Raw genomic sequence first — 144,179 nt, 5'->3', positions numbered from 1 at the left:
CAGTGAGAATTAATAAAGTCCATATAATGGCAATATCACGCCATCAACATCAACTGTTTGACATACAGACTGATGTTATAATTATCTATCTAAATAAAATATTTATAGGGAGTGCAAAACAATAAGATTTGTTATCTTCAACTTAACCAAATCATGATGGCGATCGTAAAACTTTCGAAGTGATAACTTCAACTTTACAATTTGGAAACGTGAGGTTAATATCCTACTTATAAGGAACAACCCTCTATCAAGGATTGCATGATAGAAAACACAAGCTCTTGACAATAATAACAAATGGAAGATATAATGTATACTCAATATGAAAGCACTGTTGGAATGTTGCTACATATGAGTGGAAAGTTTAGAATTGGAAAGTTCAAATGATCTTTCTTTGTTATCAACCGAGACTCATTATCATTTTTTTTAGATATAATCAAGATATGAAGCAAACTTATATGCATCTTTGGTATCCTTTACTTCAAATTCGATCAAATAGATGCGTTCAATATACCCATCAAAGTTTAAATGTTTTAGTTAGAAGACATCATCTTTATAACGCAACAAGAAGTTACGAATAATGCAGGCTTCTTTTCATTCTTCATGAGAAGCCCCAATATGCAGTTCTTACTCATATGTTGACAAGGAGATGAGCACATTCATTTTCATATGAATATCGATGGCCTTTTACAAAATACGTACTCCGAACGTATAGTACCAAATACATGTCAATAAAAAGCAAGCATCTTGGAGAAGTCAATTTCAGATAACTTTTTGTTTGAATCAGAGTAAATTTCTTTTACAAAGAATGATTTATTCGTTCTTAAAAAAGACATTTGTATCTACGTTGGACGGTTTTTTATGGAACAAAAGTGGAAAAATTCTTTCAATCTGTCAAAAGTTTAAAATGAGGATACATTGTGTAAAAGGTAGATTAGTCGAATGTTTTTTTCTTCTTAACTATTACAAGAGGAAAGAGTCGTGATGGTATGCATTTTAACAGATCATTGCAAATTGCATGAAATATCGATTTAATTTTGTATTCATATTTAAGCCAGTCTTACTAGGATTATTACTGCAAAATTGAGAATGCAAGGATAGTGTCGCTACCATTGCCTATTGAAATCTATAAATAGTACAGACTAGACTAGATAAATACATTTTCTCTCGTTATAAAAGGGAACCAAAATAATGACTAACTTATTTTGCACTAGACCAACACACACTGCTTTTGTAATGAAATAGCTTACAATGTAAAAGTCTGGCGGAAGACAGGCCAGCAATTATCCTAGCTAAACACACAGAAGACTCCGAGCCAACCTGTATTTCTCTTGCTGGTTAATTCCCTGTACCTTGTGAAGAAGCGAAAAATACCATTTGCAGACTGTAGCTTAACCGGCCAGGGATCGTCACCATGTGCTTTCCCGATCGCTGTGACCAAGAGACCAATCTTAGCAGGAAAAATTAATAATGGCAGTTTCTATGAAGTGTTTCTTTCAAAACAGGATTATTTCAAGATTCAAAGTTAAAAAAAAACAGCACGCCTTTAACGAGTTAACGTATATATAATGCACAAAAAGCGTAGATTTGAGTGGATTAAATACATTAATGATTAAGGTATGGTAATATATGACGTGTAATCAATTATTTGATGGTTGTGGATTGCCTAAGTTCCAAGGACAAATATTTTAAGCATGCTCAATTCATGGAGAAAGGTGAAAGGCCTTTGTAACGTATATCTAAAACAAAATATATTAAAAAGCGAAATATCAAGAAATGTAACTGAGTTATGCCGCCTTACACACATATATAATTGGATCATCTCTCTCTCTCTCTCCATACTTTGAGCTGTAACTTTTGACATGATCTCAGACTCATACTGCCATGTATGTACAATGGTAATGGAAACATCCATGTACTGAAGCTTGTTTAGTTTTCCGAAATACCGATATCTGAAGAAAATGCATCTTTTTGTTTTTCTATATGTACAAAATGTAGGTAATGCGTCAATTCATATGAATGTAAGTTAGTAACTAATTTGATACACTTTTTCTGAAGTTACAAAAGTACAAATGGAATTTTACAGTTATATTTTCGATGGTATATTTCTGTTTTGCATTTGGAAGAGTCTTGTAAGATAATCATATAAAAAGGCAGAATTAGGATTAGTCACTATTGGATTCATCTTCACTTGTACGATCATATCAACGAACCAGATATTAAGCGATTAGTTTTCCTGTGTATGAAATTAACCGGAATAACCCTCATTATCTACGTGCCAGCAAAAGGCAAACAGTTCGAATATAACTCAAAAAGGAGGTTGACATCAATTGTCCGACAGGAAGACGATAACTAAGTTCATATGTTGATTTGACAGAGGAGAATATAGACAAGAATTTTTGAAACTTGTAGACGGAAAATGAAAATGAAAATAACACAATTTACACGTATAACATGTATGCAGGTTGTAAAGTGTGAGCAATTATTCCAACATATGCTCACTATAATGCTTCGTGCAAATATAAATAAAATGTAAAAATGTAAAACTTTGTAAAACATTTGTCTTTTATGATACTATTAAAGCATCCAGGAATTTAAATAACCAGTTGATGACAAAGTTCACCTATTGGATAATTAAACTCATGCTTTTCATGACTGTTATTTGTGCACGACTGTCCTGTAGTTAAAATGAGAAGGTGATCATAAAATAAAACCAATTTTTAAGAAAAGCTACAAATGCAAAGCTGAATCTAAATATTTAACAAAATTAAAGTTCGAAATAAAAACTTAACTAATTCCAAAGCAAACAAGTAGCTTTGAAGTAAAAGTTTAATTAGTAAAATAGGGGAGAATATACCATGAGAGGAACAAAACTCAGAAGAAGGACAGGATTGCGGCAAATGGAATTTGTCAGTGATAATCTGTGACACATATATATTTCACCAACGTTTTGATTACTTCACTTGAACAATAATATACAGATTAGAAGATATAAAACATGTGGTATGATTACCAATGAGGACTATCCATAATGATGAAGACCAAAAAGAAAAAAATATGCGAACAATAACATTCACTGTTTGTTCAATTATTTCATTTTGATAAATTATTTGTCCTATCCTTACGAGATATGAAAATCTGGATGGGGTCCTTAGTTCTAAGTTTCTGTATGCTTTAATGTTTAGGGGATTTTTCTTTATCATTCAACATAACGCTTTTTCTGTAAACTTTTTATGAAAATGATTTTACTTTTTATGTTTAATGTAATTAGATAAGTGTATTCTGTACATCGTTCATTTCTGTAATCAATATTGTATTACATGATTTTTTTATTTTCCTCATTTATACCTTTTCACCCTATTATTCTCTATTTTCGTATATTTTGCTCATTTTTCCATTTTCATCCATCATTGTCTATTCTATAAATCCAAACCAGGACTACAGATAATAGTATACATATCTTACCATTTTTTTTATTAAAAAAAACGGACTGAATGACTTTTTCATTTGACGGGATTCTATCTTTTTCAAAAGGTCCTTGATGACTAATTTGTTAGCTTACATGTATGTTAAAGTACGGAGAATTTCAATATACAGATGTTCACATCAATAAACTGAAGGCCGTACGGTGACCTATAGTTGTTAATTTCTGGGTCATTTGGTCTCTTGTGGAGAGTTTTCTTATTTGCAATCATACCACATCTTCTTATTTTTATATAAACTCAGGAAAATGGCATTGTTATGTTATAGTTCGTTTCTGTGTGTGTTACATTTTAATGTTGTGTTTTTGTTGTGTCGTTGTTCTCCTCTTATATTTGATGCGTTTCCCTCAGTTTTAGTTTGTAACCCGGATTTGTTTTTATCTCTATCGATTTATGAGTTTCGAACAGCAGTATACTACTGTTGCCTTTATTTATGTACACAAAATTGACATGATTTAATCGGCCAACAAGTGCGTTTTAAAAAAAAACGTCATAAATATCTAGACTGTTAGGTGACACTGCAAATCAGTCCAATACTTTACAAACAAAAGATATATTTCATATGTTCATGTATTGATCAGTTGTTTCCTTGATGTTTATAAGAGTCATACATGTACCAACAAGGAATATTCTCAAGATCGACACAGTTATAAACCTAATATTTTTTGTAAACGTTTCGATTTTTTGCAATGGTGTTGTAAAAATATGTGCATTTATGAATTATTTTGATAACATTTTTTATCAGGACAAGTAGTACATTATTTCCACATTTTCCTTGATTTCAATGAAATAAAGGAGATGTCGTGAATACGCCAATGTGTCAGAAACCCAACGACACAAAAAAACAGTCACACAGGCTACTTCAAAAGTCTTGCTAAGTTGGTTTAATATATCATATTATGAGATATTGACAATCATCGGAAACGCAGAAACCTAAATACTGAACTTCTCAGTATAATTTCTCTGCTTTGGTAAAAAAAATACTTGTGTACAAGTAAGTGGATCAGCCAAACGACTCTTAGTAGGCGAAAACTATCAAATGAAAAAATTACATACGAATGATTGTCAGACTATATACTATAAATTTTTTCAGCTCCCTTATAATATTATTTTAAGTGAATAAAAATGGTTTGAAAAAGCAAAAGGTATGTTTTTTTCTACTGTAAACTTCATTCATTTCACTCTTGCAATATTTATTTTTTTCATGTTTAGATTGAGAATATTTTTTTGACATACATATGATTGTACACTCTAATTGATTTCTTAGTTTATCAAGGACATCTGTAAACCTTCTATACTGTCAATTTCTTATCATCTTTTGCCATTATTACAAATATACTGAAATAACAAAGCGTTTGTCGTTATATTGACAACTGCATAAGGATGCTTTCTCAAAGGGAAATCTCTGTGCTGGGCAATCCGTTTAATGACAGTTTTTAAATTGTTTGTGGATAGAGAATTTATCAACAATAAAGGGACTTGCAGCAAGTATACGACATCATCTACGTTTAATAGTACCGAGTTAATGAAAATGATGTTAGACGAGATTGGGACATTCTTTTTTAAATTGAATAATAAAGGATATTTATATATTTTCGAATGTGAAATTACCGAATACAACTTATCACCAAATCTTCACTTGCAATGAGTAACACGGTGGATGCCACTAGTGAAGCATGAAATACTTACCCATCCAGATCTTTGAGGTTTAACCCTAGCGTTATTTTTAAGGAGTTCATGTTACTTTTGCTTCCAATTCATGTGCTGTATTTTGTGATATTTTATTTTTCAATGCATATGTTTTCCCTCTCGATAAGAATCCTGTCCTAATTTTCATTTCACACTTTCACATTCGGTCATGTTTTTCATTTATTTTTTGTCTTTATTTTTACATTTTTATATGATTCTAATAGGTTATAGGTCAGAACTAGCTAGCATGAGAAGTAAATACAATGGTCTACCATAAATAGATAGAAAACAGTTATTCTTTAAGATCCTCTACAGAAGCTGATATAGCGGAATCATCTTATTTGATCTACGATAACCATTGAAGTACAACATTTAAAATCGTTTCAGTTCTCTTCAGTAGCATTATATCCAATGGCTCCATATTACAATATGTAAATTGTAATTTAGTTTATCAAATTCAACTATTCTTTAGTTTTACCTAGATAACTTTACTTTTATGATTCGGAACCTTCGGTTATATTTACATCGTTCTGTGTTTGACTCTGAGTGTTCCTGGAAGAAACAATTATCACTGAACACAGCAAAACAAGAGCCATATGTTGGAAGTTAGAACCATCTTTTGTTTTCGATTATGAAAGGGATCATACAAAACTTTTTGTTCCACCGCATTTATTTCCCTTAGGCTTAGGTTGCCTGATTGTAGTGTGTATAAGATAATCAAAATGCTAACGTACTATTAACTCGCTAGCGTACTGTTAACTCGCTAACGTACTGTTAACTCGCTAACGTACTGTTAACTCGCTAACGTACTGTTAACTCGGATCACCATAACATCTGTTGGATTGCGAAAAAATGAAACAGATATCAACTCTCTGTAAATTGCTAGGATCAACTCGCAGTCTTAATTTATTACGTCCAGTGTCGAATATTTCAGCAACATTTAGGACGATTAAATATTGTACAGTCAATCATTTCTGTTAGTTATGATGGCACATATTTGAACCTGACCTGTTGGTCGCTACAGTATGGCGAAATAATAATACTTTAAAAGTATGTTTGTTTAGTTAATGAATTGAGAAATTGTGAAGCAAAATTTTATTTTTTTTAACATATTATGATTTATAAGATCGTAGAAAGTTACAGCAGTAGCGAAATGCTTGAGACTCTCGTCTATGATCTTTTGGTAGCGTGTTCGCCTCGAGTTCAAATGTTGTAGGTTCGAACCCCAACCAAGTTAAAACAAAGACCTGAAAATGGGCATTTGCTGCTACTCCACCAAGCAAGCGGCATTAAGGAGTAAGAGAAATGACTGGTTGGCTTGGAGTCAGAATAAAGTGTTCAGGGTAGGTTGACACGCAGACTTTAGTTTAAACATATGTTATTTACTCAAAGTAATATTGATTGGACACAAGTAAACCATACTTATGAAGTCCGTTCCTAATTACAATATATAACAATACAATATTAATATAAGCATACAATATTCAAAATATACAATACTTTACAAGTCTTGCTATTGAAAAAGATGAAACAATGATAACGGAAAAATTGGTAATGATGAGTGATGATGATGTGAATGTACCACACATACACTATTCAGTATCATATTACAAGAAATCTCTCAGACCTTTTAATGAATTCGAATACATATTCAAATATCTGGACGTTTTGTTCATACAAGAGGTTCGAATTACCAGACGTTAGTAACTTAACTTTCAATATAAGGTCATCAGAGAGCCATCTAAGATCGTTCATCAGAATTTCTCTCTGGTCTGTATATAAAAAACGGTCGAAAAGGAAATGGTGTACAGTCTCAATGTTGTACCAACACAACCAAGATGGGTCAACAATTGTATTGACTCGGAACAAGTCATAATTCAAGAAAGACGAGGAGCACCTTAAATGAGTTAGAATTATATTTAGTTTCCTTGGTCCATATAAATAGTGCTTAGGTACATCTTTATCTATAGTATTTAGCCTTTTAATTTGAATTTAAAGTTTGAGAAAGAATCTGCTTTTCGAAGGGACAATTCGGTATGATGCCATAGTCTTATAGTTGATATGGTATAAAATATATTTTAATGAGGGATAATCTACTAAAGGAACAATATCATCATTGCCATTTCGCAAAGGAAATACAGTTGTGCTTTGTACACAGGGTGGACAAGATTGCATAAATAATCCGGAGCTTGTTTATATTAAATGTTATAAAACATTTGTAATTTTCGTCTTCTCCTGTCAGCTAAACTTCTTCATACAAACTTTCAGTTCTTGTAAATATTGACAAACCAGTAGCTATTTTAGCAGCTTCTAGTTGCAAACGTTCAAGTTTAGTAACATATCATATCCAACAATTATCCCAAACCTCAGTTGCATTTTCAAAAATTGGTCTTATGAACACTAAATACAGTTTTTCAAAATATTTGCTACAAAGTTGGTACTTGAGTTTTCTCGGTTTATTTAAATGTTTTGTAACACTTGTTATCAAATTGTCTTTAATGCTCAGAGCAAAACACTACCCCAAGATGTTTGTGGCATTTTGTAACAGGGATTTCTTTATCATTTGAGCAGAATTTAAGATCTGGTGCGTCATTATTTGAAAAAATCTGCTTTGTCTGGATTAAAAAAAATTAGCCAACGTCTTGACCATTTGTTCAACTCCCTCAGGTCAAGATCAACAACAGTTTTTATATGTCCTTCGTCGTGCCCCGAGTAATAAAACGAAATGTCTGGTCAGAGAGGTGAGTTTCTCTGCAATGTCATTTATATTTATCATAAATAATAAAGGACCAAGTACCGAACCTTGAGATACTCCTGCTGAAAGACTGCATAATGAGGATGATGATTTGTTAATCACAATTTTTTGTTTTCTATCACAATGATAACTTTCAAACCAGTTAAATAATTACCATGTATTCCGTGAGCTTTCATTTTGTGTAAGAGCCTTTTATGCCAAGCTTTGTTAAAAGCTCTTGAAAAATCGCAAAATACAAAACAATGTATTTCCTTCTTTTCAAGTTAGTTGAGAATACTATTATACATTTCTAGTAGCTGATGTACTGTTGAATATTTTGGAAAAAACAGATTGATATTCATAAATTAGCTTATTCATATGTAAACTAATATATACATGTTTAAAAACAATTCGATCCATGATTTTACCTACACAGCTTATTAAAGAGATTGGCATATAGTTTGAATGTAATGAGGCATCACCTTTTTAAAAAATAGCAATGACATTTGCAATCTTCCAGCCAGAAGGATACTTGCATTGTTGAAGAGATTTATTCAATATGTTTTGCGAAGGAACTGCCACTTTCTTAGGGCAGATTTTCAGCGTTCAGTGACTAATAAAACGTGATAGTTTGACATCTTGGTCTGTTCAGAAATGTATTCATGTCACTGCTGAACGATCAACATATGTTTTCTTTTGCAATGTACTAACAAAAATTGTCTTAGCTCATCGTTCTTTAAAAGAACGGAAACTAGATTTTTATGGCATACCACTTATATCTTAACACTTTTTTGGAAATTAATTATAAGAAATATTTTAGAATTATGTTAAACTAAGTATGTTAATACTCAAGGGCCTATGTGTTATTTTTTTAAATTTTTTTTGTTTATATCTATGGCTTTTAAAATTTTGGGCCTCTGATATAGGTCATTAATGAAACACTTGTGAAACTTCCGTTGGGTCATTATTTAAATTCAGTGCATTTTGACATAGAATCAAAAATATCAAAGCATATATATACACTTAAAAGAAGAGACCGATTTCATTGAGCCGCAACTTCTCTGAAACCATACAAAGTCGGAAATATTTGTGATATGACGTATAAATGTAGTGTTTTGTACTTCCTAAATTCTTTGAAACAATCTTTTTTCCACAGAAAACGCCAATTTTTGAGAAAATACCCAAATTCGGAGACCGTTATTGATCCGTGTCTTATACGCTTTTGCGTATGCTCAGTCGACGTACTCCCCGACAACTCCGCCCACGGCCAACTCGCACCACTCAAACACTCTCACTAATTATTACAACTTGCATCACTTTATCAAACTCGCACCACTCAAAAATAAAAGAAATATAACAAACTCGAAGAAATGGTTTCTTGTTCTTTTAGTAAATTCCCCCTTTTTCGGAGCACCCGTGTCACACAGAGACATAACTCGCACATCTCGAAAAAAAATACTACAAACTCGCACCACTGAAAAATGTTTTATTAAAATCATCAGAGAGTTCAAGATTGTCTTCTTCTTCTCTGAGTTATTTCCTCCGTTCTTGGAGCACCCGTATCACACAGAGACAGAACTTGACTCGCACCGTTCAAAAAAAAAAGAAGAAATACTACAAACTAGCACCACTGAGAAATGTTTTAATCATCAGTGTTCTAGGTTGTCTTCTTTTTCTCTGAGTTATTTCCTCCGTTCTAGGAGCACCTGTGTAACACCGAGACAGAAGCTACTAATTGGACATTCAAACTCCTATGGAAGAAAAACTGACAAACTAATAAAAACTATCAACATAATGCATCAGTTCATAAAAACAGTTTGAGAAACACGAACCCAAGCTGTGTATCACCATAAACATTTCAAGTACTCTTCAAGCCGCGCTCGCGCTGGTTTTTTCTAGTAACCTTGACACAAGTAGATGAAGATCAAAAAAAAAAAATCTAAATATATAACAAAAGGTCGACATAAAAACCTAACTAATTCAAAGTCAAACAATTGGCATTGAAATAAAAGTTTGATTAATAAATTAGGGGAATAATATACCATGAGTGTAATCAAACTCATAAGAAGGACAGGATTTTGGCGAATGGAAACTGTAATGGTAATCTGTGACACATATATATTTCACCAGTCATGATTGCATCAATAAAACTTTCGAAGAGATGACTTCAGTTTGACAATTGAAATAAAAATTACAAGATATGGTACATGTAATTACCAATGAGGACTATCCATAATGATGAAGACCAAAAGGAAAAATATGCGCACAATTACATTCACTGTTTGTTCAATTAATTCATTTCAAAATACTATTGTGCTATCCTTAACCGATATATGAGGCTCTTGATAGGGGTCTTGAATTTCTGTATACTTTAAATATCTAGGGCATTTATCTTTATCATTCAAAATAACGCTTATCCCGTAAAATTCTTATGAAAATGATTACCTTTAATGTTTTATGTAATTTGATAATATATATATATAAACGAGTCTAAATTGAAAACAACGTTCAAACCTATGATTGCGTTGGATAAAAACCGCAATTTTTATACGTGTGCATGTAAAACAAATTTCTTGGTAGATGGGTCTAAATACAGCACAAACAACATTTTCCAAAAGACCAAAAAAGTGAATAGTATATTTTAACAAAACGCATTTGACTAACAGGTCGAACAACTGATTTTTTTTCCTGCTGTGACTGCCATTGACGATTGCCAAATAAATTGATCACCAGATGTAACATGGATCTGATATTTAATTTAATACCAAACAGAAAACAATAAACTTGCGGAGAAGATGGTATACCGCAAACATGAGGTTCAAAAATTTGTACACCATATCCGGATTTCGACAATTAATGTCTCTCCAGTGATGTTAGGGATCGAAACGGTATTTGGAAGGCCATATAATTTACCTCAGTTTAGGATCGACTCTTGAATATATATATATAAGTCGTCTAAACAACAGCCCAACAATGTTAGATCTGTAAATTTGCGGAAGCAATTTTTTTGTTCTTCCCTGGCCAGGATTCGAACTCATGCTACTGAGAAATCGTGGCACCAAATCGCCTTGCACAATGCCCGACGCGCTAGACCACTCGACCACTTAGGCTCTATAATAATAAAGCTTTCGGTGGCGGGTGTTACCTTTCCTCGTCAGTTTTTACCTAGCGTCGTAACACAGGACATGATATATAAGGCATGAAGATGGAATTGTTACAGATCAGCTAAATAACCTATTGTAAAGGATCCTACAAATTAATGTTAGATGCAGTCACAGACCTAATTATCTTATAAGTACGTCTTAACCAGTGACGACTTTACAACAGATTTTATCCATCGGATCACCAGCAGTGATGGTGATCCAAGGCTGAAATTACATTATGTATATATAATGTGTCTAAACAACAGCCCAACAATGTTAGATCTGTAAATTTGCGGAAGCAAATTTTTTGTTCTTCCCTGGCCGGGATTCGAACTCATGCTACTGAGATATGGTGGCACCAAATCGCCTTGCACTATGCCCGACGCGCTAGACCACTCGACCACCTAGGCTCTATAATAATAAAACTTTCGGAGGCCGGGTGTTACTTTTCCATCTTCAGACCTTATATATCATGTACTGTGTTACAACGCTAGATAAAAACTGACGAGAAAAGGTAACACCCTGCCACCGAAAGCTTTATTATTATAGAGCCTAGGTGGTCGAGTGGTCTATCGTGTCGGGCATAGTGCAAGGCGATTTTGTGCCACGATATCTCAGTAGCATGAGTTCGAATCCCGGCCAGGGAAGAACAAAAAATTTGCTTCCGCAAATTTACAGACCTAACATTGTTGGGCTGTTGTTTAGACGAACTATATATACATAATGTATTTTCAGCCTTGTATCACCATCGCTGCTGGTGATCCGATGGATAAAATCTGTTGTAGAGTCGTCACTGGTTCAGACATACTTATTATATATAAATATATATATATTCTGTACATCGTTCATTTCTGCAATCAATATTGTATTACATATTTTTTTTATTTTCCTCGATGGTAAACATATTTTACCCCCCCCCCCCTCCCCCCGTTTTTTTTTATCAAAATAACGGACTTAATGACTTATTCATGTGACGGGATTCTATCTATTTAAAAAGGTCCTTGAAATTATTTTTTTTAGCTTATATGCATGTTAAAGTGCGAAGAATTTCAATATACAGATGTTCACATCAATAAACTTAACTCTTATGTACACACAATTGACATAATTGAATCACACGAACAAGTGCTATAAAAAAAGTCATAAATATCTAGAATGTTAGGTGACACTGCAAATCAGTCCAATACTTTACAAACAAAAGATATATTTTATAGTTCATGTATTGATCAGTTGTTTCCTTGATGTTTATAAGAGTCATACATGTACCAACAAGGAATGTTCTAAAGACCGACAAAGTTATAAACCTATTTTTAAACTTTTCAATCTTCTGCAATGGTTTTTGTAAAAACCGGTGCATTTATAAAATACTTTAGAAACATTTACCAGATCTTCAAGTTTTTTTTTTATCAGGATATGTAGTACTTAGTTTTAATATTTTTCTTGGTTTAAATAAAAGAAATTTTGGGAATACGTCAATTAAACAGAACCAAAACGACACCATTCAAAACACATAGAGTATGGAAACGGGGAATGTGTCAAAGAGAGAGCAAACTGACAAAGAGCAGAAACAGCTCAGGGCCACCAATGGGTCTTCGAGAAAATCCCGAACCCGGAGGCGGGCTTTAGATGACCCCTAAACAATAATGTATATTAGTTCAGCGAAATAGACGGCACACTAAACTCCGAAACATACAAATGAACCAAAATTTTAAAAAACACACAAGACTAACAAAGGCTAGAGGTTCCTTATTTTGGACTGTCTACTACAAAAGACATGCCAATTTGGTCCGATAGCATAATTATTATACAAAAATACTTGCGTAACAGTAAATTTGATTAGCCAAATGACTCTCAGTGTTATAGGTTGCAGGGACATTGACAAGAAGAAATATTATGAATTATCATCGAACGCAACAAAACGAGAGCCATATAGTTGGAAGAAATAATCATCCATTGTTTTTTATTATAAAAGGGATCATAAAAAACTTCTTATTTCAAAGCATTTATTCCCTCTTAGGCTGAAGTTACATTATAACATTGTATTTATGATAATCAAAGTACTAACGTACTGTCTACTCGGATGACCGTAATATCTGACGGATTGCGAATAACTTAACAGATAACAACTCTCTGTATATTGTTATTAGACTTTTTTGTGCTCTTTCTGTGAATATCGGTGGCCTATTACAAACTACGTACTCCAAACGTATAGTACCAAATGTTGTCAATAAAAAGATATAAATAGTACAGACTAGACTAGAGAAATACATTTTCTCTCGTTACAAATGGGAACCAAAAATAATGACTAACTTATTTTGCACTAGACCGACACACACTGCATTTGTAATGAAATAGCTGACAAGGTAACAGTCTGGCGGAAGACATGCCAGCTATTATCCTAGCAAAACACATTAAAGACTCCGATCAGATAACAGGTTTGCTACATGCATGATTGAAATCCATCGAACAGATGTAAATATTATGTCTTTTGATTTGTATCAAATTAATTAAGGTTTGCAAAATGTCATTTGCAACTTAATTTATGCTTACACATCTTAATTTTAATACTCTGAACGATTTAGTGCTTCACTTATAGTAAAGAAACCTGTCTATTTTTGAAGTGTGTTTGTGTGTGTGTGTTTACGGGCTGCTGTCTTATGACGAACATCTCCTTTTATCCATATCAAAGGTAGATTTGATATTGAAATAAAATATCTTTTATAAGTCGCAATTCAATTTTCTTTTAAAAATCACCTATCATGATAAATCAATCTTTGAGACATAATTCACGGTCATCATCGTAAAAACGGCCATGATAGTTTTTTGGAAGGTCATTCTATAAAATATCGATAGTAGTATGGGTCATAAGGGTCACACTGACGTTGGTTTTAATTGGTCCAGGTACATAACAATAAAATGATTAACAGTAAAACTTCCTGTTTTAACTGTTTAACATGAAGACAATTAAAAGGGTGAGATAAAAATCATTCGTAACAATTTTGTCAAATTCCTTATTAACACAAGTAACATTTAGAATGCAGAGACATGTTAGGTTGAGGCCAATGTCTATAGTTGTCTTGGTAACACACAAGAGACCATCTATTTTGTATAGATTTGAATATTATGTGATAAGTATTTACATTTTAAATGAAAATATTACACAGGAAGTATTTTAGATTTATTAGGTTTTCTGAACATAGAAATAATTACTTCCTCATTATCAACAATGTTGGGAAAATGTTAATTAAGGAAGAATGTGGTGACATAATTTCTCATACTTTACCAACAAGGTTAAATCGTGATATTTCCAAGAATATAATAGCATTTATAGATCACTGAGTTTGGTTTCAAGCTACAGGCTGCGTTGCGAAAAATTGATACATCTTGTACAGGAAAATTGCATTATTATGTGAAAAGAAGGAAAATTTATTTAATGACATTATTTGAAAATATATGTACAATATGAGAAGATATCTATTTCAAAATGCTTTTAAAAAATTATAAGAAAAAAATAATCACCGTAAGATTTTGCTTGCTATAATATAAAATTAAAATCATATACAAGTAATATCTTTGGAAAACAATTCTTTCTAATGAATTGCATTCCTGCCTCCTAATTTTGCTTTTTTACTAAAAACAAAAAAAACTAGACCGGTTGTTTTATCATTTTACGATAAATGTAAGCGGAAAATCCCAATATTAAACTAAAAACTTTTTATAAAGATTCGTATTGGTCAATCTTGTGAATTGTCATGAACTTGCATGAAATAATTGCCATTAACTGGACATTAGCAACCAACAATCAAACATCACTCATTCTTGTGAATCTGTCAAGGTACAGATTTTATCAGTTGTTTTAACCACATATATCCATTTTTTCAGAAACAAGCAGTAACTGTTTTAAATCCCTGATTAACATCTGGTCAATCTAGTATTTTAGCAACATATCTTCATAGTACATTTAATGTCACCTCTTCCAAAATGTTTAAGACGCCATTATAATTTGGAATCTTTGTCACAGATGACCAATTATATAATATATGTACATGTATATATTTTTATCATGGCCATAATCCCGTCCCCCTTTCCTCGATGGTGTATATGTTTTTGTCATAGCCACAACTCCGTCCCCCTTTCCTCAATGATGTATATGTTTTTTGTCATAGCCACAATCCCGTCCGCATTTCCTCGATGATGTATATGTTTTGTTATAGCCACAATCCCTTCCCCCTTTCCTCGATGATGTATATGTTCTTGTCATAGCCACAATCCCTTCCCCTTTCTTCGATGATGTATATGTTTTTGTCATAGCCACAATCCCGTCCCCTTTTCCTCAATGATGTATATGTGTTTTGTCATAGCCACAATCCCGTCCGCATTTCCTCGATGATGTATATGTTTTTTGTCATAGCCACAATCCCGTCCGCATTTCCTCGATGATGTATATGTTCTTGTCAAAGCCACAATCCCGTCCCCTTTCTTCGATGATGTATATGTTTTTGTCATAGCCACAATCCCTCCTCCTTTCTTCGATGATGTATATGTTTTTTGTCATAGCCACAATCCCGTCACCTTTCTTCGATGATGTATATGTTTTTTGTCATAGCCACAATCCCGTCCCCTTTCCTCGATGATGTATATGTTTTTGTCATAGCCACAATCCCTTCCCCTTTCTTCGATGATGTATATGTTTTTTGTCATAGCCACATTTTCGTCCCCCTTTCCTTGATGATGTATATGTTTTTTGTCATAGCCACAATCCCGTCCCCTTTCTTCGATTATGTATATGTTTTTTGTCATAGCCACAATCCCGTCCCCTTTCTTCGATGATGTATATGTTTTTTGTCATAGCCACCATCCCGTCCCCTTTCTTCGATAATGTATATGTTTTTTGTCATAGCCACAATCCCGTCCGCATTTCCTCGATGATGTATATGATTTTTTTATAGCCACATTCCCGTCCCCCTTTCCTTGATGTATATGTTCTTGTCATAGCCACAATCCCGTCCCCCTTTACTCGATGATTTATATGTTTTTGTCAAAGCCACAATCCCTTCCCCTTTTCAAAGATGATGTATATGTTTTTGTCATGGCCACAATCCCGTCTCCCTTTATTCGATGATTTATATGTTTTTGTCATAGCCATAATCTGTCCCCTCTCCTCGATGATGACGAAATATAAGAATGCGACTTATCACTGAATTTTTACTTGTTGCAAGCAAATTGAAATGACGATTGCTACGTTTACTAGTGCATGCGGGATAAAACAATTGATACATCTTACTTTTATATTTATCGACAAAAAATCAATTAAATATCCTGCAGAACAAAGTACAAACCTAAAGAATGCAAGTATATATAGCAAAAAAATAGTGAATAATTTGACTTAAAATAACCTCTGTCCAAAAGCCTGTCATACGAATGCATGATAGTTTATTGCCACTAAAATTACCAATATCATTACAACTTACGTGTAATGTCTAAAACATTAAACAACGATTTCGATGCACAGTTGAGTCACAACGTCATGCCAAAGTTTGCCTTTTCGGCGTTTTTCATGCTGTTCAGAAATTTCAATTGTTCATAATTATTAAGTAAATTTGGTAACCCATACACATTCTATATCAATAAAACGGAAATGTTATTGGCATAACATGAATACATTGTAACGTTGGTAAGCGCTATTTCTGATTTTAATCAAGAAGAAGCACAATTATCCCCTTCTTAGGTTGATTGGGGACAGTTTCAAGAATATTAAAAGTCAATCAAAATTGCAAAAAAGAATCAACGGTAGACTTTTTTTCTATTTTATTTAGCTTTATATCACCAATATTCAACAAATTTTAAATAGTTTTATCGAATCTAATTTTTCACTCTGTAACTGTATTAAATGATAAGAATGTTTTTAGTAAATTTAAACCCGGGATTGCAAAATTCTTTCCCCTGGTTTTTTAAAGAGTACTATATTATGAAAAACTTTAATTCAAACATAATAAAATCTAAATGCATTATCTTGAAAAGTAAGTCATGAAGGTATATTTTTCTTTGCATTTTTTTGAGAGTGGCCCATTGTGTTCACATGTTTAGGACCATTAAACATAATATCCTTCTGTATGGTATGGTGATAACATTTAAAAACATCACATCCATTCTATACAAAAATATCTGAAGCGCTACCTTTTCGTTTTTTTGTCATATTTAAGAGCAAGTGTCTGTTTAAATCATTTGCCAAATTTTGAAATGAGGAAAAGTAAACTCCTTTAATCGTGTTGTATCTAATCAGTCTCCGTTGTATGAAAACTAACATCCGCAGATAATTAAATCCACTTCAACTTGTGTATGCAAATAACAACATTTGTAAGTTTCTGATCCTGAGTAACACCCGCTGATTGTAATAGATATCTTTTATAAAATAAGAAATCTGTTATGAGTAGGGTTTAACAGTTTGAGGTCTAAGTAATTTGACCTTATCGGGTGTGACTAAATTGATATGTAAACAAAAAAGATTCAATTTCTGAGTCATTACATTTTATGACAAAGTCGAACATTGAAATTCATTGTACCCCTTTGAACCACATCATGTTAGATAGAAATAATGGTGTCACTTCGTATAACCATCTTTGGAGAATGGTGTTCATCTATTATTTCTTTTGCATCGAAGATGCTTATTTAGGTACTTGCCTTCCCATAGATTTTCCCGGAAAACATACATTTATCTTGAGGTTTTTGGTGGGATTGTTGCTTACTATTATGTTTTCTGGGTTGTGTTGTTTGGAGTACGGTTTGTGTTTTTGCCTTCATGCTATGGTTTCGCCAGTCTTCCTTTGATATAATAATTTGTTGCTTCAAAGGTAGAACCTTTTTCTTTCATGCACACTTTTATTCTGGAGATGTAAAGACAATATTTTTACTACTGCAAGTTGGGTTTTGATTCACTTTCCACCCAGAAACCTATATTTCGACACTTGCTTAGTTAATCGAAATTTAAAAAGAAAGTATTTTGCTTTCAGTCACATAGTAATCAGCTTACTGCATGCCACATTATTGTATTTCAGCATGTAATAAAACACAGAATAGTTTTAAAAATCTTGCTTAATATGTAACCCTAGTCCTCATGCCCCCTCTTTTTCCACAATCGACTTTAAAAAGTTGCATATACACCAGTACTAATTTTACTGAGGTTTACCTACTATGTGTGTTTACCTACTATGTGTGTTTACCTACTATGTGAATTGGCAATGCGGGTGATGCACGAATAGCAGGTGATGCTAAGTCTGTCGACGCATCCGATATTGTTCCTTTTGCCGTTCATGAGATTCCCTTATTTTTATTTTACCTTCACTTGGTTGTTCCTTAGACGGGGACATATATTTACCACCCCTTTTCCAAATTATGTGTTGTTGGCTGGTTCGTTCGTCTGTATTGTTCAATGTTTTTGGTATATTCAGTTATCATAATGTAACCTATTTGAGAGCAAAATGTTTATACTTTTGATTATTTTGAAAATGACGTGTTCAGAATGTTCATTTTCTGTTCCTAAAATATAAAACATTAATTTTTTTCTTGTAATATGGGGACTATATGTTTCTTTCATTTCTATCTACAATTTTGTTTTATATGATTATCACCAAATTGTCTTGTCATGATCATTTCGAGACAGTAAATAGGTCGTTTGAAAAAGACGTGAATATAAATATTATACAGATACTATAAAAGATCTGCCATCAACTTCCCGATAGAGAACAAAAAAATATATCAACACATCACCTAATTTCTTCGGGTGAGTCTTTTGATAATATAATTGACATCCAGAAGCAATGGTCTAGCTATCTCCCTTTACAAATATAATGCGAGATTTCTACATTCTACGAGTTTTTGTCAAAACTATACTGTTCTATCTTCGTACTTCCCATTGCATTTTAAGTGCTTATGCATCTAGTTGGACACTGGAAGTTAAGAGAAAAAATATTTTTATAGTGTTGTATTTCCACAATTTTTCAGATATTTTTCCTCTAAAAAATTGTATTCAAAACTATCTTAGCAATACTACGCTTAAATTATTTTGCATGATTTGAACTCAATCAATGAGTAATTTTCAGTAAATCGAGCATTACAGAATATGCGATTTAAAAAAAAAAACTAAGGTTTATCGCCAATAGAAATTTAGATAATAATTTCTAAAAAAATAATTTTTGTAGTGTTCCAGAAAAGGGGGGCTTTATTTATTTAAGCTCCTTGTTTATTAAAAAAAACAAAAGAGTTGCTTCAAGTCAAGTCCATAAATTCAATTCATACATTACTTTTATATATCTCAGTCAAATATTTATGATATTGCGAATTTAAACTTTATATTCAATTTCCAAAAATTAGGAAAATGTGAGTTACATCATTATAACACTGACACTACGAAATGGGCTTATGGCTTTCAGGATAAAGGATCGCATATGCCTAATTTACAAACTAATAAAAAAGTGTATTCTTGAATGAATTGGTAACCAAACATTTGGAAGGCAAAACAAACATATAAATTTTTGAACAGCAAAACCACAAAATCTCATGTCCAATGCAAACAATAATTAATCAAAATATATTTAAATGTTTCATCTTGGTGTTTCATTTTCTATTAAGAGGACACATTCTTAATTCCTTTAATTCATTTGTACCTCGTTAGAGATCGTTACATGACAAAAATCACATTTCCTCAGATCTAGTATTTGGATAGGTTAACTTTCGAACTCTGAAACGTTAACCTATAATTAATACCACTTCACCTCCTATGTTAAACAACAATAAATTTTAATTTCCTGATCTTGAGTAGCATCCGTTGATTATAAGAGATATTTAATTTGATTAGATATACAATCTGTTTTAATCTAAAATAAGAGGACATAATGTTTTGACAAACAATTGTATTACTGAATAAAGATCAGATCGGGCTTGAATACTCAATAAATACAAGGTCTATTCATTCTAAGGTTTCTGCATCTTATGCGAAATTCGTAGTGACTAATTAAGAGATATGGAAAGAGTATCCCTAAAAAGTATATATATGTGTTACATTTTGTATTTGTATAACCCACCTCGGACCTCGTAAAAGATGTGGATTAACTTGGTAAATGTAATGGTCCTTTACTTATTAACTAGAATAACCCAAAGAAAAAGACAATACAATATTAATCTCATCCAGTAAAACCTCAAGATGGTTTCTTTCCAATTAATATTAAATCATAGTGAATTTGTAACACCAAATTTACTTTACTATAACAAAATTTATACAACAGAAACTCACTTGTTCACTCTACAGGAACAACAAGAGAGTGTTGTGTGCAAAACAATTCTAACATATAGAGGATACTCTATGGCAGTCAACAATGAGTTCCTAGGTATTTTACTTAAAATATAGAAATTCTTCATACTTCAGGTACCAATTTGGTCTGGTGCATAATTTCTTTTTAAAAATTGTATGTTCTATTCCTTGTCTGTAGGTTATTTTTGTCGTTGGGTTGTTTTTCTCATTACCCTATACAGAGTTTTTCTATTCGACACATGTAGTAATTTTGACGAAAATAGATAAATAAATAAATTGTACACATCTATACATAAAACGAAGAGATTGCGTAAATATTTTCGTATTTCAGAAACCCTTAAACTTTTATCTAAAGGTAAATATTACACCTATACTGAGTAAAAAAGTAACAAATACTCATATTTTTATCATCAAAAATAAACTATACATTGTTGTTACAAAGAAAATACACGATCAGGTGTAATTTTTACTTAAATATAACCAATGTTAACAAATTATTTCCGCATCTTTTGAAATTTTTAATTGAAATATATGTTGCTAAACGTTTTTTACTCAGTATACTTTTATAGGAAGGGCATAAAGAAAAAAAACAAACCATAATATAACTGAATATAAAGATGCTAGCAGAATTCTTCAAAATGCATATATCAATTATTTTCATTGATATACAATTATTTTTTTTATACATTCTAATTTAATAGATTGGAAACGCTGACATCATGGAATCTATCGTCTTGATTCTAAACTAGTTAGTTTTAGAAATATTCTTTTTATTTTCATATAGTTAACTATCTTTGATATTCAAGTGGTCCTCTAATGTAGAACCACGTTCATCTTTTTGAAACCTTTCTTAAAATATATACAATGTTATAACACAGTATAAAGTTTATATATCTCTATCATGTAGATTTCAACGAATTAAATTATTTATTCATTTATTTATGCAAAAGTTTTTGAATAAGCTGCTTTTAATTTTTAAAATGCCAGTAAACATAAGTTCAACAGCACTTTTAAATTCGGTATTTAAAATATAAATTTAAAACATCATTTAATATTTCGTAAAAGTAATATACAAGTATATTTTGTTTAAAAAAAAAATAGTACCTGTAATATTTACATGTCTGAGCAATGATTAGATGGCCAATTATAATGTATTGCAATTAGAAAAATTCAAATATTCAAAAGAATAGCTAACGAAAAAACGAAAACAATCATTAAAATAAACAAAAACAAATGTCATTTAAAGTTCATGTTGGTTGATGCTCTCCTTAAAATTTTTTCAAAAACTTTACAAAATAAAAATATAATACATAAAGGAATATGAAAGAATAAACTTATAATATAATAATGGAATATGACTGCGCATGTATTGAACAACATTAAAATCAATAATACTATACATAATGATGAATGTTCTTAAATTCTCCGTTGATTAAGTTAGAAGTGATTAAGAATCTTTTTCAACTCAATCAGGCAAAGGTGCCCTTAAATGCATTTGGTTATTCTTTTTATATCCCTTTTGGAAAAGGAGCAAGAACGGCTATTATGACAAACGTGACCTTAGGTAGCTTTATTTATTCTAGGGATAGTTGTGTCATTGTCAATCATAAATGTGCCACATCTCATCATTTTGATAAGGGCTATTTTGTAAGTCACTTTTATCATTTCAGGACTATTGCAATAACTAAAAGCGTAACTCTGTTGCAATATCGGATAACAACTAGATTACCACCACAAAAACACTTTCAGCCAGGATTTTTCAAAGAAAAATGACAAAAAAAGATTTTTGAGAACTATTTAAAAATTGTGATACTATAAGTAATGATGATGATGATGATGATGATGATGATGATGATCATGATATCGTGATGATGATTAATTATAAAACTGTCCGTTGTTATAAAAATTGTAATACTGGTTGCCATCATAAACTATTTTCTGACACTGAAAAAACAAAAACTATAAAGAAAAAACAGACAAAACAAACCAAAAACAACTAGAATAAAACTTAAAAATTTAAACAAAGAAACAAAAACAAACAAGAAAATGGAACTGAATTTATGTACCCGAGGAAAAACCAGCATAGATGTCAGCAATTTTGTGTTGACATGACAAATTATTGCGTCGGTCATTTTGTGTAAATTATTGTTATAAAATCACTCGAAAAAACTAAGGAGTTTCTACCCTAGGCATAGATATATTCATGTAAATTTGACGCCATTTTTTAGATGATTTACTTTAAGTGTGCGTCTGTAGTACTAAATTATAATGGGGCAAATGAAGCAAAGTTTCCTTGTTAGTTTTCCAACGGTTTAAATCTGATATAAAGTCGATCACTTGTTACTGAGTTTACTTACAAAGAATCAAAACTCGTTGATATATTTAGGGAACTTCTATCGTAGTCTTTGTGTTTAATGAACGACCAGTTCTCATCATGAACATTTAAATTCAAATAAGGAGAAGACAAAAATGAGTTCATAACTTTGAAATTGTTGGTTTAGAGTAAAAAACACATGTCAGTTAGGTCCTCACAACAATGTTTTATCTTCACTTGTTTAATTATTTCTCATAAATTGCTGCTGCACTTTTGAAAATATTTGTTTCAGCGATCGAAAAGGGCCACGTATGTGCCTTTATTGTTAAGAATATCGTCACTAAGTGAATATTTTGAATTTTGCATTATACAAAACGATTATCTTGTTTGTGAAACATAGATTCCTATGTGAATACATTCATCATAGATACAGGTTTAAAATTTTGTACGCTATACGCGCGTTTCGTCTACAAAAGACTCATCAGTAGTGACGCTTGAATCAAAAGTAAAAGTAAGTCTACTGCTGGTCATATTATAAAGCAAAAAAAGCACATAATACATGTAAGATCATATATCTTAAACGGTCAAATAGTATTGTTTACATGACATAGAAAATCTCTTTCTCTTAAAAGCTTCAAACAATTTCATTCGGACCGTATTTGACTTATAAATGGATACCATAACTATCACTTCGATCTATAAAAAGATCACAATAAGGCACAGTATTGATCACTATCATCATAGCAGTACTGCTACTTTAAATGTCATTAAAATTTTGTCAGAGTATTTTTCTGGCATCACTTCAGCATTGCCAAACAAATTATCTCTTGCTGAAAACATATTCGCTGATATTATTTGTGATAATTTATCTGGCCCTCTGCCAATCGCTTATGGGATTAAACCTCTATCTCGAAAAAAAAAATCATATAATTTCATCTTGAAAGTTTTTGACACATAAATTGTTGCCATAACTACCACTGTAATCTTTCTGAATAGCACTATGAGGAATGTATCCCCCATTATTGTTGTTATTACTTATATTTGTAATGTCATTGCCATTTTTGTCATAGGATCTTTCTGGATTCACTTCGGTATCACCGTACTGATTATCGATCGCTGGAAATATGATCTCCCTCATCCTTTGCGATCTATTTTGTAGTTTGCCTTCTGACATTTGCTCTACATAATGATTCGATAAGTCATTTTGGATTGTTTGTTTCGGGTTGTTGATATCAAAAACATAACCATTAAAACTCATACTTAAATTATCATTCATTAATACCGGTGGTGTGTCTACAGGGGAAATACCAGGGGATGTAACAGGGTGATTATATAGAACTGAATAGTCCAAACTGCCAAAAGTTTTAAGTGTAGTTTTACCATCTATATGTTTGCCAAGAAAACTTATTCCTTCGACACTTGATATGGATTCGGAAGAACTTTCTGGACTTTCCTCTAACGATTTGTTCAAGTCAAAACTTCCAGGATAAATCTGTAAGGTAAGTGCTTTTGTATGCTTATTGGTCAAAACAGTATAGCTTGATACCTGGCTAGTTAATGAAGTGTCTAATGAACAATTAAAACCAAAGGGATGAGAGTTTGTTCCAGTCTCAGAACTTAACACGTCAGGTGCGTTCTCGTTTGGAATTGTTTTCATAGAAACATATTCACTACTTGAGGGTATTACTGGTGGTGTTTCGTTTTGAATAGCAGCATCTGTGTTGTCATCCTTACTTTTTTCTTCGGAAATAACTGTCACTGAAGTGATTTCGCTCTCCCTCGTTGTGAGCAATGGATGTGACATATATTTGCTTGTATTATCAGACTCCAATGTAAGATCATTTGACAAACTTGAATTAGACCCATCAAAACTGTATTCAAGTCGCTCATCTAGCTTTTCGGAATATTCGTCGGCCACACAATCGGTTTCATTTTTTTCTTTAGGTAGAGGTGTTGGATATGAAACAGGAAACAATGAAAGAAATGCACTGGAAGAATTGTCTGGTGTTGAATCGTCTAGTAATGGTGAAGATCCTTAAATGATAACAATATGTCTACATGAAAAATGATAAACTTTACAAGGTTTCGGAAATAGTAAAACTTAATTGAAAAGGTCAACTTGAACATGAATGTATGTTGTATAGGATCCGAAATTTTGCAATTGCAACAGGACTTCTGCAGAATCTTCAAGGAATTGTTGCAAGATTTCCTAAACACTGCAGTGAACTTGAAACATTACCAAAACGTAGAATCGGATGAAGTATCCCTATTTCGACTGAATATGGCAACGTATTTATATATTTCGCACAGTAAAAAGTAAGTCCCTCGCATTTATGGGTCTTAGTAATAGGAAAGGTTAAGGGATTAACCTACTTATATACGGATATAGCTAAAGATAAAAATGTATCATCTAACAAACAACTTACAATTTTAAACAAAGTCGTTGCTCATATATAAGTGCAATTTTGAACATATCAGCACATACTAATTTTATCATATTTTAAGTAGTAAGCAAGATTTACAAATGTTGTTTTCGTTACACTTAAGTTTGAGGTTCAAATGTTCAAAAAGACATTTGAATAAAATATAGAGATATTGGCTAGAAAAAAGCTTAAGTCTTATTATCATAATTTGTTCTTTCTTGAAAGACTATAAAAAAAATAAAAAATTGCAAGACCATAAAATGTCATCAAATATCACCCAAATATGATTTTATCAGGATAAGGAAATTAACATTCACTATCTGAAACATCCTTTAGAAGATCATTAATCTTTTTTAGTCCGCGGGAAATACGAAGTAAACTTTTTTGTCGTTTAAATTTACATAAAAATAAAACTCCGTGTATTTCAGATAAACAGCAAAAATTGCATCAGTATGAAATCTTATTCAAGAAAACAAATATATTTAAAATGGCTTTGTTTGTTAAAATGTATCTATTATGACAGGTGTTTGACTGCCCAGAATATTAGAAAGGCATGTCCACTGTAAATTGATTTACTTCATATGTATCAATAAATTTATCAGAAGTTTAATTGAATTGAAGATTTTGTTTGTGTTTGACAGCTGTTTTGTAATGGTCGTTTTCGAGCCTCCTTCTGTTCAAGTAATCTATCTTCACAACCTCTGTTGTATTAAGATAAAACCTACTTTGGTGTTGTATTGCAGTATCCATATTATGACCTACAGCTAAATCTTTGAGGGAAAGGTAGTCTGCAACAGCATGTTTGTTTTCAAGAATTGGTTCATCAGAGTTAATTATCAGACTGTGAAAACTATTTCCAGTCTGTTCTTCGTTATACACGCGTTCACTAATTGCTTGTACTGGATTGTTGATTTGCTCGCTTGAAATGTCCTACAACATATTTACAAGAGAATATTTGAAATGTAAAATAAAAATGAAAGCATGCATTCTTATATTTGTAATTTGATTCATTTATTTTCGTGGATCACATTTCGTGGTTTTGAAAAAAACTGCATATATGCCTATAGCATAGTTGTAATTCGTTGAACATTAAATTTCGTGGTTCCCATGTACCGACGAAATCTACGAATAGACACGAATCCATTGTACAGCATTTGCCATTAATAATTTAATTGACTTAAACCACATGATCACCAAACTAATATATATTTAGAAATTAAAATCATTTTTGAACACTAAATGACCAGTACTGCAGAATATTATTTCTTATTCTCGCTTTCATAAGGATATAATATTTTAACATTATTTATTATAAGTCAAAATAGTCTTTTATTTATTGTCTGGTACATCATTGATGTATCTTTTCAATATTACAGATTTGAAAAATACCTACCCAATCAATGAACTTTATATTGAGTATATAAAAGTTTGAATAAACAATCAACTACAACAATAAAGCTGATTTGACATACCAGTGATTTATTGTCATGTCCATATAAACCTCGATTTATGGTACAGTGTTTGTATACCCCACTTTTGTCCAAGTTCCTCTGCAAGAAAAGTAAAAAAAAATGAGAATAATTATCGATAACTTATCATGAAGCTCGTTTGAATTTTTCGCAATGAAATGATAGGCTATAATGACATCGATACGTGGTCATGATATTAATTAAAATAAACGAAGCTTGCAGACGTAACTTATTTTGAATTTAATCAGTATTTTATGTGTTTTATAGAATTAAACACCTATCACAAATAAAGCAGGTCACCGTATGTAAAATAATATCCATAAATTTCTACAGGTTGCACTTTGTAAATACAGCTGTTTCACAAAACACGCCTCTTTTGGAGAAAACATTTATTATTCATATACTGTGGATTCATTTATTTTCGTGGGTATCAATTTTCGTGGATTGAGGAGCACTTGCATTTTCGTGGATATTTGATTTCGTGGTTTTGCCAATCTTTGCATACAAAGCCAAATTAAAATTTGTAATTCGTTGAACATTTGAATTCGTGGTTCACCTGTACCCACGAAACCCACGAAAATTGGTATCCAACGAATAATAATGAATCCACAGTATATTTTGTTTTGTTTACCTACTGGTTCCCAGATATGATCTTTATGCTTCATCTCGTAGAGACACAACTTGAAAATGTTACCAGTATAAAACACATGGATAGCGGCAAAATTGAATTCTGAGGAAGACCAAAAGTGAAGGGAGGGGTAATACAAACATACATTTTAACACACATATATATTTACATGGAAGCCTTACCAAAGTACTATCCTTAATATGAATGGATGGCACATCTATTTCATATGGTCTTGACATTTCTTTGATCTTCCTACACATATGACACCTGTAAAAAGCACATATCATTGTGCATTTTTTTGACTTACTAAGACAACTCCGACTTTCAAATATGTTGAGGACTAAGTAAATGATTAATGGGCGGAAAAATCTTAGGAATAATGTTTTCCGCTACATTCAGAGACTTTCGAAACAGTAAATATCAACCTTGTATAATTGATAAATATATTATAAACATTGCGTATAGCATTGAAACCTTCACAATCACAAACTTGATTGTTTTTTCTTCAATTATTCTAACAAATTTATTCGAAGCAACAGTAATTTACTTATGGTTACCGGAATTTTGAATATACCAAACCAGGCACTTCATATCTGAGAATCAGGCAATATATACCCTCAGTTTTAGAATTCATTCATACATTTTTGTATTATTCAAAATTATCAGTAAAGTATGTGTTCTACAAGGATCACTAGTCCTTCACCTTTCATCTGATACCTTAATTACTAAAATATATGCTTCATAGTTTTAGATTTACACCTATGCGTAGGAACTATTTTGTTTGAAATATGTACTACTTTCCAGTATGTTCTTTTTTTACCGGGCCCGATTAGGCGGTGTTACATCTTACAAAGTCTATCCAAATTTATTTTTGCAAAGAATTCCGCTCAAGCCGGTGCTATGGGCCGTCTTAAACTTGCAGTGAGGTGAGAGTTTTTGCTCCGTGTTGAAGGCCTCATTGTGACTTTGAGATGAAGAACAGCAATTAAAGCGCTGTTCCTTTGCTTATTGTGTGGTTTTTTTTTGCTGTGCATGTACTGATTTTTTGTGTCATGGATGGATACCCATATCTTTTGTTTATCTATTATGTTTCAAATTTCCAAAATGTATTAAGAAATTACAATTCAAGCTAAAAAACAAAAACCGAGGAAGTAAATCTATTCCGCCAGATAATGACCCTCGTCTTACTTTATCTTTCCATGATGTTAGTTCACTTAAATTAAAAATAATTATGTAATTGGTAAACATTACACCGATGACAGAAAGGAGTATGACAATTTCTTCATTTTATTTTAGTCCCTTTAAAGCACTGAGACGATTTATTCTTTGAGACAAATCATAAGATAAAATACCTGATCTCTACGGCTAGTAGAACTGCCACTATCACTAATAATGTAGGTAATGCAATAGCAACTCCTAAGTAATTGTAACCTTTCTCTGAAAATTGATAACTTTCCAAATAAATTAAATCTACATACAAAAAAACTAGATTTACTAGTACCTTATAATAAATATTTCAGATCACATATCTATGAATAATGCGTATGAATGATCATTTTTCTGTATATATATCTATAAATAATGCCTATCAATGACCATTTTCTGTATACATATCTATGAATAATACATACTAATAACCATTTTCTGTATATATATCTATGAATAGTGCGTATCAATGATCATTTTCTGTATACATATCTATGAATAATGCGCATCATTGACCACTTTCTGTATACATATCTATGAATAATACAAATCAAAGATCATTTTTCTGTATACATATTTATGAATAATACAAATCAATGATCATTTTCTGTATACATATCTATGAATAATACAAATCAATGATCATTTTATGTATACATATCTATAAATAATGCGCATCAATGACCACTTTCTGTATACATATCTAAGAATAATGCGCATCAATGACCATTTCTATACACATATCTATGAATAATGCGCATCAATGACCATTTTTTTATACATATCTATGAATAATGCGTATCAATGACCACTTTCTGAATACATATCTATGAATAATGCGCATCAATGACCATTTTATGTATACATATCTATGAATAATGCGCATCAATGACCATTTCTGTATACATATCTATGAATAATGCGTATCAATGACCACTTTCTGAATATATATCTATGAATAATGCGCATCAATGACCATTTCTGTATACATATCTATGAATAATGCGTATCAATGACCACTTTCTGTATACATATCTATAAATAATGCGCATCAATGACCATTTTCTGTACACATGTCTATGAATAATGCGTATCAATGATAATTTTTTTGTATATATGTATCTATGAATAATGCGCATCAATGACTATTTTATATATACATATCTATGAATAATGCGTATCAATGACCATTTTCTGTATACATATCTATGAATAATGCGTATCAATTTATCATTTTCTGTACTTTTGAGTTTCAGTACTATAAATATGTGTACATGCACTTGTATCTATTCTTTGTGTAATATCAGATGCATTGTTTTGTTTCATGTCTTACCCAAATCACCATTTATGTTCTTCATCAGGTTTTAATGGAAGTTACTTAAAATGTGCAACTAGTGATAAATGAACAGTTTAAACTTTCAGCATACGAGAATTCATCAGCTTTTTGTCTGGTTCGTGTGCCTAGTATGATGGTTTGTGGACTTTTATTTGACTATAAACTGCCCTTTTTTGCCATAGGGTTGTATGTTGTCCTTCAAGTTTAATCTGATATGTTGACAGTGAGGTGATTCCTCCTGAAGAAGGGGTAGAATATACTCCATTATATTTGGATCAGCTGTATATGCCATAGTGTCAAATAATTACAATAATTACAAGAAACTTACCGGACTGTAATGGATCCATTGTTGTAACATTGTAATTTTTCTCCCCTTCAAGACTTTGTTTTCCAGCAGACCATAGTGCCTTTAACCAAATAACATACCCAGTTCCACTCCGAAGGTTTCTTATTGTATATTGCATGTCTACGTTAGTTATAGATGAGTTGATTCTCGTGGAAGAATTTGAACCTATATAAAGCAATTACAGTGTTTATAATATAACGGAAGGCACGGGTTTTGTAACCTACAAGCACGTTGATACGGAGTTATTCATCTGCAAATTGATGAAAACTCTTCTTTATTCATTCCCTTTTTTGTATTGTTTTCTATTTTTTTGTTTCTTTTAAATTTTTCTTATATTCTTTTATGGTCCCCTTTTATATTTGATTTGAAATGATTGACTTACACATTTCATTTCAAATAGTTGTGCTTGAATTGTTATCTATCAGAATTCAAATCTTGTCTCACTACAATGTTTACAATTTCAAAATTTGAACACAATGTTGTCTGAATACTGAAGGTAAAACAATTTACATCCCAATAAAGGCAACAGTAGTATACCGCTGTTCGAAATTCATAAATCGATTGAGATAAAACAAATTCGGGTTACAAACTAAAACTGTTGGAAACACATTAAACATAAGAGGAGAACTACGACACAACAGAAACACAACATTAAAATGTAACACACACAGAAACGAACTATAATATAACAATGGCTATTTTCCTGACTTGGTACAGGACATTTTAAGAAAAAAATGGTGGGTTGAACCTGGTTTTGTGGCTAGCCAAACCTCCGGCTTTTATGGCAATGTTAAATATAACATGAAAATGACAACATTACATGACAGGACTACCATACAAATGGGGGAACATATAGGACAGAGAAACATACGAATAGTAGCTAACAAAAGGTATTAGGTTTAAAATTAAATACGCAAGACGCGTATGTAAGATGTAAGATCAATGTAAGATCTTCATTGTATCAACAATTGCAACAACACAGTAAATATAATACGATCTTCATTTGAAAGAAGATTGTTATGTTACAAATTTGTGTAAGGTGACTATGTTACATTCTAGAGCAAACTTTAGTACCAACGGAAATAGCTTTTTTTACAAAACATATACCATATAGTGACAATTAACGATAAAAGAAAACCTGTAACAGTAATGGGAGCAAAACAAAACAATGTAACAAAAGAAAATCAAACTTGACTTGCATTAAACATTAAGCAGTAAATTGTACGTATGACACTGTTGAGGGTTGGACTTGGTGTATCAGTTTACGATAATTCAAGGGTCATTTCCATGATTTAATGGGTGTGATAACAGTGAATATTTGATAAAGATTTTCATTGTATGTAGTATTAGTTGTAGTAAGGTTATAAAATCATAAGATCCTACTGCAAAAAGAACTAAGAGTTATTATATGGAGTGTGTTTTATCTTTTTTGAGACGTTCAAGGGTCCTTGAAAGGTAGTTTCTGCATCTAGAAAGTGGAAGTCCACTTACGTAATAATGTTATAAGTAAAAGAAGCCTGTAAAGAAGTGAAACGTTAGTCATAACTCAACTAAGTTTTTTCACTAATGATTTCAAATTTAGAATTAAACTGCAATTAATGACGAATATAAATGATTCCTGAAATCAGCAAATTTTGACATTGAAATGCATTTCTTTCGCATGAATTGTCATTGAAACGATCACATTAATTCAAGTTCTTTTAATGATTTGTATCCTTTTTACGGCGAATCGTTTGACTCTTTTAGAAATTTAAATATAAATTGTGAGAAATGTTACTAAGATTATAAATTTCAGGAGAAATTGTGTTTTAGCAAACTTTACTATGTGAAAAGGAAACGATCTCGTTTATCGAAAAATAATGTATTTTGTCCTTAAATTTTCATAAAGTTTTCGTTCTTGTCAAACAATTTTTTTCTTAAGCAAGTCCTGCTATTTCATTATTTAACTTATCTGACCATACGATAAGGTCGTCTCTTAAATGATTCTTTCGTGAGAATTCAACTGCTTATAACTTGTAACCTTTTGAAAATTAAAGGAAAATAAACTTGAAGTATTGAATTTTATGTTTTCTTCATCTTATGATCAATAAAAATTCTTTAAAGTTTAAAAGTTGTAAAAGCTTGTTTTTTGTCAAAAAACGGATTCTTTTGCCACGTTGAATGAGCTTCTATGTAAAATCTTGCAAAACGGTCGGTGTTAAAAGCGATAAACCGGAATGTTTTGGCAATTGAATGTCTCAAAAATGTCACACCACCTTTTATGGTTCAATTTTTACGTTGTTGACCACAATCAAATATTCTTACTCAATAAACATTCAGTGCGTTTTTCATCAGCTTGGCACCAATACAAAATATAAAATTCTACAAAAGGTGAGCGTTCACAAGGTCCTGGTCTTGCCCAGACAACTGTTACCGATTGCTGATCCCGATCCTGCACCGTTACACTTTTTGGCTTTGGAGGAACTGCAACGCAAGAAAAATATAATCAAATTGTAAAAATCATGATTTTGTTTTAAAGACATGATATATATGTGAGAACAATACATTATATATATATATACCTATAGATTCTTTTACAATAGTTAAAGAGAAAATGGATCAATTATAAAAGCTTAATGCAAAGTTAAAAAGATGACGTATTCATCTCCATCAGTTATTTCACTGAATTTGTTTTACATTCCGCTGTCAGCATTGTACATGTCATGATCATAGTAGGATCACAGTTAAAATTGAGAAGCAATTCGATCTTTTCTGCATCGTAAAAATCATAGTTGATTCTGATTACAACCGCACATAAATGGTGCTTCAAAAATGAAAGGCACTGATTTTTTTATATTAATTATAAAAAACATTCAATGTTTAAAGATATATCAGATAACTTACTTTCATTTCGAATGAAATAACAATTTTCCCACGAGAATCCGGTACTTTTGTTGTCACTGTCCATAGAAAGCCCAAATAGATAATTCTTTTCAAAATCCAAATTCTCTACAGTATAAGAGGTTTCATCAACTGACTTATGCGCCCATTGAAGTTGTTTCTATAAATATGAAAACATGTTTACGTGAAGTTGTAGTAGTAATGCTTTTATTGAACAAAACAAGGGATGTCCATAGCGAGCGTTCTTTGATAATCTCAAATATCAGTTGAAATTAAATTTTGAGCTAGTCTATTGTTATCAAATAAGGTTTGTTCTATCATTTAAAAAGACACTGTAATACAGGTAAAACAACATTAGAACGAACATAGAGGGGGCATAGCATAGCTTTTTGTTAAAATAAATAAATAAAATTAATTTGAGGTAATATAGTCCAGAAAGAAACATCGCCAAAACTAAGAACCTTATTACAACACATCGACAAAAAAACATTTAAAGTTTTCCAAAAGACTTGATTCAGATCTTCCTTGTGATATTTTGAAGGGTGCCACATATGAAGCAGGATCTTCTTACCTTTCCGGAGCAACTGAGATCACCGTCGGTTTTTGGCGGGGTTCGTGTTGCTCAGTCTTTAGTTTTCTATGTTGTGTTTTGTATGCTGTTGTTTGTCTTTTGGTCTTTTCTTTTTTTGCCATGGCGTTGTCAGTTTATTTTCGACATATGAGTTTGAATGTCCCTTTGGCATCTTTTGCCTCTCTTTTCGAAGCATCAAAACATTTCTATCAAAGTGGTTGGTTGGCCTCTAATAGGATCATCCGCCATTTAGAATGCTTAAGGTGTTTAGGAAATATGCATATGTTACTCTAAAAATATACGCCTTGGTGACCTCATTTCTTTTGTTTTTGTTCATTTGATCGTGACGTTATGAGCGAGGCCAAGGATCCAATCGACGGTTCTGATTTCACCGCACGGAATGGTATTTTTAATTTTCTAAAACATTGTTCAACATAAAGTTAGAAGTGAGATCTTTCGCTCTATTAATAGGTTTCGACACAATTTGAGCAAGAGTTACTTCCATTTTGTCACCATGTGTTAAGGTCTACGTGCACAAATTCCTTCATATATCAGCCAAATTCAGCTTTTAATACAGACAAAAAGTTGTTTTTCTTAACAATTTGATTTTTTTTTATCCTTGTTTGTACCGCATGTTTCAATTTGGCTAATTAAATAAGAAAATTAACCAATTACCCTCTCCTAAATGGCGGCCATGGGAATTAACTCAAACTCAAATTACTTCATGAATGACCTATCTATTAGCGCTGTTTTCTTCATTTCATTTGCAAAAAATCTCTTAAAGACGTAGCTCGTAGTTGTTTAATGATAAGACTAAGATTTAAGGGCGTATAGTGTCTTTAAGTAGTTTTGAAAATATGTTTATTTTTGTAGTTATTCAATAAGTTGTAATTCCAATTTATATACGTTAGTTACCTCGCATCCGCTAGTCCTTTCACACCAGTAAATAGTATAACCTTTGACTCCTTCGATATTTTCTGTTTGCCACGATATCAAGATATCTCTGTTAAATTTTTCAAGTAAAAAGTGAGGAGGTTTGTAGTCTCCTGTAAAAATATTATTTTCATACTTAATGGTTTCATTAAAAAAAACTTGTTTTCAATTGTAAGAGTTGTTTGGACACTTAATGTTTTCCAACTTAAAATAATGGGTAAATATCTTTCCAAAAATCACTTTCAATGGTAATAATTGTACCTTTGATTAACTATTTGACTTATGTTTTAACTGCAACACTTATAAAAATAACAACATATGTAAACGTTGCTTGCCCCAAACCTTTAACATCCTTTCTTTATGAATAACAATGTTGTGCAACTTTAACAGCCAGGCTACTACTTTAGTTTGATCAATTGCTGGAAGATTTTACAGAAGTAAATTCACGTCCTTAATAAAATGCACACATAGTTGACGTTATGGAAACAATGATTTAATTTAATTTAAGATTAACTTTCTCCAAAATCATCAATTATACGAGTATTAAAACACGGTTTTTATAAGATAGCTTACCACAGATGCACGTTTGCAATGCTAATCAGTGGCCACCGTACCAGGTTAATATGATGTTAAAGGTTAAATAAAGTTAAGACATTTATAAGTTTGTGTAGCATTTTACTAAACACTGAATACTACATTGGTTGTAATACAATAATCATTTTCTAAATATAAATATTATAATTATTTTGACTGTAAAGGGCGTCTTTTTTCAATATATATATATATATATATATATATATATTTATCAGATATTTCAAATGTTATTTACCTTTTTCAATGTATATTGGAGAGCTGGCTGCAGACATTCCAATATGTGTTCCTGCCTTTATTCTTACACTGCCAGATTTTTCAGACTGAATATTAGTGAACGTATGCTGTGATGCGTTAGAAGAATTAATCTGATGAGAAATAGGTTCATCTCCAGTAGATTCAAGTATCACTTCAAATTTAACGATTGGTCCATTTTTCTCCATCTCTTTGAAATTCTATAAACATTTAGTATTAATTTAACAAAAAGTACTCTTTGGAAAAATATATTAAAGTTGAAAATGAAAATGTAACCAACATACACTACAGTACAATATAAAAGAGATGCGAACGATAACAAAGGGACATTCAAACTCATAAGTCGAAAATAAACTTACACCGCCATGGCAAAAAAGGAAAAAAGACCAAAATGAAAACAACAGCATACAAAAAAACAACATAAAAACTATAGACTGAGCAACACGAACCCCACCAAAAACCGGAGTGATCTCAGGTGCTCCGGAAGGGTAAGCATATCCTGCTCCACATGTGACACCCGTATATTATAGATAATATATACTTAATTTCAGCATACAAGGAGGAAGTAAAATCGAAATAGAGCTACCGTTATCTGAGAACTTGTAGTATCGAAGCCATTTTGTTCAATAAAATCAAAATATCTAGTACAGTCAAGAATCAATTTAGAGACATGACAATCCAAGAATTCCTGCACTCAAAATTCTACACCCAAAGTCTGGAACTACCAATATAAAGAACTCCATGAGTAAATTCTTAACAAACGACCTTTTTATACCAATTGACTGACATTATAATTTTTATAGCTATATTTGTTAATGCAAAAATGTTTGGTTAACCTTTGATTATAAAGAATGACAAGTGTGTAAACAGATTTGCACATAAATTATCACTGATTCTTTCAAAAATAGCGTTTACTTTTAATATCTATTCTTAAAAACTAAGGATCAAGTATAAATAATTTGGCAGAAGCAGGGAACTATTTTTAATTCTATTACCAGTACTTGATTAAATCCATTTACATTTTTCGTCTTATAACGAAAAGGTTTATGGAACAAAATAGCCTTTTATAAACCAAAAATATCACTACTGGAAAACGAAATATAAATGTTCATTCAGAAAAAAATTGAGATTTAAAACTTTATTTCATCCGAACTATGTCAAAATTAAGATATATTTCGAGGAAATAAGATATATTCTTGAAAAGACGATTAACAGTTCGGTGACTGAAAAATATGTCCCTTCAATGTTCAATACGGATGTTATAACTGAAACTAGCCTTGCATATTCATTAAATGAATGCCAGTGGTCGTTAAGCATACAGCAATCAACTAATAAATCAAAATAGAAATTCACATCCTTAGTTTAAAGGACGGTAATAATAGGAATAGCTTACTTTTACAACATTTGAGCTTTATAGGTAAAGAGCAGATTAGTCTGCACGTTAAACTGGTTTATCCTCAGCACATATTGCGCCTGTAATAATTCATCTAAGCAAACCATGTGTTGTTCGTTGTTGTTTGTATTTGTATGTTCGTCTATTTTCTCGTGAGAGGCGGTTTCTAGTATTTGCTTTCTGTTTTTTTTTTTTTTTATGTAATTCCTGTTACCCTATATATGTATGCGTAACTCAGTAACTTCATCCCTGGCTTTCGTCTGGTAAGGTTCGAGCGATTCTCATGAAGTTAATTCAATAAAACCGCTTCCGACGCACTAAATTTGTTGTTTCCATTCATTTATGGATTGTATACATCTTTTAATTTCAACTACTGATGGTACACATTGATTTTAAAAGTATTTAACTTATAATACTTATTAATACTTACCTGCCAATAAACTGTAATGTTTCTAACTTTTGAACGATCATCTTCTGCATATTCAATAGCTCCCCCAGTGACTCGGGGAGCTAACTTTGCAACTACAAGTACAAAAATATAGATGAATTTTTCCCTGTTAAAGTTTAATGAAAGCTATTTAATTGTAATTCCTACAATTAAATCAAATTAGCAATTTATTAAAGAAATGTGTTTAAGGTAGAGATGAGAGTAAAAACCCTTTTGATCTTTTCCTTTTCTTTAGCAGTAATGTATGTATATTAAATGTATACCAATAGGAAATATAATTTTGAATGTTGATAATATACCTTTATATTTGGTTTTTGATTTAATAAGATAAGAAATACTCACTTTATTCTAATTTGAATCTCTGAGTTGTTTTCTTTGTTTTCTGTCCCTTTGCTTTGTATTTTTTGCATTATCATATAAAGCAGCTATTTATATATCAGTGCGTTATTACTCAAGTGCTTATTTTTGCCTGTTGTTTAGTCTTGTTGGAATTGTTATGATGTTATAGCTTGTCCCCTCAGTTAGAGCACATAGCAGTTTATTTTTTAGTCGAGTAGTGAAGAATAAAAACAAAAGCTTTGGAGAGCATTTATAATTTACTATTTGACATCTAAGAGACATTAATTGTCGAAATGCGCATCTGCTGCATTAAAATTGGCACCGTTTATGTTATATCTAACTCAATATGAAAATACAAACATGACAAGACAAATATGTCTAATTCAATACACAAAATTCATATAAATCAGACAGCAATAGCAAAACAGCAAGAATTATCAAAGACAAACACAAACAATAATTATAAGAATAATAATGCAAATAAAAACAAATAATTTCACAAGAGAGGCGAAAGCTACCAAAGGGACATTCAAACTCATAAGTCTAAACTAAACTGACAACGCCATGGCTAAAAAAGAAAAAAAGACCAACAGACATACAATAGTACACAAAACACAACATAGAAACTAAAGACTGAGCAACACAATGTATAGTAATATTTTATTTTTTTTGTGGAAAAAATAAACATAAAATACATACTTTTAATTAATTATGATAATCAAATTGAAGAGTATCAATTTTTAATAATATTTCGACAATTAAGGAAGTTCGCTTGTCATGTTTTGGAATTTTTGTCAGATTTTCGGAATCCTCTGGTTTTATCCATTTGAATGCCTTAAACAATTTTGCTCATTGACCCCCATTTTTCTTTTTATAAATCTTTTACATGTATAATTATAAGCCATCAGTAAAAGTGTTATACAATCCTTGTTATTTTTTAATAGTTTTTGAGAACTTAAACTTGTCAATGATAAAGCTATGAAAAATGAAGAGAGAACATTTTCCCGCCAAAATTTCAATGGCTAATATCTCGAAAACAAGCACATTGACCTATATTTTATTTTTGCTCTTTTGGTTCCTTTATCAATACCCTATCAATATATACTAGTTGTATGAAAACCTTGTTATTTTGAAACTGAGTAGCGAACTTCCTTAAGAAACTTTATCAACTAATATAAGAAAGATTGATTGATAGATGCTATTAGAAGATAAACACTAATGCCATCTGATTGAAAACGTATTTTACCAAAAAAACAAAAAAAAACCACAAAAAAAAAACAACAAAGGTACGCGTGGCCGTCATTTGATCTTTGGTGGATAGTTGTCGTAGTGGCAATCATGTCACATCCCTAAATGTGTATACTAAAATCAACTCTTACCATCTTGTGCTGTTCTTGTTAGTAGATAAACTGAATCACTTGGTAAACCTATTGGTCTTTGGTGGGTAAATATATCTGTGTAATGGGCGAACACCTCAAACTTATACAAAGAGTATGTTTGTAAGTCCTGAATCAGCACTGATGTATTGAATGTTTTCACCTAAAATTGGATATTGTCTTCATTATAACAACTTCCATTTCTTTTTTATCATTACATGTATAATGTATAATTTTTTTTTAAAATTGGTCCTGTTATATTGATGGATTGATATTTCATATGCTTTGTTTCATGTTGGTTTTTTATTATCGAATACTTTAGTTACATGCCATACTTATAACTGTCCCCTCTTTAGACAAAATTTCTGTCATAAGTCAGGAATATGACAGTCGTTTTCCATTCGTTTTATTGGTTGATATAGTCGATCAATCGTTTAATTGATCGATCGATTGATTGATTGATTGTTGTTATAACGCCATTTTCAGCAATATTGCGCTATTTCGCGGCGGTACATTTTTATTGGTGGTGTAAGCTGGAGTGTTCGGAGACAAAAGAAGGCAAAAACGAGCTGTGTGTCCAATGAACACCATAATGTTGTATCGCCCTTTTCAAATCGATACATTGCAATTGATTATTAGTGTCGAGTGGAAACTCTATGGGCTAAAGTCTTCAGTCTTAATAATCATTTGTGTTTCTATCCATTATAGTTTACAAGATATCAGGTAACACAATCATCATTAAAGGGTATTAATAACATAGGAAAAAGACGAATTATTTCTGACAATTTACTTATTTGTAGATCTTCCTTTAGTGATAATTTCGCTGCAAAAATGTTACACCCTGTCTACTATAGTTTTTGTCAAAATAGGTAAACAAAGTCATTACAGGCCATTTAAACTCTTTCAAGGAATCGATCGACGATTTTGCCTATGCTAAATATGTGTAGATCTTGTTTAGCTGATCATTTGTTATGTTAAAATTTCCTTTTCTAAATCAATTATAGTTTTTTGCCAAAAAAACGCAAAACAATAAGTATAATCGATAGTAATGGTCACGTTTGCCCGCTTGATCAGTAGAGCTACAAAACAGTCAAACATTACATTACATGTCAAAAAGGGGTAAAGAAATCATGCAATTTATTATTTACGGATTTAACTTTGTGTTACTCTCCACAAAGAGGAATCAGTACGTGTCCAATCAACTGATCATGCAATGAATATATATATAAATAAAATCAATTAGACAGAATAAATCCTTTAAACTTGCCGTTCTTGTTCTATTTGTGGTGTATTTGATTGTAAATTCCATTCCATGTTCTCTTGTGTCCCATTTCAGTTCAATTGCCGTTTTATCTCTTTTTAGAACCGTGAAGTTTTCCATTTTATAAGGTTTCCCTGCAAAATATTTGTATGCGTATATTATTCCTGTAAATTAATCTTCACTTCCAAAATTAATAATATGAACAAATATTTGTCGTTACCATATTGCTATATCCGGTCTTTATTTCATAAAACAGATGACTTTAACTTTTTAGATATCTGTTGCAACATTATCACCATTAAAACAATAAAAATATAAATAATAAATTCAAATGATAAATTGTTCAATAAAAACCGTTGGGTTTCTCTAACTAATTGTTTCACATTTTGTCACCCAGAAGCCGGAATAACGCATTGTACGGTATGAGGGTTACACGTTATTGAAAACGTGTGGTGATCTATAGTTAATATCTTTATCATTTGGTCTTTGGTGGATAGTTGTCTCAATTGCAATCATTCCACATCTCCTTATTTTTTTAAATGAGAAAAGATGATCTCAAATCAAACACAAGAAAATCGATCAAATCGTCATTCTAAAACAAAAACTCCAAAAAGGATTCAGTCAATGACATCGGCCATGTTGAATTATTTCTGCATCATATTGGGCTGATCACTTTAATTTGCTAGGCGAGGTTTTACTCAATCAATTATGGTTTCCAAACTAAATCTCAAAATTGGTAATTATCGTCATTCAAAGTCAATATCTAATTTAAGGCCAAGTTTACCTATTTGTAGAACTTATTTTGTTAATCAATTTGCACGAAAGGGACATGCAAAACTCATATTAAAGTCGAGATAAACTGATAATGTAATGGCAAAAAACGAAAGACAATGAAAAATCAAGCAAGTTCACAAAGCGCTACATATATAACTAAAGACATATATATATAAATGCCTCATTCAAGGAATCGACATATGATTTCGTCCATGTGAATTTTTCGTTTATCTTATTTTGCTATTTAAAATTTCTTACAATTGGCCTTTGTCACCTTTTTTATACGAGGGTCACTGAAGATTCTTTTGTAGACGAAACGCGTTTGGCGTACAAAACTTTAATCCCTGACGTCTTTATTAAACATGGTTATTTAAGGGCAGTTTAACCTAAAGAAAGTAGATTGAAGAATTCGCTTATGTTGACTTATTTGTAGATTTTGTTCATTCCTATTTCTTTGAAGATCTTATTTTGTTGATCTATTTTTCTAATTACAGACTTTCTCTAACTTCTATATTTTTTACAAAAAGCAACATTTAGGTAAACATGGTCAGTTACTCCTGAAATAAGTTGTCTGACAATTTTGACCAAATAGCATAATGTGTAAATACATTTACTTGACAAGCGAAACGATTTAATCAACGTAAAACTATTCATTCTTATAAAATGATCAAAATTCTTATCTTTTAAGAGATTTCATTTCACAAACAATTATTTCAATAATAATTGATGATTTGTGCAAGCTGTGTTTACACTTACCCGTTCAATATTGAATATAATGAACTCTGTTTTAGAAAAAAAACGACCTTTTACGGAAATTTTATTTGTTGAGATTTACCTTTTGAAATGTTATGACTTTTTGAGATGACAAGTACATTGTATTTTAAAGCCAGTCAAAGGTTATATCAACAGACCTTTCAGACCTTATAAGGAATTAAAACTTATTTGTACAATAAAATTGTAACACTATAACATAGCAACAACATGCAAGCATGCATGCCTTATATTGATAATTTTTCACATTCTAAGTGTTCCACACTTTTCTTTGTGTCTTTATATCACTTAATTCAGAAGCGTTTCCAACACAAAATATCCGGCATGTTTAATAAATCAAAATCATTTTGGAATACTTAGTATTAGTATTTATATAAACGCAGTCTTAGGTCATTAAATACCAGAATAGTAGTCTTATCATTATCTTGAACGGCGGTATACTACTGTTGCCTTTAATTATCATGTCTTATTACCAATAGTGAAATCGCACGGGGGTTGATGCATGTATAGCAGAGGCTACTGACCCTGTGGACACACTCGGTCTTCAATCGTTTTGGTTCATGCGATTAGCTCGGGTTTTGTTGTCTTACTGGATTTCTGAGTTTTGAACGTCGCTAAACTACTTTTGCCTACTATCAACTTACAAAGCATTATCATTATTATGAGGTTATGTTGACACACGTTGATGCGACACGCGATCGAAATAAATGGATATGTAAACCGAAAAAATGTACACAAACATTCTTTAATGGGTGTTAAATAGAGCAAACATTTATGTTTAGTTGTCAGAAAACGAAAAATAGCAACAACAAACAAGTAAAGTCGTTACAATTTATTGATTAATTATTCTGTCAATAGATAAATTTATCAAAAAAATCATTTAAAAAATAACCTCAATAATTAACACAAGAGAGAAAGAAATTACCAAAAGCTTACGACCTCAAATGAGCATGCATTTGTTATAACTCCGCTTGATGAGTCAATATTTAATAGAATGATATACGCTCATCATTAACGTATGAGCTTAATAAACATCATTTATTGTAGAAGACGGAAACGACTGTCTCATTTATCACAGACAGCCGTGAAAGGATTTATAGTAATATTTAACTTTTCTTCTGTGTGTCTTATTTTACTAAAAGCAAGTATTTCAGTCTTTCAGAGAGTATGTAACAATGATTGGTATACATTTTTGACATTTTTGCCTATTATGTCTGTTTGTTTTGTTCACACATTGTTGTCAATATAATGGAAAATCATGCGACTGTTATACAAGTGAGAGGTTTAGCTAGCTATAAAATCAGGTTTAATCCACCATTTTCTACATAAGGAAATGTCTGTACCAAGTCAGGAATATGATAGTTGTTTTCCATTCGTTCGATGTGTTTGAGCTTTTGATTTTGCCATTTGATAAGGGACTTTCCGTTTTGAATTTTCCTTGGAGTTCGGTATTTTTGTTATTTTACTTTTCAACTGTTTATAAAACTTTGAATTTATTCAAAATACTAAGGATTTTCTACCCTAGGGAAAGATAACCTTAGCCGTATTTGACAAATCCTTTTGGAATTTTGAGATCTCAGTGCTCTTCAACTTTGTACCTATTTGGCCTTTTTAACTTTTTTTATTCGAACGTCATTGTTGATTCTTTTGTAGACAAAACGCGCGTCTGGCGTACAAAATTTTAATTCTGGTATCTCTGATGAATTTATTATAAGCTGCGCCTGCATTGAATAGTTAAGGCGAACTTTTGGTTGAACAAGCTGCAAGATTTTATTCAGAAAGGAAGATGTGTAGTGTAATTGTTCATATAGTTCGTTCATATAGTTCCGTCGGGATCTTGAATTTCTTGCGGGTGGTCATCAGCATTTTAAATAAAATCGTATTGAAGAACTTGTCACTACTATGAAAAAATCAAGTCCTGACTAATCTTAAATTCAAAATATTTTTTCGAATATGAAAATTTATAGTAAGGTAATTTTCTTTGCAACTTATGTGCACACTCTGATCCAATTTTGAAATGAAAAAGTTCTGATACCAATTCAATAACCTTGCGTAGAAACAGGCTTATTGAATAGGGATAAAGTTTCAAAAAAATAGTGCTATACCAAAGTGAATATTTTAGGGTTGACGAAAATCTCATATATTAGATGTAATTCGGCACACTGACGATAATAAGATGATTCTTTTTTTTTCAATTTTTTTTTATTCAACAATAAGATGATTCTAGTCACCCATACGGTTCCTGATCAGGATACAGTCGCATGAAGGTAAGGTACAACCCCGACGGACGACGACGAAGACGGATGTGGAGTAAGAACAACATCTCACGCTAATAGTCTTCTGATACAAGTGAGTAGAAAAAGCTAGATATCAAAGTTTACAAGTTTTACACAGTCAGGATTCTACTTAATCAAAATTATCTCCCCATTAAGGCACGTAACTTTTAATATCCTAAAAATGGTAGCAATTGTAGTGATGATGAGCTGTCAATTTAGCTCTTGAAAACCGATTAATTTATCCATATATCATCATTACGATCCTCATATGCCAGTTGTATTTTAAAAGACAAATGTATCGTTCAATGTACTTTTATGCATTTGGTCAACTTAAAACTATTGTCTGATCGGTTGTCAGGGAGGATTTTCGATTGTTCAAAAATATTTAAAAAAATTATAATTAAATATTTCGTGGAAAGGCAGACTAAATATTTTCAGAGGTTGAAGACTAATTACCCTAGATAACACGCACAAAATGAAATTTTTGTGAAGTTATGCATTTTTAAGATCTACTTGTAAAGTCTGTCGTCAAGTACTTTTAGTAAAAATTTGTTATTCGAACACACCGACTCTGTTGTTTGTTAGAAAGGTATTGCACTTGACCCATATATTTCATTTTTTAAGTACTGTAAATTTCTAATGTTATTATATCAACCTATAGCCTAAATATATAAAAATAATAGAATCTGAAGCGAGATGATGTATCAAATATTTTTCTTTTATACGTTTTCAAGACAGAATAGTCAACTCAAACACGTCTGAACATAAAAAGGTGTACTCAGCTTTCTCTTTTCGATGAAATTATTGCCCATTTTGGGGATTTTTCCCAAAAAACTGTCGTCGGGGGCCGAGATGCAAATTAATACTTAAAAAGATCAATCTATTATCTTTCTTTGGATTTTTTTTCGGCGGAATTTATGCTTATGCACAAAAAAGATCCACATGTGTTTGCACCTACCACAATCGACTGTTTTGTGAAAATTTGTCTATAATTTAAAAGTTTACAAATATCTTGAAGCTCCATAACATAATTTAAGTAAAAACACATATATATGATGCATACAATCTTTAATTATGAACATTTATTAAACTTTTAAGGCCCATAGAAACAGATGTAAAAATTCAAATTTACCAACTTGGCCTTTTTTACCTTCTCTAATAAAGGGTTCCATTTCTTATCTTTAATTTCAACTGTGTTTCCGCCTGTATAGTCGAAAGAATTGTAATCTAATGTGAGTATGCAATCCTCTTGAGAACATGATCCCGACATGATTTTACCAGATTATGATCGACTTATCTTTAAACAGGTGAATATCAAAGGTGTTGAAAAAAAGTTATCAATGAGAAATGACAAAAATCCAATTTAAATACCTTTCAATCAAACATGCATAAGTTGGGGGTTTTTTTTGGAAATTTATCAACAAATTGTTTCATTACTTTGACAATTACGTAACTAAATGTTGTATTTCTCATTTTCACATGCCTAATAAATATTTCAGTATAAAGAAACTCTAGCCAATAAATCATTTCTATTGTGTCATTTATTTATTCAAAATAATGTCAATGCGATAACAAGTATTTTAGGGACAAACAACAGCATGAAACCTATGAAGTAATTCACAAGGTAATCGTTAAAACTCCCTCTCAGCGTAAACATGGTAAAGACAACCTTATATCAGTGCGTCTCATTATTTATTACTAAATGATTTTGGTTACATGTTTATCTTGTTAAATTTCATTCTCTTTTGTACATCCTAAACTTTAAAGTTCTTAAATCATTCGGTATGATATGACACTTAGAATTTATCATTATAATAATTCTAAAAAATTTATAGATATACAAAATAGTAACTTTTTTTCATTTACAACTTTAACATAAAGGCGGACATATTTTCGATATATATATTAATGAACACTGATTTACCAAGAAGAATGTGCACTTTTATACTAGTAAAATGCATAATATTATCCAATGAGCATGTTACAAGACAACTTATGAATAATTAAAAAAGGAAAGGATCCGATAAAGATACAAATGAGACAGCAAATTAAATCCTCAGAAAAAACATTAGACGAAACATATTGGCAGATGCAACATAACAAACATCTTAAGCTAAACAATAGAAAAATTTGTTGACGTTAATATATTTAATTGTTGCATTTTATAAGGGTGGGTTGTGGTTGGATCAGAGGTGTTCGGCTATCGAAAGTAATGTTGTGTTCGTTTAAATAAGGTCATGGGCGCAGGAAAAGTTTTCGTAAAAATTCAAAACCACAGTTGGCACGTGAGCGCAAACGTAATAACTTCTATGTCAGTTGGTCTCTGGTGGAGAGTTGTCTCATTGGCAATCATATTACATCTTATTATTTTATATGATAGTTTATTTCTCCTCACGTTAACATTATTACCCATTTTAAGGCTTGTTTCCCAAAATATCGTTGCCGGGAGCAGATATGCAAATTCGTGCAAGTTAATGCCTTAAAAAGATCTATCATTATCCTTTCTGTATATTTTTTTCCAATGGAATCTATGGATGTGCATCTTGATTATGAAAATTGATTTGCCGCTTCCGAAATCGGCTGTTATTTGTCTTTGATTTAAAAGATTAATCATATCTCATAGCTCCATACTTTAATTTGTTTATAAATACGTACTAGTATATAAGATGCACACAATTTTACATTATAAAGCTGCATTTAACTTTTAAGGACCATAGAAACAGATGTAAACAATCTGAATATGCCAAATAGGCTGTTTTACCTTCTATGATAAGGGGTTCTATATCTTTTGTTTAATTGTAACTGGATATCAGCCTAATGTATGATCACTTCATAAATTTCCAAGCTATAATTAAAGCTGAGATCAGAAAAAAAGTGGTTATAATGTAATCATTTGTTGCATTGTGCTAAGTGTTCAGCATTTTTGTGCTATTTTTTTCATGAATATGATGCTGATCGACATAAAAAATAAAAACAACACTTTTAAATTTCATGCGTCCGAAGCGCTTTTCTGGATGTGCATTCATCAGGAACGCTCAAAGCCGAATATTTGAAAACCAAGGCTGTAAAGGAACCGAAATAGTTGAAGACCCACTAGATCAAGAGGGACCTAAAATAATAGCCAAATCCATCTTAGGTCAACTTTACCTGAGGGAGTTGAAACATTAGTTTCTTGATAATTTCTAAATTTATAAACGGAAAATTAAAGACAGGTCTTTTTATAAACCATGTCAGTACCGAAGTACTGACTATTGATCTGATGATACCCTCAACATTTATCCTTGTATGAATTAATATTTTAAATTGCCAATAAACTTACTTTTTTTTTGTTTACTTAACTTGACATTGATAAATTTGGATTTCGCTTTAATGGGATAACAATAGTACGCAATAAAATGCGTTCAACTTTGTTACAATGATTGATTTGTTATCACTAAAATGTCCTACGGTGAATGTCGTAATGTATAAGAAAACTTCATCAATGATACCAGGTTTTTTATGTTGTAATGTTTTCAGGTAAGGGTGAAGGTTAGCGCCTGTTAAAACATTTAGGCCCGCTGCATTTGTATGCACCTTTCCTAAGTCAGGAGCCTGTTGTTCAGTGGTTGTCGTTTGTTGATGTGGTTCATAACTGTTTCTCGTTTCTCGTTTTTCATATAGATTACACCGTTGGTTTTCCTGTTTCAATTGTTTTACACTAGTCATTTTGGGGCATTTATAGCTTGCCATTCGGTGTGAGCCAAGGCTCCGTGTTGAAGGCCGTACTTTGACCTATAATTATTTACTTTTTACACATTGTGACTTGGATGGAGAGTTGTCTCATTGGCCCTCATACCACATCTTTTTATTTCTGTTATATTTTGTACACCAGACGCGCGTTTCGTCTACAAAAGACTCACTAGTCATAAGAAGATGATGAACACCGTACACATGTGCTAAATATTTTACAAATATTAATGAATATCATTAATTAATTTGAGAACAGAAAATAAATTACCATATAAAGATCCAATATAACCTCCTTGTATCTCTGTTGTGGTTGTAGCGTCCAATCTTGTGTTTGTGACATTTATTCTGAAGAAACTGGAGTGTCCATATATATTCCCTGTTATGTTTTCACACTTAGTTTTATCAAGTATATTGGAACAATCGTTTCGGTAAGGTTTCTTGCTATTACTTTTCCTGTTCAAAGTAAAACATAATAAAATTAGGACCCCTGATACGCAATTGATTTATTCTTGTTTACAAGTATGTATGAAAAAGGTCAGCAAATAGAAAGAGAGCGTATTCATTCAGACAATTATCTTTATTATTTTCATTTTTAAAATATTCTGTGATTAACAATAATAATACTTATAATGAAAGAAATAATAATATTAATACTTGGTCAATGTCCAACTCATATGTAAATTAAAGAATTTAGTAATTTTGATGCCAACATAGTTAAATGATATTTTTAAATTGCAATAATTGCTCATCTGTTGGAAGGCCAGGGGTAAATGTATTGTCCTTACACGATCAGAATTGAAAAATTCAACTAGATTTTCCAAATACGTAGCAAAAATGTTTGAAAATATACAATTTTTATAAAATATTTAACTTAATATAAAGGACATGAAAAACACATACCTAAAAGGAGCATTAGCTGTCAAATTCATGTTCACCGATTTGACTCAAATTCTCATATTTGATTAATTACATACTAAAACATATATCCAAATTATAAAAAGTCTAAAATAAATTTACGATGCATGTACTCGATATTATATATCAGCATTTCGTGTGTTACTTAGTCTAGACTCCATCAAATTAACCATCGAGGTGACCTCCGAAGACTGCCGACGGTCACATAACCCGATATAAACATATATATAGATATATATAAATAGCGAACACGTGCAATTGGATTTTTCTATTTCTGTTTGATTTCATATCATAGGTTAAAAAATATGTGAATCGTCTTATTTACCTGTATAAGAATGAGTTTTGGTGGATCGAATCAGTCAACCGAATGGTTCACCCTTGTTTCACTTTCAATGTTGACATTCTTTTTCTTATAATAACTGAACACGCCTAGTTTATGTGTAACCCATCTCTAGCTAAGGGGTTAAATTGAAGATCACATGAATACGGATTCAATGAGGTATAATTATTCACTTGCAAGTGAATAATTCATCAGCGATGTTTCTTATCTTATTTTGACAACATTGAACCAAACTGGTTGCAAAAAGCGAATTATAACTTTACTATTTCACTTTCATTAATGATTGAATACAAAAATACTTTAATATATTTTCTATATCTTGTATCTAATGCCCCTTTAAACATGCACCTAATTTATAATTTAAATACGCATTTGATTTGTAAGACAGTACTTGCTTTTTAAAATACACAGACGTCTAGCTGTGTATATTTGTTTGAATTGTACAAGTTGTGTTTTTTTTAAAGTCATATACGAGTACATTCAAATCCCGTAAAGGCAATCGAAAATCTAAATTTAATGACAAATAACGCCATAACCAATAGAATATAATATAAAAAAGTAAAACAATAATCAACAAACCAATAAAGAATAAGAATAATGCTCACTAGATCATTAAATTTGTCGATTCAGGAAATCGCATGATATGGGTTCAGATTCTAGTTTTGCTTAAATTGTTAAAGTTCACAACATGCACGCTAAGTTTCAAGTTGATGTGACAACAACTGTATTGCAGACTAAAATAAATAGATTTGGTCCTTTTTGGTCATATAGCTCTCAAACTATTTCGGTTCTTATATATCATTGGCTTTCAAATATACGGCTTTGTGAGTTCCTGATGAAGGTAAATCCGGAAAAACACTTCGGACGCAGGATTTTTTTTTTATATTCCAAAATGATAAAGCTTCTTTCCCTTCTTCTAATCTTTCATCTATATAAGTTTCTTTACAATCAAGTAAGGGAGAGTCAATTGATAATCCGTAAACCGGATTTTTTATTTTTTTACTAATTGCATCAGCGATGAACTGTGACCATATATTGACCTCGAACTGAACAGGCTTCTTTCAGTTTATCAGCCATCTGTATAAGTTTCATTTCAAACAAGCAAGGAATACTCAAGTGACACACCTGGAAAAATTATTCGAACACACGAACGGAAGGACGGTCGAAAGGAAGACGGACGGACAATACGATAAAACGGAAATCCATACATGTACTACTGCCGAAAACATTCAAGTGGCTCCTGGAGTGTAAATCTTATGATTAAACGTTTTCGCTGATGAGGTATGACAAAGGATAGTACAAAATTGTGACTACGACAATCTGAATATTTCCCTTGTTCATTTGTGCCACAAACATTTTTTAACTATCAACCAAATCAACATTGCAACATTAAACTTTAAAAGGAAGAGGCTACCAAGTCGTAAATGAGAAATATAAATCGGAAAAAAACCGATAACATGATGGGCAAAAGACATCCCCAACACACACAAAACAACAAAAAACCCACATACACACAAAAAATAAAAACGTTATCTAACACGGAAAACTGGAGATTGAGCAACAACGACATCACTAAAGCAGTAGATGCGGTAAAGACCTTATTTGCGGATGTTGATGACGACACGACGCGTCAAATGGAATTTCCTTGCAAAACAAAGTCAACTCTGATTCCACTATTTGAAGGAATGGTTGGATAGATGGATGATTAGATTTAACCAAAATATATATTACTGAGAGTGCGGTATTCAATGGCAAGCGTATTTATTATAAAAATACGAAGATGTGGTATTATTGTCGATGAAACAACTCTCCATCATAGACCTAATGACGTAGAAGTTTACAACTATAGATCACCGTACGGCCTTCAACAATGAGCAAAACCCATACCGCATAGCAAGCTATTACAAGATTGTTTTCTTTCGTTTTATTTTGATCAAACAACACTTCATCCAGTAGATCTTCATTATCATTTAGATTTTGTATTTAGTAGTGGCTGTGGGTAAACCAAACATATTGATAAATTTATTGTGACAGTTTCAAAACAATTTAATGTACTTTGGAGCTTAAATATTGATTTAAGAGAAACCGTCTAGAAAATATTTACTTGACGCTTATAAGTCCTGCACTACAATATGCATCTGAAGTTTCAAATAATTGTGAGCAAATGAATTTTGATAGACTGGAAAAGGTCCAACTTGAAGCAGTGTGAACTACTGTCGGACTATTTAACATTAACTCGATTGATATTGAGAATGGGTGGGAAAAATACAAAACCAGAGGAATGTGAAAAAATTATATAGGTGTAATCAGGCACCTGACTATTTAACAGATCTTGTGCAACCTAAAGTCGATAAAAATATAATTTGCGTAATAATTAAATTATTGCACAAACAGCAAGTGGGTTAATCATCAATAATCTTTATTCTAAGCTTAAGTCACATGTTAAGGAAATAATCGGATTTGAGATTGCGTCAACTTCTAACTTTCACAAGCTTCATACCCAAAGAGCAACAAAAATACTTCCAGCTAAAAAAGCAAAATAAATTTACTACGGAGATCGATATATGAACGTTCTTCACACAGAATTAAAAATTAGACGTTGTCCCTTGTAACTGTTTATCATATTTGTTTTTCGTTTGTTTTGTACATAAATCAGGCCGTTGGTTTTCTAATTTGAATCGTTTGACATTTTGTTGCGATATGGCCTTTTATAGCTTGCTATGCGATTTAGGTTTTTGTTCATTGTTGAAGGCCTTACCTCAACCTACAGTTGCTAATATCTACGTCACTTTGTTCTGATGCATATATTTGTCTCATTGGCATAACACACCTCCGTATTTTTTAGTAGTTAATTTTAAAAATGACGATTTATTCAAATATTGCACTACATGGAAATAAGCTCCTTACTACTAAATTTGTTTTTTAAATGTTCATAAATATATAAAAATATACTGGATGTGTTCCTTCGCACTAACAAACCAATGTTATGATACTAAATACACACACCTTTAGCATGGAAATATTCATATCTGTCACCTTTTATCGTAAATCGTAAATCGTAGATTCGGACACCTCAAAATATAGACTAAGCGAGACATCTTACTTATATAGATTTCTTATTGTAACTAAGTCAAGAAGTACATTTCACTCAGATGACGTTACAATGGAAAGCGGCATCACAAATGTTGAAGTTGAATATCCTTTTAATCAATTCTCATTATTATTCATTGAAGTACAAGTTATTTTGATGCGTATAAGAATATGTACCTGTTTTTACAGTTTCAATGTTAAACATAAGGAAATTTTATACAAATATCCTCAGCCTTTCCCCTTATTGTCTTATATATTACATTTGAGTACTTAATAGATAGGGGATTACCCTAAGCAATGCTAGCAATGATTTTCCTAAAACAAGTATTTAGGTAAAGATATTAGTTAAAACAAGTACAAATATCGAGCTATTCAAGCACACCTTCCAGGGTACGTTCGACTTAAGTGACTCAGCATGCGTATTTTTTTTTTTTATTGTAAAGGTTGTTTAAGACGTTTGTCAATAAAAAAGCTAGCACAACGTGAACAAACAAATGACTAATCTATGTTTAAATTGCCATAACAAAAATCTCTGTAATAAATTCTGTGGATTTTCTGTAAAATTCTTAGCTTGATTTGCCAAAAATCCCCGTTTTCTATTAAATGCATTGAAGTAACAAATATTATTGCTGTGAACGGCGTTTCCCTTTTGAATATGAATAAAATGCCACGTCTCTTATGTTGAATTTTTGGCTGTTTTGATATTATTGGATTTTGAAAATTTCGTAATACACAGGTCTACATAAGTGGTCATAAACCTTAAATCGGTATATGAATTGCATGTGAACTGAATATAAAAACAAAAATGCAAAAGGTGTGTATGATTTCCTGTGTTTAGTCATAGACTGACAAAGTATTGTCAAGCTACATGCTTTTCTCGTTTCATTTTGTAGGACTTCATACGTGTGGAAAAATTATATACAATTTTAATTTCTTCTAACGTACATTTCTTTGAAAATTATGATTTACGGGAGAAGAAATTATAGGTGTCTAATTCGTTTGTATAGTTTATGAAAACACGTCAGTTCTTAAATTTTCATGAATGACCGATTACATACTTCGACATTATCCTAACTTTAAAACATTGTTATAAAGGTTAAAAAATCTTATTTGAAAATTAGATATAAAAAAGCACCATATCGCGACTTATCTCATCTACTCCTTTTACCATAAGAAATCCACTAAAATGCTTAGTTGTTTCCTACTCATAGGCAGTTCTCTGGTAGGTAAAACAATCTCTTTATAACATCACAACTGTGAACAAATATTAGGTTGAATATAAGATCATAATAAACGCGTTGTATAGCAGTTGGATGTGCTATCTAGCGGAGTAAATACATCTTTTTATGAAATCCCATTTAAGTTTTTATAACAACGGTACAGGCAGGCGGGATTTGTTAATGACCAATCACGCAGGTCAATCTGTAGTTACAACGCCACGGTAATAAAATGGCATAAGACAATGTCATTTGCGAAGCAGATTTGCGGCTGTAACGAAACCTGCAAACCAAGTCACCGAAAGTCATAGCAGAAAGATAATTAATGCCAGAGATGTTTCCCGTATACTGAATTGCCTCAGAATTGCCTGCACAAAACCATTTTAAGGTTTACAGTTAATATGCATAATTGCCAGAACAGACTGAAATGGTAGAGTCAGAAACATAATCAGAAGTGGGGGACTTTCCATTAATCATTTAAGTATTGGTTAGAGACGACAGTTATTGCTTTCGATGTGGACACACAAATTAATTAGGAGAAAATCAGATTCAGAATATTCAACATTGAACATTGAACATGACGTAATCAGTTTAACTTTGAAATTGCAAACTTTATTTAGACGATGAAGTGATAAATGAATTTATGTTTCTATGTGTATTTTACAAGTATTGCATGTTTGAAAATGGAAAAGAAAAAAAAAAATTTTTGTTGTGTTTTTAAGGTCCGTCAGTATACAAGTCTAGTAGTAAATGTTTTACAGCTTAAATCTAGCTTGTCCATGATAATAGTGAAATAATCTCATATTGGATCTCAATAAGAAAGTAATAAGTCTTACCATTCTAATGAAACATCGATGTCCCTTTGGGTTCTATATTCTACAGGGTGTTTCCAGAAGCACTGTAATGAACCTGCCGCCATACCCTCCCAAACACAAGAGAAATTTACAATTTCTTGTGGATAATCTGCAAAGGTATCACAAACGTGTTGTTGATGTATATGAAAATATTCCTTTGCAAATGTCTCGTATGTACTTGCTTCTATAAAATGTACAACATGTTTAATACATATATATGAAAATAAAATTATAGTTTGTCTCTTCAAGTTTTCATTTCTTAATAGTGTCACGTTTTGAAAACCGTTCGGTAACCTGTTGATGACAATATTGTGCTTTAGTCTTTATTGGAGGAATAAAGCCTACCTTTTGAATAAAAGAATACCAAAAATTTAAAATGCATTGTTCAATATTTTCTATATTTTGAAAATATGAGCTATATTTATAGCATATCATTATACATGCAAAAACTTAGTATTAAAGTAAAAATCACATGGCGTTATATAAGAGTTGAACACATGTTATAATATTGATCATACCAAAATTATAACCTACAGTGAGATTATTTACATTTTTTTATTTATATATTTTCTATATATTACATTTTAAAACAAATCTTGCACGCCTTTCGTGTCATTTGAATAACTAAAACCCGTTTAATTCAACTTTTATGTATTAAAATTGTTTTTTCTTTCGACTGGTTAATGTATTTATTAGAGGCTTTTATTTAATATTCTCTACTAATTTCAACTCATTGCTTTTGCTTGTTCTGTGCCTGTTTGCTGATATGTTTTTGATAGTCTGAGGTCAATAACAAAGCAAAGCACAAAACAAATTTGGATGTATTTTAAAAAAAGAAAATAGGTATATTTACGTTTTGGCATTGAACTTATACGTTGTCCTTATGCCTTCTTTTGATTAAAAATAGAAACATTCTATCCTGAAGTGTAGTTTGGCAAATACGATGAATTATAACATGCGCATTTTGACAACACATGTCTCTTAAGTGATGCTCGAGGCCAAAATATTTCAAAATCTAAAACTTATCAAAAAGTGAAAAACTAATCACAAAATGAAGAGCTTATTAACTAAAAAAGACAAAAGATATGGCCACAGCTGGGCATGGAATAACAGCTTTGCATGAGGGCGATACATTCCTTAATTTGAAATAGTTTCTAAAAAAATTAGGAATTAAATGAATGCTTTATAACAATGTTCATGCATATTTGATTAAGCTAAACATTGTTTTAACAACTGATATTTCATTTGTTTTTGTTGGTATATGTAGGATTTAATAATGTCCCCCATGGAATAATGTTCATGTCCACCGGACAGCATTTCATAGTAAATACTGTCCATGGACAATATTTACTTATTTAAATGTGTCCCGGACACAATTTCCTATGAAAATATGTCCTCAGGTATGAAAAAGTGTCCATGAACATGGACATTATTTAATACTATAATTCTGTCTAGGTGCACATTTTTTCACAGGACATTATGTCTGACAGAAAATATTTTGATATTATAAAAGTATTAAATGATATCCATTGCCTTTTTATTATTGGACGTATTTTAACATATAATTGCGAACTTTAATACATTGTTACTTTGACAGAGAGATGTCTCATTGGCACTCATACCATCCTTACCTTCTTATTTATATTTTTTAATATATATATACATGTATAAAAATTTTAATTCAAACAAGTAACAGATGCTGTTCAGTATTATTTTCCTTGGAAGACACAAAAACCGAAAAATTTGATTTGAATTTTTTGCACTGCTACTGCTACTAGCTAATTAATGCAACTGACTGAATAATCCTGACAAAGATTGAAAATTAACACGTGCACCAAGTTCATGAGACGGTTAAGAAAACATTGCCGTCTCGACCACAGACATCATAAATCTAGTAATAAAATGTGTATCGTCCACCTAAATAAATAATGGATTTTTGACAGAAGCCGAGTCGGACAGAACATGAAACACTAATATAAACATCAATTAAAAATTTCTAACTAAAAAAAATTGTCCTGTGTAGGTGGACCATATTCCATAGCTGTAAAATGCTGTCCACTTAGGGGACAAGATTTCATGGCAATTGACATTATTTAATTCCAAAATTCTATATTTTCTTTTGCCTTCTTCTCATAATAGATATAGTAAAGTTCGTCACATTTGATATTAAACTTTACACACTTCCTTCTTATTGTCATTAGCATTAGCTGGGTATTTCTTAGAACTTAAATGTCTCTATATTCACTTGCATCCAATGCTTGTTTACATTTGTATAATAATCAATTTCTAATCAATCGTTCAGATTTTATTAAAATTTAAGTATAATAAAACTTTTTAATGACCTTTGTATTACTTCCCTTGGAGGACACAATTTAATAGCAACTACTATGAAAAACTTGTCCTGTGGGTGGACACTATTTCATAACTTTTGCAGTAAAAATCTGTCCACTTAAGGGACAATATTTCATGGCAATGGACATTATTTAATACCAAAATTCTATCAAAAACTGTCCAGGTGGACACTTTTTTACAGGACACTATTATGTCTTACATATACGTATTTTAAATATTGAGATAACGTTGTTTTTATTTTCGTCGATATTTTATTAGTGGTTATCATTTATATTCCCCATACAACTCTATAAGAATCTGTATCTTTTATACACAAATACTCCCAGTTCACATGCATAGGTATAACCAGGACTTCCACGAAAATAGGCATCCCGCAAAAACAAAAAAATCAACAGTATATAATATTGAATATGTTTGAATATGAATTAATCTGATAAAAATACAATAAAAACAAATCTTAATGATCACTCAAAAGACCTAGTTATTAGCAAGTACCGGGTGTTATAACTGATGGAGTTAAAGTCATTCAATACAACACTGAATTTAAAAGAAAACCGATCAAACATAAACTTTTCACACACACACAAACACACAGAGGGAGAGGGGACGTGAGCTAGTAAGTGAGAGAGAGAATTAATTCCCCTTTTCATACATTTTTCAACTTCTGCATCATCAAATGTTTTATTTTTCCTTTTCCAATTATGTCTGCTTCTGACGACTGCTGCATTTGTACTGCATTATTAAATGCAGGTAGTGTATATGAAATACTTTTAAGGGCACTTGAATGTAAATTCAGAAAATTCATATTTTTTTATTATAAAAAACTTTCAAGTGAACTCACAATAAAAAAAATTTCAAGACCATTACCTAGAACGAAGTCTAAAATTCTTAAAACTTATTCAATAAACTACAATTGCACTTAAATTATTAAACAAGGGTATGAATAACTAAAAAAAACAGATACTTTGACAAATATGCATGCAGGCTATTTGGTGCAAATTTTAAATATAAAATTTGGTGCTAATGATATATCTTTAAGGTAGCAGGTTGTGCAAACAGACTGCAGCCATACAGTACAAGCATTGGTTGAGATTCAACAAAAATTGTTCAGTATTTACTTTATTTATTTAAAACAGTTTATGAATTGAAAGATGTAATGCTTGCCATTGACACGTATCAGGAGACAGGATAAAAATGGTTTTGGTTTAAATTGTTCATGAAAGTTGACCACTCCATTTTATTCTGATTCATTTTCATTCATTTCCCTCTTACTACATTTTCAATTTAATTGAACAATAAGGAAAACGTAGCCTTTCTTTCAAAATTCCATATCCCATGCATACTTACAGTCTATATACAACAATTCAATCTTTCCAAGCACGATAGATGCATTTGTTTTTGTTTTGCAGTAGAAATTATTCCTTATGTCATCAGTTGTAACAACATGTTGTAACACTGTTGTTGATTGGTCAACTACTATTAAATTGTCGTTTTTTAGTTTACTACCGTCTCTTTCGAAGTACAAATGACTGGAATTAGCTTCTTCATAAGATGAATGTAACTGACATGTCATATTAACAGTACTGTTGATAAATACATTACAGCTTTCTACCCAGAATTCTGAAAAGAAACTTTCAGTGTCAATTATAATGCATCAAAGTGATATAGATATACGATCTTGAAAATATGACTATAAGAAGTTGTTGATATGAGGAATACATTATCTAGACTACAAAAAAACACAAAAATAAAAGAATGTGTGTAACGACACGAATTCTCCCGCTCAAGCTTTGCAATTTTCCAAGTTAAAAAGGGCCATAACTCTAGAACGGTAAATGACTCACTACCTAAATTCCAACTCTGTCTGCGTCTTGTGGTTCTCATCATTGTGTATGTTTTTCATAAAATTTGGATGATGCAAACTAAAGTTAGAGTGCGGAAACGAAAAGGGGACGGACGGAAGAACAGACGGACGCGTTACGTTATTTGAAAGTCAAAAAATGACAATCTACAAAACAGATATTGACAACTGAAATGATTTAGATTAAGGAAACCATAACATTTGGTAATACATAAGCTAACACGTCTATCGTATGCAGTTAAACACATTCATGGACCGAATAATAATAATAAAGCACTTATGATGCGAGTCCATGGAACCTTTATATGGAAGTTCTTTAATTGGTATTTTTATTTGTGCTTTCTTGAGCGGCAGTTTTCAACCTACGGCTGTGGTATATTTCTGTCTTTAACTCTCATTTTTTTAAGTTAGTTATCATAATAAGGATTCAGATTCTCTGCTTCAGAAATAAGTTTACTATATTTTAAACGGGAAAACCAACGGTTTAATCTATATGAAAAACGAGAAACGAGATACACTTATGAACCACATCAACAAACGACAACTACTGAACATACACAGTACATACTACTGATATTAGTACACATACACAGTACATATACTACTGATATTAGTACACATACAAAGTACATACTACTGATATTAGTACACATACACAGTACACACTACTGATATTAGTACACATACACAGTACATATACTACTGATATTAGTACACATACACAGTACATACTACTGATATTAGTACACATACACAGTACATACTACTGATATTAGTACACATACACAGTACACACTACTGATATTAGTACACATACACAGTACATATACTACTGATATTAGTACACATACACAGTACATACTACTGATATTAGTACACATACACAGTACACACTACTGATATTAGTACACATACACAGTACATATACTACTGATATTAGTACACATACACAGTACATACTACTGATATTAGTACACATACACAGTACACACTACTGATATTAGTACACATACACAGTACATACTACTGATATTAGTACACATACACAGTACACACTACTGATATTAGTACACATACACAGTACATACTACTGATATTAGTACACATACACAGTACACACTACTGATATTAGTACACATACACAGTACATACTACTGATATTAGTACACATACACAGTACATACTACTGATATTAGTACACATACACAGTACACACTACTGATATTAGTACACATACACAGTACATACTACTGATATTAGTACACATACACAGTACATACTACTGATATTAGTACACATACACAGTACATACTACTGATATTAGTACACATACACAGTACACACTACTGATATTAGTACACATTCACAGTACATACTACTGATATTAGTACACATACACAGTACATACTACTGATATTTATCTGTTTTTGTGTTTTTGAAGCATTTCGTTAGTGCTCTACGGAAATCAACTTGCATAATTATGATTATTATTAGAAATCTTCAAACAACAATTTACTCCAGAATATTAAAATAAGAAAGAGGTAAATAGTACCGATATTGTAGTGTATGATTCGCATGCTCATTTTCCTACACAATGTAACTAAGATCAAATGTATAAATTCATTAAAAACATACAACACAAAGAAAACCTGATGGAATCGCAAGAACTCCAAAGGAGCGAGAACTGTGTGCCAACAGGGTAAGTGTATATGAGCGAGAACGGTGTGTCAACAGGGTAAGTGTCTGCATGCTATAGAGCGAGAACGGTGTGTCCACAGGGTAAGTTTCTGCATGCTATAGAGCGAGAACGGTGTGTCAACAGGGTAAGTGTCTGCCTTCTATAGAGCGAGAACGGTGTGTCAACATGGTAAGTGTCTGCCTGCTATTGAGTGAGAACGGTGTGTCAACAGGGTAAGTGTCTAGGAGCGAGAACGGTGTGTCAACACTTTAAGTGTCTAAGAGCGAGAACGGTGTGTCAACAGGGTAAGTGTCTGCCTGCTATAGAGCGAGAACGGTGTGTCAACAGGGTAAGTGTCTGCATGCTATAGAGCGAGAACGGTGTGTCAAAGGGCAAGTGTCTGCCTGCTATAGAGCGAAAACGTTGTATCAACAGGGTAAGTGTCTGCCTGCTATATGCACCACCCTCCAATCAAATCCATTCATAGTCATAATAATGAAAAGAACACACTTGATAAATTTACAGATCAGATGACTATTCTAGTGTTTAGTTCGTAGTATAGACGGTTTGATGTTGAATTTAGTCGTTCTTCCTCATAGTTCTGTTGGGGCATGCTTTTTTAAGGTCAGGAGCAAACCCTTGTCTATGGAGTCTAGATAATGTGAGTATGCACGAGCTTCGAGTGTCAAATGATATATGTAATCGACATACGATGGGAAAGAGGGTATTCAACTGCTGATACATGTAAATGGGTATTAAAATTTGGAGATTAAATTTATCATGTTTGTCAAATATTCTAGTGGAAACTCGTCCAACGGTGTCACTATCAAAGAAAAGATCAAGATATGAGTCTGACCTTCTTATTTCGGTAGCGTGCTCAATTTTAATCATACTGGAATTTATAAGTACACGTACACTCACTGAAATGTGGGTTAATTAGTGACATAGCATCCTGAATATATCTGAAAATAAAATTGCAAAACTTGCGAAAAAAAAAACACATAAAGCTTAAAAATAATATCAACATGTTCTAATATCCAGTCCTTAAAAACAACAGACGACTCGTTTCACTGAGTGCAATTAAGTTAGTCTACCATTTCATAGAAAATCAAGCTTTTTCATTACCAGATTAAATTTATAGCTAACGTTACCTGCACATGGATTTCCCTGTACTCTACATGGACAGTAATAACATTGTTGTTTGCAGACAGACGCAGCCATATGACAACCCAATAAAACCAACAGCCTAGTGTACATTTTCATATTTCTTTTAGGTTTTACATATACTGCCGATCACCAACACCACTATCGGGTCTTATTTCATCTTTATGAGTAATCTACACCTAGATAACAAAAATATTGATAGAGAAAAAAAGTATTCAAAACAATCGATCTTTATCCGATATTTGTGACAGCGATATTTTCCTCTTTGTTTTATTTCGTGAAAATTCAAACTTTATCTAAAAGCAAGCGACTATTGTTCCCGAAATTGTTTGCTTACATGTTGAGAAGTTAATCCATTTTAATCCTAGCATTGTCCATTTCTTGTTATCATATATATGTTTTTTTAATTGTATTATTTGTTTGAATCATTAAGTGACAAATTTCATTATTACATGTAGTTATGATTAAGTAAGATTACGTAATTCATATTAGATCGTTTCTATGTAAATGGTCAGTTGGATATCAGCGGTCAAGCTGTACGGACGCCGTGCATTTACAGTGACATTCATTGTGTTTAGTATAGAACATTTATTGGAATTACCATTTGTTTTATCTTTTCGGAATATTACCGTTGAACTTTTATTGTAATTAATGTATTGCACTATTGAAGAAGTTATTATAATATATAAACCATCGTAAAGCTTAACTTAGTTTTGTTGACTTTAGACAGTGACTTTCCCCCAGAATTCTAAATATAACAGGAACGACGAAAACCCCTGTTATAAATTGGTGGAGGTACCCGGGTCCTCCACCATAAATGTAACCGGGAGACTGGCTACTGATTGATGATGATAACGAGCTGCAACCCACGACCGGTTGCAGACGTTGGCGATGCCAACGATAGGTTCTACAATGACTAGGATCTAGTCAATTGACTGAGAATACTCGCTTGAACTCCATTGTAGAATTAGATAAAGTCCTATGCAGTAGTTAACAATTTATTGATTCAGGATGGAATACATGTACTTTTACAAATGACAAATTGAGCGGATGTTGCCAGTACGAATGCCTGACTCTCACTGAAGTAAGAACTTCAGAAAACATATTTAAATCAAGAATTTACATGGTTACAATAATAGAATTAGTTCTTGAAAGATTAACAAAAGAATATTACAAAAATCTGTCTTTTGAGTTTAAGGCTTAATAGCGCTAATTGAAATGACTAAAGGATTATTTATTCTTTACATGTACATAAGAAAACTTAAGAACTATACAAAGCTGTGACTTTATCTATTATTTACAAATAGAATTATCTTGAAACAAATTTCCGACTTTGTAAAAATATACTGACACTTAATTGTTACTTATCACACAAAAAGCTTTATAAAGAAAAATCGTTACATGTTAATAAAATTACTTTGACGGACAAATATTGCAAATAAAATGATTTAGATGAAACGATAATAAGTGTAACACTATAATGACATTTTATGACCGAGCAGTTTGTCAGTGAAAGTCCATAAATATCAGATTTAAGGAAACTGATCCTTTTAAATAGTTTCAAATAAAGATGCACAATTTACACAAATTATCCCTATCACAGATGTAACAATTTTGAAATATTTATGCAAACAAATGGAGAATGAATATATAAAAATCAATTAAAAAATCAAATGACACATAGTAAAATTGCCAGCGACTGTTTTCACAAAACATTTTAAGATTAAAATTGATCGTAAGTTATACTGAAATGTGTATGACTTACGAGTATTTTTACTCGTAAGATCTTTTGTGAAAAGAGCCGCAGAAATCTAAGAGACATTCTCTGTAAGCACGAAGATTAGTTGGCCACGGCTATCTTCAGAATTCATTCATTTTATGTAATTTTTTGTAAACTGTTCAATGAAACTTATAAAATGCATTTTTTTTAATAATGACCTTGGTTGCCACAGTAACACAACACCATTCATTATAAGTAAACTTTTTAATTTTAAAGAAAATTGCAAAACCCTGTACAAGAAACACAGCGAATAATAATTAAATTTAACACACTTGTATTGTTGAATTGTATTGTCTATTTATTTATCTTTCAAATAATACATAATTATATATTTCTTTTTTTAGCATTGGCGTTGTCAGTTCATTTTCGACTTATGAGTTTGAATGTCCCTTTGGTATCCTTCGCCTCTCTTTGATAGTATTAAATTATCTGTCACCTGAATTTTGAAAACAATTGTCCTACTCACATGAAAAAAATATTTCAAGTAAAATTTCTAAAATTTAGGGTTTTTAGGTAGTATAATGGAATTATGCAAATTATACATAACCTTTTAGGGTACTATGCTCTGCTTAAACCTCAGTATCTCAGCTAACTTTAATAGGGAAATTGGAATGAGTCAATGTGTATGTGAAATTTAAACCACTGTTGTTTCCTTAAAATGCCGAATTTCTAACAACTTATTTTAAAGATTTGATTGCTATTTAATATAAAGTATTTGACTTTAGAATGCTATAATTCAAGAAACTGCCAAAAACGGTACACAAATAAGAATGTGCTATTTTCTTGGTTATTATCAGAAAAGATTTCAACATGAATATGCAGACAAAAAATTCGGAATATTGTAAACATGACAATTCATTCCTCCTTTTGTAATAATTTGAAAGCAATTTGGTTGGTTGTTCTGATGATACATGATGGTCTCTTTCCATGTCCAAGAAATACAATGTGCGACAATTTTTACCAAAACACTATGTCGAGATACTATAAAACTAATGAGACCAGACCTGTTGTCAATCACAGAAAACACAAGACATTTCTTGATGAGAATTATAGACAGCTGAGAACAGTATTAGGAAAATAAACATGTTCTGCTGAATATACTACAGAAATGAGACTTAAAAATAGAAAGTGGAAACAGAATGTTTGAAATAATATAAGAGAATTCCTTTCCTCACAACAAATTAATAGTTACTTTTCTATGACATTCAAACTCTTAAAAAGCAGTTCATATGAGCATCAATTAATCTCAGGTTGAACTAAATAGAACAAATCATGTCAAAGTGGTCTGCATACGATTCATGGCTTAACATACAGAAACGATCTCGTAGATATTTCCTAAAAAGTTTGAGCAAAGCTTTGTTACGAAAAGTGATATTTCACCCAGTTTCTTGTAAAGTGTTCCTTAGTTTTTAGATTTTTAAGGTAGTTTCAAAGTGTAAGGTGAAATAAAATAAAATTGTAATGAAATCATGCAAATTATGGTCACAGAAAGCCGCAGACAGCTTTTTTACAAATACTAATGAATGCAGACAAAATATGCATCATTTTTTTTTCGTGGTATTGAGGGAAAAAAACATTTTCAAAGCAGTACACACACCGTCGTGTTAGCATTCCTGCTGTATCCCACAACGTAATACGAATCTCTCACATTTCTTGAATACTTTTGGTGACAAACAAAAATAACCAACTACTAGTATTTATCTAAAACAGTTCTCGTTTGTTGTTGTATATTTTACACCAAAGTGTTGTTGACTATACTGTCGTGTCAGAGGGTGCCCTGAAGAGTATTTTATATTTTAGAATATTAGATTTCAAACCTACTCTGTCTGACTGCCATTGTATGTTAGAATGGGCATTGTCTGCTAATTATTGTATAGAAACTCCTATCCCACAGGAGCGCTGTAATGTTAAGGTATATATGGTCAGAAGATTCTGAGCTATTATTTCAAGAAGCATTATCATCATTACAAACAGACATAACTCATTTTTTAGATACGCCTATAGTAAATACAATCACAAATATTAATGCTGCGGCCACTAAACTTGCTAATTTTTTCACTTATGCGGCAGATATCTCACTTAAAAAAGCTAAAATAAACCAAAAAAACCTACAGCTAAGCACAAAAAATGGTTTGATAAGGATCTGCGATCTATGAGACAAAATTTGATGAATTATGGAAAGGTTCATACAAAATATCCCAAAGATCCTTATGTAAAGAACCATTTTTACAAACTCTATCGTGAATACAACAAAAGTAGAAAAGTAAAGCAAAAAAACACACAAAAATAATTTATTACAAAAGCTTGAAACACTTCATGACAACAATCCTGGAAAATGCTAAGTGACACAAAGATACAGATGATAACTGCATTACACCTTCCAGGTGGTGAAAGTATTTTCAAGGATTGAATGAGGGAAAAAAACATTTTCTCTCAAGAATAAATTAACTTGAAGAAAACCTAAAAAGCTTGGAAAATGTGAAATGTTTCAATGAGCTTGATTTTCCAATACCTGAGAGTGAGATTGCAGTTGCTATATCAAAGATTAAAAAGAACAAATCTCCAGGCTTGGATAAAATCACAAATAACATGATAAAATGTAGTCAATCAGCTCTCTTAAAATGTTTTAAGAAGCTATTTAATGCCTGTTTAAGCTCAGGGATATACCCTACAAGCTGGGCAGAGAGTTACATAACACCATTACATAAAGCACATAATATTCATGATCCGAACAACTATCGTGGATTGACAATTACAAGCTCAATAGGTAAATTATTTAATTGTGTTTTAAATTCACGTCTTGATAAATATTTAATTAAATTTAATATCATAGACGAGTGCCAAATTGGTTTTAAAAAGAAAGCAAGAACTTCTGACCATATTTTTGTTTTAAAAACCATTATTGATAAGTATTGTAGTTCAGGTAATGGAAGACTGTATGCCTGCTTTGTTCATTTTCAAAAAGCATATGATACTATTATTCACACTGGTATCAAATTGAAACTTTTGGAAATAGGTGTTGGATCTCTTTTCTATAATATTGTAAAGAATATGTATGCATTTAGCAGATCATGCATAAAAATAAATAATAACATGACAGAAAGTTATGGTGTCAAGATTCGTGTTAAACAGGGCGATTACCTGGGTCCTAATCTTTTTAATATTTTTATTAATGATATACCAAAATACCTGCAGACTATAGACGATACTATAACGTTGAACAACCGTTCAGTTCATTATTTAATGTATGCAGACGACATTATTTTACTATCATATTCTTCAGAAGGATTCCAAAATAAACTCGATTTACTTGATCAATATTGTAATGATTGGTGTTTAACTGTAAATTCCCCAAAAAACAAAAAGTTTTGATTTTCAACAAGGCAGGTAGACATATCCATCATGTATTTAAGATTAATAATGTGTTGCTTGAATGTGTAAATAGATACAAATATCTTGAATTCACTTCTGTGCATCAGGATCATTTTCCTTTGCGCAAGAAGAACTCTATAAAAAAAGCCTTAAAAGCATACTTCAAATTATCAAAAGATGTATTGTCACTGAATCCTGCTGTTAAAACTAGTGTGCATGTGTTTGATCATACAATTATACTAATTCTATTATATGGTTGTGAGGTGTGGGGAACGTTCAACCCTTTCACATCTAAATTTAAGAATGGCTTGTTAACCTTTCACTTAATTTATGACAAATGTCCTGCAGAAAAACTGCATTCAAAATTCTGTAAATATATCCTTGGTGTCAACTCAAAAGCAACAAATAAAGCTGTTTTATCTGAATTGGGCAAACTTCCTTTATATTACAATATTGTAAAAGCTATGGTTAAATACTTTAACAGGTTAATGAGAAACCAGTTAATATCTCCACTGCTAGATAGTGCCTTTCAAGAATCAAAGTTATTATCTGATACGAGAAAACCTTCATGATATGGTTATTAAAGATTTACGGAAAGTCTTGATACCGACTTTGAAAGATAAAATGAAAGGGGTCGTCTCAAATGTAATTATTACGGCGCACTTGATTCATAAGGTATTTTTGTGCAAATAAAACCAGTCCCTTGGACGAAGCATATTATCACTCCATCGACAATAAGCAGCAATTTGAGTCCAGATATTCCGAAACAGAACATTTAAATAGGATATGTCGTTAAACCCATACACATGTGTATCAAGCCAGATAAGTACTGTTGCAGGATTTATATATATTTGTTTCTACACCTACAAAGCCATAGTGTACAAATATAAAAACATCCAGTTTTCTGTTAGAAATATTTTCCTGTTCCACAGACACGAAAATAGTGGAAAGGGTAGTTGTCCAGGGGTGATGGGGAGAAGCGGGAACATATAATCAGTGCTGACAAAAAATTGGGTTCACATACTTTTTAAGCCAGAAAATTTACGTTATATCTTTTTTTTAAAATTAAATGCATTCTTCAATCTCAATCCGTTCATCAAAAAGCTTTACAAATCTAAAATTCCACTATTTTCTTGTATGAATTGAGAAAATTACGATAGCAAAAAATATTTAATAAACACAGATATCTTGCAACTGGTGAAACCCTGAAACATGCTAGATATTCTGCAGATTGTCAAGGACTCATTTTAACAAGATACTAGGAGTCCCTCTCAGAAAAATCAGGTTATTTTGTATATAATGTGGCTTCAAACGTATTCATCATACCATGTTCTCTCGTTGATTTTCGACGTTAGTGTTGCCACAATTAAAGCATAAATAATGCATGTATTCCAATATTTCCCAGGTTAGGGGAAGGTTGGGCGCTCATAAACATGTGCAACCCCGCCACATTCTTGATGTGCCTGTTAAAATTCCAGAGCTTGTAGTACAGTGGTTGTCGTTGATTCATAGATTCATTGCTTTGTTATAAATTAGTCTGTTAGTTTTCTCGTTTGAACTGTTTCAAATTCTTCCTATCGGGGATTTTCATATCCGACTATACACCATGGGGTTTCTCATTATTGAAGGCCATACGGTGGCCTATAATTGCTTAATACCATTTCATTTTAACTTTGGTGGATAGTTGTCTCATGTCTCATTGACAATCATACCACATCTCCTCATGTTAATATCAATAGAAAACCTTTATGGAGGCACGCTTGACAAAAGCTCAGACATATTGTGGAGACCTCTGCAGGACTTGTGAACAGACAACAATCTTTATTGAATTAGATAAGTCATTGTGTAAAATCTTGTTTAACAGTTATTTGCAACTTATATAAAACTTGATATGCTAATTGCCTCATACTTTTTTATTTTGAGGCGATCCCCTTCGTTTTACCTGTCAAAATAGGTGTAAACAGTCGGTACCGAGACTTTCCGTAAATCTCTATTTAAATGTGATGTTAAAAATAATTAAGTCTGCTAACCCAGTGAACAATAAAAAATTACTAGATGTAAATAGTAAGTTTATTATGAACTGTTTTTACAAGAATGGGAACAGACATTACAAATACATGCTGGTAGTAAACTATGCTATAATGTACTTTAAAAAAATAATTTTGTCTGTAAAAAATATTTATCTGTAATCCACAGTGTTGATATTAGAAAAAATCTGACAAGGTTGCGTGTTTCAGCACACTCCCTAACGTTTGAAAAGGGAAGGTATCAGGGTATTCCTCGACACGATAGAACTTGTCCCAGATTCTCAAGCTCTGAAGTTGAAAATGAGTTACATTTACTTCTTAATTGTACCTCACTAAATAATGAGAGAAGCAAATTAATACTTTGTACTAGGAAATATTGTGCTAATTTTGATATGTTGACTATTAAAGATCAGTTTATTTGGTTAATGACTTTCATAAAACATAATGAAAAATACTCATAACTTATACCATTGTTTGTGTTTTCTGTGTAATTTTGTGTATTTTGTCTCAGAGCATTGGGACAAGTTGTGCTAGAAGCTGCTTCCAAATCCAAATATTTTTTGCACAAAAATTTTACATAACATGTTACTATGTCCTTTAAGCACCTGCCTTTGGTGACTCCTGCATTTGGATAACTGCATAATTATCTTGTCCATGTGCATTAGCCACAAGGAGGACTATATAATAATCCTTTTTGAGCATTAGTTTATGCTTGTGTTGTAAAGTGTTTAAATATTCATATTTGTGTGTATTTGCTTGTGTGTCCTTTAAACACCTGCCCTTGGTGACTCCTGCACATGGACAACAATATCATTTGTTCAAATGTATCAGCCACGAGGAAGGACTTAACTCATAAAAGCTATTTTTATAATGGATGTGATGCTGCTTCTCGTGCATGATCAATATAATATATAAATAATATCATCAAGGGCTAAATAAATTGAATCAAAATTTTTGAAATTTTTTTACAAGTGTTGTTTCTTAAGTGAGGAATAGAAATTCAAAATGGCCATCTAGGAAGGTTAAACTTTACACTGAAACCCTATGGGAAACTAGTTTGTTTTTCTTTTCATGAACAGACATGAATGAAAACAAAAACAAACCACAAAAGATATACACGAAATGGTACTTTGGAAACGTTGTTACATTTGTTTTGATTAAATGCCCAATATGGCTTCAATGTTCTTCTATAGGGGTCCAGTATTTTGAAGTATTTTTTAAGGTCTATTCCTTAAGAACTACTGTTAGAACTGAAAGCTATAACCAAACATGCCACTTATGTTCGGTATGGTTTTTCTTTGGCTGTTATGAAAAGCTATTGGGGCTAGAAATCCAGGTTAGTGCTTTAGACTCATGGGCCTTTAGATTTATTCAGATATACATCTGCGTTGATTTCAAACAAAACAAACCAACAAATGCATGTATGATGCCGATATGAATATTTATTAAATAAGATACACTAATTTTGAAATGGCTGCCGTTTTACGTAAAAATATCATAGTCAGCTCATATTTTATGAAACATGATATTTATCTAAGGTTATATATTTCCTGGATATTTTCCTGGTGTCAAATTTATGAAACTTGAGCTCCTGTTAAATGCTTTGCGTTGTTTGTATCAGAATAAATTATTTGTTTGTGTGCCTTAAATAACAATGTCCAAGCTTGGCCCTAGCTGACATCGGTAGTTTATTTTCTGTACCCTTAAGATTTATTTATTTATTTATCAGAACTAATAATTTTGTTTGTAAACCCAACGCTAACCTTCAACATTGTCTATGTATATGAAAATCTTCATGTCCTATATCAAATTTTTGCTACACTGCTACTTTTTCATAGGTATTATATCTGTACTCAAAATCTGTAGTACTGGAAATTTACTTTTAATATTAAGTACTATTTCTTTACTTTAAAATTATTGTAATATTTAGGTACCTGTATTTTACAGTATTTGATTTGTACTAAACAAAGTTGGTACACAAATAATACCAACAGTGATCGCAATATTCCATGTTTGAAAATCATAACTTTAAGAGATTTGAACTAGACAAACTTTCAAAATATTGAAAATGTAACGGTGTAACCAAAAATCTGTAGTACTTAAATTTCAAGTACAAATCAAGTACTGTAAAATACAGGTACCTAGATATTACAATAATTTAAAAGTAACAAAATAGTACTGAATACTAAAAGCTAAAAATTGATTTCCAGTACTACAGATTTTTGGTACAGAAATAGTACCTATGAACAAGTAACTGTGTAGGTTCCAAATAGATAACAGCTCAACCAAATTTTAGAATACCTTTTAACCAAATACAAGTTTATTTCACAAATTACTTAACAGAAATAGGGGTGAAATATATAACTTTTGATTTTGATTTATGCGTAATTGATTCAGAGGTATTTTTTTCTTATTTGTTTCTTATTTTCTTATTTCATTTTAAAAAAATAGAGTGGGTTTTTTTTATGTTTTTTTTTTTTTTATGTTTTTTTTTGGGGGGGGGGGAGGGCTTGTAGCTTAATTGCTTTTTGTGTTATATATGATTATTGTTGCCAAGAGATTTTATCGCGGCTTCAGTATATATTGCTTTGTCATTGCACTATTAATGCCCTCGTAATTTTTATCTGTTTAAATTGAATTTGACATAACGTTTCATTTGAACCATAACTTTTGATTCCTCTGAAAAGGGATTTACAATAAAGGGGAAGGGGATTTTTAATCATTCAAAACTGAGCAATGAATCAGACCAGAAAAGCAAATTAATGTTTACAGACAGACCAAAGGTATTCACTTAATGACTGTTTAATTTTAAGAAATTGCGTTTTGTGAAAAAAATGTGGTTTTAAAGGTAAAACATACAGAGAAGTTGGTCATATATTGGAGCTAATGCATATTTTTTTTAGAAGACAAATACATTTATATTGATATATATTTTATGTATAGACCTGTTTATCTTTTTAAAATGCTATTTTGATATATATATATTGTTCATAAAAAATAAGTTACGTTTTACTCTAATAACTTATATGTTGAATAATGAAACAAAAAATCATTACATATATGAAGTTTTATGCTTAATGACCTTGAAATGATATTTTTTTCTAATTTGCTTTCCTTCGTTTCAGAATCGTGATGTTTTATAATACATTTGTTTCACAATTAATAGTAATATACATAAATATTTAATTATTGTAACTACAGACTATCAATATGATCAATGGGATTTGAAAGTTGAAATATCAAATTTGATGAACAAAATAAAGTTTCAATTTTTGTAAAAAATTTAGTAAATTTACGCATTCTACATTTTTTTCTATCATTTTATTGTTGAATGTTTTGATTTTCTATCGATAATAACAAATTTGCTGGAAAAAGGTCCTTTTTATTTTGAAAATCTTCAAAATATTAGTCTTAGTAATAATAATTTCAATTTACCGTATTTTTTATTGTTTTTGTATATTTCAATAGTTCTTACCTCATACTGTTCATGTGCAAACAGTATATTGATATTAAAGATCAATCAAATATGATATACCAAGTTATATTTTTAACTCTTCGTCCATTTCAAAGCTAGTGGAGACGGCAGAATATGTGACGGTGTGTTACCATTACAACAGCATATATTTTGTTCTAATTTAAATTTATTGTATTATTATTAGTAGAAGTCCAACATCTATTACAAATATAGCTTAAACCTGAAAATGTGAGTGGATTTCATTATTCCATATACTTTGATCCTTATAACAATGTCTCTCAACTATTCTTAAGTGTGTTTTCCTAAAATCTCAAACGAAATTTTTATTTTTCGTATGGGAAATCATAGGACTACATACGTAAGATTACAACAGGGTGTATGTGGTTAAATGTGTCTCCTTATGAAGTACCTATATGACATATAAAAGAGGGTACAAAGGGATATTTATCCTGAGCCTAAACTAAAGAATTGTAAAGGTTTATTTTTACGAATCCGAGAAACATGATAATTATGATAGTAATATGTTACATGAAATGTTTGATTTTTATAAAATACTCCATTTGAACAGTAGTAATTTTTATAGTAGCTTACCTGTTCATGAATAACAATCCAAAATATACTACTACATTGTAACCTGGATTTAAATCGGAAGTCGATGAATGTATATATATTCTTAAAATAAATATACAGGTGCAAGACAACATCAGTTATTATCTTCCTCGTGTTATAAAATTAATAACCGAAAGAAAACATTGAATTCTGAGAAAAACGACGTCATGATATCTTAATATCAATCTCGTCGGTTTCCTATCTCCCACATGTAAATTTGAGGCCATTTTCAAGTTGATTTTTAAAAATTTGAATTGATATTTAAACAATGGCGGATCTAAAAGGGGGGGGGTGGTGGGGGTTATGGGGATTGGAACCTCCATTTTTATCTTTTTACTTGACAACTTATGATTTGGTATGGGGATATATATTTGGAACCCCCCCCCCCCCCCCCCCTCTTTTCATAAGACTTGCATGTGTTGGAACCCCTTTTTAAAAATGGCTGGATCCGCGCCTGAAACATGTGGTAAACCGTCTACTGCTGTATTTGAGGGCGGATTTAGGAGGGGCAGGGGCCCGGGGTCCCTTTATGGGGCTACATACATGTTTATTACTTTGACTGTTTACATGTTCTACTAACGTTGCCTATTTTTTGGGCCCCCATTTTCAAAATACTGGCCCAGACATGAAAAAAGTTAAACAGTTTATACGAGAAAACTAACGGCCTATTTAATAACAAAACAATTTATGATGAATCAACTACAACACGCTTAACATACTTAAAACGATAAGGAATCCAATGACTTGCAACAACTCTTTGGTGGCCTGTTGCAGGCAGACTGTCTCCCCTTTTCAAAGTAGCAGTCCAAATTTCCCGGCCTTAATCCTGTTTGACCTACACAAACTCACTATCAATTTATTTGTATATTTTTTCCTCGGTCTGCCTGAATATACATGCAATATTTGCCAGCTGAGTTTAACCTATCAATAACCGATTAATCAGTATTTCCATGTTGTAATCTATCCTCACCTCATACAGTAAGGATGTTCGATCATAATACTATTTTGGCCCTTGAGTTTTAAAGCAGTAAACGAAAATACCAATCCGATTATGACGGCAATGTCAAAGTTACATTTATTTGTATCAATGTTGATCGATTTATTTCTCAATATCGGTAAATTGAATTCATTATTCAAAGTTTTTATAGGGTATTGCTAGAAGCAGTTTTGTACGAGGTGCATTTTATCGCTTTAAACAGTTTGTACACTTTTGTTACATATCATTAAAGTCAGTTAACTCAATTTTTCACAATGTTCTTTTCCGATGCTTATTATTATCTAAACAACTCGAGGTTGAAAAGCAAAGTTTGACTAGCTATGAAACCTAAAAGGCGTTGGAATACCGTCATTTGTCAGTATTATGTATCTCAGAAAAGAAAGTTAATATCGCTATTCACTTTACACAAACTTTGACGAGTCTGAGTACTATAGTTAGCTGTCTTATGTGTCATTTTATTGCTTTTCTATTATACGAAGGTGCTTTTCTATTATACGATGGTGGTTTCTATTATACGAAGGTGGTTTTCTATTATACGAAGGTGCTTTTCTATTATACGATGGTGCTTTTCTATTATACGAAGGTGCTTTTCTATTATACGATGGTGGTTTTCTATTATACGAAGGTGCTTTTCTATTATACGAAGGTGCTTTTCTATTTTACGAAAGTGCTTTTCTATTATACGATGGTGCTTTTCTATTATACGATGGTGCTTTTCTATTATACAAAGGTGCTTTTCTAATATACGATGGTGCTTTTCTATTATACGATGGTGCTTTTGTATTATACGATGGTGCTTTTCTATTATACGATGGTGCTTTTTTATTATAATAAGGTGCTTTTTTATTATGTGATGGTGGTTCCCGTGATTAACCGGAAGCGTGGCGTGTATTTGAATCTCACCGAACCCCGCAACATGGCGGCCATGTCTGTGAATACTAAAATGTTAAACGTTTTACAGAAATTAAACTTGCAGCAAGCATTTCCAAACTTTGAGAGAGAGAAAATCACTCCAGACATTGTATGTAGGCTTTCGACACGTGAAATGGAAATATTAGGTGTATCTAGTAGGGCAGATATGATGAAGTTAAGAACTGAATGTGTAAAATATGGAACGTCTGCACCTAATAAAACAGACTCTGAATGCGGCCCTCCGAAATTTGATATTCCAAAGTCTGTTCTAAAAAATGATCTGGAAAATGGATTTAAAATATCCGACATTTCTAAATTGTTGTCCGTGTCTGAAAGCACCATTTATCGAAGAATGTCACAGTTCGGATTAAGCAAAATGAATTTTACACAAATTGATGACAGTAATTTAGACTTGACACTTGGACAACTAATGAAAGAGTTTCCATTGTGTGGCGAAACACTATTGCAACAGATGCTTCTATTAAAAGGCATAAGAGTACAGAGATGGAGACTGAGGGAGTGTATGCATCGATTAGATACCGCCGGTGTACAGGCGAGACGTACTGGTAGGCTTCATAGGCGTGTTTACAATGTAATGGGTCCAAATCACCTCTGGCACATAGATACAAATCATAAACTTGTCCGGTGGAGATTTGTTATTGTAGGTGGCATTGACGGGTTTAGTCGATTGATAACATTTTTAAAATGTACCGACAACAACACATCAAGAACAGTTTTGGATTGTTTCTTCTCCGGTGTTGCAAAGTATGGGATACCCAATAAAGTTAGGTCTGACAAAGGATTGGAAAATGTTTCTGTGGCAAACTACATGTTGATTCAAAAAGGCCTAAACAGTATGGTAACGGGAAAAAGCACTCATAATCAACGGATTAGGAGACTATGGAGAGATGTGTATGAAGGTGTGCTTAGTTACTTTTACAACTTATTTTATTTCATGGAAGATGAAGGTTATCTAGACCCACTAAAACTGACAAACTTAGCTGCTCTCCACTTTGTTTTCATGGACGAAATAAACAGGAAGCTGCAATTTTGGGCAGAGGCATTGGCTGGTCATAGACTACGCACTGTTAATTCATCTCCATTGAGCTTGTGGACTTCAGGTCAACTTCAAAATGCCTTAGGAATTACCGAAGGAGAAGCAAATTTGCAAGATTATGGAATTGAAGGCTATGTGGATCAAAATGATGTAGAAGGGGGCGAGAGATCAATATTTGGACCCCTTACACACATGATAAGTGATCAATGCAGGCTGGATTTAACTCGACAATTGATAAGAAGCAATACTAACTTTGGAATAGATTATTATCTTGAATGTTTGGAAGTCATTGAAAGAAATAACTAAACTGGTTATTAAAACTTATTTGTAATTTACTAAATTGCCTTCATATCTTGAACGTAAATGGATAACTGCATAACTTCTTTATATACTTAATCTTATAAAACCCCATGACTTTTCAACAACTTCAAGCTTTAAAGTGGTATATTGGTTATATGTAGCTGTATCATTTTGTGTAGAGGTAGTACATGTACAATGTACAGATCTGTATATCTTCGTAACTATTTTAGTATTTATTAAAACCAATTTTTCTAACTTATATGGACGCTGAGTTGGCAATTGTATTATGCAAGTCTTTTTGCTGCGCGTCTTTCGAATCTTGATAGGAAGTCGAGTAGATTGAGGGGCAAGGTTAGTGTACCAATAAACATGGTTCAACCCCACCACTCTGCCAAGTTTTGTCAGAGTGCATGTACCAAGTCGGGACTTCTCTCTACCTTCTGTACATTTTCCTTTTTGTGTTGTCGCTGTATGTCTCTATGTTGATGGCTTGATTGGTGTTGTTGGTGCTGTTTGATGTTTTATATCGAATTATTGCCATTCCCTGTTTTATCTTTATTTTTTATATATAAAGGTTGGCTACATGGTTCAGCTAAATGAAATTCTTCGGTAATGCTTTAAATGAAACTTATGTAACTGTGACTTTTACATGCATTAAAAAGAATGTGGCCAATAATGAACAAATATTTAAATGTTTGTGTTTGAACTGAAAATCATTAATTGTGTCCTGAATATTAAGTCATTGGTCTTACAATTTGCCAAATTAAAAAGTACTTCAACCAGAGACATATAATACTAGAGATAAGCAACTTTGTGAAATCTCGAAAATATCGCAGCCACATGCTTTGATAAGAATATAACATGTATAAGAGTCATATATAAAGAAAGAAAGTAGTTACGTTTTCAGAAATATTCCTTAAATTTTCAAAAACTTAACAAGATATCTAAATATACCGATCACAGAAGTTGTAAAAGAAGTATCAAAAATCAACACACGCCCCTCAATACTTTGTTATTTAGTAAGTTTCAAAATATTGTCATGATAATATGAAAACTTCATTTTGTCATAAAATGTTCCAGACCGAAACCTCTTTTTTTTTTTCTCTAAAAATTTTCCATTGATTTTTTCTAATTTATATATAAAAGCAACAAAAACTAATCTGGAAGGAGAATCACACCAAACATGATGTGTAGATTAATATATATAACAGATTAACTAAATATTGTGCAACAGCATGTTATTTCACAATAGCAAAAAATCTGCTATTAATTTTTTGGTGTTTTTTTTATATTGACTGAATTTTTTGTTTAGTTTTTATGGAGCCTGCGACTTTTGTCACAGAAAGCTCGACATATGAATAGTGATCCGGCGGCGTTAGCTAACTTCTTAAAAGCTTTATATTTTAGATGGAAGACCTGGATTGTTCATACTTTGTATATAGATGCCCAATGATACTAAATTTCCGTCTGTCACTTGGCCAATGTCCTTGACCCCATTTTCATGGTTCAGTGACTGCTTGAAAAAAAGTTATGATTTTTTGTAATGTTAATTCCTCTCTTATTATGAGTAATAGGATAACTTTATTTGGTATGTGCGTACCTTGTAAGGTCCTCATGCCAGTCAGACAGTTTTCACTTGACCTCAACCTCATTTCATGGATCAGTGAACAAGGTTAAGTTTTGGTGGTGAAGTCTTTATCACAGATACTTTAAGCAGTAGGTCCAGTATTTTTGGCGTATGGAATGATTGTAAGGTGTACATGTCCACCTGGCAGGTGTCATCTGACCTTGACCTCATTTTCATGGTTCAGTGTGACAACATAGAGACATACAGCGACAACACAAAAAGGCAAATGTACAGACGGTAGATAGAAGTCCCGACTTGGTACAGGCACTCTGGCAAAACTTGGCAGAGTGGTGGGGTTGAACCATGTTTATTGGTACACTAACCTTGCCCCTCAATCTACTCGACTTCCTATCAAGATTCGAAAGACGCGCAGCAAAAAGACTTGCACAATACAATTGCCAACTCAGCGTCCATATAAGTTAGAAAAATTGGTTATAATAAATATTAAAATAGTTACGAGGATATACAGATCTGTACATTGTACATGTACTACCTCTACACAAAATGATACAGTTACATATAACCAATATACCACTTTAAAGCTTGAAGTTGTTGAAAAGTCATGGGGTTTTATAAGATAAAGTACATAAAGAAGTTATGCAGTTATCCATTTACGTTCAAGATATGAAGGCAATTTAGTAAATTACAAATAAGTTTTAATAACCAGTTTAGTTATTTCTTTCAATGACTTCCAAACATTCAAGATAATAATCTATTCCAAAGTTAGTATTGCTTCTTATCAATTGTCGAGTTAAATCCAGCCTGCATTGATCACTTATCATGTGTGTAAGGGGTCCAAATATTGGTCTCTCGCCCTCTTCTACATCATTTTGATCCACATAGCCTTCAATTCCATAATCTTGAAAATTTGCTTCTCCATCGGTAATTCCTACGGTATTTTGAAGTTGACCTGAAGTCCACAAGCTCAATGGAGATGAATTAACAGTGCGTAGTTTATGACCAGCCCATGCCTCTGCCCAAAATTGCAGCTTCCTGTTTATTTCGTCCATGAAATCAACGTGGAGAGCAGCTAGTAAGTTTGTCAGTTTTAGTGGGTCTAGATAACCTTCATCTTCCATGAAATAAAATAAGTTGTAAAAGTAACTAAGCACACCTTCATACACATCTCTCCATAGTCTCTCAATCCGTTGATTATGAGTGCTTTTTCCCGTTACCATACTGTTTAGGCCTTTTTGAATCAACATGTAGTTTGCCACAGAAACATTTTCCAATCCTTTGTCAGAATTTAACTTTATTGGGTATCCCATACTTTGCAACACCGGAGAAGAAACAATCCAAAACCGTTCTTGATGTGTTGTTGTCGGTACATTTTAAAAATGTTATCAATTGACTAAACCCGTCAATGCCACCTATAATAACAAATCTCCACCGGACAAGTTTATGATTTGTATCTATGTGCCAGAGGTGATTTGGACCCATTACATTGAAAACACGCCTATGAAGCCTACCAGTACGTCTCGCCTGTACACCGGCGGTATCTAATCGATGCATACACTACCTCAGTCTCCATCTCTGTACTCTTATGCCTTTTAATAGAAGTATCTGTTGCAATAGTGTTTCGCCACACAATGGAAACTCTTTCATTATTTGTCCAAGTGTCAAGTCTAAATCACTGTCATCAATTTGTGTAAAATTCATTTTGCTTAATCCGAACTGTGACATTCTTCGGTAAATGGTGCTTTCAGACACGGACAACAATTTAGAAATGTCAGAACATTTTTTTAGAACAGACTTTGGAATATCAAATTTCGAAGGCCGCATTCAGAGTCTATTTTATTAGGGGCAGACGTTCCATATTTTACACACTCAGTTCTTAACTTCATCATATCTGCCCTACTAGACACACCTAATATTTCCATTTCATGTTTCGAAAGCCTACATACAATGCCTGGAGTGATTTTCTCTCTCAAAGTTTGGAAATGCTTGCTGCAAGTTTAATTTCTGTAAAACGTTTAACATTTTAGTATTCACAGCCGTGGCCGCCATGTTGGTTCGATGAAATTCAAATACACGCCACGCTTCCGGTTAATCACGGGAACCAACATCACATAATAAAAAAGCACCTTATTATAATAAAAAAAAGCACCATCGTATAATAGAAAAGCACCTTCGTATAATACAAAAGCACCATCGTATAATACAAAAGCACCATCGTATAATAGAAAAGCACCTTCGTATAATAGAAAACCATCTTCGTATAATAGAAAACCACCATCGTATAATAGAAAAGCACCTTCGTATAATAGAAAACCACCATCGTATAATAGAAAAGCACCTTCGTATAATAGAAAAGCACCATCGTATAATATAGAAAAGCACCTTCGTATAATAGAAAACCACCTTCGTATTATAGAAAACCACCATCGTATAATAGAAAAGCACCTTCGTATAATAGAAAAGCTATAAAAAAGACACATAAGACAGCTATGGCGTTCCATAGTTAGCAGTATATAGGAGCGGATATGTTAATAGTTGAATATTTACTTGGCGCATATAAAATGAAATTTACTAAGTTTCCTGTCTTATTCAGGAAGCAAATTCGCTGAAGTACTAGTAATCTTGTGATGTTTAGTATCGGATTTCAATTCAGTTGTTATTAATTATGTACGACATTTATCAGAAAGACGGAGCAACACAAACCCCACCACGAAACCGGGATTGATCTTGTATTCAAACGTAGAATAATAACAGGTGCATGAACTAGAATTGCGTATCAATATCATCAACTAAAATTAAAATAAAATTTCTGCTTCCCTGTTTGTAATTGAAGGCTTATTCTTTTTTTTTAAAAGATGGTTCGGTATTATTTTAGAATGCATCACATGTTTTTGAACATGCTAAGTAAACTGATACTATCAAGTGCTCGAGTAAAGATTTTCATAATTGCTTACATTCACAAAAGATATCAAGGTTTACTTTTGTTTATATAATTTGTATTAATTCCAGAGGGTTATATCTAAGACAAGAGTAACCACTTTCGTTAAAAAAAAAAAACGAATTAAAACAATAAAAAAAAAGCAATAAATGAATTTATCAGTAAGTCTTATGTTTGACCCGACCAGGTGTTGTTCCTGTGACTCCCCGCACGCTCTTAGCAAGCATTCTTCTGAATGACATGAATGGAAGAGATGTGATATACGATAATGAGACAGCAACCAAACGACACAAAAAATTATATATCTAGAGGGCAACCTAGTCTTTGATAAATGTCAATTCCCAAGCTGTAAATCGTCACCATTTAAAAAAAATACGTACTTAATTTAATAGAAACTATCTAAAATTTTCAGATTTTGTCTTCTTCCATAACGTGACATGCCGCCTTGGTATCTTTCGCCTCTTTTTTGGCTGAGTCTACATGATGGGCGATGCATGATTTATCCTTCGACAAACGCGGTACGTATCGCTTCGTATGAAGTTTATCTGATTCCCTCTGTTTTTTATTTTCTTGATTTGTATATTCAGTCAGTAGATTGAGTAAGATACAATTTTTTGATAGAAAGTTGTAAAAATTGCTACAAATTATATATATATATATATATACAAGTCTAAGTTGAAAACAACGTTCAAACCTATGATTGCGTTGGATAAAAACCGCAATTTTTATACGTGTGCATGCAAAATAAATTCAAATTTCAAATAGCGCAAACAAAAGGTGCAAAGGTTTTTGTACACCATATCAGGATTTCGACAATTAGTGTCTCTTCAGTGATGTTAGGAATCGAAACGGTATTTGGAAAGCCATACAATTTACCTCAATTTAGGATAGACTCTTGAATTTTGAGGAGTCAATATATATATATTTTAATTTTGAGTATTAATACCAAAAATGTATAAAAAGTACATCGACCTCAAATAGTTCTCATATAATTCATAATTGAAGTTGAATTAATTCATTGTTTATGTAAACCGCCAGAAGATTTTACCGCTGTGTACACAGTAGTACATATGTTTGTAAGGTGTAAGAGATATATTAAAGCTACATGTATTTGCAAGATATTAATTTCTTGACTAGGAACGAAATTAGCATTTAAACAGAGAACACTATAGTTCCTATCGTTTCAGTAACAATTGACCCGAACTGTTCTAAAGCTTAAGACGTTTCATCCGGTAAGTAAAACGAGGAGGCAATTCTGGCCACATGTATTATAGCTTGTTTATTCTCTATTAATATATTAGGCATCATTAACAATTTTGACGAGATGTGTGCTCCGCTTGAGGGCAGCATCATTGAATAAAGTTTAAATGCACTTGATTATATCAGAGAAAAGATATAGGAAGATGTGGTATGAGTGCCAATGAGACAACTCTCCATCCAAGTTACAATTTATAAAAGTAAACCATTATAGGCCAAGGTACGGCCTTCAACACGGAGCATTGGCTCACACCGAAAGGACTTCTTAGTGTTCATTCTAATAAAGTTTAATGCAAATACTAATACATGTAGTCGAGTAAGTCATAAGCGCGGTCATCATATTCCAATTTGAAAATAGTTCCAATCCAAAAAGCAACATTCCATAAATTACATACTTGCGTATTAGTTACATTTTTATAACACTTGTGGATGATAAAATTATATAATTTCTCAAAACGTTTTGATGTAACTCTATCAAATACAAGTGTTTTGTTTATTTTTAAAGGTTTTGCATTGACCAGATGTCGTTGTTTTATTTTGTTGTGTTTTTGGTCGTGGTTTTTCTACCCACATCTCCATTAGTTTTAAATAGATTGCGTTGGGTTTTTTTTCTGTCCTTTCGATTATACATCAATTGACTCTGAGAGTTCCTACAAGTAAAAATTAGACATTCTCACCGAACGAAGCGAAACCACAACCATGTTGTTGGAAAGCAGAATCATCCATAACAATTCTGAAAGAGATCGTAAAAAAAATAATTCCCCAACATGTTGTCCTCTTTGGCTTCATGGCTTCGGTGTATTTAAGATAGAAACGGTAATGCTAAGTATTCCTCGGGGCATTTGAGACACTATTTAAAATAAAATCACTAAACAGAATCAGACTAAATTTGATTTTAATTGGTCCATTTTGGTACAAAAATGGTAACAGAATGTGTTAGACTACATGGAAGATCTTTATAATATATCTCATTTACTTATGAATCTTATTTGTACTTTTTCCACGCTAATATAATGTTCAGGTGTATTTATATTCAAACATTTCCAACTGTTACATATTTGTTTGGATTTAATAATTATGCTGGATACACTCTTTAACCTTCCCACTCTGTGGATTTGTTCAAAAATATAAATGTTGTCAGCTACATTGTTCACGCATTGCACATAGACATTTATCTATTGCGATATTGGCTCTGTTATTGTTCATGAAATAACTGTATGATGGATTAATTGATTGATTTTTGGTAGTTTTTTTCTCCTGTTTCGTAGCGAGTACACATAAATTTTATATTTCCGACAATGTACATGTATGATTTTTTACTGCAATTTACACTCATCACTTGAAGCCATAATTGGATAAATCCAAAATGTTTTTCTGATTTTTCAAAGAAATAGACATACCAGTAGTTTTAACGCGGACCGCAAAGAAGACCCCAAAATGAACTGTAAAAGCAAAATGAGATATTCACAGTTCCGCTTGCTCAACATGCAAGCGGGGGTAACAGGAGTATTTCTTTGTACTAGTACATATAAAGCAAAACAATATTTGTGTACCTGATATTTGTACAATAGTTGGCTGATTGCAGGATAAATACTTTTATCTTACCTCCTATACATTTCTAGGAATATGATTGGTTAAAAGCAACTGCGTGGAGACCGTGTATATTTCATATGGGGTTAGTAGGCGTGGTTTATTTCAATACACAGTTAGTAGTGATGTTACGTCCCTTTGTAAAAACAACACTTTCGCTCTCACCCTATATGAAATATACTGGCCCCATATATATCGTATTAGGTCACTAGTATTCGCTCTCACCCCATATGGAATTTACTGACCCTACATATACCGTATTAGGTCATTAGCACACTGCGTAGCTAATTTGAATGTCTCTTATGTATTGTCTATCTTATACATATATAATCTATTAAGCAGAAAGTCCATGTGTATAGATTTATTAGATTTGTAATTACTTTACTTTTGTCAAAATATTAATAAATATTTTCCCCAATTGATGAAGAAAACAAATTTAACAAACTGTTTTGCTCCTTCAAATTTCGACAATAAAATATTGACCAGGGAATACCTCTTCGTTGTTATCTTTTTGTATATGAGGTTAACAGACTCGGTCCTGGGTTAATAAACTACACCATTATGGCATCCGAAGTAAAACAAACAAATGGATAAAGGAATTTCTCACCAACAGAACCCAAGTAGTAGTTGTTGAAGGCGAAACATCTGACAAAGTGAAAGTAGAATCCTGTGTATCAGAAGGATCAGTATTAGGACCCAGTCTCTTTATGTTTTACATTAACGACCTACCAGAAGGCCTACACTCCACTGTGAGACTGTTTGCCGACGACACTGTGGTCTATTTGACCATTTCCTCAGACAGCGACTGCCATAAACTCCAAGAAGACCTGGACAAACTGGCAAAATGGGAAAACCTCTGGAAAATGGAGTTCCATCCTGAAAAATGCAGCGTCCTCACGGTCACAAAAAAGAAAAAGCCAATCAAGTGGGACTACAAACTCCACGGCCATAATCCGGTGCATGAAACATCGACTAAATACCTAGACTGCACCATTGCAAATGATCTAGATTGGGGAGAACATAGAAACAACATCACAGGAAAAGCCAGCCGAAACCTTGGTTTCTTACAGCGAAACCTCCACATTAGCTCAAAATCCATCAAAGAGCATGCCTATAAAATATTAGTAAGACCGCAAATGGAATACGCCACGACAGTATGGGACCCGTACCAGCAAAACCACATAGATAAAATTGAAAAGGTACAAAGACGAGCTGCACGATGTGTAACCAGCAGACGTAGAAGTAGATCAAGTGTCAGCAACATGATAACTGAATTAGGATGGAAAAACTTACAAACAAGACGAAAGAAACTCGACTCATCATGTGTTACAAAATAACAAACGACCTTGTAGCCATAGACAAGAATAAATATCTACAAAAAACCAACAAGAAGCTCAAACCGGACAGGACACCATACTTATCTATTACAGCCAGCCACCAAAGACTGTAGGAAATGGTCCTTCTTCATAAACACCGTCAAGGATTGGAACAAACTGCCACCAGATATCGCCACGGCAAAGTCTCTTGAGATATTCAAGTCTCAAGTGACCAAAACCTCAAACTAAATCAACAGAACAATTTGTTTTTAACCTGTTTTTAATCATGCGCAACTTGCCAGAATATTCACCATGTTGAATGTGGGCAGTATTTGGAAGAAGAAGAATGGAATAACAAATATGATAACGGTATGGTACAAGACGAACATAGACACTACAGAAAGAAAAGTATTATGAATATATACGATATAGATATATTTCTAAATGGTCAAATGTTAACTAATGCAATAACTTGATAAAAAAGCTCTTTTTCAGGTACATGTATTTGTGTTGTAGTTTTATATAGTGTTAATATAAATTAAAAACGTTAATCAATTAAGTACTCAGAAGCATGTAATTCAGTGGTTGTCGTTGGATCATGCATGACGAGATACATATAAAAAGAAGAAGATGTGGTATAATTGCCAACGAGACAACTCTCCACAAGAGACCAAATGACACAGAAATTAACAACTATAGGTCACCGTACGGCCTTCAACAATGAGCAAAACCCATACGGCATAGTTAGCTATAAAAAGCCTCCAAATGACAAATGTAAAACAACTCAAACGAGAAAACTAACGGCCTTATTTATGTACAAAATAATGAACGAAAAACAAATATGATACACAGAAACAAACGACAAGCACTGAATTACAGGCTCCTGACTTGGGACAGGCACTTACAGAATGTGGCGGGGTTAGCGGGCGCCCAACCCTCCACTAACCTGGGACAGTGGTGTAACAGTACAACATAAAAACAAACTATAAAAATCAGTTGAAAAAGGCTTGATTCAACAGATAGATACAAACAGAAATACATATAACAAAAACAGAGTGGATGTGGCAGTGTACTTATACATCCCCACAACAAAAAAGACACTAAGTACAGATCTGAGAGTACTCGAAGTTACTGACAGCTAGTTCAAAGCCAATTACAACTAATAAAAAAATCATGCATCTAAGACTAAACTATCAATCAGTACACATCCAACATCCAATAGATTTAGTGTAAAGACGTCATTAACAGTCAGAGAAAAACATGACCTTGTGCAATACCAAGATACAGGTATCGACTGATTGTAGAGCCATGAATGTGCATATGTATATAAAAATAATATTTAGTTTGATTTTAATTTACTGATAACAAAATCAATATTAATACCAATAAAAAAAATATTCAAAGATCTAATTACAGTGTTGGATTGGTAACCTTTTAGAATAAGTTTATTTAAAGGGTCGATAAGTTTACCGGGTCGTTTCTAAATTTCCGGGTTCGGTAAACAACATCTCCGTAAAATTAGGATGTGTTATCCCGTTTGAAATAAGGTACAACCAAATTTTAAAACCAAATCTTTATATCTATGGAAGAATTTAGTAAAGGTTTTTAACATGTTTGTTTTTCGTACATCGAATTTTTATAAAGTAGCCTAGGCTGTTAGTTTTTCTCCCGATTGAATTGTTTCACATTTTTCATGTCGGGGCCTTTTATGGCTGACTATATAATATTTGTTTCCGTAATTGTTGAAAGCCGTATGGTGACCAATATTTGCTAACAACAACGTCATTGGAACCAGGGTGATCAGTTGTTTCATTTGCATATCTCCTTATTTAAAATTTTATATGAATTATTTAGGATAAACAGGAAGTAGAAAAATGTAATGATTCAGGTAACAGATATGAAGTATCAATCAAATAACAAATTAAAATGTAAAAAATAGATATCTACGGATGTTATTTCTCACGAGAGCGTTTTTTATTTAAATCCTCAATTGCTATGTGTCTAATTAGGTTATAACCATAGTATGGCTTATTTCTAAACATATGATCAAATCATAAATACATAAAAAAGCTCAAAACAGTTATTTTGATAGATTTTGGGAGTTCAGAGTACTTATAGAAAAAAATGTATAAGATGATGATGGATGGCTGTTCAAAGTCCAGTGGAAAATGAAAGGCATATCCGAATGAAATTATGTTAATATTTCATGAATATGAACCCAGCTTTGAAATAGATCGACAAACTGGTCCATTTTGTTAACGTGCTAGTTCACTAGGTGCAGGAAGTCCTGTAACTCTACACGAACATATTATTCTGACTCCGAGCCGACCAGTCTTTGCTGTTACTTCTTATTGCCGCGTGCTTAGCGGAAAAGCAGCAAAAAGCTAACTTTAAGGTATTTGTTTTGTCCCGGTTGGTGATCCTTCAACCTTCCGTATTCGAGGCGACCATGGGACTACCGAGGGAGTTCAATAATGTATAAGAAGGATAATCTGAATCAAAGCAAACATTCTATTGAAATATTTTGTCTTTTGCAATCATAACACATCTTATCGAATGAAGCTTATTACCGGATTAGTACTTGCATGAATGAGCAACACGACGGGTCCCATACGTGGAGTAGGAACTGTCTACACTTTCGGAGCATCTACTTTCTATGTGGTGTTTTGTGTACTGGTTCGTCTTATCATCGTCTTTAGTTTTTGTGCCATGGCGTTTTCAGTTTTAATTTTTGAATGTCCCATTGGCATCTTCCGTTTCTTTATCCCCATATTTTTTTTATTTCATATACAAATAAATTCATCTTAGTTTAGTGCATGAAGATAAAAAAAAAACACTATATAAATAAACTTTGTGCGTTCGAAGCACTTTTCTAGACTTTCATTCATGATCACAAAAGCCCATTATTTGAAAGCTAAGGACGTTTAACTACTTGAATACGTATGAACGTCGTACCTCGATGCTAATGTTTACCAAAAACTACAAAATTGGATTCAACAGCATCAGGTTGGACTAAAACATTTTGATCTGATGAAATTATGTAATACTTTTTAGTAGACACTTTATTCTATATTTGAATTCAAGTAGGATTTTATAACAACATTTTGATTTTGATCCTTTGAATGAAATAAAGGTCAATTGGCAACATGGTTTTCTTATAAGTAATTAAATATTCTTAGAAAAAAGTGCGTGTAAGATTAAAAACTTCCTCTTTTAACTTAATACAAAGAAAAACAATTTACATTCCCTTCATTTGAACTATGGTGATTAGTTGTCTCATTGGCAATTGTACCACATCTCCTTATTTTTATATAGGTGTTAGATTACGTAATATGAAATCGTTGCAATTTCGACAATTGCCTTTTTCCTCAAATACAATTTACAATGCAATATGTCGACGTCAAAGTCCAGACATTTTGGTTACAGACAATGGAAGATATTAGTTATTTTACATAAATTGGTGTAAACTATGAGAAAACTTTTTAATTTTATTACATTTAGAAGATTTTCAATACATAAATTGTTAATTTCTGATCATCCTCAATCCAGGAAAAAGTTAAGTAACTTTTGGTAGTATTCTTTTGAGGATATAAACAAAATTTTACAGAAATCTTTCATACGTTTCCAAAATGTAGTATATATGATGCTATTTCTTTAAAAAAAAATATATGAAAATATTGGTCACCGAGCCTGTTTTCAAGTAACAATTTGTGAAATTGACACTTTTTGTAAGGAATATATAGATAGAATCAGTTATAATCTGTCTTTAGAACTGTCAGAATAATAAGTCATGGAACTTTTCTGTATATAATAATCTTTATTTACCAAAGTCATAAAAACTATAGGCATACAACATATAAACTACACACAGTATATATAGATAGCAGAAGGTAGTGTGAAACATATTACAACATTTTAGATCTTAATTTTTGTGCACGAAATATAAATTTACCCAAATTACATAGTTCTCTAAGATTAATCGAATTCATTAATTGTATATATTTACAAGGTTTTTAAATTACATTACGTTGTAGTTTTCTATGTTGTGTTTTGTGTACTGTTGTTTGTCTTTACGTCGTTTTTCGTTTTTTTTTCCATCGCATTGTCAGTTTGTTTTCTCTCGGGGAGTGTTTTTGTATTATTTTTTACAACTGATGGAATGATACATTTTTGTTTAGTATCATTATCTAAATTTTGGCATGGTCTTATATCAAAAGTTCATAACATAGATAAAAAACTGATAATTTAAAAAAAAATATATATATCAAAATATTTGTTTGAAATAAGGAGAAAAAAAAAAAAATAAAATAATAATAAATAAATAAAAAAAAAAAAAAACACAAATAAATAAAGAAACAGATAAAGAAAGAAAATGAAAAAAATAAATTAATAAGATGAATAAAATAAATTAATAAGATGAATAAAATAAATACATAAATAAATAAAATATAAAAGAAATAAAAGACATAAAATGAATAAATAAATAAATAAATAAAATAAAATAAAATAAAATAAAATAAATAAATAAATAAATAAATAACTAAATTAAAGTTAAATAGATTAAATTAATCCAATAATTGAAATAAATAAATAACTATTTAAAAAGATAGACTAAGTGCTGTTCAAAGTTGTCAAGATCTGTTTCGAGTAGAAAAAATAATAATTTACATCTATTACAGTGTATGCGTCCCAAAAGCTTTCCTAGTTTTTACCTGCTTCGGAAAGGTTCAACTGTTATCAGTTCAAGGGTAACACGGTCCAAAACGGCTCTAAGGTAGAACTGAACAACACTGTTTAAGTTTAGAACTCAGATTGCTTTGGAAAGCTTTAAAACCCATAAGACCTTTCAAATAAGGTCAAAATTACAAATTTTATTATCTTGGCATGACCTTGATCTTTGACATTCTGATGTTTATCGAGGTCTATGGTCCCCAATGTCATTGCAAAACATCCCATGCCTGTATTACATACCAATATCAATAAATATGTGATAAATCATCAATTTTAACATTTCCGGGGTAATTACTCTAAAAAAAATTCACTTATCTGTTCCCGACAAATGTAGCAAATCTGTACCTCAATGTGCTTAACATTGCGACCAACTGTTTTTTTCTTTACATATTACTGGTTCTGAGTTAAACCGTTATTAAGCAAAGGTAGATATTTAGATCAGGACCTTGATTTTGGAATATAATTCAAGGTCATGGATCAAGGACCTCAAATCAAGAGGTCATATATCTTAACGACTTACGGTTTATTTGATTTAGCGAGTTACCGCATCATATAGTCACAGGGGTATAACCAAGGAGTCTTTTAATCATTTCACTCCAAATATAATGAAGTTCCAGGGTAAGTTCCTGGACAAATTTCACTCTTCGTTTTTTTCTACCTATTACGGTTACACATACAAGGTTTCCGGTTCTTGATAAATCCGTTCCGACAAAATTTTACAAGGTGAGTTCCGCATAGGTATTTATAACACAGACACAAATTTAAGTAGAACCGTATTGCGTCATGTCATACGGTTCCGGAGTCAAATTTTGTAAAAAAATGAAAATCATAAGAAATACAGTAATTTCTTTTCCTTTGGAAAACAACAATCTTAATTAGATTTGGGTGCACATTTCATTAACGCTAAATTAGAAAATTCAAATAATTATACCGAAAAGGTGAATTCGATATCCCTAACACACTCATATCAATCAAACGGAAATTTCAGTGGCAATTTTAAACATATCATTGTTTATGAAAATGTGTGGGGCAACCTTTCTGCATATAAATTTCAGTCTTTAAATAACTGTAACTCGATCTGAAAAACAATGACTCTCTTGACAATGAAGCTATCAATAACATGACATCTGAAAGTACCTGTTATTGCGCGAGACATTTCAACTGACGTGTGGGTAAAATATTTGTAATTTAATAACGTAGAGCATCCAATGAGAACATGATACGTCTTCCCTGAACGGCATTTAATTATGTGCCTACAATTATAGATTGCATGTTAATAATTTATGGTATTTGATACAGTAACCCGCGGACAATAACGCACTGACATGTATTGCGTCGTTTTCGATACTTGTTTATAGAAAGCTTAATAATTAATAAATTCGCAGAAAATGGGTTATGATTATCACATTGATATCTTCCGTCTCTTAGTTTTTTGTTTAAATTTGAAAACAGCTGCAAGATGTGGTTCCTGTATCTACTACGGGGCTTATGTAAAACAGGTACATGCAGACTGATTTCTTTTCTATCATAAATAACCTCATACAAATTGAGAGTGACTCGTACAACGTTGTAATGCTAGGAGAGAATTACTGCACGATGATATTGTTTTCAAAATATGCTTCGACGTCGCATACTGTTGTATAGCGCCAACATGAGTTATACTATTTCTAGCATTAAAATATCATGTTTTCTGCTGTATGTGCCTATATGAATTGAGGAATATTTTACTTAAACGTCTGATTTGTGTCTTGGCCTTTTCATCGAACTTGACACATGACTTGAAACTAGAATCTGTGACAAACATGGTGATTTCCACTTTCTAATCGTGTACGTTTCATTTCTCATTAATAGTATACCCTCTGCTCTCTAGTAATCTAATTCCGTTTAAATATCTTAATGAATACGTTACGCTCGTGCATGTTCACACTATATGGACTTCAGTAACAGGAGTGTGCTCCTTACACAAAAACTGTTCTAACAGAGTTCTGAAGAAGAACGGCTGCAATTGCCCCTTGTTATATAGTACCGTCAACATTACGAATTGGTTGACCTAGACGATGTTGCTGCTCCTAAACTCATTAACGACATATTTTCGCGGTCTCAGATCTTAATATACCAGAATAGTCGTCTGATCTATATTTTTACTGATTGTGTACTGTTCTCGATTGTGACATTTTAACTCAGTTGAGGCTCGCATGGCGGGTGATGCATGTAGAGCAGGAGACGCTTATCCTGTCAACACACCCGATCTCGCTCCTTTTGGAGTCCATGCGATTCCGTCGGCTTTTGTTTGCTACCTATATTTGAATTTTTAATCGATTTATGAGATTTGAACATCGGTAACTAATGTTGTCTCAATTTACAAAAACAGACATATCGGCAGCGGTTTTTCTTTTTTATGCCATTTTTTTTAATACAAAAGTTTGTCCAATTGGTTGGACATTTGAAAACATTTCAAAAAGAACTAAAAAAAATCCCTTTCATTTGTGTTTATCTTATCTGTCCCCGTTTTGTGAAAAGTAACATCCGCCGGTAATTATAACCACTTCAACAGTTATGCAAATGAAAATATTACTCATTTGCTGATCTTGAGCAACATCCGTAGATGATAAGAGATATCTTCAAATTGAGAGCATACGATACAGTCTTGATCCCTGTTGAATGTTTGACGAACATAATATGTATACAAGATTTTTTTCACCTCATCAATTTAAATATGTAATAAAAAATATACCTACATGTGCTACTTACGAAATAAATGGGTTCGAAATTTGAGACATTTACTCGAAATCTCAGTTTCTTGGATATCTCTATCCTTCACACAGACATACCTAACTATTTTGTTTCAAACGATAAGCACATGCGAATTTTTGTAAAAGCATTTGGCATATCTTCTTTATGTAAATATGCTCTGAATTTGTGCAACAATTCTTTGGAAATAATTCATTTTATTTAATTTTCATGAAAAAAACGGAAGGAAATTTTTGTTGTATATTTATAAAAATTGGTACAAATATTCTTCACACATAATCAATCCAAATGTCATTTTTAACGAGAACGTCCAGGTACTAGTTTTGGAACTAATGATTAAAATCAGTGAAAAAACATCTTTCTCAGATATGTGACAGTTTGACCTCGCAAAAAATAACATTTAACATTAGCAACGTTATGACCCCTCCCCTTTATAATACAACTGTATCGTATGTACTCTTAGTAATTTGTTGGAGCAACAGAGAAAAGTGATGTATATATTATATATATATTTGGTGCCACGATACTTCAGTAGCACGAGTTCGAATCCCGGCCAGGGAAGAACAAAAAATTTGCTTCAGGAAATTTACAGATCTAACATTGTTGGGCTGTTGTTTAGACGAATTATATATATACAGAATGTATTTTCAGCCTTGTATCACCATCACTGCTGGTGATCCGATGGATACAATCTGTTGTAGAGTCGTCACTGGTTCAGATGTACTTATAATATATTTATTTCTGTGATTGCATCTTACATTAATTTGTAGGATCCTTTACAATAGATAATTAAGCTGATATGTAACAATTCCATCTTCATGCCTTATATAGCATGTACTGTGTTACGACGCTAGATAAATACTGACGAGGAAAGGTAACACCCGGCCACCGAAAGCTTTATTATTATAGAGCCTAGGTGGTCGAGTGGTCTAGCGCGTCGGGCATAGTGCAAGGCGATTTGGTACCACGATATCCCAGTAGCATGAGTTAGAATCCCGGCCAGGGAAGAACAAAAAATTTGCTTCCGCAAATTTACAGATCTAACATTGTTGGGCTGTTCTTTAGACGAATTATATATAAGGTTAAAGTAATATACGTTATCCGGTACACAGTGTATTTAAGAATCGTACAGTGATATCAATCGTTGGATCTAAATTCAATTATTAATAAGGTTGTATCCGTTTAAGGAAAATCGGATCAGGTTAAATAATGGTGTAACTTCATAAATCAATATGTGAATAACGGTGTTCATATTTTTTTCTTTTAAATCATTATTATGTTATTCAGGTATTCGGTTATCGTAATAATCAATAAGTTTAAACTTGCTTTCGCTTAGATTGTTCTAGACTCCTTTATTCATAAATGGTTTCTGGTGGGGTTCTTATTGTTCAATATTCAGTTGCCTGTGTTGCGTTTTTTTTTGGTATGGATTGTGTCTTCGTATTTTTCTTTATGATATGATTTCGCCCGTCTTTCTTTCATTTGTTTTATTGTCTCCTAAATAGTATCTTCTTTTTTAGAGACATTTAGTTAGATATGCAGAGACAAAATGGTTTTAAATACAAGTTTATATTTGTTCCCTTTTCACCTAGGAACCTATATTTCAGCGCTTGTCTTATTATCGAAATTTCAACCATCCTCAATGCCTGTTATGTTGTTTTGGCTCTGGTCATAATATATATTTTATTGCAGTGGGAAATATTGTAAGTATTGACGCGTCTAATTAAACATAAAATGCTGTTCAAAAACACAGTTTGAAACAAAATCACTGAATATGAAACGCTTGTCCCTCATGTTTCCTCTTTTACCACAATCGACTTAATTTTATTGGATAAACTAAACCTTACATACTATGAAGATTCGCGTGACGAGAAGTGCATAGCAGGAGACGCATACCTTGTCCTCGCAAACGGTCCCATTTCGATTGTACGCGATTGAAAGTTTTCTATGTCGTGTTTTGTATATTGTTGTTTGTTTTTTGGTCTTTTTTTACCATGGCGTTGTAAGTTTATTTTCGTTTGAATGTACCTTTGGTATCTTTCGCCTCTTTCTTCTATAGGTTTGCATTTGCATTTGCAATGGAGTTCGGTATGTAGGCGTTTGTTTTTGTTGCAGTTCAGTGTTTCTGTTGTTCCGTTGTTTTCCTCTTATAGTTGATGTGTTTCCCTCGGTTTTAGTTTCTAACACGGATTTGTTTTTGCTTAATCGATTGATGACTATTGAACAGCGGTATACTACCGTTGCCTTTATTTATCAAATATATGACATATTTCACTTATGTATCTAGACATTAAGCTGATATATCCTCCTTTCGCTAGTTTTTTGTAACAAGGTAGAATCGGTCTGATGTCCTGTTTATTATATTTGGTGTTTTCTCTTTTCATTTCTATGTAATACCTATTTGGGAGCGTGCGTGGATTGTTTGTTTTATAATCGTTTTATTTGTGTAATTCCTAAGAATGTTCATTTCCTGTTTATAAATATACTAAAATTTCTCTCACGGTGTTGTATTTCTATTTAAAGGAAAATTAAATTCTTTTAATTTATTTGTGTCTCGCTTGTGTCCATTACATGTAAAATCTCACATTTCCGCAAATCGAGTACTTTGACTAAGTTACTTCCGATCTTTAAACCTATATTTAATAGCACTTCAATTATGCAAACAACAATACATTTCAATTTCCTGATCGTGGGCAGCCTCCGTTGATTATAAAATATCTATTTTTATCTGTTATTAGAGGACATAATTGTTTGTTTCAAATTGAACTACTGAATAATATCAGATTTGAAAACACAATCAATACAAGGTCTATTCAATTTAAGGTATTCTGAGTCGACTAACATTTACTGCAAGATTTTTAGTGTTTTTAATTCGATTAGAAATGATGATTACTTAAAAGGATACAACATCAGAATTAGTATTTGTTTTAGGCATCTATGGCCTGGTAAATGGAGTAATTTGATAAAATTGATCTGTAAAAAAGAAGTCCTGTTGTACAGAATAATCTCAGTAAAACGACAAAATGATATAAGTAGCATCGAGCATCTCCCATTGATTGTTTCTCTCCATTTTATATTAAATCTTATTGAAAACATAATCAACAGTACCGATGAAGCATACCAAATTTACTATGTCATAAAAGATTGACACAACATAAACTCTCAAGAGTGCTCTAAAAAAGCAATAACATATTTTGTTTTCAAACAAATACGTACAAGTATTTGTTTTGCATTTTATATATATTTAAGTTAGTTTTCCTCACTAACACTAAATTCGCCCTCTTACTTCTTGCTAAAGACACAATAGACAGCATCTCTAAAAACAACCAATCAGCCTAAAACTGGATAATGAACAACATCCATTAAAACCTTGGATACAGTTATGTTCAGATTGTATAGATAGTGTATCGTTGAAGACTGTATGTTGTTCTTTAGATGTATGTTGATATTTTTGTTGACGGGTTGCTATCTCTTTGCATATACCCCATTTCTCTTCTCTTCTCATTGTGAAGATAAATAAATACGTTTTGCACTGCTATACATGACAGTTGCTAGGTAAAATCAAGATTTTGCATTATTATCCAATCATGCTTTTATAAATTATAATTTTACAGAACAGAAATGTTGCAGTTATGGACTCTACTGTCCTAATTCCGATTAAGATATGGAAACACTCATTGACAATCATACCACATCTTCTTTTTTATATATCATTTCCGCAGAGCGTTGGTATTCAAATGTTCATGGAATATATACTGTCTTTCTAATGTATTTTATCAAATTTTTCTAAAAGTATGTACAATATTGATTGATTGTTGGTTGCTTAACGTTGCATCAGCACATGTACAATAGTATAAAAACATTATATAAAGTTATGAACAATAGAATAAAACATTATATAAAGTTATGAACAATAGTATTAAACATTATATATTATACATATTGTTTTATCAACGCATAAGTACAATTGTGTATTTTGAATTACCAGTTCTATAAATGTCTGTAAAAATACATTAAAAAGCTATAAGTAAAATAACAAAAATACCGAATTGCAAGGGAAATTCAAAACGGAAAGTCCTTTATAAAATGGCAAAATCAAAAGCTCAATCACATCTAACGAAAAGGAAACAACTGTCATATTCCTGACTTGGTACAGGCATTTCCTTATGTATTAAATGGTGGATTAAACCTGGTTTTATAGCTAGGTAAACCTCTGACTTGTATAACAGTCGCATTGAATTCCATTATATTGACAACAATGTGTGAGGAAAACAGACAGACATAATAGGTAAAAACGTCAAAAAATGGTGTACAGCAGTCAACATTGTAATAATAATCTTAATCACTATAAAAACATATAACTGTATCAACAAAGAAACACAAAATGTATATTCAATTTGTAATTAAAAAAAATATACAATTAAAACATAATTAATACCTATAAAAAGTAACATAAAAGTATATATATTGTTAACGATAATACCTGCAATATTTAAATTTCTGAGCAGTGCATCAGAGGGTGAATAACACGAATAATGCATAATATGGGGTATTGGAAAATAATATCTCTAACTTAAAAACTAAAAACAGTCATGCATACAAACGAAGAATTTCAACACAACAGAATTGTGTCATGTTTGTTGATGCTCTCTCTCTCTCTCTCTCTCTCTCTCTCTCTTAAATATTTTAAATGCTCATTAAGAAAATAAGGTACATAACAACAGTTGAATGGTTTTGCTTTATTGAAAACCTTTGAAATAAAAAAATTGATGTGTCATTCTTTACAATGAAAAAAGATAAGTCAGATATAATGCTTTGTGATTGAGTATGTTTTAATTCTCTGTTGATAAATTATCAAAAAGAAACTGTTCAACACACCATCATGAAAATGCTATCTTAGAGGGATTTTGCTATTTATTTCTTGTCTCTTTTAGTTACCCCTGTCCGTCCATCTTGATATAGATACACGATATGTCCGACTATCTCCTCCTACAGTTTTTGAGCTACAGTTTTACTATTTTGTAGGATGTTTCTACACATACTAGAGGTGTTGTCCACAGGATTTTAATTTTTTTTCAAATATTCTAAAAATACCAGGTATTTAGTCATTAAGGTCCTCACGTATTCAAATACTTATATATCCTATACTTTCAAAATTTTGGATGTGAGCGTTCCTGATAAGGAAGAATTCGGAAAAGCAGTTCGGTCGCACCAATAATGTGTAAATTATATATTTTCCTTCTGAACAGTATCATGATAAACGTACCCGTAACTGTATCTACTGAACACACAAATAAAACCTTAAATTGAAGCAATTGAATAAAGAAATAAAAGCAAATCTTTGTCTTTGCATACTATTCCAATAACCAACATCGAAACTCTGAGACATTGATGGATAAAAACTAGACTACTACCGAGGTAAATATCAATCAATGATGATTTGTAAAACTGTACATTGTAATAAAAATATTCTTTAAGGATGTTCGCTCCTCGGCTTCAAAATACAAGCCTTTTAAAAGACTATTATAAATGGAAAGAATATAGAAAAAGGAACTTGAACATTAGAAAAAAATGATAGGCCAGTGTCCTTGTTTTTGAGATATAATAAATTGAAAAGTTGGCGGGAAATTATTCTCCCTAGATTTTTCATACATTTAACATTGGGACCTGTTTTCTTTCAAACATTAGAAAAAAATGATAGGCCAGTGTCCTTGTTTTTGAGATATAATCAACTGAAAATTTGGCGGGAAACTATTCTCCCTAGATTTTTCATACATTTAACAATTGGATCTGTTTTCTTTCAAAAACAATGAATAATTAACAAGGATTTTATAAGATTTTCAAAAATGGAGTTTTTAACTATATGTTATAAAATTATGAAAAGAAAAGAAGTTGTAAGCAAACAATTTTTTTATTTGCACTATATGTATAAAACTAGAGGATTCCGAATATCTGACAAAAAGTCAAAAACAAGGGTAGCGAACATCCTTAAAAAAGTTGTAAAACTGGCTGCCATTAAAAAAGATTTTTGACACTAATAAAAAATTATTAATGGTGAATGCAAACCTAAAATGAACAATGTACAGAAGGAGGCCCCAACATGATTAAAGAGTTACAGTTTGCTATAAATAATGGTTAGAGGATACAATAAAATTAGCTTTCCATTTGCAAATTATCGACTAACACCTCTTTAACTGAGATGCCATTCCCACTATTTTGAAAAGAGCACTACAAATGCTGATTTTGAAACATACATTGCAATATTGTATACCACATGATAAGCCTAACATCTTTGATTGATATTGTACAATATGTAACAATAGATGAATTGAAGATGAGTTTCATTTTATTCTTATATTGAAAGATAAACGTAAACCATATATAAAACAATACTTTTGGAGAAAACCGTAAACTTTAAAACTTGTTCCCTTATTATCAATACAAAATGTAAAAGAATTTAATTATAAAGGGAAATAATTGTTTGCTGCTGAAAAACTTATAAATGTTGTGTATCATGCTCCGCTACTATTATTATACAATTGTATTTCAATATTATTCGCTATATTTTACTGTTTATACATGAAGGTGTGTATTAAAATTTAAGTTATATTTTGTTATATGTCTATAAGCTGTATTGCTTTGGGAAATAAAGTATTATAGGGCTTTTGTGTTTTTAATGCACGTCTTTAATAAATTTTTAGCCTGATATCTTTGAAAAGATTGTTCAAGAAAACTTCAATTTAAAACGTCAATAAAGAGCAGAAAAAAATATGCTTCCTTATTTTAAAAATTTGTTAGTGTTGCTGATTAAAAGCAAAAATATCTTTAAACCATTCGACTAAATGTTCCTGTTTCACTTGTTTGAAAGTCCATTAAATGTATATATCTATTAGGCAGTCGTCACCAAGTTAACATTTTCTATCTTTCGTATCTACAAATTGATTATTGTTTTTGTGTGAAACGAAGACTCCAATGTAAAAGTAACCTCCTCTTTCATCATCTGGCATGCAAAAATAAGCACAAAAAGTGACAACAATTGGTCGGTACAGCATAAATAATGCAATCATAATCATCCACTGATAAGTAAAAGCCTACAAAATTCGGTATACCTCATCCGTATTAGTTTAAACATTGATATACACGTGAAACAAATAAACTTAAAAAATAAGAAATTGCATGACTGGTGGTAAAATCATTGAACAAGACGATTGTGATATTTAACAAATTTACAGCACTTGTTATATCAACTATTCTAAAAGATGATATACGTTTATGTACGTGCATGTCGTATAAAATTTCATTTAAAACGTTTTTCTCCAATAAATTGTTGCAATAACTACCATTTTGATCTTAAGGAAGATCACAACAACGAAAGTATCAACCCTATAACTTATAGCAGTACTGATACTACAATGTCATTGTCTTTTTGTCGCAGAAATTTTCAGGTATTACTGTTTCAATAATCTACGGAATATCTATTGTTGGAAAGACAATCTCTAACCTACGAAGTATATATTGCTGGAAAGATAATCTCTAACCTACGAAGTATATATTGCGGGAAAGATAATCTCTGGCATCATTTGTGATCGAATAGTGCTTTTGCCTTGTGTCTTTTGTTGTGTGAAATGAAACAGTCTTCACTAAAGAAGATCAGATCATGTGATTTCACCTAGAACGTTATCATCGCATAAATTATTGCCATAACCACCACTAAGATGTTTTTCAAGGTCATGATGGCAAACGTATCCATCTTTATTGTTGTTAGTACTGGCATTTATGATGTCATTGTCATTCTTGTTTGAGGATGTTTCTTGTACCACTTCTGCATCATTGTTCGGATTATTTGTTGCTGGATGAATACACTCTGGCATGATTTGTGATCCATTATTTATTTTGCCATCTGGCATAAGATGGATAAAATCATTCGCTAAGTTATTTTTGATTGAATGTATTGGAATATGGACATTAGTAGCGTTATCTTCACAACTCAAACTGCAATTATTATTTTTCCTTATTAATATTGGTGGTGTGACAGATAAAGACTCATCAAGGGATGACAAAGGATGGTTGCGTAGTACAGAATAGTCTAGATCTTCAACAATGTTAATCGAGGTTTTACCATCAATTCTTTTGGTAGGACAACTTCTTTCATCAAGACATTCCATTGACTCCGATGAACTATAACTTTTAAGACCTCCCACCAACGAATCATTCGGAAGACAGCTTCCAGGATATATCTGTAAGGGAAGGTGTGTTATATATCCACTGGTTAAAACACTAGAGCTGTTTAGCTGGCTAGCTAATATATTTTCTGTTGAACAGTTAACGCTATCTAAAGGAGAGCAGGTTCCAATCCCCGAACTTAACAGGTCGGGTGTATTGACAGGGAAACATTTATTGGAAACATATCCACTATTTGAAGATACTGTTGCTGGATGTTTGTTTTGAATATCATCACCTTTGTTGTCACCCTGATTTTCTTCTTCTGAACTATCTAGTTCTAATTGTATTTCGTTATTTTGGGTGGTGAAAGATGGATGTGACAAATGTTTGCTGATTTTCTCAAAATCATTTAACGAACTTGAAGCAGATCCTTCAAGGATGTCTTTAGGTCTTTGGTTGGACTTTTCAGGGGATTCATGTTTCGTCATAAGTAGAGAAGAAAGGCAGGAAACAGGAAACAACGGAAACAATGAACTGGCAGAATATTCTGGTGCTGAATCATCTGGTATGGACAAAGAATCTTAAATGATAACAATATGTCTTAATAACATATGATTTATGTATTGACCATTATACGTATTTACAATTTCAAAAGAAGACTTGTTTGTTTAATCCTTATAAAGTGTATATATCTGACGGATGTTATTTGGTAGATTTATAATCATCATAAAAAAGTGAAGACCTTTTTTACCATCTCTGTTTGTTTTTTTAAACATATACAAATACCATCAAATATCTTCAAATTATCACACACTTAAATGTTTTCTACATATATATCGATGTAAGGGGAATGTATTAAAAAGCCATGCGTATCTTTTGCATTCAAAACAAAAAGGTCTATCAATCACATCATTCATATCTAATAAGAATCTTCTTGTCAAAATAATGTTTTAAATATTGTCTTTAATTTTTGCATAAGGTCCTATTTTTCTCTGACTGTTTTGCAATTTTACACTTAATCCATAGGATGTGTGCTGATTCACATGAGTCTGGGAAACGTTATTTATTTATTAGTTGTAATTTGCCTTAAAATAGCTTACAGTAACACTGAGTACTCTTAGATCGTACTTTGTGTTTTACTCTTTTTTGTTTTTGAGTAGATATGATGTCATTTTTTATAGTTTGATTTATGTTCTGATCTTACACCATTGTTCAAGGTTTCGGAGTCAGGAATCTGGAATTCAGTGGTTGTCGTTTGTTCCTTTCTATCATTTTTGTAAAAAAAATCAAGCCGCTAGTTTTCTCGGTCTAGTTGTTTTACTTCCTGTCATACTGGAGCCTTTTATAGCTTCTTAATAAGTAAAATCACAAAAATACTGAACTCCGAGGAAAATTCAAAACGGAAAGTCCCTAATCAAATGGCAAAATCAAATGATAAAACTCATCATGCATAAAGCTACCAAGTTAATGATGCCCTTGGGGAATAATCCACCAGCAGCAAAGTTTCTTCTAGGAAGAACCTTGACATCGACTTGGTTGTAGTAAAAAGTAAAATCACCAAAATGTGGACTCATTTATTTTCGTGGGTACCAATTTTCGTGGACTGAGCAAAAATTGTATGTTCTTGGAAAGTTGATTTCGTGGTTTTGCCAAAATCTGCATACAATCCAATAGAAAATTTGTATTTCGTTGAACATTAAAATTCGTGATTCACCTTTACTCACGAAATCCAGGAAAACTGATTTCCCACGAAACAAAATGAATCGACAGTCTACATTATGTGTTTTGGGTCATTTTAAAGTCATTACGGTATAAGTTGCGTACATCTACGACATTTGGTTTCTGGTTGGCAGTTGTCTCGTTTGCCTTACATATTTTTAACAATACTTTTTTCTTTCATTTAATACAAAGAATTAAAAATTGCCTCAGTTTGAGATTTTATGAAACAATAAGCTATTATTGAAATGGCTCTGCTAGATTAAATATAGATACGATTACATGCTTTTGACGACTCAGTAACACCAGAAAGGCCATATCTGTAGTGATATGACCTGCATATTCCTTTACCTTAAAAATGAACAGAGTTTTAAATGAATTGGAGTTTTTAGTGGTTAGTGCTTGAGTATAAGCACGTGTAATTACATACCTTTCTGAGTGTAAACATTTACTATAGATGGGTTTGCCTATCTTTTTATGTCCCTTTTGGTTATAACGCGTCTGAAGTTTTCAAGTACTTGTGTCTCCTTGGCTTTCACGTTTTGTTTAAGGCTTGAGCGTTCCCAATAAGGCTCATCTAGAAAAGACCTTAGGGTTCACCAAAGTTATAGTTTTTATTTCATTTTACTGCTGTTTTGTAATGGGGGTTGTCATGTCTCGTTCTTTTAAATCAATCAGCCTGTTCTAAATCGAACATCATATTCGGAAAAACTTACTTTGGTGTTGTATCGAAGTATTCAGATTGTCAATTTCAGCTATATCGTTTCGGGAACAATATCCTGTCTCAGCATGTTGATTGGTGTTCAGATTAATTTCATCAGTGGTAAATGTTGGACTGTGAAAACTAAAGCTGGTCTGTTCTTCACTATCCACTGATTCACTAATAGTGGGTACTTGGTTTCTGTTTTCTTCACTTGAAATGTCCTAAAACATATAAAATATTCTTAAATACAAGAAAATTATTGAAATGTTTTGTAGAATAAGAGGGCTTTATAGTTCTACAAATGCTTTTTGTAATGAAAGAATTTGTAATTGATTGACTTGTTACCAAATTATAATATTTTAATTGAAAAAAAAACAGTTGTGAGTACTGAAAACTTCAAGTAACATCGTCAATCTTGAGTCTAGCTTTCTAAAAGATATAAACTTTTAATATCAGAAGTCAAATATATTTTGTGTTTCATCTTTTTCACCAATATTTTATCTCTGTGGAATATGAAATAGAATGTGAATAATGCCAAACCCCCTTTTTTAATAAGAATAAATAAGAATACATAACGAAAAATACCAATAAAGCCGATTTGACATACCAATGATTTATTGTCTTGACCATTTAAACCCAGTTTTAAGGTGCAGGGCCTGTACATTCCACTTTTTTCATTCCTCTGCAAGCAAAGTCATATAATAATAAACGGATCAATAACTGATCATGAAGCTCGTTAAATTTTTTTGTTATGAAATGATAAGCTTCAATAACATCGATTTTTGCTTCTCATATTGTCTGATAATATATGAAGCTGACTGACGTATTTTATTTTAAATTTTACGCAATCTTGATTTGTTTAATAGAAGAAAAAAATCAACACTTTTCTCAAATAAAACAGGTTACCTTATATCATTGAATCCATTGTTACATCAATAATGGTAGGTGTAAATACTCAGTTAAGATATCAGGGTTATAATTTGTTTCGCCAGACTCGCATTTCGTCCTCATCAGACACATCTGTGGCGCTCGAATTAAAACAGTTGTAAGGTCAAATCATACAAAACCGTTATACTTGATTGATTATTGACAATATATTATTTTCAACCATTAAAAATCTCACAATTTGTTACCTACCTATTCACTTAAAGTTAGATGGCATTAGCATCTGTACGTTTTATTCTGTACTATTACATTTTGAATTATTTGCAATATAGAATAACCAATTTAAGTTATCAAGCAGAAAACCATTTATATATATAATGCCTTACATTAATTGTTGGTACATCTATGTCAAACGGTTTACTCATTTCCTTGATCTTTCCACACAAATCAAACCTATAATACAACACATCATATATTATACCCTTGATAAGACCAATTCTAAATTTCTTATATTTTTTGGAACTACGAAGTGGATCAATAAATGCATTTTTCTATTTTGCTTTAACAAGACCAGGCAGTTCTCCTCATTCTACTTCCTCTTTTAAGGACATAAGATCATTTAAAACTACTATGTAATTGTCAAATATTACACTGATAGTAAGAAGCAATATTACAATTTCATATTTTTTTTCCAAAGCATTCTTTTTAAAATAGCAGGATGTTTCATTCTTCGAGAAACAATATAATGTAACATACCTGATCTGTGCTGCTAGTATAAATATCACTAACAGTATTAAAACTAAAGGTATTCCAATAGCAGCTCCTAAGTATTTGAAACTTGTTTCTGAAAAAAAATAGCTTTCCAAATATATTGCTATTATTTCAGAAGAAGACAATATTTACTAGTACCTTATAATTCAAATTCAGACCATTCAGCATTGAGCGCGGGATCCGTCATGGGTGTCCCGCGAGTTCTATAATGTTGGTTATTCATGTTGAAATTTTAGCCTGTAGATTAAGACAAGATAAAAATTTAAAGGTTTTCAAATAAAACTAGAAAATAAAACCTATACTCTAAAGTTAAGCCAGCTTGCAGATGACACCCCTTTATTTTTAAATTCAAAACAAGAAGTTTCATTAACTTTGAACATTATCAAAATGTTCGGATCAATTTCAGGCCTAAAGCTTAATCGAAATAAAACAAAGGGGATATGGCTCAGAAATTTAAACTCCTGTAAAGATAAAGTTGAAAACATTAAGTGGACACAAGAACCGATAAAAGTATGAGGAATATATTTTGGACTTAATAAAAATGAGTGTATAAAAACTAAACGTGCAAAGACAATACGAAAAATCGGAAAAAATAATTAAAGACTGGAATAAAAGAAAATTAACTATGTTAGGTAAAATAACTCTTGTTAAATCACTAATCTTACCAAATATAACCTATGTTGCACCAGTAACAGAAATTGATAAAGAATACTTCGCAAAATTAAAAAAAATATATATAGTTTTATATGGAATAATAAACCAGAAAAAGTTAAAAGAGTTATAATAAGTAAAAATTATCATGCTGGCGGGCTTAAAATGATAGACATAGATAAATATATAGCATCCATAAATATCAATTGGGTAAAAAGACTCGTTGATAATGACGACTCATCACCCAATTGGAAGTCTTACTAAAATTGTACTTAGACAAATTTGGACAAGAATTCCTTATATTTAAAATGGAATTTAACAATATTAATTTGATTAACAAACTAAAAGAAATTGTTCAAGAATTTTACTTAAACATAATCATATCATGGATAAATTCAAAATCTGAAAAAAGAATCAGATCGACTAACATATAAACATATCAGACAGCAACTAATATGGGGCAATAAGCATATCAAATTAAATGGCAAATGTCTTCTTTTCAAAAATTGGATAAACAGTAAAATTTTATTTGTAAATGACATAATTGATGATATAGGAAAAAATAATCAAAATAAGATTTTAGATAAACTATCTTGCCATTCTAATTGGTTTTCGGAATATACTAAATTGACGAAAGCAATACCAAAACAGTGGTTACAAGAGCTAATAAAAGAAGAATCAATTAAAACAAAAGTCGCTACCGACTCCAAATTTAAATTCAAAGATAGAGAAGGAAAAATGGTACCAATAAAAATATTTTCCTCCAAAGATATTTACATCTCCCTTTTAAATAGATATTATGAGAAAGCAATAGGATTTCAAAAAATGGGACAGATTTCTTAATGTAGATAACAATACAAGGAAAAGAGAACAAATGTTGTACTTTATCTTTAACTATATCCAAGATAATGAATTGAGAATGTTAAGATGGAAATTTCTACATTACATTTTACCAAGCAAACAATTACTTTTCTCTTGGAAAATAACTAAAACTCCTTTATGTAATATATGTAATGTCATTGAAGATTATGAACATTACTTTTTGACATGCAAATATCTGAAATCATTTTGGGATCAAATAAAACTAATACTAGACAAACTTAAAATAGGACATCATATAATATCACTTGCATTACATTTGTATGGATACAAGACAAACGATACAAATTATTACAATATTAACGATTTTCTAACAATCACACTTTTTACTATATATAAGGTATATTATACACGTATATCCGAGCAGAAAACAAAACAAATTAATGTGTTTGAAATTTTTTTTAAAATGAACTTCTCCAACATTACGAAATATTGAAAAATATAAAAACTTCTACAATTTAGTTGCAGACAAATATTAATTTATCTTCTTTAACTAAGATTTATAATATATCATATTAATTTCTTTTTATTCTGTTACACATTAGCAAAACTGTATATTGTGCACTAACAAGTACTACCCTTATCACTGAAATGCTATAACGAGGCCGGGATAAGGTACCGGTATTTTATGTATCTCTAACAAATGTACATTTCAAATAAAATTACATAGAATTTAAAAAAAAAAAAAAAAAAATATAATCCAAATTCAAACTTATATAGTTGAAAATAATGTGTATATAGAATCAACTTTTTAATTCCATTTCTGACAATACCAGTACTAAGATATGTTCATGTAACCTTTCTTTGTGTAAACATTTCCTCATTGTTTAGTGGAGTGCATAATCCAAATATCCGTTACGAATTATTAACGGATTTTGATAAATTTTACACAACAGATGTCACTAGTGAAACAGGTACTATGTAACCTCTTTCAGAGCACATGCGTTAATCGTTTGTCCTGTTTGTGTTCTAAGTGGTTGGTTTCATGTACGGGGGATTGTTGAATGTTGGTAATGGTTCTCTTTTTCATGAGATTGTTTGTTGTTCTTCAATGTAATTTGAATTAATAAAAGCGAGGCGATCCCTCTTCAGGAAATGGTAGATTACTCCTTCATATTCGGGCTAGCCACACATGCCTAAATGTCAAATGATTAGAAGAAACTTACCGGGCTGTAATGGATCCATTGTTGTAACATTGTAATTTTTCGTTCCCTCTGCACTTTGTTTTCCATCAGACGACACTGCCATTAACCAAACGACATACCTAGTTCCACTCCTAAGGTTTCTTATGATATATTTCATTTGTACTTCAGTAATAGATGTGTTGACTCTCGTAGAGGTATTTGTACCTAAATAAAGTGATCATATTGTGTATAAGTTGACGGAAGGCAACGGTTTTGAAAGCCATTTATAATGCCAACTATGATCACGGGGTTATTCAACAGTTGGTTGATCAAAATGCTCCTTTTTTAATTCTAAACTTTGTATTGTTTTGTATTGGTTGTTAACAAAATATTGTTTTCTAATAAAAAAAAATCCCAGTTTCGTTCTGGTTAAGTGACATTCTTATTTGAGTTAGTCCTGCACATTCGCTCTTTAAACATGATTTGTTCATCTGGCATGAAAATTCAAAACCTTATAACTTGCTACCTTTTACAAAATCAGGGAGTGTAAACTTGCAGCTTTGAATTTTCTTAAATCTGCACTGGATGATCCAAAAAACCATTTTAACAAAATAAATGTTTAAAAGCTTCTTTTATCAAATTACGGCCTCCATTTTCAAATTAAATTTGCTGTACATTAAATCTTTCAAAAATGACACACCACTTTTTTATGGTTCCATTTGATGACGAAAATCGAATATACTTACCAAATATACATTCATCACCTATTTCGGCAAGTTGGCACCAATACAAAATATAAAATTTAACAAAAGGTGAACGTTCACAAGTCCCTGGTCTTGTCCAAACAACTGTTATCGATTGTTGATCATGATTCTGCACATTTACACTATTTGGTTTTTGTGGAACTGCAACAAGTGAAACAAAAATAACACAAATTTGTAAATATTATAATAACAAATAAGGATTTAACATTGTTTGTACTTATAGATCCCTTCAACATAAAAGCGGGAACAGGGGGATAAACAATATGCATTGAATTTGACGTATTCATCTCACGCAATGTCTTTTCACATATATTGTGTTACATTTTACTGTCACACTGTAGATATAAAAGTAAGACAATAATTAATATGAAAAAATAGATAATTGTTTATCATAGTTAACAGTGATTACAACCGATTTTGATCGAAACTGTTTTATACATATATCGTTCTTCAGAAAAAGAAAAAAAAAATGGTTTGATATTTTGAATTAGTTCTATACTTGTGTTTTGAAGAGTACACGTTGCACCTGAGATCAGCCTGGTTTTTTTTTGGTGACGTTCGTATTGCTCAGTCTTTAGTTTGTAAAATGTAGTGTTTTGTATACTGTTGTTTATCTAGTCGTCATTTGAAATATTTTGTCATAATTTGGCCGATCTCTGTTCGACTCATGAGTATTGATTTTCCAATATCGTACGTCCCTATTATTTGTAAACAGCTTTACATCAATTGGAAATATGTTAGTACTTCAAAGTTACACATCTACAAAGTTAAAAAACAAAGTTGCACAAATATTGGTTTTTGATGCATAAGATGTGAATTCAAACAGGAATTCTAAAAAAGAAAAGACAATACATCTTTCCGTTACACTCTCTTTAAATTGTTTCTCTTTTATTGCCTTATTCCGTTGTATTAATTAGTGTGTTTTATAGAATTACTTAGAAAGTATCTGCAATAATTTACCTTCATTTCTAATGTAATAACAACTTTTCCATGAGAACCCTGTACTTCCGTTTTCCCTATCCATTGAAACACCAAATAAATAATTCTTTTCAGTATCCAAATTATCTACAGTATACGAAGTTTCATCAACTGAGATAGTTTTCCATTGAATCTGTTTCTATATAAATATAAAACATATTTACATGAAATAAAGGTTTGATAGTTTAAAAAAACAAGGGCTGTCCATGGCAGAGGATTCTTTGAAAATCTCTGGAATATCAGCTTAAATTGAATTTTGGTGAGTTGTTTGCTTATTACTAAATGAGGTTTGCCCAATCGTCATAAGAGTCAGTGTCATTCATTTGTTAAAACATACATACACATTGCCTCAATTTTCCCAGATTGTGATAATCTGAGGGAGTGTAGATGCGCATTTTATTTAATGCACGCAAATCAAGAACGGCTTACCCTGTCAACGAACCCGGTCTTTTTCCTTTTGGGAGTTAATGGGATTCCCTCGGTTTTTAATTTGGTTACCTTTATTTGGCTTCTCAATCGATCAAAGAAATTGAACATGTAAAATACTGTTGCTTAATGTAAAGTGTCAATCTATATATGTTACCTCACATCCATTCGTTCTTTCACACCAGTAAATAGTATAATTTTTTACTCCTCCGATATTTCTGTCTTGCCATGATATCAAAATATCTGTGTTTAATTTTTTTTCAAGTAAAAATTCTGGAGGCTGTAGGGTGTCTACTGTAAAATGTTATTGTTATAGTTAATAAATTTATTTATTCAAAAAATGTATTTTAATAGTAAGAATTTTAGACACTTAATGTTTTTTTATATTTTCTTTTCGAAAGCTATTATTTTACCCTTTATTTTCTAGGTGTCATAGATAAAAAAAACTCGACATGAATGTACATATTTGTAGTACAAAAAATAATAATGAAACTAAAAAGTTGGTTGCACCAGACCTGATATTTAATATATAAAGTTGACTTCATATGCAAATTGGAAACAAATTCAAAATTATTTCTTAATGTATAACACTTTTGGGTAAACTGTATAGCAAGTCTAAATGAATTTATTCGCAGCCTTTAATTTTGGCCATAATGCTTTGTTACAGTTTCTTCCATTCTTCCATTGTTTCTAAATCATGTAACTAACATAGTCGAATATCAAACAAATATGATAGTCATTCCAATGAAATAATTGAAAGAAAACAAATACAGATGTATGGTATACGCCAATGATACAACAACACAAAGACATGAACACTATTTGTACATGTACTGATACGCATTTTGGTCGATACATCTGCTGGTTGACTATCAGTCCCGAGGGTATCATCAGCTCAGTAGTCAGTTCTTCGGTACTGACATGACTTATAACAAACCTTTCTGAAATTGTCCGTTATTAAGTTTTGAAATTATAAAGGAACTAAGGTTTCAACTCCCTCAGGCAAAGTTGACCGTAAATGAACTTTGTTATTTTTATTTACTTTTTGGTTATATAGGTCCGCAACCGTTTTGGGTCATATACATCCTCGGCTTTCAAATATTCGGCTTTGGGCGTTCCTGATGAAGGTAAATCCAGAAAAGCGCTTTGGCTGAATTAAATTGATAACGTGTTGTTTTCAATTTTTTTGTGAACATTATAGACAATCATTATTCTTTATCCGTTCAATGTCAGAGAATAACAGTTTTTGTGACCATGCTAAAAGAAATGAATATGATGTACAACATTATAAACTTTGTGTCTTTGGTGTTTTTTTTTTTTTTTATTTTCTAAAATACGTTCGTTATTCATTTACAATAATGATTTCCACTGAAAGTATTTTTGAAATTAAAAAAAATTATCCAGAAAATACAATTTACATTGATGAAATGTGCCATTTGATTTGTTTCTTTTTTGATATCAAGTTTTTTTTTAATTTGTCTTGTTATTTACGTCACTGTGACTGACATTTTTCGCATTTATAAAAAAACAATATAAAAAATTCAAACACAAAATTGAAAAATGATTTTGATATATATAATGGAACTTTCATTTAATAGAAATTAAACAGTAATGTTATAAACTTTCTTTTAAGTTTTAACAAAAGAACATACGACAAGAATTTGGATAATATTATGAAAAAGGTGCTCTACATAGTTATTGTAATGACCATAATTGATAATAAGTCTTTGAAAAATTAACATTTATCTAAACCTGCTATTAACATATATTCAAAGGAGAAAGTATAAGGTCACTTATTTAAATCTACCTAATAACATTCATACTAATTCTAAGACATAAATCTGTCGGACATCAGTATTTATATTTTTCACATTTAGTGCAAAACAGAAGAAACTGCCAAAAGTGTCTAATTTGTAGACATTGTCATGTATATTGACATATGAGCAAGAGCGTTAGCCAAATAGATGTTTTGCTACAAAAACATTTTTTTACAAAAGATGTTAATGTATATAAAATATCGTTTTGGATGAAGCCCTAGAATATAAAATGGCCGTTCTAGGTCAAATATTTAATTTCGACAAGTTTATTTAGTAAAAATGACAAAACAAGCGATCTCTCTACACTAAAGGTTTTTTTATCTATAAAATTAACATGATTTTCAAAGGGTTCAAACAGTTTACCTTTTTTTTACAGTTTCAGGTGATAATGTGACCTACCGAATAAGCCTATTTACCGGATTTGTAAAAACATAAGCAACACGACGGGTGCCACATGTGGAGCAAGATCTGCTTACCCTTCCGGAGCACTTGAGATCACCCCCAGTTTTTGGTGGGGTTCGTGTTGCTTATTCTTTAGTTTTTCTATGTTGTGTCATCTGTACTATTATTTGTCTGTTTGTCTTTATATTTTTGGCCATGGCGTTGTCAGTTCGTTTTCGATCTATGAGTTTGACTGTCCCTCTGGTATCTTTCGTCCCTCTTCTTTAATCCAATCAAAAATTCATTAAAATGTGAAATTAAGCTTTCATCTTTTTCAAAAAAGTTATTATAAAAGCCCAAGCATTACGTATATGTACCAGTTCAATAAAATCAGTCCCCCTTTAATAATATGAAAATTCGAAATGAGTTTTCAGCCCAACGACATTGGAAAAACAAATATCAAAAGAGAAACAAATACTTACTTTCATTCTAGAAAAAGAATAGTTAAAACTTGTAGTTTTCAATTTTGATTAATACTTGCATTAACGGCTGGAGATTTAAGGTTCAAAATAATTAATGTACGGTAATGGTCTATCAATATTTGATATTAATTTTGTTTAAACTCTTAAATGGGGTGGCTTAGAATTTATATTTGAGTGAATACTTAGTCATGTAGGTGTAACATGAAACGTAATTAAATATACGTACTTTAAGATTCAATTGAAAAACTGAAAACAATTTTTTTTTCATACATAAAAAGATATTGAAAATTTCTCAAACTTTTAAAGCACAATTCATGGTAAAAAAAATGCGGAATTAACAAAGAAAGAACGGTGTCAAAAATATGAAATGAAAAAAATGTGCAAATGACTATTCCAACATTATCAGTGGATCAGAAACGATTACTTTTTAAACTAAACACAGGTTATGTTGACTATCAGTTAGACAACTACTACATAGATTCAAGAGGAATCGTATCTTTACACAAATTTCAGCCCCCGTAAGTCATGGACTTTTTCATGTTAATCTGTAACGTGTGTCAATAACTAAGGAAAGTTTAATTCGATAAACTAGGAAAATGAATTTAAACCGATTTTGAAGCAAATGGTATACTAACATGATATTATTGTTATCCTGATTTTGTATATATATAATGAATACTTTAGAAGGATATCAAACGGATAATTGAAACCATAAGTCTGACAACGCCATTCCAAAAAAAAAAAATCAAACAATCAAAAGACCAACAACATCATACAAAACACAACAACAAAAAATACCAAACACTGGGCAACACCAATCCCACAAAAACAACGGGTCGATCTCAAGTGCTCAAGAATGGCAAGCAGATAGCTTAATTGAATGGAACCATTAACATTAAGTCATATAAAAAATGATCATAACAATTATTAATCGTATATAAGATTTACTTCTTTCATATTACTTTTTTCGACAGGTTACCTAATCTGTGGTTGAACATCCTGTTACTCGGCAAGATAAGAACAACCGAAAGAAGTAAAATCGAACATTTAATCTGCAATTTTTGGGGAATGTTTACTGTTTTCCGATTATTTTGTCATGTATAGAAAATTAAAAACAGTTAATTGCCCCACAAAATTGTACAGATTAAAAGCCTGGTTTTACTTCTTTGAGTTGCTCTTGCTAGACCGAGTACCAGGATGTCCTACCAAAAAAGAAGGTCAACTGTCATAAAAAAAATATAAACTCCGGAGTCAAATAGTCTATTCAATAATTAAGAGGTTCACCTATATAACTAAGAATGCATTTTCAAACCTTATAACAATATATATGGTCATGATTATCAATTAACTGTTTATAAAACTTTGATTTTTTAGAAATACTAAGGATAATTTACCCCAGGAGTAGATTACTGTTTTACTTTTCAGTATGGCCTACTTTAGTTTGGTCTAGTTCAGAAGGATTTTAATGTTTTATAGAAGACCTCTTTTGTAAATTCACGTCCTAAAAATGTATGAAATACTTTTCACTGGAAGTTATCAAAACTGGATAATGTCAAGCCAGCATATCAGAAATTATCAGTTTTACAAGATATATCATTTCACTAAACACTCAAGCATATTGGAATAGCATTTACCAGTTTGGTTAACACTACATTGTTTGCAAAGCATAATACTTTCATATATGTATTGTCATATCAATAATGATTGCTTAAAAGGGCTCTTTTTAAATATGTAATGTATTTCAAATGCTATGTACCTTTTTGGATGTATACTGGATTGCTAGGATCAGACATTCCAAATGTTGTTCCTGCCTTTATTCTTACACTGCCATTTTTTACAGACTGAATATTTGTGAACGTATGCTGTGACGCGTTAGATGAAGCAATCCCATGAGCAATAGGTTCATCTCCAATAGTTTCAAGTATTACTAAAAATTCAACGATCGGTCCATTTTCCTCCATCTCGTTGAAATTCTATAAACATGTAATACAAATTTAACAAACGCTATTCATGTTATGCGACTTAGGAAAAGTTAAGTAATTTAAAAGTTAAAATTGGATTGTTACTAAAATACATTTCAGTACAATATAATAAATCCTTTTTTTATATGTATAGTTTATATAAAAAGGAAGTTAAGCAATTACTCAGGTATCATTTTTTGTTCTGCACTTTTAAATCGGTTAAAAAAATATCGAAACTACATTCGAAAATCAAATTAAACGTACAACACAAATTACTTCAGGAGGTGAATATTGCATGAATACCTGCTCTAGAGCTTATCAATTCAAAGCCTGGGACTACAAATAAGTACTAACTTGTGAGTAAAATTTAAAAATTATCTATCAATACCAAATGACAAATCCTTTTTTTGCTATACTGAAAGGATATTCAAACTGATGAATCTAAGATGCCTTCTGAGAATACCATGACAACAATCAAAAACGATGAAAGAAAAATAACAAACGAAAAATTGAAACTCAAGACTGAGTAACACAAAACCAACTCACATCCGGGGTTCATGATGGGTAAGCAAAATCTGTTCCACATGTCGACCCGTCGTATTACTCATGTAGGTACAAAGTCGGTGATAAGTCTCATTTGGTGAGGTCCCATTAGAGGAAAAGAGAATGGGATTGCGGTTTAGGCAATAAAACATATATTATTGTTTGTATATTTGGTAGCTAGAGTGCGTTGTTGGTGCTTGCTGTTGTCTATTTCTTATTACTGTTTTTAGTAAACTCTTTTATCCTTTGTGTGTATAATATTTAAGTATCTATTACACATATTGACTGTGTACATTGATGCATTTTAACAACCGATATTAAACTACAGGCATTCTAATAAGAAAAGCATTTCAATTCATACATACCTGCCAATAAACTGTAATGTTTCTGACTTTTGAATGAGCCTTTTCTGCATATTCAATCGCTCCAACTGTCACTCTTGGAGGAAATTTCCCAACTACATGTACAAAAAAGGTACATAGATGGAAAGGGTTAATTATACACACATAAGATCTAATGAAAGTTTATTTTCTAGAAGGATAACCAAACAAAAAAAAATTATAAGTGAAGTTTTCCTTTGATCTTTGCAATAACATTAATGATACCAATGTTAATGCACAAGATGCGCATTTCGACACTAAATGTCTCGTCAGTGATGCTCGAGGTCAAAATATTTGAAAACCAAAGCTTATGCAATCGTTGAACAGTTGATCAAACCAAAAAGGACACCAAGTATAGCCAAATCCGCACAAGGAATCAGATCTTTACACGAAGGAACTATATTCAATAATTAAAAATTAAACCTAAACTCCTATGGAAGATAGAAAAAAGTAAAATAAAAAAATACCAAACTCCGAGGAAATTTCAAAACGGAAAGGCCCTAATCATAACAACTATCATATTCCTGACTTGGTATACGCATTTTCTTATGTTCAAAATGGTGGATTAAACCTTGTTTTATAGCTAGCTAAACCTCTCACTTGTATGACAGTCGTATGAGATGTCTGAGTGACAATTATGCCTCATCTTCTTATTTCTATACTGAAATAAATGCTTACCATATTGTGCTGTTCTTGCCTGTAGATAAACTGAATCACTTGGTAGACCTATTGGTTTTGTGTGGGTAAATATGTCTGTGTAATGGGCAAAAACTTCAAACTTATACAAAGTGTATATTTGTAAGTCCTGAATCAGCAATGATCTATGAAATGTGTTTACCTGAAAAAAATGGTTTATAAACATCTGTTATTTGTTTTTGATAATTACATGTAAGTCGGATCATTTAAAAACAGTGTATATGGCATTTTGGAATGAAATTGATACAATGGTAAAAGAATATTTCTTTGTCTAACGGAAACTGCGTGATCAAACATTGTCTTGAGGATCAATCTTCCTAGGCATAATTGTTGTCTATCCATTATTGTTTTCAAGATAAAAGGCAAAACGGGTAGACATTGTTTATTCATGATTTCAATCATTGAGCTTTTTTTGTACATCTTGTCTTTGGTGAAAAAAAAATTGCAGTTCAACGTTTCATTATATCTATTATTGTTTTTCTAGTTATTTGGTGAAACATTTTTGTTGCTGATAAATAGCGCTGTGAAATGGTTTCCCCTATCGACTCTAGTTTATGCAAACACAAACAAAAAGAACAACAACCTGGAATAAGAGCAGAAAGAGTCCAAGGCCACCAACGGGTCTTCAACGCAGCGAGAAAATCCCACACTCGGAGTCGGGCTTCAGCTGGAACCTAAACATTACTGTATACTAGTTCAGGGACGTCACACTAAACTCCGAAACATATTAATGAACCAAATAAAAACAAAAACAAAAAACACGACTAACAAAGTCTAGAGATTCTTGACTTGTGACAGGCGCAAAAATGCGGCGGGGTTAAATTTTTTTCGTGAGATCTCAACCCTCCCCCTTTACCTCTAGCCAATGTGGAATAGATAAACACATGTAGCAATACGCACAGTAAAAGTCAATTTAAAAGAAGTCCGAGTCTGATGTTAGAATCGGTAGCAGAAGAAACTGAGCAAAATGACAATGATGAACATAGATTAACAAAGGACTACTAGCAAATACAGACATGCCAGCTCCAGTTGTCAGCTAAACTGATTGAAAGATTATATCTTCATCACATGAAAATAAAGCACAATTCCTCCAGTTATGGGTTTAGTATCATGCATTTATAAATTATTAGAGAAGAACATAACCATGCAAAATAAAAAGTCCGTGCGCTTCACAGAGAGTCATATAGTAAACAAACATATCATAACCACATCACAGCTTAAGGCCTCTTCTTAACATTTGAAGGTCCCTACTATGTATTGGCTACCAAAACTACACAAAAAAACAGTAAAATATCGTTTCAAAATGGCCTCAAGTAAGTTTTCTACAACTAATCTTTCAGTGCTTTTAACTAGTTCCTTAACTACTATCAAAGAACTTTTGTAATAAGATATATGAGAATAGTGGAATTAACTATTGTTGAATGTAAAAAATTCTTTGGATGTTTTAGATAAATTACGTGCTTTTGATGGTCCTTTTGATTCTGTTGACAGTTTTGACTTTTCGACTCTTTACACTACACTTCCACACAATGTTATCAAACAAAAGTTTTCCTATTTAATTAAATGGTCGTTTGGTAAATCTGAAGGCAAATATATTTGTTGCAACTCATTTAAAGCCTTCTTCTCTAATGAGAAAGGTAAATATGCTAGATGTACTTACTAAAGGTGTGATGAGATGATTGAAGCTGTTAATTTTTCTCCTTGATAATATTTATGTACGTTTCGGCAACAAAGTTTATCGACAGATTGTAGGTATTCTTATGAGTACTTTAGTAGCAGACTTGTTTTTGTACTGTTATGAATCACAGTTTATGACCAAACTCAGTAAAGTCTAAATTGCATTGAATTGATAAGTTCAACAACACTTACCGTTATCTTGATTATATTTTTTCGTTAAATAATCAATAATTTTCTAAATATACTGCCGATATTTACCCTTAGAACTTACTTCAAATAAATCAAATGTAAACGCTAATAACTGTCCTGTCTTAGATTTAGATATTTCAGTTTTACACGGGAAACTCCACACTAAAATTTACGACAAAAGGGACGATTTTTCATTCCCTATTGTTAATTTTCCTATTTTGGATGGTGATGTTCCTTTGGCACCATCTTACGGTGTTTATATTTCACAACTCGTTCGCTATGCTCGTGTCTGTTGTGACGTTTTAGATTTTAACGAACTTAATCTATGTATTACTGGTAAATTATTAAGTCAGGTATTTCGTTACCACAAATTACTTAAAACTTTTACTAAATTCTTCCATAGATATAAAGATTTGGTTTTGAAGTTTGGTTGAACCTGTAGAAAATTTATTTCAAACGGGATAGCACATCCTCATTTTTACGGAGATGTTGTTTACCGTGCCCGGAAATTTAGAAACGATCCTGGTAATCTTATCGACCCTTTAAATAAACTTATTCTAAAAGGTTTCCAATTCAACACTGTAATTAGATCTTTGAATATTGTTTTATTGGTTTTAATATTGATTTTGTTATCAGTAAATTAAAATCAAAGTAAATATTATTGTTATATACATATGCACTTTTGTGGATCTACAATCTGTCGATTCCTGTATCTTGGCATTGCACAAGGTCATGTTTTTCTCTGACTGTTTATGACGTCTTTATACTAAATCCATTGGATATTGGATGTGTACTGATTGATAATTTAGTCTTAGATGCATGATTTTCTTTTTTAGTTGTTATTGGCTGTGAACTAGCTGTCAGTAACTGCGAGTACTCTCAGATCTGTACTAAGTGTCTTTTTGTTGTTGGGATGTACAAGTACCCAGCCACGTCCACTCTGTGTTTTTGTTAGATGTATTTCTATTTGTATTCGTCTGATGAGTTAAGCCTTTTCAACTGATTTTTATAGTTCGTTCTTATGTTGTACTGTTACACCACTGTCCCAGGTTAGGGGGAGGGTTGGGATCCCGCTAACATGTTTAGCCCCGCCACATTCTGTATGTAAGTGCCTGTCCCAAGTCAGGATCCTGTGATTCAGTGGTTGTCGTTCATTTTTTTTTGTACATTAATTAGGCCGTTAGTTTCTCGTTTGAATTGTTTTACATTTGTGATTTCGGGGCCTTTTATAGCTGACTTTGCGGTATGGGCTTTGCTCATTGTTGAAAGCCGTACGGTGACCTATAGCTGTTAATTTCTGTGTCATTTGGTCTCTTGTTGAGAGTTGTCTCATTGGCAATCATACCACATCTTCTTTTTTATAGTAAGTAGAATACCTACTGTGTGCTACCTATCACTCAAACGTGGCAAAAACGTTTCTTACTGAGGATAAATCAAATAATGACCTCCAGTCGTCTAAATAGATATAAGAAGATGTGGTATGAGTGCCAATGAGACAACTCTCCATCCAAGTCAAAATGTATAAAAGTAAACCATTATAGGTCACAGTACGGTCTTCAACACGGAGCTTTGGCTCACACCGAACAGTAAGCTATAAAGGGCCCCAAAAAATTACTAGTGTAAAACCATTCAAACGGGAAAACCAACGGTCTAATCTATATAAAAAACGAGAAACGAGAAACACTTATGAACCACATCAACAAACGACAACTACTGAACATCAGATTCCTGACTTAGGACAGGTGCAAACAAATGCAGCGGGTTTAAACGTTTTAATAGTACCAAACCTTCACCCTTTTTCTGAAACAATAGTGTAACATCACAACTTAGAAAGACACAATATAAAATATCAACTGAAATAGCTTAACTCAATCAAAGGTCATATTAACACCACTGAACATACACTGAACAAATAAATTTGACCTATGACACAATGTAAATACAAAATAAATAAACTAAGGGAAGAATAATAAAAGTAACATATTATATCGGTAAGAAATGTTAAACAATTAAAGAAAAACAATATGCTCGAACAAAAATACCATCCATTTGCAATAACCTGTTTTGTAAGAATGCATTGAATATACCGACGTTACTGACAATGCCTTGAATATGAAGTTACGTAAAAGTATCAAACGTTTAAACAACAATTTAACTTCCAATTTAAGGGTTTTAGTCTGTATATGAATAATAAAAAAAATCTAACTATATGAATAAGCAAAAAATAATCGTGCATAGTTTCTTATGTTTACTGGTATTTACTAAATTTAAGAAAATGCTTAAAAAGAAAATAGTTGTACATGTAATAAACTTACCGTTCTTGTTCCATTTTCTAAAATGTATTTGATTGTATATTCCATTCTAGGTTTATTGTTACCGTCTCTGGGTTTTTCTTTTGTGTCCCATTTCAATTGAATGACGGTCTTATTTTTCTCCAGAACCGTCACGTTTTCCATTTTGAAAGGTTTAGCTGCAGAATATTTATAAAGTAACATATATCATTCCTGTCCAATAAATTTATACTACCAAAATTAATTATATAAATAAGAAATTGATGTTCAATAGTACCTATTTCCGACCTCTATTTTCAAAAAATCAGATTTCTTTAATTTTCAAGAGAAATTTGAAATATAAAATTCCAATAATTAATTGTACTATGCGAATCTGCAAAACCGTTGTTTTTCTCGTCTTAGTTACTCCATATTCTGTCATCCTCATCCTTAAGACTATTATAATTTCATATATAGTATTTTCTCATTGTTGAATGCCTTACTATTTGACTTCTGTGATTATTTGTCTCTGTTGCAATAGTATTACATATCTTTATTTTTCGCTTTAAAAATTGCAACCTTAGAACTGAGCCGCGGGATTCTTGAAACAAAAAAAGAAAATACGAAGGAGACAACGGAATGAGAGAAAAAAACACCAAGACAAGAAACAAAAACTAAAAAAAGACTAAACACAGGAAAAATACCACATACACTCAAGATTGAGCAACAACAAAAAAAGAGCGTATGACATATCTAAAGTTGTTTTTTTTCAATTTCAGCTATGGTTGGTATAAATAGATACCAGGCTCTAAAATTTTTACACCAGAAGCGCGTTTCATTTTCAAAAGACTCATCTGTGATGCTGGAATAAAAAAAAATTAAAAGCCAAATAAAGTACGAGGTTGTAGAGCATTGAGGACCAAACTTTCAGTAAGGTTTTGCCAAATACATCATCAGATTAGTAGAAAGTGTTGCGGCACCAACATGATTTGTAACATAAATTAAGTGACTATTTTCTTTATCTACTATAGTTTAAAAAAAACAAAACACCACAAAAATGGATAAAACTAGTCAATAACCCATACAAGACACGGTTTACCTATTAGAACATCGTAGTTAAGGGTACATTTTGCATCTTACAGTTCCACTATATCTACTGCAGTTTCTACAGAACAACCAAGCAATGAATGAGAATGAATCATATTCTAGGGCAATACTTTCTATAAGGAGTCCACCAATGTTTTCGGTTATGTTGACTACTTGTTTAGATTATTTTGCTATTGAAAGCTTCTCTTTGTTTACTAACATTTCTACGATAAACGCGAAAATTGTTAAACATCGTTATCCAAGGGTAATAGCTTCTATAAAAGTCACTTGAAATTTCGACTATATGGACTTGTTTGAAGATTTAATCATGTTCGCGTTTCAAAGATTCATATATTCACAATAGATTCTGCAAAAACACAAAACTAAGTAGAAATCGCTTTTTAAAGATAGGTTGTTTCTGTAAGGAGTCAACTTATGATTTGACCATGCTGATTATTTGTAGATCTTAAAATTTCTCTGATCAAACTTGCTGTGAGTAGTCGACTGATGTTTTCTGTTAAGTGTGTTTTATTTATAGATCTTATCCTGGTGACCATTTTAGCTATTTAAATTTTCACTAAATGTTTTATACTTAGCATGAAACATGTGTAAAAATCGCCATGCAAGAGCAATAACTGGTATAAGGATTTGACTGAAGATTTTGGCCATATGAATAATTTGAAGATCATGGCTGACCGTGGCAACAAATAGTTACTCTCATCTTACACAGTTTCTTCAAAATCTCGATAAAAAAAGTTATTCATAGGCAATATTTCCTGTAAGATGCTTTGTTATTTGTAGATCATCTCCTGCAGATCATTTTTGCTACTTATATGTTTCTCATTGTTTTTTAATGTTTGAAGATTAACCCAAGTTGCAAACAAATTTAATAATTGTCATATACGGGTAATTACTTCTTTGAGAAGTGCTTTGAACTTTTTGGTCCAAATAAACTCTCGATAGGTCTTGACATTCAGAACATTTTTCCATGCGAGTTGTTTCTATATTTAACGATTTTCAAGATAAAAGACAATATTTGCCTTTTACTCCCATTTTCATTTTTATCGACTTGGCAGTGATAATGGCAGACATGCAGGGTCATCTGTCACCTCTAATAAATACTAACAAAAAAATTGTGTGGCCAAGTTTTATATCAATTTTCTAGACAGTTTCTTTAGGGAAGACTTTTGTAAAAGTATACCGACAACAACAGAACGCGGGCGCCAAGAAATTATAAAAGATACAAAAAAAAATACATTAAACTTAGAAGTAGTTATTAATATAGATCTTATAGTATCAAAATACGGTCCATTTTTTGTATATCGACTTTTTTTTCATAAGAGGTAATCGATCACGGATAATTGGAATTTTGCATTTATACCAAATAGTTATGCCGTATCCTTTCCCAAAACGCAGATCCTGGCTTATCAAATGGAAAACGAATTATTTTTTTTTCTTTCTTTTGAACTTATTGTCATTATATTGATTGTTTTAAATAACATTTCTTTGAAAGTACACACCACAAGAAAGAAATTTGCCATGTTATGTTTTAAACTATTTTGTGATTTTACAGTAGAAAGATAGATGTTCAAAATTTACAATACTGACTTTCTTATGCGATTAGACTATAACAGACGATATCTATGTGAAAATCTTATCCAGTGCTAAACATTTTAAGCTACGATAGGGCACTTTAATTAAACTTTCCTCTTACATGTAAGCAATACTAGACCCTGACATGAATTATCCATGCTATTATTAACACATACCTCAAAAATGCATATACAAATATTTTCGTAAATATTAGGTCTATATGTGTATTATATTGAAGTTCTTGACAGGCAAAAAGATTTAATCTATATAAAGCTCTTCTCTACCTTTAATATAATTTAAAAAACGTATCAAGAGGAGATATCATTTGACAAACAAAACGTAAGCTGATAATGCATGCTGTGTTTGCATATACCCGTACAATATTGAAGTTTATTGAACTCTGTCTTATAAAAAATATAACCTTCTAAAGAAATTTTGATTTATATGGATTTACCTTTTAAAATGTAATTACTTTTTTTAGATGACAGGTACTCTAACGCCAGTCAAAGATAACATTGTATACATATCATTTAAATTTGTAGTCAAATGCAATTTTTTAAATGTATTATATCCTCTATATTTTTTTTATATCTTGAGATTACGAGTCTATTTAATCTGGGTATTTCTTAAGAGAGTTGGAAATTTAGAAAATTCATGAATATGATTGATACATTCAAAATTTAAAAAAAAATGTAGATAGGGATGTAACTGGATAAATCCTTTTTTTTTTTTTTTTTTTTCTTCTTTGTTTTCTTCTTCCTTTTCCACTCCTATACTATCTGTTAATTGTTATTAAGTATTTATTTATTTATTTATTTGCATATTTTTTTAACTTTTTCTTTTAATCTGTTCTGTAGAAAATGTAAAATATTTCCACTTATAATGTATTTGTAATAATGACATTGTATATATATTACATGTATTATAGTGTATGTATGTATATGCTTTAATTGTTAAAAATCAAAAATTAAGGAAAAAATAAAAATCAGAAAGTCGCTTCAAGTGTCGCGTAAGAACAACATTTCACACTATTTATTTCAAGTACAAGTAATCAGAAAAGGTCGACTTCAAATTTTACATGTTTTACATTTGTAAGAATTTTAATCTTCTTCGAGTATGCATTTCCGTTTAATATGTAACCTTAACTCAACTTTTCCAATTATTGATCGACATATTTTTAAACAGGTGAATAGTTGTTCAAGTTTTATCAATGTTAAATGACAGTGAATACCATTTAAATACTTTACAACCAAAACATTTCAATTTTTCGTGAAAGGTTATCAAAAATCGTGTCATTACTTAGATAACAAACTTTGCAAAAAAATAAAAAAAATATATATATACCTAGGTTGTAATTCCTGAAAACATTATGTAACGATGCAACTACGTGGCAGCGATAAAGAGAAAAAAACGCAGGTACTTATTTCTGCTCATAAGACATGTTCTTTAGCTAAAAATGATTTCAATGCGGTATGGGCTTTGCTGACTATGCGGCATGGGCTTTGCTCATTGTTGAAGGTAGTACGGTGACCCATAGTAACTTTTGTTAATTTTTTGTATCATTTGGTCTATTGTGGAGAGTTGTCTCATTGACAATCATACCACATCTTCTTTTTATATTCCGTGTATTTTGTGGCTTGTTTATTTTCTTTCTTTTTTTCCTTCGGTTTTATTTAGTACGTACATGTATATCTAAAGCGTAGGACCGCCAAGAAAATCGCTCGCTGAAGTCAGTATGTTAAGAAGTTATCATACGGTATGGTATAATATGAAGGAGTAATATAAGATGATATTTTAATAAAATATTAATTAAATGAAAATATGACGGTTCTTATTAACATATTATAGGAGGAAACAATCCTTATTTAAACATTCAGGTTATGTTTTGACGCAAACTGATTATTCTCGATCAACCTCGAACAAAACGTACGGGTTTCATTATAGTAAGATGCATTATGATTTCCAAATAAGAATTTTTCACAATGCAAATTTTCAAATTATTAAAAGAAAGGTATGAGATCCGACAAAGTTATATAATTTATAAGTCATCAAACAAAATACTCAGAAAAATATGTGATAAAAATGTAAAGTAACGACGAAACCTGATTAAGGTCTTTAGTTTAATCGCAAAGAAACAGTTTTTTTTTTTTTAGTAGCGTTATATCAAATTCTTGTAGTTTTACAGTTTGATCGTGTTTTTATAAATGAAGATCTTCTGAAGAAAGATGCATGTTAGTTTAGACAATGTTTTACGAATCATTAAATAACTGGAGACTTAAAGGGGCGCTAGCTGTCAAATTCATGTTGACCGATTTGACTCAAATTCCCATATTCGACTTATTACATACTAAAACGTATATCCAATTAAAAAAAGTCTAAAATAAACAATTTACGATGCATAAACTTGAAATTATGTATCAGCATTCGTGTGTATTTTAGTCTAGACGCCATCTAATTAACCATCGAGGTGACCTTCCGAAGACTACCGACGGTTATATAACCCAATATAAACATAAACATAGATATAAATAGAAAGCGAACTCATGCAATTGGATTTTTCTAGGGCTGTTTGATATCATATTATAGGTTAACACAATATGTTTATAATCGTTTCCACCTGTATAAGAATGAGTTTTTGTATATCGAATCAGTCAATCAAATGGTTGACCTTTTTTTCACTTTCAATGTTGACATTCTTTTCCTTTTACCAGCTGAACATGCCTAGTTCATGCATAACCCATCTCTAGCTAATAGGTTCAATTGAAGTACACATGAATACGGATTTAATGAGGTCAAATTATTCACTTGCAATTGAATAATTCATTAGCGATGTTTCTTTGCTTATTTTGACAAAACTCAACCAAACTGGCTGCTAAAAGCGAATTTTTATCGCACTATTTTACTTTCATTAATGATTGAACAACAAAAAAATCATTTTTTTTCTACATCTCGTAGCTAGTGTCCCTTTAAGAGTGTTTTAATAATGTCTAATACTATAAAGGAAAATAAATTACCATATAATTTGCCTGTTTCAAATATATAATACTGCAAATTAAAATAAATTACCGTATAATTTTCTTATATCATTTGGATATCGATTTTCTATCAGTGTAGTTTTTGTTGCATGTAATTTCGTGTTTGTTACATTTATTCTGAAGAATTGGTTTAATCCGTATATATTCTCTGTTATGTCGTCACACCTCGTTTTATCGAGAACCTTGGAACAATTATTTTGGAATTGATTTTTGCTTTTACTTTTCCTGTTCAAAAGACAAAAAAAGTTATAATACAAGCATCCTAATCTGTTATTGACTGATGCATATTGCTCAGTATTTATGAATAAATCAGCAGTTAAAAAAACAATAAACAACAACAAAAGTAATAATAGCAATGATAATGAGTAATAAAGGAACAATAAATAATAAATATTCATTGACTAATTCATACATCAAAATTACCAAAAGCAGCAATTTGTTTGCATGGAAAAGAAAATTCGTAAGGGTTCCGCGGAACCCAGTGTTTCGCCTACTTTTGCTGTTAGTCGCAGGCTCAACAAAAATGGTGAAAAAATTATTAAAAATTTTCCTCTAGATACTATCTTTTGATTGTAAGAAGCTTCTATCCAAGTTTGGTAAAAATCCAGGATGGTTTATGAATCTAATAAATGTTTTTAAAACTTTAACTGCAGACTGTATGTAATGTTAACTGGAAGAAAACTAAGTCCATTTATAAGTAATGTACGGAAAACAGGAAATAAATTTTTACAAAATTTCTTTCTGGATACTATCTTATGATCATAAACAAGCTTCTGTCCAAGTTTGGTACAAATCCAGGATAGTTTAAGAAAGTTATCAAATTTCAAAAAACTTTAACCACAGAGTGAATATTTGTGGACGCCGCCGCCGACGCCGACGACGGAATGTAGGATCGCTATGTCTTGCTTTTGCGACAAAAGTCACAGGCTCGACAATAAATGTATGTCAACTGCACGCCTAACATTGAAAATTTTAGCTAGATTATCAAAACACGTAGCAAGGTTTGAAACCAAACTTTGATAATATAGAACCGAATCAACAAACAGCATGATACGCCCTTGTTGTCTATATTTAAATTGTTGCAAGAATAAAATGCGATATTTCGAAGGCATTTAATCATTAGATAGTAAAGAAAAAAGCTCTGTAATAAAACTTTTGTAGCTCTCGGTCGACATATACCGGAAAATAAAAATAAATCCCAAAAGGAGCTTTAATCAATCCTAACAATAATGTAAAGTTTGGAAGTAAATCAATCTTGAAATACTGAAGATAGGGCGCGATTAGTGACAACTTGCCTTAAATCTAAGGGATAAAAGTTCCGTTACTCTGAAACAAAATCGAGAGGGAGCTTTCTTCCGCCAATTCTAAGTTGTGTTAATGTTACATGAGGATTAGTTAAAGCGAATTTGAGTTATTGTACGAAGTGTTAACGGACGGACGGACATTGGTATATCAAAATATGTCCCGTATTTGACGAGTGTATAAAAAGGAAAGATAACTCTGCAGATATTAATTTATATTCAAAACACGACCCTACCGTAGATTATCAAAATACGCCTTGATTAAATGAACGAAATTTGATTTTTTAAGCCGCACTTAGTCCAATAGTACTATGTTTAGATAGTATTAGTTGTTCAAATCTAAGTTAAAGGGGCATTAGCTGTCAAATTCATGTTCACCGATTTGACTCAAATTCTCGTATTTGATTTATAACATACTAAAACGTATATCAAAATTACAATAAGTCTGAAATAAACAATTAACAATGCATGGGCCCGATGATATATATCAGCATTTCGTGTGTATTTTAGTATAGACGCCATCTAATTAACTATCGAGATGACCTCCGAAGACTTCCGACGGTAACATAACCCGATATAAACATAAACATAACTATTAATAGATAGCGACCTCGTGCAATAGGACTTTTCTGGGTCTGTTTGCTCTCATGTTATAGGTTGAAAAAAATAAGTTAATCATCGGTTTTACTTGTATACGAATGATGTTTTGTGGATCGAATCAGTCAACGAAATGGTTCGCCTTTGTTTCACTTTCAATATTGACATGTTTTTTCTTTAAATGGCTGAACACGAATTATACATGCGTAACCAATCTCTAGCTAATGGGTTAAATTGAAGATCACAAGAATACGGATTCAACGAGGTCGAATTATTCACTTGCAAGTGAATAATTCATCCGCGATGTTTCTTACCTTATTTTGACAAAATTGTACTTAATTTGCTCTGCTAAAAGCGAATTATTATTTCACTATTCCCCTTTCATTGATGATTGAAGCCAAAAAAAATCTGATTTTATTTTTTTTTATATCCCCTTTAATAAAAGTGCAATTCGAAATCGAAATTTAATAATCGTCATATCCAAGAGCAAATAATAGTTCCCATATCAATATATAAACATTATGATTGGACAACAGCAACGTCATTAAAAAACTCATGTTCACGGCGAAGACAGAGAAATCCCTCTACGTACTGGCAACATTTGTGTTGCTTATGACTAGAAAAAACTTTCGTAGAAAGAAAGGACAAGACCACAGTAAATGACTACTTTTGTGTACATTTCTGCAACAAATATACCTTTAAGGTGACATCAACACTGAAAGAGGACACTCATGAGATTATCGAATCACATGATTGAAAATTAACATGTAACATCTTGGCCAAAAGAAAATAAGCACAAACTGACAAAATATTTCTCAAAAAAAATACATGGAAGACTTGGAAAAAGTAACCCAATCGAGGAAGTAGGTAATATGAAGAGCTTCATTTGTTCTCCAATATTAAGACCTTCATATTAAGATAAAAAGTGTTTCAAGTTGACGAATAAACATGTGATTCAGTGAAAAAGAACAATTGCTTTCAAGATGTTCCAACAAAGCATTGACCTTTACACCCAAAGAAGGCACAGATGAGATATTGTCGAGATTTGTCACCTATATTAAATCCTATGAAACATGATCGCAGTGTTCAACAAACTAAGTAAACGAGTCTGAGGTAATCTCTTAAAGTATAACACAATGTTAAAGATATCTGTTTATCGACGACAGTGTTAAAGATATCTGTTTATCGATGACAATGTTAAAGATATCTGTTTATCGACGACAATGTTAAAAATATCTGTTTATCGACGACAATGCTATGAAGGTTTCCGGTTGTCGTATTTTCTATGAATTTGGTTTGCAAATTAATTCTTATTTCGATGTCATTAAAGTTACTCTGACATGTTTAAACACAAGCTCTGGTACATCACAACATCTGCGCACGAGCACAACTCATAATTTAAGTAAAGGAAAACTGACGAAGAATCTACAGCTCGTGTAGCCGTTGACTCAATGGAGAAAATAAATCGAAGAATTGTCATAAGTTATGAAGTCAGTATAAAAATCAGAAAAAGGTGTGAATTTGTTTACCAGTTACATGTTTGTCCTTTAAGATACAACGAAATAAAGAAAAATAACTGCACATATATATTATTGTAAAGCAAATATACAACATGTAGTATCATGCAGCTGGCTAACGAAAGCTAAGGTTGAATGATCTGAAGCTCTAAAGGCAGTGCAGACGTTTGTGTCGTCGATGTATCAACTTTTTCAAATCGAACAGAATTAGATGGCACAATATTTATTTAAAAGTGCTATCTAGAATGTATCGTTTTTTTCAAATCTACCTGTGTACTGAAAATTTCAACTGAGTCCTAAAAATTGACCTCCATTGTTTCAAAATTCGTGCATGTTTGTTATTCTGTGGTTAGGTTGATAAATATATATGTATATAAGATGCAAGTAATCTATTTTCCAAATATCGATAAACTGCAGCACAAATGCAAATCTAGTAGGAAAATTAATGTTATCACAAAAAATGCAGCTTAAATTTAATTCTATCATTTTGATAGTGAAACCATTTTTTCTTGTCATTTCTTCTATGTTTTATTTTGTATATTAGATTTGTTTAATTTGATTGTTTTTCTTTTTTTTTTGTCATGGCATTGTCTGTTCGTTTTCGGCTCATCAGATTGATTGTTCCTTTGGTATCTTTCGCCTCTTTTTATCTTGAATTTATAAAAAAGATCACTTACCATTCAAATGAAACATTGATGAAGTTTGGGGTTCTATATTTTACAGGGTGTTCCCAGAAGCACTGTAATGAACCTGCCTCCATACCCTCCCAAATACATGAGAAATTGACAATTTCTTGTGGAGAATCTGCAAAAGTAACATAAATATGTAGTGCATATATATGAAGATAAAACATTAATTTACCTAATCAGATTTTTACTTTTGAAATATTTCCCGTTTGTCATTATTAACGACCGTTCGGTTACCTGTTTATTACAACCTTGTGCTTTGGTCTGTTGTGGATAGTTGTCCAAAAGGCAATCATATATTGTGTCATATCTACTTATTTTGAAATACAAGACTATCAAACATCTAAAGTTTAGGTGTAAAAATCTTTTTGAAATATTACGAAAATCTAAGTAATAATTTATGAATATCAGTTTTCATGCAGGACCTCGGTATTAAAGTAAAAATAATGGGGTCTACAAAAGCGTCCAAAACAGGTTAACCGTAAAAATATTGATTAAAATAATTATGACATCCAGGAGTTACTTTTCGTGATTTATAGATCTCGTTTGAATTGTTTCATATTTTTTCATGTTGGTGTCCTTTATACTTTACTACACTGCATGGGGTCTGCTCATTGTTGAAGGTCGTACGGTAACCTATAGTTGCCCTAAGTCCGTCGTTTCATGTTGGATTGTCGTCTCATTTTCAATCAAACAACATCATCTTATTTTGCAAAGGAAGATGTAGGCTTTAAGATTTTTAAACAGTTCATATTTTTATATTTACGTTGTTCAGCGGTATGTAAAAGAGGCTATGCAATATGAGAGGACATTATTGGCATTTAAAGGTATTGGTAGTAAAGGGGTAGAAAATTATTTCTTTGTGTCAATTCTTCAGACATATTGACCACTGCATTTGCCTCCGATTTATTTAAATTCAAATCAAAATTATAACCTCTCACTGCAATTACAACATTCTTATTTTGAAATTTCATATCTTATCATACTTACAATCTATATACAAAAATTGAATCTTCCAAAGCCTATGAGATGAATGTGTCGTTGTTCTACAGTAGAAATTATTCTGTATGTCATTAACTGTAACAACATGTTGTAATACTGCTGTTGTTTGGTTGACTACAGTAATATGGTCGTTTTCCAGTTTACTGTTGTCACTTTCGAAGTACAAAGTACTAGAATTAGCTTCTTTATAAGATTCATTCAATTGACATGTTATATTTACAGTACTGTTGATAAATACGTTACAGTTTTCTGCCCAAATCTCTGAAAAGAAATTTGCCCGTGTCAATTTCAATACAGCAACAAGATATAAATATATGGAATGGAAAATATGAATAAAAGAAGATATAAGAATTGACACAGAAAAAACAAACGACCGACGTCTCGAGGTATGCATATACATGCCTTTAAATAAGTCGGTTTGATAAACATGACTAAAGAGACATCCAATGGTTTCAGAAACAATGATTGCAGAGACGTCCAATCAAAACACCAATGTTGTGTATCAGTCCTACTACCACGTTATTTGAAGGTAAGCAATACCAATCAACAGACATTGACAATTGAAAAGTATAAGATTAAATATCACATTCACATTTGTTATCAGCACGCTGAAATGAACATGATAAGCAGTTAGACACATTAATGGACCAAATATTTAGTTAAGAAACTGAACTATAATTAAGACTTTTGTTTGTCATTTAACACACTACAGGTTAAAATCGTTCAGCACTGGTTCTCCGGTAAAGCGCCCAACGTCCGAGTAAAAAATGATAAAATATAAATTGCAGCAAATCTTGTAAATAAAGAACATGGAACATCCTCATAGTATATTCTATCCACCATATCAATTTCAGCATGTAATATGCCACCGTTAATTTGTAATGATCGAGACAGTTTAGATGAAAAAATGTCAAAAAAATACATTAAACGTAATTTTATTTCCTTTGACGTCGTGATTTTCAATACCAAAAAAAATGCTAAAAACTTTAAATAATTTCTTTTACGGTGTTTTGTTATCTTTATTTATTCACATAAACTTTAATGTGCGTTTTTCTTGTGAGTTGAAATTAAGGAATATTCAGCCATGTCTGCTTTATTATGTAAGTCTTTTTTTTTTTATCTCTTCAACACAAATTTCGGTAATACATCTTCCTGTGGACTGTTTCCTTGTGAACTAGTACGCTAAAAAATCGACCCAGCATGTCGGTCTTGTACAAGGCAGGATTAATATTAATATCGTAACATGCTTTCGACTCGAATATGCATATAATTCGCCGCTGAATCCCCCTCCTCCTCATTATCATCATCATCTAGTTTGCCAATCTGTGTTACCATGAATTATCATCGATGTGGTCATATTTATATATAAAATCAACTGTTTCAAAATTGCACAAGAATGGCTTATAATGCATTCATCCCTTGATTTGAATAGTTTGAATAACTAAGAATTTTCTATATAGACGAAACACAATTCTTGTATCTTTGATGGATTACTTCCTTTGATATTCAATAATACTTTTTTCTTTGTATCGGAAATTTTGAAATAATAAAAGAGTAACGAGACGTGTTTATATCTGACCAAAGGATTAAACAAATCACTTATTTGATAATGTTTAAAGTTATTATAATACTGCAATTTTAGAGGAGATATGATTTATTGATTGTTGTTTTCTGAACGTAAAGTGGCAGATATTTCATGCAGATTTATGACCGATAAAAATATATATAAACAAAACCATGACGAGAGACAGACGACAAAAAAGCAATCAGCAAAATATAAAATATAAAAACATTTTCTATAGATTTTTCATTCATAGTAGGCAACCCTCTTTGTTGGTTGGTTGTCTCTTTGTTGGTTGGTTGTAGTCTATTAATCTCACCGACTTAAATTTTAAAAGAGATCACCAAAAAATACCAAATAAACAGCTTCTCCTTGTAGATACTCTTATACTAGTAGTATTATGCATCCTATTCCGCTTGAATATCAAATATTTATTTGAAATAACCCAAGATATATGAGGTGGTTTATAGAATAGAAATAATCCCCCCCCCCCCCCCCCCAAAAAAAAAGAAAGAAAGAAAAAATAGGCAATCAAATAAGGATTAGAAAATAATGGGGTGGTAAAATGTATTTTTAAAAATAATTGTATAAAAATTAAGGATAAGGTAAAAAAAAAATACTGATTTCAGAAATAAACGATTTACAGAATAATGAAACTTTGCGTTTTCTGAATATCAAATTTATTATTAATAATTGACAATAGAATAGTAGATCATTTGGAATAAAATGTTGAACTGGTCGTAATCGGAACTGGTAATTGAAATTAGCGATGCAAATTCTATACATTCATAATCCTCGGTATTTTTCTCCAAAATCACGATCTTGCACGAGTAAACGTATCATTTCGTCTCCTATCCTATTGCAGACAAAGTTAACCTTACATCCTAATCCTGCATTGTGTCACAATGATTACATTTTACACCACTGATAAAACAGTTCGTGACAGAGGTCAGACCAGGATAACCATTGACAACAAAAAGCTCTGCAATAGTGTTTTGAATTTATCTTCATCATTTACGCCCAGCGCCGAATATTTTATTGCCAAGGATGTGAAAGAACAAAAAGAGTTGATGAGCTATCTGACCAAAAGGACATAAAAAAATAGCCAAATCAGTCGAAGATTAACTTTGCCCGATAGAGTTGAAACCTTAGTTTCTTTATAATTTCAATATTTATAAATGGACAATTGAAGGGAATTGAAAGGAATTGCAGAATCAAAACGCTGTCATAATTCCTACGTCTTCAGTTTCATTTTTGTAAGATCCATAACTCATTATAATTCAAACAACAATTTATTGGTTAGGGCTGGAAGATTGATGCTTGATAAATGGTATCATTTGTGCAGTTCAGTGACAGATTCCAAAAAAAGGGGTGTACGGGGTAATGTCGTCATACGTGTGTCGTTGATACAAACAAGAAGATCCATCATGTCAAAATTGTGATACAACAGGAAATTTAATTTCATATGCAGGAAATGAACACAAGAATTTTACAGAATAAGCATATTTCTTACTGAATAGAGAAAAATGGCCAAAAGAATTACAGAATACAGAAATGTAAACCCCCCTCCCCTAATCCAGACTGTCATATATCATTGTGACGGATAGCTTTGTTTGATCTATTTAACTGTTTTTGTTTTCGAAAAGAATATTTGTACAAGGTGTTTTTAATAAATGTAACGGACAATATATACCACGGGTTTTTTTTTTAGATCTGAGATAAAAGCAACTCTGTTACACTCAAAAAATTGATTAATAAGAATTGTTACATGATGTCTTCTTATGTCGCCTGAATTACAATGTATGTTATTGTTCTGTAATTTATATATTCGCCATTCGTAATAATTATCTAATATGTTTATTTGGCATGCCATACTCGATAAAAGTGCGGACGTGCAGTTTTCAACTTTGTTTAGTTTTTCAGACTGATATGATTTGGAATAAATTACCATTGTTATAAACAAAATTATTTATGGTAACCTTATAATCAAATTTAACTCATATCACACTCTATGTTGTGCTGAATATTTTGTCCTGCTTGATCTTTTATCCGTTAACGGAAATTACAGGTTTACGAGGAAAACATTTCGACGGCCGGTATACGATCACTATCGTTGTGCAATATGTAATAAACTTTGTAAAAATTTAAAATATAGATAATAAAGAAATAAAAAAATCTCAGAAATAAGTATAAAAAGCTACGGGTATATAATTCGAAGTCGTTAGTTTTGCTTTATTACGGTGGGACAAATTAACGTCATAAAATGGGCGCTTTAAATAACGAAGAACCAGTGTCAGGCTTAGTTTGTTAGTGGTAAGAATATATCTAATTTGTTTGATCAATGTGTATGTTTTCATTGTTACATCATTCTTTAGAATAACAAATAAATGCCTTTTTCTCAAATGAGAAAAGTAAATATGCTAGATATACCTACTGGAGGTGTGTTGAGATGATTAAAGCCGTAAATTTTCTCCTTGACAACATTTATATAAATAAGAAGATGTGGTATGAGTGCCAATGAGACAACTCTACATCCAAGTCGCAATGTTTAAAAATTTAACAATAATAGGTCAAAGTACGGCTTTCAACACGGAGCCTTGGCTCATAACGAACAAAAAAGCTATAAAAGGCATCAAAATGACTAGTGTAAAACAATTCATACAGAAAAACCAACGGTCTAATCTATATAAAAACGAGAAACGAGAAACACCTATGAACCACACCAACAAACGACAACCACTACTGAACAACAGGCTCCTGACTAAGGACAGGTGCATAAAAATGCAGCGGGTTTAAACGTTTTAACAGGCGCCAACATGCACCCTAACCTGAGACAGTAGTGTAACATTACAATTTAAAAAGACACACTATAAAATATCAATTGAAATGGCTTAACTCGATCAAAAAGGCAAGTTAACAAAAACAAGTAAACACACATTGAACGCATAAGTTTGATCTTTGATCGTAGGTGCTTATATAACATAGGTGTTACAGCAATATTATGTACGTTTCGGCAATAAAGTGTATTGACAGGCTGTAGTATCCCTATAGGCACCAATTGTGCCCCTTAAATAGCAGATTTGTTCCTATAAGGCTATGAATCACAGTTTATGGCCAAACTCAGTAAAGAACCGTCTAAATTCCTTTTCATTTATAAATTCAACAACGCTTAAATCGTTGAATAATCATGAATTCTCTAAATAAACTGCTGAAATTTACCCAAAGGATCTTACTCAAATATTAACAGCAAACACTGCCCTTTCTTAGATTTAGATATCTTAGTGTTACACCAGAAACTCTACACAAAAGTTAACGACAATAGGGATGAATTGTCTATTAAACTTATTTTAAACCGAATAGCACATCCTAAATTTTTCAGTAATGTTGTTAACCGAGCCCGGAAATTCAGATAATATCCGGGTAAACTTACCAATCCTTTAATAAACTTATTATAAAAGGTTACACATTCAACACTGTAATTAAATCTTTGAATATTGTTTTTATTGGTATAAATACTTATTTTGTTATCAGTAAATTAAAACCATACTCAATATTATTGCTATTCACACATGTACTTGCACGGTACTACAATCTGTCGATACCTATATTTTGGCATTGTACAAGGTCATGTTTTTCCTGATTGTTTATGACGTCTTTACACTTAATTCATTGGATGTTTGATTTGTACTGATTGTTATTTTAGTCTCAGATACATGATTTTTTTATTAGTTGTTATTGATTTTGAACTAGCTGCCAGTAACTGCGAGTACTCTCATATCTGTACTATGTGTTTCGTTTTGTTATTCCTGGTCTTCACGGGGGATATTTCTCCTGAAACAGGGTGAAAGGCATGTAGAGCAGTGACAGGGAACAATAGCCCACTCTATTAAGATGTATATATATAATACTTTGTTGTGTCGTTATGTTGCTGCTTAAGGGGGTACCCAATACTTTGACCAAAATAAATTTGGCTCGTTAAATTTTCATTAAGTTTTGACAAAATATTAACTTTGACCTGTTGACAAAAATATAAAATTTCAAGAAATTTGAACCACACAATTTACAGGGATAATTTCATTTGATATATAGCAGTTTGACAAACGCTAACTTTGATCATTGAGAAGCTTGAGTTTGTTTTCTTTACTATGAGTAAATGATTAAAACGTTTAGCTGATTTTTAAAGATTTATCTCCCTTTAGTGTCATGTGCCCCCTTAATGAACGTTTACCCAAAATGTTTGTTTATCACATTTCTAAAATGTTACATAAATGCAAATTCACAATAATGTTAGTAAAGACAGCACAATTAAATAAAATAATGACAAACTTTGATCATGCTATATATCCGCATCTTAACTTATCGTTGCTTCACACAAATGAATATATGACGGAAGATGTGGTTATACGCCAATAGAAGAGTTAATGTCTATGATAATATACAGGTGTATATGTAATGTGTCAAGCACTTATTTCTCTCTCGAGTCTAAAAGGATGCGCATTAGTTCAATGGAAATTGTCAAAGAACTGCAATCAATACAAAACTTTCCAGAATATAAGACAACGACTGACGATGTTCGTGACTTATGAAAGGCAGATGTATAAGAAGCGAGGCTAAATAAATGTAACTAGTCAATGTGTGTACATTTCATCACTGCTAAGTTTTGCCAGATTTTTTTTTATTAAAGATTTCCAATAAATTGGCATTACTCGATGTACGCATACTATTTGAAAGTAGTTTTACATAATTGCGTGAATGTGTTGCTTATTATAATACACATTGTTTGCCCACATACATTTCATTTACTATTCAATAATTGTGTTAATCTTAATCTTTACATTTGTTGTTATAAAATATTGGGGTGATTTTATTGTCAATGAGCATTTGATGTAATGAAAAAATTTCTTTTTTACGAATACTTCTTCACCAAATTGAAATGAAAAAAATGACGGGTGGCACAAGTGGAGCAAAAACTGTTTACCCTTTCCAGAGAACCAGAGTAAACTTCGTTTATTTGTGGGGTTCGTATTGCTTAAATATAGATTCCACCACTGCAACAAGTGTGTTACGATATTTCTCCACTCGAAACAATTTTGATATTTAAAGCGCGAGGCTTGCCGAGCTTTTTAAATAATTAAAATTTTACTGTTGAGAGTGGAGAAATATCGTAATTCACGAGTTATAGTGGTGGAATCTGTGTCTCTAATGATTTTATCCTACCTTTTCAAAGATTTGCAGAAAATTGTGTTATTTATATGTGACGTCATCAGACAAGGTCGCCTTTTTTCATGACGTCACAATAGGAAAAATCAAGAAAATCTGACTTCATAATTAAATTTCGACCAATCATTTGCCGAGAACAGATATTATACTAGTGAGGAGAAATATTATTCTCACACCGATCAAGAAATGTGAAAAAAGTACAAAAATTAGGAGAATCTGTATTCTTCTATTTAGTGTCGAGTTTACTATTGTTTGTTTTAGTCGTTGCTCTCTTTGGCTATATGGTGATGTATTTTTTTATTTGTCTTTTTGATTGCCCCCGTTATAAATTCTTAATCGTTTTATTTTGTTGTTGTTGTTTTTTTTTTTTTTTGTATTCGAATGCACTGATCATAATATAGGCATTCCATTTGATCTGTTTACTAAAAAATAAGATGAAAGGATGATTGCCAATGAGAAAACTATCCATCAGAAACCAAGTAAAATGGGAGTAAACTCTAGGTCATAGAGCAAAACTCAAACTTTGTAATAAAATAAAGAGGTTTCATGACACAATGTAAAACAAATCAAATAAAAAAAAAAAACCCACGTCTTGACTTATGTTAAAACAATAACGAAAATGATAGACAGCAACCGACAACAATTACAAAAAATAAAGGCTCCTGTAAACATGTATAGTTCTTAACAGCTAATGGGTTTATTGTAAAGATCTGAGTAAAGCACTGTGTATTTCAATTCCAACATATAAGTCTCGGCAGAATGTTTAAGACCATAAGTGTTCATAACCTGATAGCCTATTAGTTTATACAACTTATTTGAAGATCTGAGCTTGCTAATCATTTTACTATTAAATGTTTCTGTCTATCTATTATAGTTTTCAAGATAATAGACAAAAACGCAAAACATTCGTAAAAATCAATGACAATAACTCCAATGAGCAATTGACTGACGATTTCGGCAAAGTTTACTTGTTTGTAGATCTTGTCTTGCTGATCCTTTTTGCTATTTTAAGTTTCTCTCAGTCTATTATAATAGATTTTTTAGATAAAAGACAAAAATTCGTCATTTAAAACTCTCATAAGAAGTTTCATATATATGGACAGTAGGTAGATCTAAACATTTTGATCATTTTGCCACGTCAGGTATCGGTTTTCATGAGAAAAGACAAAATTTGCTTGGTACCCCAATGTTCTATTTTTAGCCAAGTCGACAATGTTGGTTGGCAGGCTGGGGTCGTTGGACACAATTGTTAAACTAGATACCCCATTGTTGATTGTGGCCAAGTTTGGTTCTTACTGGACTAGTAGTTTAAGAGAAGATTTTTGGAAAAGATATGGTACGACGGACAATGAAGAAGTGACGAGAATATCTTACTTGGCCCTTTGGGCCAGTTGAGCTAAAAATCGACATTTTCCTCACAAAGACCAGGACTAAAACGAATTGTCTAACTGTTTTCATTTATTATAAAACTTCAGCCAGTTTCTTAAGACAGGGAAAGGACGCGAAAGTTAACAATCACACACTCAAGGTTTTTTTTGTTAAGACCTTTATTAAACACAAATATGCACATTAAACAGTTATGAAAAAAAAAATGATTTAAATAAAATTGAGAATTGAAATGGGGAACATGTCAAAGAGACAATAACCCGACCACGAGCAGAAAACAGCCGAAGGCCACCAATGGGTCTTCAACGCAGCGAGAAAATTCCGCACCCGGAGGCGGGCCTCAGCTGGCCCCTAAATAAAAATGTGTACTATAGTTCAGTGTAAATTGACGTCATACTAAACTCCAAAACATATAAATGAACTTAAATTAAAAAAAACATACAAGACTAACAAAGGCCAGAGGCTCCTGACTTGGGACAGGCGCAAAAAATGCGGCAGGGTTAAACATGTTTTATGAGATCTCAACCCTCCCCCTATACCTCTAGCCAATGTAGAATAAAGAAACACACAGCACAACTCAATCATAACGGTATGTTACTAACAAAAGTATGATTACCATTTTTGATTTTTGTATTTGTTGTACTAATAGGACTTTCAGCTGAGTCGAATCAATGTGTTTTACGGACCAATTGTTACTTTGACACATGTAAATTTATCAAAGCTGTTTCGCAAGTCATTCTAAAACAAATAGAGGTCATTCCCCCCAAAAAATAGGATCACTAGCTGCAACATGATACTTTAATTATACAAAACTACCGACTGGTATCTGGTTATGATGTTTTAACGCAAAGTGAAAGATTACAATTGTGACCTTTTCAATCTAAGGAACAAAAAAAAGAAAATTTAAAATGATTGTCGATTTTTTCATACGTGCATAAGTGTACATTGCTGCAATATACACGACACGTCAGAAATAAGGACAGATTTTTCAGTTGCCATAAACAAAGTGTTTTATAAGACATAGAATAGATCTAAAAATGAGGTGTCCATTAAATATACCAAAAATAGCACAATCATGCATTTCGTTTACTTGTCCTTGCAAGTCGAATATACAATGAAGAATACTATATCAAATTTGAGGAAAAAATCAACGGTCAAAATTGTAATACGACTGATACGAATACGAAAATGAATACGAATAATATGTATTTGTATTCAGGGAGGAAGGTAAAAGTTATGAAAATCCTTTACAACACAAATAAGTGCATTTTACACATCATGCACATTGTGACTTGGATGGAGTTGTCTCATTGGCACTCATACCACATCTTCTTATTTATATGATGTACAATGTTCTGAAATTTAGTAATGTACGATAATTTTATGTTAGATAATCTAAATGATACGTTTAAAACCGAAAAATTAAATTATTTCTTTAGATTTATATTTTTATTTTTTTTTCAAAAATTGCAAAAAACTTAATTTCCGAAATTTCTCCTCTATGAAGCCAAAAAGAAGCTGATATTTCATGAAAATGAAATAAAAGAATTTGGCAACAACACATAAGTATACATATAAAACAGCGTCAACTTAATTTGTTCCAATATTCGGTCCTAAAAAATAACAAATGACGAGTATCATTGAGTGCAATTTAGTCATAGAAAATCCCACTTTTTCTTTCCCAGATTAAATTTATAGCTAACTTTTAATTTACCTGCACATGGATTTCCCTCAGCTTCACATGAACAGTAAATACATTGTTGTTTGCAGACAGACGCAGCCATATGACAACCCAATAAAACCAACAGCCCAGTGTGCACATTCATATTTCCTTTTGGTTTTACTTCCGACCAACAACAACACTATAGAGTCTTATTTCATCTTTAAAGTTGACCTACAACTAAATTACAAATTGAGAAAATATAAACCTCCGTTAGAATCAGGTATCTTAAATAATAATTGAAACAATTTAGAACATTAATACATTGAAAGAAAAAATGAATGTATAAATAAATAACACATAGTGAACTGACAGAAATTTATTTACCATAAGTGTGTTTTCCCCGAATCTCAAACTAAATTTATATCAAGTAGGAGTATATTTATAAGGTACGATTGGGGGTTAATTGATATGGTTAAATTATTTCCTTATCAGATACCCATAAGATATCCTCTGTCTAAATTATAGCATTTCAAAAGATTTTATATGAGTCCAAGCAACACGATGTTCAGACTAACTTACCTGTTCAAATAAATGAATAACACTCCGAAATATACTATTTCAAACTACATTGTAACCTAGATTTAATCGGAAGTCGATGAATGATATTTATCTGCTTAAAATAAAGAAATAAGTGTAACACAACAGCTGTAATTATCTTCCTCGTGTATAACCGTTTAAACGGCATGAATTCTAAGAATGATATTTGACCCGAAAAAGCATGATGTCATGTCATTATAAATCAATGTCGGTTTCCTATTTCCCTATTAAATTTGAGGACAGTTTCAAGTATTTTTTGTTATTCAAATTATACTTTAACAAACTTTGTCGGGAGTCAACTGTTGTGATTACAATAAACAGTACGTTCAATTTTTATTTTAACTTTCAGTTTCAACAACTTTCCCCAATCATTGTTGACATGTTTAGCATGCTTACGGTTTGTAGTCAGCATGTTCGGTGCTGGAGTTACAAACTTCTGTCAGTGTCACCAAGTTGATCTTCTTATTCTTCTTATATCATTATTATTATTAAGTTTAAATTAATATCTATTTGAATTCAGCGTTGAACTTAAATCATGAATATTACAATAAACACCTTATTTTGTGAATACTGGGGGATTTACTTGTATTTTTCAGTGTGGTACCGAGATTACTATGATTAACATTTAATCAAAACTACTATTAGAGACAGCGACTCTTTTCACAAAAAATCTTACGATTAAAATTGATCGTAAGTTATACTGAAATGTGTATAACTTACGAGTATTTTCATTCTTAAGATTTTTTTGTGATAACAGTCGTAGGTTATTTGTAACCTGAAGAGGGGGTGGGAGGAAATTAGTGGGGCCTTGAAATGGGTATCCAATTTTTCAATACTTCAGATGGGAGGGGCATCGAAATCTTTTTACAAAATTTAATCAATTCTGTCTTTCAAACATGCAAATGTTATAGCTCTCGATCAGTATCTGATTATGCAACAGAAGTGTCTAACACTTGATTCAAATGTCACATCTAGATCTTGTGTCATATTTTTTGACTTCAAACTTCATTTTAATGTAAAAGATTTTATGCATGTAAGTCATGACCGTCTTCTGCTTGTTTGTTGAACATGAAGAATGACAATAACGGTTTGATGTCTTTGTTTTTGCAGGTAATCTCAAAGGTTTTCTCAACATTATACCCCTTTTCTATATAATAAATACACTGATAATATTAACAGTTATTTCCGTACATGATTAATCGTAAAAATAAAAATAAATAATCATATATTTTGATGGTTCTAGGAGTAAAGACTTTAAGTGTGGCATTAATAATATGTCTTAACGTGAATAATTTTCCTTTGTGACCTGGAGATAAGGAGTCAGGCAACCCACACACAACGCTACCCCTTTTAATAAAAAAAAACGTTTTTTTTTGGTAGGAAAGACATAATTTTGTTTTCGTCTCGCTCCATTCGGCTCAACTGTTCAGATAAAAATCCTTAAGTTTCAACATGTTCTTCCAGGAAAGTATTTCTATCTGAAGTTAATTTACCAACTTCTTTGATACAGGATAAGGAACAATATGCTGAAGTTGAATGACGATGTGGTCACTGAAGTTGAATGACGGTGTGGTCACTGAAGTTGAATGACGGTGTGGTCAATGAGATCATAATATGTATATATCTAGATAAAGTTCCCTGAAGTCACAAACAATTTCCCCACTTTAAGCTTTATTTCCACTACTGATGCACTATTTTATCGAATAATAGTGACATAAATAGAAATTGTATGCATATATTTTTGTTGTAAATATTTGAAGAATTGAAACTCTCCATGTTTGTGGAAGGGGATCTTAAATTTATTTTTCTTCTTCACGGTGAGGACTTGAAAAAATTAAAGAAAATCAGATGTTTCATGCCAGCCCCCTACCCCACAATGAAAGAATATGACCAGTCCCTAAGATACTAGTTTTACGAACCGCAACTCCTCTTATATAATGTACTACAACATTGCATTAAGCTAAGCACTCCCTAAATTGTACGGTCACCATCATGAATGTGTTGACGGATACGATATCTATGTCTCTATCGACATGCGTTCTCACTGTTAGATCTTTAGATAGCGGAATAGTCGTCCAGTCTATGATATCGACATGCGTTCTCACTGTTAGGTCTTTAGATAGCGGAATAGTCGTCCAATCTATGATATCGACATGCGTTCACACTGTTAGATCTTTAGATAGCGGAATAGTCGTCCAATCTATGATATCGACATGCGTTCACACTGTTAGATCTTTAGATAGCGGAATAGTCGTCCAATCTATGATATCGACATGCGTTTACACTGTTATATCTTTAGATAGCGGAATAGTCGTCCAATCTATAATATCGACATGAGATCACACTGTTAGATCTTTAGATAGCAGAATAGTCGTCCAATCTATGATATCGACATGCGTTCTCACTGTATGATCTTTAGATAGCGGAATAGTCGTCCAATCTATGATATCGACATGCGTTCTCACTGTTAGATCTTTAGATAGCGGAATAGTCGTCCAATCTATGATATCGACATGCGTTCACACTGTTAGATCTTTAGATAGCGGAATAGTCGTCCAATCTATGATATCGACATGCGTTTACACTGTTATATCTTTAGATAGCGGAATAGTCGTCCAATCTATAATATCGACATGAGTTCAAACTGTTAGATCTTTAGATAGCGGAATAGTCGTCCAATCTATGATATCGACATGCGTTCTCACTGTTAGATCTTTAGATAGCGGAATAGTCGTCCAATCTATGATATCGACATGCGTTCACACTGTTAGATTTTTAGATAGCGGAATAGTCGTCCAATCTATAATTTTTTACTTTTATGTCATTTTTCTCAATTGTGACATTTGACTGAGTGTGGATTAGTATGGTGGGTAAGGCATGTATAGCATGTTGACACACCCGGTCTTGCTTCTTTTGAAGGGCATGCGATTCCATCAGTATTCTTTTGTAACATTGATTCTCAACTTATTCTACAAATGATATGTGTAGATCGGTTAACTGTTGGTAACTTAATTTTGTAAAAACTCAAAGCGTTGACACGTAATTTTTAACAAGATACTTCATAGAGAATAGTCCATAGGAACATCTACCCTGACACCATCATATATAATACTCCGAGCATACCAGTATTTGCTCTGATCTTCACCATAAATACCCGGAGTTCCTGGCAGACAAATACAAATTTTCTGAGTTATTGGTCGGTATATAACCTACGACTTTCCGCACTCTACGAAAACACGCAATAACGAGACCATTAACTTTAACATTAACTAAAGGTGGTACCCAACACCTTGACTAATATTAATTTGGCTCGTTTAATTTTCATAAAATGTTGACAAAATGTTTACTTTGACCCTTTGACAAAAATATAAAAATTTCAAAAAATTTGAACCAACCACTTTAACAGAAAAATTTCATTGGTTATATAGCAGTTTGACAAACCCATATTTTGATCATTGAGAAGCTTAATATTTCCTTAACAATACAACGTAATTAAAACGTTTAGCTGATTTTTACAGAGTTATCTCCCTGTAGTGTTAGGTACCACCTTAAACACTAACTGGTTCACATGAAAATTTGTCCTACATTTAAGATACAAGATTCATATCTTGGTTAAAACAAAGCAATCTAGAAAACAGTA

At 31.7% G+C, this 144,179-nt stretch overlaps 1 protein-coding gene across 3 annotated transcripts; it reads right to left on the bottom strand.

Annotated features, from left to right (window-relative positions):
* Positions 1–23,178: 23,178 nt before the first annotated feature.
* On the bottom strand, positions 23,179–140,731 carry LOC127708670 (uncharacterized). 3 transcript variants are annotated; one of them, XM_052213952.1, is made up of 18 exons: positions 140,522–140,694; positions 139,994–140,179; positions 57,787–58,059; positions 54,070–54,196; positions 47,940–48,124; positions 40,128–40,255; positions 38,864–39,023; positions 37,128–37,219; positions 35,288–35,504; positions 34,441–34,571; positions 32,958–33,114; positions 32,379–32,537; positions 30,057–30,239; positions 28,539–28,623; positions 27,369–27,453; positions 26,562–26,639; positions 25,815–26,019; positions 23,179–24,700 (listed from the first exon to the last, which is right to left on the bottom strand). In XM_052213952.1, exons 2-18 carry the CDS (start codon positions 140,103–140,105, stop codon positions 23,589–23,591), a joined length of 3,489 nt encoding a protein of 1,162 aa, XP_052069912.1. In that variant the 5' UTR covers positions 140,106–140,179; positions 140,522–140,694; the 3' UTR covers positions 23,179–23,588. The 3 variants fall into 3 exon arrangements, with proteins under 3 accessions (XP_052069912.1, XP_052069840.1, XP_052069771.1); XM_052213880.1 differs by lacking the exons at positions 139,994–140,179; positions 140,522–140,694 and adding exons at positions 61,130–61,321; positions 72,388–72,542; XM_052213811.1 differs by lacking the exons at positions 23,179–24,700; positions 25,815–26,019; positions 26,562–26,639; ... (11 more) ...; positions 54,070–54,196; positions 57,787–58,059 and adding exons at positions 95,596–100,582; positions 102,435–102,642; positions 103,029–103,103; ... (11 more) ...; positions 129,102–129,228; positions 130,101–130,373 and having other exon boundaries at positions 140,522–140,731.
* Between the last annotated feature and the right edge of the window lie 3,448 nt (positions 140,732–144,179).

The sequence above is a fragment of the Mytilus californianus genome, unplaced genomic scaffold, assembly GCF_021869535.1.
Source record: "Mytilus californianus isolate M0D057914Y unplaced genomic scaffold, xbMytCali1.0.p SCAF_1, whole genome shotgun sequence".
Classification (NCBI taxonomy): domain Eukaryota; kingdom Metazoa; phylum Mollusca; class Bivalvia; order Mytilida; family Mytilidae; genus Mytilus; species Mytilus californianus.
The sequence above is the reverse complement of the archived record's forward strand: the minus strand, read 5'-3'. Positions and strand labels throughout refer to the sequence as shown.

Excerpts from the sequence above, each read along its gene's own strand:
- LOC127708670 (XM_052213811.1), bottom strand. The coding sequence starts at position 140,105 with ATGAATGTGCACACTGGGCTGTTGGTTTTATTGGGTTGTCATATGGCT. Across the intron at positions 108,613-109,056 it reads AAAGAACGAATGGATGTGAG|AAACAGATTCAATGGAAAAC; the intron begins GTAACATATATA and ends ATATTTATATAG. Across the intron at positions 107,637-108,455 it reads TTATTACATTAGAAATGAAG|TTCCACAAAAACCAAATAGT; the intron begins GTAAATTATTGC and ends CACTTGTTGCAG.